This window comes from Zymoseptoria tritici, chromosome 5, assembly GCF_000219625.1.
Source record: "Zymoseptoria tritici IPO323 chromosome 5, whole genome shotgun sequence".
In the NCBI taxonomy this organism is placed as follows: Eukaryota; Fungi; Ascomycota; class Dothideomycetes; order Mycosphaerellales; family Mycosphaerellaceae; genus Zymoseptoria; species Zymoseptoria tritici.
Window position 1 is genome coordinate 2729596 of NC_018214.1, and position 132208 is coordinate 2861803.

At 52.3% G+C, this 132208-nt stretch overlaps 23 protein-coding genes across 23 annotated transcripts; 12 read left to right on the forward strand and 11 right to left on the reverse strand.

Annotated features, from left to right (window-relative positions):
* Positions 1–2216: 2216 nt before the first annotated feature.
* Positions 2217–3112, reverse strand: MYCGRDRAFT_41701 (uncharacterized protein; the record flags this gene model as incomplete). The annotated part of the gene is made up of 2 exons (XM_003852370.1): positions 2217–2765; positions 2822–3112. 2 exons carry the CDS (start codon positions 3110–3112, stop codon positions 2217–2219), a joined length of 840 nt encoding a protein of 279 aa, XP_003852418.1.
* Positions 3113–3576: 464 nt separating this feature from the next.
* On the reverse strand, positions 3577–5044 carry MYCGRDRAFT_72674 (uncharacterized protein; the record flags this gene model as incomplete). The annotated part of the gene is made up of 2 exons (XM_003852369.1): positions 3577–4361; positions 4408–5044. The coding sequence occupies 2 exons, from the start codon at positions 5042–5044 to the stop codon at positions 3577–3579; spliced, it is 1422 nt and encodes a 473-aa protein (XP_003852417.1).
* A 254-nt stretch (positions 5045–5298) lies between these two features.
* MYCGRDRAFT_93579 (uncharacterized protein) lies at positions 5299–6927 on the forward strand (the record flags this gene model as incomplete). The annotated part of the gene is made up of 1 exon (XM_003852348.1): positions 5299–6927. The coding sequence occupies one exon, from the start codon at positions 5299–5301 to the stop codon at positions 6925–6927; it is 1629 nt and encodes a 542-aa protein (XP_003852396.1).
* A 753-nt stretch (positions 6928–7680) lies between these two features.
* On the forward strand, positions 7681–8328 carry MYCGRDRAFT_41446 (uncharacterized protein; the record flags this gene model as incomplete). The annotated part of the gene is made up of 1 exon (XM_003852349.1): positions 7681–8328. One exon carries the CDS (start codon positions 7681–7683, stop codon positions 8326–8328), a length of 648 nt encoding a protein of 215 aa, XP_003852397.1.
* Positions 8329–10170: 1842 nt separating this feature from the next.
* Positions 10171–11152, reverse strand: MYCGRDRAFT_72679 (uncharacterized protein; the record flags this gene model as incomplete). Its single annotated transcript, XM_003852368.1, has 3 exons — positions 10171–10286; positions 10353–11006; positions 11070–11152. The coding sequence occupies 3 exons, from the start codon at positions 11110–11112 to the stop codon at positions 10171–10173; spliced, it is 813 nt and encodes a 270-aa protein (XP_003852416.1).
* Positions 11153–11712: 560 nt separating this feature from the next.
* MYCGRDRAFT_93582 (uncharacterized protein) lies at positions 11713–12632 on the reverse strand (the record flags this gene model as incomplete). The annotated part of the gene is made up of 3 exons (XM_003852367.1): positions 11713–11808; positions 12043–12305; positions 12380–12632. The coding sequence occupies 3 exons, from the start codon at positions 12630–12632 to the stop codon at positions 11713–11715; spliced, it is 612 nt and encodes a 203-aa protein (XP_003852415.1).
* Positions 12633–13237: 605 nt separating this feature from the next.
* MYCGRDRAFT_72682 (putative zinc/cadmium transporter) lies at positions 13238–14913 on the forward strand (the record flags this gene model as incomplete). The annotated part of the gene is made up of 1 exon (XM_003852350.1): positions 13238–14913. The coding sequence occupies one exon, from the start codon at positions 13375–13377 to the stop codon at positions 14911–14913; it is 1539 nt and encodes a 512-aa protein (XP_003852398.1).
* A 3561-nt stretch (positions 14914–18474) lies between these two features.
* On the forward strand, positions 18475–19710 carry MYCGRDRAFT_93584 (uncharacterized protein; the record flags this gene model as incomplete). The annotated part of the gene is made up of 4 exons (XM_003852351.1): positions 18475–18479; positions 18555–19067; positions 19216–19409; positions 19487–19710. The coding sequence occupies 4 exons, from the start codon at positions 18475–18477 to the stop codon at positions 19708–19710; spliced, it is 936 nt and encodes a 311-aa protein (XP_003852399.1).
* Positions 19711–23413: 3703 nt separating this feature from the next.
* Positions 23414–25498, forward strand: MYCGRDRAFT_93585 (uncharacterized protein; the record flags this gene model as incomplete). The annotated part of the gene is made up of 5 exons (XM_003852352.1): positions 23414–23431; positions 23860–23861; positions 23941–23964; positions 24121–24185; positions 24462–25498. The coding sequence occupies 5 exons, from the start codon at positions 23414–23416 to the stop codon at positions 25496–25498; spliced, it is 1146 nt and encodes a 381-aa protein (XP_003852400.1).
* Positions 25499–25965: 467 nt separating this feature from the next.
* Positions 25966–26883, forward strand: MYCGRDRAFT_93586 (uncharacterized protein; the record flags this gene model as incomplete). The annotated part of the gene is made up of 1 exon (XM_003852353.1): positions 25966–26883. One exon carries the CDS (start codon positions 25966–25968, stop codon positions 26881–26883), a length of 918 nt encoding a protein of 305 aa, XP_003852401.1.
* Positions 26884–27259: 376 nt separating this feature from the next.
* Positions 27260–28599, forward strand: MYCGRDRAFT_93587 (uncharacterized protein; the record flags this gene model as incomplete). The annotated part of the gene is made up of 2 exons (XM_003852354.1): positions 27260–28029; positions 28377–28599. 2 exons carry the CDS (start codon positions 27260–27262, stop codon positions 28597–28599), a joined length of 993 nt encoding a protein of 330 aa, XP_003852402.1.
* Positions 28600–29517: 918 nt separating this feature from the next.
* On the reverse strand, positions 29518–35822 carry MYCGRDRAFT_93588 (uncharacterized protein; the record flags this gene model as incomplete). Its single annotated transcript, XM_003852366.1, has 4 exons — positions 29518–29633; positions 29863–33390; positions 33549–35674; positions 35725–35822. 4 exons carry the CDS (start codon positions 35820–35822, stop codon positions 29518–29520), a joined length of 5868 nt encoding a protein of 1955 aa, XP_003852414.1.
* Positions 35823–37817: 1995 nt separating this feature from the next.
* Positions 37818–39947, forward strand: MgTpk3 (uncharacterized protein; the record flags this gene model as incomplete). The annotated part of the gene is made up of 4 exons (XM_003852355.1): positions 37818–37839; positions 37902–38956; positions 39014–39613; positions 39672–39947. The coding sequence occupies 4 exons, from the start codon at positions 37818–37820 to the stop codon at positions 39945–39947; spliced, it is 1953 nt and encodes a 650-aa protein (XP_003852403.1).
* Positions 39948–41104: 1157 nt separating this feature from the next.
* On the reverse strand, positions 41105–42832 carry MYCGRDRAFT_109694 (uncharacterized protein; the record flags this gene model as incomplete). The annotated part of the gene is made up of 3 exons (XM_003852365.1): positions 41105–41613; positions 41701–41941; positions 41995–42832. The coding sequence occupies 3 exons, from the start codon at positions 42830–42832 to the stop codon at positions 41271–41273; spliced, it is 1422 nt and encodes a 473-aa protein (XP_003852413.1).
* Positions 42833–43761: 929 nt separating this feature from the next.
* Positions 43762–45818, forward strand: PGI (glucose-6-phosphate isomerase; the record flags this gene model as incomplete). The annotated part of the gene is made up of 4 exons (XM_003852356.1): positions 43762–43853; positions 43911–43976; positions 44032–45025; positions 45075–45818. The coding sequence occupies 3 exons, from the start codon at positions 43940–43942 to the stop codon at positions 45703–45705; spliced, it is 1662 nt and encodes a 553-aa protein (XP_003852404.1).
* A 435-nt stretch (positions 45819–46253) lies between these two features.
* On the reverse strand, positions 46254–47729 carry HXA2401 (histone acetyltransferase complex subunit; the record flags this gene model as incomplete). Its single annotated transcript, XM_003852364.1, has 1 exon — positions 46254–47729. A coding segment is annotated over one exon (1476 nt), but the record flags the coding sequence as incomplete, so codon positions are not given.
* An 850-nt stretch (positions 47730–48579) lies between these two features.
* On the reverse strand, positions 48580–51355 carry MYCGRDRAFT_93593 (uncharacterized protein; the record flags this gene model as incomplete). The annotated part of the gene is made up of 2 exons (XM_003852363.1): positions 48580–49810; positions 50343–51355. 2 exons carry the CDS (start codon positions 51353–51355, stop codon positions 48580–48582), a joined length of 2244 nt encoding a protein of 747 aa, XP_003852411.1.
* A 684-nt stretch (positions 51356–52039) lies between these two features.
* Positions 52040–52906, reverse strand: MYCGRDRAFT_93594 (uncharacterized protein; the record flags this gene model as incomplete). The annotated part of the gene is made up of 1 exon (XM_003852362.1): positions 52040–52906. The coding sequence occupies one exon, from the start codon at positions 52904–52906 to the stop codon at positions 52040–52042; it is 867 nt and encodes a 288-aa protein (XP_003852410.1).
* A 281-nt stretch (positions 52907–53187) lies between these two features.
* MgGUS1 (putative beta-glucuronidase) lies at positions 53188–55164 on the reverse strand (the record flags this gene model as incomplete). The annotated part of the gene is made up of 1 exon (XM_003852361.1): positions 53188–55164. One exon carries the CDS (start codon positions 55162–55164, stop codon positions 53188–53190), a length of 1977 nt encoding a protein of 658 aa, XP_003852409.1.
* Positions 55165–61084: 5920 nt separating this feature from the next.
* MYCGRDRAFT_41898 (uncharacterized protein) lies at positions 61085–62114 on the forward strand (the record flags this gene model as incomplete). The annotated part of the gene is made up of 3 exons (XM_003852357.1): positions 61085–61491; positions 61545–61861; positions 61900–62114. 3 exons carry the CDS (start codon positions 61085–61087, stop codon positions 62112–62114), a joined length of 939 nt encoding a protein of 312 aa, XP_003852405.1.
* A 1172-nt stretch (positions 62115–63286) lies between these two features.
* MYCGRDRAFT_104697 (uncharacterized protein) lies at positions 63287–64017 on the forward strand (the record flags this gene model as incomplete). The annotated part of the gene is made up of 1 exon (XM_003852358.1): positions 63287–64017. One exon carries the CDS (start codon positions 63386–63388, stop codon positions 63833–63835), a length of 450 nt encoding a protein of 149 aa, XP_003852406.1.
* A 164-nt stretch (positions 64018–64181) lies between these two features.
* On the forward strand, positions 64182–65948 carry MYCGRDRAFT_93598 (uncharacterized protein; the record flags this gene model as incomplete). Its single annotated transcript, XM_003852359.1, has 1 exon — positions 64182–65948. The coding sequence occupies one exon, from the start codon at positions 64182–64184 to the stop codon at positions 65946–65948; it is 1767 nt and encodes a 588-aa protein (XP_003852407.1).
* Positions 65949–68428: 2480 nt separating this feature from the next.
* Positions 68429–70239, reverse strand: CDC1 (cell division control protein 1; the record flags this gene model as incomplete). The annotated part of the gene is made up of 3 exons (XM_003852360.1): positions 68429–69367; positions 69449–69591; positions 69724–70239. Coding segments are annotated over 3 exons (1491 nt in total), but the record flags the coding sequence as incomplete, so codon positions are not given.
* Between the last annotated feature and the right edge of the window lie 61969 nt (positions 70240–132208).

The following is a 132208-nucleotide window of genomic DNA, read 5'->3' on the forward strand; positions in this document are numbered from 1 at the left end:
GCTGAATGAGCCGATGGTCAGGAACATGATGCCTGGGATGGGAATGAGTCAGCTCGTGTGGTACGTCTTGGATTCTGGCTGGCAGGTTGGAAGTCAAGTTAGACTTACGCCAGGAGTTCAGGGACGTGCTATGCACATTCTGGAACCCAAACGAGACCAGCCCTCCTATTGCTCCCGCCAGGCCGGGCGTGCAATGTATATATCCGAAGCGGAGAGCCTGCTCGTCCCTGCGATAAAATCGACTAAGGATGAGCGACACAGCTGGATTGATGCAAGCATTGAAGAAACCCAGCAGGATGCGACATGTCAACAGGCCATCATAGCCCTTGACACCGGCAATGGAAGCCGTGACCTGTGGTGGCGGTAATCGGCCTCAGCGGGGCGATCATCAGGGCTTGGGAATCTTTACCACGCCCTAGATTATCATGCTTCCTGACAGCAGAGGAGATGTCGGCACTTTGTTCAAGATGTAGCCCAGGAGAGGTAGCACAGCGAGGTAAGCCCACCAGACTGCACTGACGCAGTTGTTCCGTTGGTCTCCATGCAGCTTGAGATCTTCCGGAAGACCCATGACCATCGCGTAGCCTAGTAGCGACTTGTCCAGGAACTCCACGAAGCTGATGCAGACTGTGTGCTAGGTGAGTGCAATGTCTACAGTCAACGAAGGGAAAGGGAATGTGCGCACGGAGAAGGGGAATGATACGCCGGTCGACTTTCCGTCGGATCTTCCTAATGTCCGCCTCGGTGACGATCTCTTCTTCGCCGGAAGATGCATACTGGGTGAGAAAGTAGTATGCGTCGTCGACTTTTGCATCGGTCTTCGTGCGCGTTTGCGTTCGTTCGATGGTTTGGACGGTGGGCTTTTCGGGTCCGGGCTTCTCCTGCATCCTGAACGAGGACATGATTCTCGTCGGCGCGGTGCTCGTTAAGAGGCCTCATTGAGGCGTCAAGGTGAGAGCCACGACTGTTTATGTATCGGCGCGCCATGAGGCAGCATCGTTGCATGGGCTTGCTGGGGAGAATGAAGCGGTCAACGAGTCATGTTTTCGTCGATGCGTTGACATTGTGAGCAATCTGACGACGGCACTTTGATGAGCAGAGGCTGGAATTAGCAAAAGCTCGGGCGATCTTCAGTGCTGTGTTCACCGTACCGGGTTTGACGTGTGGTGGGATCCCAGGCACAAGTGCCGAAACCTTTCCTGTAACGGATGTTCCAGGTTGAGCATAACCGCATTAAACTCAAAATCAAGCATCCGGAGCATCGCGGAAGCGTGGAGCAACGACATTCCTGGAAGATGCGACAATTGGGAATAAAGAGCGGTGGACGAGGACGACTTGATGATTTGACTTTTCGAGATGAGTGAGTTTTGTTGTTCATCACATGATGTAATGCGCGAATGATCAACATTTGCAGGTCTGCGAGCCTGGAGGTCTGGAAGTCTGTTCAAGATGTCGGTCAACGCGTCGCCATTGAGCAGAATGAGGTAATGAGGTAAAATCATCTACATGGGCGTGGATGCCGCGGAGGAGGTCCAGCGACATTCGTCTGCCTACCTGGTAAAGCCAAGACTCTCATGTGTTTTGCTCTTGAAGGAGGTTGCTATGGATCGCCTTCCAAGATCGATGGGGCCGGCGCAGGGACAAGTGCCGGTCTCAGATAATGCTCAACTGGGCAAAGATCTCTGTGCGGTCCCAAAATGGACTCATGCCTGCGATGTGTTGTCGACACGCAGCACTGTTCTGTTGGAACCTGGGAAAGAACAGAGATATCGTCGAAATCCTGGCCGCTCGTTAAATCCAAGCAATGGTAGCAGCGGTCGGTGCCCACCTTGGGGAGATCACTGCTGAACGCATGGCCCAGGTCTGGAGATTTCGGCAACTCCGGATCGTCTGGCTTGATGCCTACGGCAGTCTTTCAGCGCAAGCAGCAGTTTCACCCGTCGAAGCATGGCCCTAGAGTCCGGAATTGCGCCAAGTCTCTTCATTTCGTGCAATTGGACCTAGGGTGATATGGCTGTAGAGCCTCTGTTCATTGCGAAGTGCCGTCGTGCTGAGTCTGTGTCGCCAATAAGGTATCTTCGCAATTTAGTGCTGTCGTCGGCGTTCTGCCTTCTTGGCCATTAAGGTGGTAACATAAGCATCACCACCACCTTCTGCACACATTACTTTCTTGATCCTCCTTCATCTAGTGTCGCCGTTTTGTTCATTCCGCCTCATCACTTCGCCGTCTCCTGCTGCTTCAACGCATCCAGATGCCACTTCATAACCTTGTCGAATATGCCCTTCCCGCCAGTCTCAATCACATCTCCGTGACATGGAATCAGCCTGTCAAAGTCCCACTTCGCGATCCTGCCGATACTCGCGTTGAATCCCTTCCGATCACCCGCCGATGTGCCATACCAAATCATTCTCCTCTGCCATGTCGCCTCGCCTCTTGTGTGCATGAGTCCCGCGAAGATTTTGGTCAACAGTCCTTGGGTGGGTGAGACGCCGGACTTGCTCATCTGCTCGGTCGCGGGGAGATTGAAGAGGATGTCGGCTTGGATGAGGGTGCGTGATGGCTTGTGAAGGAAGGCGAGTTCCTTGTTCTGATGGGCAGAGACGTATTCAATGTCGAAGTCGGCGTCGAAGTCGGGCGAGACGGTGGTGGGAGCGGGGTGCGGTTTGAAGAGATGCCATGTTGCCGTAGAGAGGGAAGGGTAGGACTGCTTGGAGCGATAGTCTGGGAGAGTGTCGGGAGCGAGGATAGTAGCTTGCGGGTAGGCCTGGAGGAGTGTCAGTGGGTGTTGACGAAGCGGACAATCTGAGCAAGGACACAAACGTTATGCCACGCCTCCAAGAAGATGTGGTGTTCTTGATCTGGAGCGACAATGTACTTCACAGGACCTCCGAGCGATGCTGTCGTCTCTTTCACGGAGTCTGTCAAGGCGACGGGAGAGAATATCGCGAGAGAGCCGTTTTGCAGGCGAACGAGAGTTCCCCTTCCTCCAATGCTGATGCGTCCCATGCGCTGAAAGGGAGTGCTGAACGTGACAATGTCGGGCGTGACCTTGCGAATGACCATGACCTTTTCCGGATCGGAGGGGATCAGCTTCTTTGCGCCGGAAGCCATGATGGAGGATTGGTGAGGTCGAGGGGTTGATTCGTTTAGTGAGTACGTTCGTGGAGGGTTTGAGGAGTGTTTTGCTGGACTTGTTGTGTGAGCGAATGTTGATGTTGAAGGAAGAAGAAGAGGAGGAAATACGAGTTGATAGGTACCTTACACTAGCATGAGACAAACAAAATCGCCTTGACGTCACGCTGTACATGTCGCGCCTTATGGCCTTTGAGGAATTGCTCACGGAGCTCCCAGAAGCACTATGATCGCCGTGACATTGCAACACAGATTAAATATCTAACAGGCTGTATGAGAAACAATCGGCACAGTCATCAAGAGACAAGTCCAAGCCGTAAAGGTCAATATTGCTGCTCGTCTCGTGCTTCCAGATCGACGCCCGAAGATCTGCAGCGCGGAGTGCACTCCGTCTTCCCTTTTCAGTGCATTGTACTTTGCTAGAAAAGTCGCGCGCCATTATATCATTGCTCTAGCTCAGGCAATGCCCAGTTCAGCATCCACTCAGACCTGAGCACATCCTCTATCGTCAGTCGTTCCTCGGGTCGAAACCGCAGCATGCCGCGAATCAGATCGAGAATGGCCCGGGTCTCATCCTCTCCAAAACTCCCAGCGGCCTCCCGTTTCCTTCTGTACTTTTGCACAAATTCTTCGAATGCGTGCTCCAGACTTGGCCACGTTTCTCGATCGCCGGTCGGCCGTCGAGGTATCGCAATGTTGGTGCACTCCTCGTCCTCGCCTTGCCGTTCCCATTGCATCCTCCAGCTATCAGGGAAATGTCCAGACCCCAGGACATCAATCTGTTGAGCCACAATCTCGTCATGCGTCTCAGCCTCGCTAAAGATGGATTTCATGCCTAGTATGTCCCAAATGGCGAGTCCAAGACTCCAGATGTCGAATGGATACGACAACGGTTCGTTTGGCTCAAAAAGAGCCTCGGGTGCTCTATTAGCCAGAGGAATGTTGGCTTCCATGCCGAGGCGCTGCTCCGTCGCTGGAGAGAACGCTTCGCCAAAGTCGCTGAGAATCAAGCCGTAGGCGTCGTGCAAGGTGAAATCTTGAGCTTTCTTTCCCAGGTAAAGAGGCACTACGGCTTGTGTTGGGATGTTGGGGGTGAGGGGCTTCTCATCGATCCGAGTGATAGGAACCATGTCTGGCTGTCCAAATTTCTCTCTGAATTCTGCGATGGAGAGGTCGTCGAACATCGATGGAAGACCCACCAGCACATTTCGAAGGTGGAGATCTAGAACTTCCGTCAGTATTGGCCGAGGATTGGAGACGTGGCATCATCGGACCTCCATGAACAAAGCCTCGTGCATGAACGAATGCGATTGTAGTAGCGAGTTTCGCAGCCAAAGCGCGAGCGACTTGAATGGGAAAGAGCCGACTGAACGATGCCGCTTTCAGATTGCCTTGAGCGGGAGTCAATGTGTAGCATGTATGTGTGCCGTTCGGTCCATGGATGTCGAACGCATCCGAGATGCTGGGTAGCGCCGTGCGTTGACTTGCATCGATCGAGCTTGAAATTGAGGCATGTAGGGCCTGAAGAATGTCGGGTTCTCGCCGTGATGGTGACGGGCTCGAGATACCAATCTTAACGGCGACATATCGCTTGGCTGTTTCGTCTCGAGCAAGCCAGACGGTGGAATAGCCACCGTGGCCCAATTTGTCCACGATTCGATAGCGATCATGTAAAAAGTCATCGATCATGACCGGGTGATAGCCACCAGGCTCGTACAAATCCAGGCGCTCCACGCCATCAATCCAATGATACTTGCCTGGAGAGTCGAGTGTCGGTGTCGAGAAATGCGCCCGAGGACTGGCTTTGCTGCCGGAATGGCGTCGGATTGAAGAGACGCAAGGAAGTCCTGCACTGGCTAGATTCCGGAGGGAGCATGCGAAAGGCACTCGCCTGAAGCTCGACCGTATCATGGTTCGGATGATGCTCAAATTGGATGGTCTGGAGTCATCTTGTGCAGCCGCGCCGAACTGGCTGTCCTTCCTGGCTCCATTCAAACAAAGCCTCGAGCTAATCGTGACCCCTCAGCTTTCCGCTTGATCTTCCAGATTCACCGCACGAGGCTTGCTTGTTTTGCTCGGACTGTGAAGTTTGAGGAGAAGATCTCGTCGAGAAGGCGCAAAGGCTCATATCTGCGGGCCGGACCGAGCTCCGTCTTCACTTCCTTATGAATCATGAGAACCACTTCGACGTCGACAACCAACCTCACCTCTACTTTGCGGTGGCATTGCCCGACAACGAGGCCATGTCGCTCATATCTTCCGTCAGCAGGACTTCTTTCTCACGGCTCTTATCCCTCCCGCCAGCGATACGACGAAACCTATACTCGACTGCATCCGCCTCCACAACGACACCAGAAATCTACGATGTCGTCTGCATTGGAGGTGGTCCCGCCGGCCTCTCCCTGATCTCCGCCCTCCGATCCAGTCCTTCTACGAAACACATCAGGATCGCACTCATTGACGGACAAGACCTCACTGCGAATACTTCGAACGATCCAGAAGTGTTTTCCAATCGATGCTCCTCCCTCACTCCGTCCTCCGTACGATTCCTCCGCAATAATGGCGCCTGGGACCATGTCAATACATCAAGAGTACAGCCGTATCATAGCATGGATGTATGGGATGGCGTGAGTGGGAGTAAGATCAAGTTTGATCCTTCAGACGGCTCGTCAGTCATGGGAAGCATTGCACAACTATTACCAGGAAGTCAACTGGCGCAGAGCTGGAGGTCACAACCGGAGATGCAGGAAGTGGCTACAATGTGCGAGAACTCCAATCTCACATCGGCACTGCTCAATCGATTAAAGGGCGAATCCTCGCAGTCTCTCACCACACTTCCCAAAACCCGCGTACAAGACATCTCCTTCGGTGCCGAGCCATCCGAGGATGCAGACACTCCAGATCTTTCGCAATGGCCGATTATAACCCTGCCAGATAACAGCACAATTGCAGCTCGCCTCTTGGTTGGAGCTGACGGTGCAAACTCTCCCGTGCGTGCATTCGCCAACATTCCCGCTCCCGGCTGGGACTACCCACAACACGGCCTTGTCGCAACGCTCTCCCTGGACACCACATACCCTGCCGATGTCCTCCGAACCGCCTACCAACGCTTCCTCCCGACTGGACCGATTGCTCTTCTGCCTCTACCTGGAAATAAAGCTTCGCTCGTCTGGTCCATCACGGCAAAGCATGCGGCATATATCAAAACCCTACCTCCTGCCTCCCTTCTTCCACTCCTCAACGCCGCCTTCCGTGTCGATCCTATAGACCTGGACTACCATCTCACGAATCCCTCCACATCGTCAGAAGATCTCGCTTCCGATCTTGCGTGGCGCGAATCCGTGACATCTCCATCAGCAACCGGCCTCCCATCCTCCATTCCGCGAATCACCGCTGTTCAGCCCAACACTCTCGCATCATTTCCGCTTCGCCTTCGCCACGCAGACACCTACACTTCACACCGCATCGCCCTGATCGGCGACGCAGCGCATACGCTACATCCACTAGCCGGCCAAGGCCTCAATCTCGGTCTTGCGGACGCGGAGTGTCTGGCGAGATGCATCGCTCGTGGTGCTGACACGGGGATGGATATTGGCACAGCGTGGTGTTTGGATCAGTACAACTCCGAACGGTGGGCGGCGAACAATGCCGTCATGGGAACAGTGGATAAGCTGAGCAAACTATTTTCCGTACAGAGCGGGCCAGTGGTTTGGGCGAGGAGTTTTGGGTTGGGCGTGTTTGATCGGTTGGGAGTGGTCAAGGGAGCTGTGATGATGGCGGCGGCGGGGAGGTGATAGTGGCACGAGCAAGGGGACCGACGAGTGAAACAACATGATTGGAAATGAATGATACCACTTCGCATTATCGGCCAGGTGCAAGGCGTTGATCGCCCTCCAACTCCTTCAGCGACCATCCGACTCCTGCTTGATGAACTCTCGTCTCCGCGACTTTCTTATGTCACGATTCCGCCGTGCATCTATCAAGCTTCATCCCTTGCGCAAGCCCACCCTCCCGCCCCGTGATTGCATGATTCATCCGCCGGGACCTGATCGAGTTCGTGTGAAATCCAGTGATCCCTCCTATATCTCTTGTCCGTGAAGAGTCCGAGACGAAGATGGGGTATTGTGTACCTGATCACAACACGTTCATCGCCGTACCGTCGTCATCAGCTCGAATCGCTTCGTATCTTTGGGCTGTCATTTCAGGAAGCTTTTGCCTGACACTTGGAGTAAACGTGCAAGGTTTCCCGCATATGAGTTTGTGTCGAGGAAGGTGAGTTTTCTCGGCTTTCTTCGGCATGCTTACTAATGCAACCTAGTGACAGTGGAGTTCTTGAACTTCTACCATCTTCCTCCTGGCTTTGAGCTCTTCCTCTCTCTCGACACCACCGCAGAACTCGACATTACCACGTCATGTTGCTCGCTTTCCGCCTGTGGATCGGCAAAACCCTTTTTGGCGCGATCGGTGCTCCCGGCTGGCCAGTAGGCATCAAAGTCAGTCCAAGCCGATTCATCAAATGGTCCCGCAACATGGCCGAAGTCGAAGCCATGGCCTTTGTCGCCGAGCACACCTCTATCCCAATCCCAAAGGTCTATCGCACCCATCTCCACCGCGGACGCATCGGCATCGAAATGGAGTGGATCAAGCACGCCGATTGCATTAGCCACTGCTGGAAAAATTTGACCGACGCCGAGAGAGATAATATCACGACACAATTGGCCTCGTATGTCACCGAGCTGCGCTCGCTCCAGCCTCCCAAGAATAAGCGCACCGTCGTCTCGTCGGCTTCTGGTGGTCCCTGCTGGGAGCTCCGCCTTGGCAATCATCCTTGCGGACCATTCACGACCATGGACGAGTTTCATACTTGCGTTCGCGGTGGCATGCGACTGACGGAAGAAACGTTCGGGCCACTGGTAGTGGACGTTCACTCTCGGCACTACGGCACCCGCTTTACCCATGGAGACCTTTCGATTGAGAATATCTTGGTCCGCGACGGGAAGATCGTGGCCATCATAGACTGGGAATGTGCGGGGTGGTATCCGGAATATTGGGAGTATACCAGGGCGTTCTACAATCGCTACAACTTTCCAGACTTTTATCGAATGATCGCGGAGAAATTGACGCCATACGAAGATGAATTGACCGCCGAGCGAACGTTGTGGAGGCTACTCGATGCCCCTCTCGACCAGCGATAAGGATGACGACCAGCTGCAGCCACCGACCCAATCACAATGCGGCCTGAAATGTGCGCAATGAATTGGCTCAGCGCTCTTCGCGGGACATCGTCTCCTCTATATACCATCCTCCCCGATGGCGCAGTCGTAGGTCATCTCCGAGAGACTCGTGCGCAACCGTGCCACCACTTGGAAGATATGGACAAAACCAACAGCAAGTTCCATTCATCCTCGTCCGTGGGCATTTCATTCGCCTACAGTCGCACTCGTCCTAACTCTGCGCCGTGCAGAAACTCCTCGGTGTCTCGCTTGGCGCTGCCTCCCCTGCCTCCCCTGTCTGCCCGCAATCAGAGCTGGTCTACTGCGCATCCGCCGACCAGCACTCGAGCGTTTCCGGGCATGCGACACCAAAGCACAGTTCTCATACCCTGGCAATGCTCCATGTCGGCGCTTGCACAACCTGGTCCAGTGAGAATGACCATGTTTCAAAGGGTCTGACCAATCGAATCTACGCTTCCATCCTGGCATGACAGGGAAGATGACCGCACTAAGAGGTCACTGTCACGCCAAGATCGGACCGCTCGCAGAGGATGGCATCTTCCATTGAGAAGATATTCTCCTTGTAAATTGTAAGCGAGAACGGGATACTGAGAAGCGCCTCTGAATGATTGCAGTACGATCTCAAGGTCCGTAATCTCGATTTGCATTGAGACGCTTTCCAATTTTTTTTTTTGCTACGGTCCACAGGCTACTTCCCTTCAGCGCTTCACTAATGGATATGGCATACATGACCCTGGCTTAGCGCATTGGTAAGTCATCCTGTTTCTCGGTCTCGACAGTCTGCAACTTCACTTCGGAGCACGCGGCTTTTCCCATTTCGCTGCTTCTCCGAGATGTTCAAGACTCGCAATCTTCATGACTCCATCCTAATGACCCGGGGTGGTGAGCTTATGTGTCTCCCCCTCACATTCAGCGCTCTTCTTCGTCAGGCAACCGAGGACCCGAAGAGCCACTCGTGCCGTGTATTCGGACATGGATTTCTGGAGCTTGAGAAGGTCGTGTTCGGAGACACCGAAGCCACAGGGAGCTCCAGTCGCCGTGTCGAATTTCCAGGTGAAGTGGATGCCTCCACGGCGAAGGCTTGCGTCGGAAGCCTCCATCTGTCGCATCAAGGCTTCGGCTTCGGCTGACGCAGACGAGCCGGTCTGCGCGGATGAGGCGAGCCAGGTAGCGAGCATGACTTGCTGCTGGTATTTCTCGAAGCAGGTGTTGGCCAAGGCAAAGGTATTGTCGCCCTGCGCGAGGTGATGCAGACGCAGGCTCTTCAGCAGAGCAAGTTCGAGCTCGGGGGGAGTGAGATGTTGGTGGCGCTTGAAGCGGGCGACGACGAAGGAAGCGACTTCTTCGGGGGTGAGCAGCGAGGTGTCGATGACTGCCGGACTATGTGAGCTCTCTGTTCTATACTGTACGTCTCAGGATGCGAGAAACTTACCGCCGCCGAATGTGACTTTGAACGTCAACTCATCTGCGATGCTGGCTTGGAATCTGCGCCACTGGCTGTTGGTGAAGCTGGATGTATCCGTCGAGTCGGCGCTCTGCGTGGTCGCCGCCATGGTTTTGTTCGGCGGTGATGTTGATGGTTTGGGGTTGGAGAGGTTTAGATGTTCTAGAAGAGTCGAGCAGGAAGCTTCAAGGTTGACTTATGAATTTCGTGTGCCAATTCGCCGTTTGTCACGAGCGCAGCTTTACAGGCGCACGGACGTGAAGATGGCTGAGTGTCTGGATCATCTGGCGCACGAGAGATCTGAAAGTGACAAGTGGAAGAGAATGGAAGGTCATATTTTCCTTACGTCGCATCAACGTCTACCTCGCCGTATACCCTCCATCCAACCGAACATCCGTCCCATTAATATTCAACGCATCGTCCTGCACAAGAAACGACACAATCCTCGCAACCTCATGCGGCTCCGCGAACTTCCCTAACACACACCGCGTCAGCTCACCACCCAAACTCAGACCATCCCTCAAAGAAAGGAAAAACTCACCCGTCGGCACCGAAGCCTCATACTTCCCCCTCGCCTCCGGATCCGCCCAAGCCTTCTTTCCCAACTCCGTCCACACCGGTCCCGGACTGATCGAATTCGCAGTAATACCTCTCGGTCCCCACTCGCTGGCCATACACTTCGTCAACCCGATGAGTCCCGCTTTACTTGCGCAATAAGGTCCGTGATTGTGAAGCGCTACATGGCCCGCTTGGCTGGCGAGGTTGACGATGCGCCCGCCGAGGATCGGGTTGGAGGAGGAGGACTTGGAGGCTTCGTCCCGGGCGGAAAAGTAGAGGTTCGCAAAGGCTTGGGCGGTGAGGAAGGGGCCGTGGGTGTTGATTATGAGGTGTTGGAGGGCGTCGTCCGCGGGGAAGGATTCGAGAGGTGCCAGGTTTACGATGCCGGCTGTGTTGATTAGGATGGCGGGGAAGGCGACTGCGTCGGATTTGATCTGGGCGAAGGCGGCTTGGACGGAGGAGTGGGAGGCGATGTCGCATTCGTAGGTTGTTATGTCGGTGGAGGAGGAGGGGGATGAGTCGGGGAAGTGTTTGGAGAGGGTGGATTGTACGTTTTTGGCTTCGAAGGGGGCGTAGAGGAGGGCTACTTTTGCGCCTTGGGAGCGGAGGAGTTGGGCTGTTACGGTGCCGATTCCGCCTGGTGGTGGAGGTGAGTTAGGTCATTGCTGAATTGTGTAAAAATGATACGGCGGCGACGTACCCAGTCCTCCGACGATGATTGCCAGTCGAGATGACAACGCCATGTCGAGATGGAAGTCTTTCAACCAATTGCAAACAAATAGAGTCCGGCGAAATTGTTTAGCATTGGCCTGGCAGGGCGAAGTGAAGTAAGATCATCTCCGCATGTGGAAAGCACTACCTCGGCTTTAGCGCCTTGGCTGACGGACTATGAGCCTCGTAACAGATCATGCTCTCCGAAGATGCTCCGGGGGACAGATGTTGCGGTCGGAAGTTGATGGGAGGTTTCATTTGACATACATAGTCTCATTCAGCAGATCCCTTCCGAGGTTTGAAAAGGTAAAGAGAAATCATCTCTTGACAACCCGAAATAACGAAGCCGAACCGCCCGGCCGATCCAGACGGCTTATAAGCACTGGACCATGCTAATTTGCAGCTCGCATAGTGCCCATCGCAGCAGGAACAGTGCGGAATAGAGGATCTCGATTCGATCGAGGCGTATCGTGTTGGTCGTAGGGTAGACCTGTGTCAGCTGTTGAAATTTGTGAAGGACTCTGGTTCTGATGCACTTCAGTCCAGCATCTCAAGCAAAGGATCTTGGTGAGCACTGATTTGTGGTTGATGCCCTGCGAGGTCATTCTCTCGATTGGGCAGATCTTGGCCGCTTATCGTGAGCTTAAGCCCTCGTGCAGCAGCTGATGTAGTTGTGGTATGGAGTCCGATGCAGCGCCGAGTGCGGTTACATCTGTAGCCGCGATGTGCTGGGACAAGACACAGTGATACAGTGACATGAGAATCGTCTCTCATGTCTTGTGGGCACTGATGCCAACGTGTACAGCGAAGAGACCCAGTAACAGCTGTAAACACAATCGCCTTCGTCAGCTTTGACCTACTGTTGACAAGGATCGTCTTCCAGCATCGCGCAAACGACAGGATGCCCCAGGAAACGTGTAAGATGAATGACAAGAAAGCCCAGGAAAGCACGCACAACTTACCGCCATCACTCCACATCCAATAACCATAGTCTCCCACCCTCCCGCCCACACTTTCCCTCTCGCCATGGCCGTCTGCTGTCTCCAGAATCGGATGCCACCCAGCAGCGCAGTACACAAAGCTGCGACTTGCAGAATCGCTGCGAGGGGCACACTGACGATGAAGTACCCGAAGACTGGATTCGGGTTGGGAGCGTGCTGGAGTCGCCAGAATTGTGCGATGATGATGCCCATGATGGAGAGGGCGAGGGAGGTTCGCAGGTAGCCTAGGAAGGTTCTTTCGTTGGCTTGGTGAGCTTGTCAGTGGAAGGCATGGTGGAGCGCAGACTGCTTCACTCACCCAGATGATCCCTACAGTCCACATGCGGAACGGAGAGGTAAACGTTCCTCTTCCACCACCTCTGCAAGCCGTCGTACCAGTGTGCAGGTCTAACGTTTCGCCGTACCGCTGGACGCCAGACATCACGCAGCTCAGTCGCTTCTCGCTCGTCGTCGGACGAGTCGCCAGAGTGGAGGTGTGCTGGCTCAGGCTCGGGGATACTGGGAATGTCGCCTGAAGCTTCGTAGGAACGGCGCTCTGGGATGTGCTTCATTGTTTCTTGGTAGTCCTTGTGCGTTGAAGCGGGTGGTCACAGCTCAGGATTGTGAGCGTGGAAGGTGGCCACAGCATCGCTCTTGGCTCTTTACGAATTTGCGCAGGCTTCTTCAGGTGCGATGTTGAAGAACGATGTCACCTATTTCATCCTCGCACAAACTCATCCTGCACACCGCAGCTCTGCCGGCGTCTATCCAGCAAACATGCGCTCGGGACTTCGGCAGCGGGACCGAGCCCCGCGAGAGATATGCTTCTTTCTGGCCATTGCTTTGCCCGGTCTGGGCCGGTCGTAAGAAAGAAACATGGTCTGTGGATCGTATTGCGAGTTCCATGTAGGACTACAAGTACGACCGTACCGTGAAGAAAACAGGAGGCACCGGTGCAAGTACCACCGTTGCTTGATTGCCTGACGGCGGGATGACTCGAATCATGATGCCGGCTAGCTTTGATGGGGGACTAAGGGATTTGATGGGAATGCCAGTAAAGTTTGATGTCAAGAAGACCCCGGAGACCGGAAGCTCGGCGCCACTGATAAATCTTTCTCCCATGTTGCAAAGTACAACGATCCCCGGTACACTCACATCAACGAGCTCCACCCTCCGCTCACCCTCCGACTGACCTTTTCTTTCCCTTCCCTCTTCCTCACCTCGCGTACTCACTCTCTGCGCGCCGACGACGACAGCAACCACCTCCTCCCTCGCCGCCGCCCCCCGGCATCACCTCTCAGCACTCTCCCCACCATGGCTCTCTCCAAGTCCAGCCGGATCATCATCCTCCTGGTGATTGATTCGTGCTTCTTCCTCCTCGAACTCGTCAGCGGATACTCCGTCCACTCTCTCGCCCTCGTCGCCGACTCCTTCCACATGCTGAACGATGTCCTCTCACTCTGCGTGGGTCTTTGGGCCGTCAAAATGGCAAACAAGAGCTCGGCGCCGAAAATGTACACATATGGATACCAGCGTGCGGAGACATTGGGAGCATTGGTCAATGGAGTCTTCCTCGTCGCGCTGTGTGTGACCATCTTCTTGGACGCCATTCAGCGATTCGTCGAGCCGCAAGAAGTTTCCAACCCACAATTGGTGCTCATCGTCGGCTGTCTCGGTTTGGCCTCGAACTTGGTCGGATTGGTCCTGTTCCACGATGTCGGGCACAGCCATGGAGGAGGAGGACATGGCCACGATCACGGTGACGACAATGCCGTGAAGGATGCTGAGGAGGGCCATGCGCACGATCACTCGGGACACTCCCACTCTCACGCCGCGCCTGCATCTACTGAAGAGCATACACACAACGGCGTCGGGCGCACGTCCAGCGAATCCACCGCTGTCAAGCGTCGTCACAGCCGCTCTCATTCCAAATCATACGTCAACTACGAAGACTTCCCCGGTCCAGCAGGGTTCCGCAACTCCATCATCGCCCACGGCCGTCTTGAAGCTCTCGAGTCGGAGGAAGGCACGGACGGTGAAGCCTCCCCTGCCGAGAACGGCAATGCCACTACTGAAGCCGATCCTCTCCTCATCGCCTCGCATGCTGGCTATGGTTCAGTCCCGCGAAAGTCCATCGACCACGCCGAACACAACCACTCGAAACCTCGCGAGAGCGGATCCGGTGGAGGACATGGTCACTCTCACGGCGATCTCAACATGAAGGGCATCTTCCTCCACGTCATGGGCGATGCCCTCGGCAACATTGGTGTCATCGCAACAGCACTGATCATCTGGCTCACGAAATTCCCTGGCCGCTTCTACTTCGACCCGGCCATCTCTCTCGTCATCACCATCATCATCCTCTGCTCGGCCATCCCTCTCTGCAAAGCCGCATCCCGCATTCTCCTCCAAGCCGTGCCTCACGGCATTGAAGTCGACGACATCCGCGATGATATCCAGGACCTGCCCGGTATCGAGTCCTGCCACCACCTCCATGTCTGGCAACTCTCCGACACCAAGCTCGTCGCCTCCCTCCACGTCCGAGTCAACTTCAACTTCCGCGCCGAGGGCTCGCAGCGATACATGCAGCTGGCATCCGCCATTCGTCAATGTCTGCATGAATATGGCATTCACTCGTCGACCATCCAGCCGGAGTTCCACCGTGGCAGCGAGTACGAGGGAGACGATGGACACCGCAATGCACCCGCGCCGGGCGAAGGCGGTGATGAGCAGGACTGCTTGTTGGACTGTGGTGATGGATGCGGTGATGGTGGCAAGAGCTGCTGTCCGCCGGCCCAGAGGAACGGGAGCGAGGCGAGCAGTGGTGCTGGGCATGAAGGGCATCGGCATTGAGGAGTTGTGAAACGTTTTTTCTTTTTGTGGGGCGGCATTTTCTTTTTCTTGTTGAGGGCGGTTGGGTGTGTATATGTATGATGGTGCTCTGTGCGGGATGGTTACGGAGAGGCTGGCTGGACGTGGGGATGTCAGTATGAGGAGTGTTGAGCGAGGCGCAGGTGGTAATTTGATGGCGTAGACGTGGTGATGATGGGTTGGAGAAGAAGATGTACAGCCCAGAAGAGGATAGTCAAAAAGAGGAGTAGAATGCTTTTGCTGTTGAACAGGACGGCGGTGGGAGAGATATGATAGATAGGTGAAGTATTACCTATTTAACTGAAGCCCCTTCCCATTTGCGCCTTCCGTCTGGTTGAAGCGATCTCACTGACTGGTGCGTACTGGTTCGAGCGAAACGGCACATCGATTCCAGCACATCGACACCACGAGGCACGGGTCTGTTTGTGTCCAAGCGGCAGGCCCGGAGGTCAATCAACTTCTTGCAAGCTCGACTTCATTCAGCTCTTCCATCAACAACAACAACACCACCACCATTGGGACACCATCATCGCACACTTCGGCGGTGAGCCGCACCACGGCAGTCAACGCTCCATCGACACCGCGATGGAGAGCCTGATGGCGTGCATCACTGTCCGTCAGCTCCGGCCCCCGACAGCCCGTCTTCAGCAACGGACCAACGTATCTGAGAGACCATCAAAGGTTCGGCTACTTCATCCGGCTATGGCAATACACGGGTTTCCCCGGGGATTTTATGGTCGGCTGAGAAGAAAGAGTAGTACGCGGCGCACTTCATAGTGTGACTGTTGTAGCACAAAGTTGCAGAGGCCATGAGCAAGGCTGCGTTCCACTCATTCTCTAATCGAGATATCTTTCGGTGGAAACTTTCGAAATTGGTGATTCTGGTCCACAGACAATGGACAAAAACGTGCCGTTTTGGGAGTATCCGAAGCTGAGGATTCCTTTCCACCTACCGTGGACAAGAACATGCTATTCCAAAAGGAAGTTTAAGGGTCGACGATACCTTTCCATTGAACAGTGGGAAGGAAGATGCTGTCCGAAAGAAGTCTGAGCAGCGACGGTTCCCTTCCATTCAACTACCTCAAGGTTCGGACGTAAATTGGCACTTGCGCAGGGGCGTCGTTCAACCGCAAGCTCCCTCACTCAAGCCACCACCGCTCTGCGCCCATCATCGTCGTCCAGGTACTCAGCAGTTACGCACAAGCGGCCCGCTTCACGCCTCCTATTTCGATTCCAATGCGATCACGTTGGACGGCACTATTGCGGGAGTGGGACTGAGGCTTACTTGGCGGCAAAGGCCATGGCAGCAGCATGGCTTCGATGGCGAGAGTATTGCGTCACCATTGGATGAGATGATCTGCGCATGCCTTGATGGCTAACACATGAGTGTTGTCACCGATTATGCCGAATAAATATGGCGATACAGAGACGGAGAGCAGGCAGCGCAGTGATGAAGTCAAGAGTGGAGGATGGAGTCAGATGTCCCCTCAAAGAACATGGAACACCCCTGTCAACGTTAGTAAGCAGAAGACGATCCAATAAGCGAAGGCAGCAGACAGCGCTTTCTTTGTCGATGCGAAGACCGACTCTCAATACCATGCCGACGATGTCCCATCGTCCGCCATCGCTGCCGACTGCACAATGCTTCAGGCAATCGTCTTGACTTGGGAGAGCATAATCACTAGAGTCCTCTGCCCGTACGAATGTCCCGCGAAGGTCCACTGCCACGCCACCATTTTATGATGACGAGGCTGAGGAGCAAGGTGGAGCCCATGAAGAGACTGGAGACATTGAAGCCAATGGTGGCGTCGATCAGAAGGATATTGACAACGGCGGTGACACCGTCGAGGACTGCTGGGACTTTGAGGGTGACAACGCTATAGGAGGGAGGTATCGCGACGTCCGCCCCCGGACAACTTCTGCTCCTCGCACGAGGAGGATGTGATCTGACGCGACGATGCGTGCCTGGGATGTGGCGAAAGCAGAATAGCCAAGTCGGATTGCGCTTGTGCCGTGGAGAACGGTTTCGTCGGGGAGAGGATTCGACCAGGCGCAGCATACTGGGTGCGCATGGAGTGAAGAGAGCGCAGCGATGCTGTGTTGTGCTCCTTGTCAGAAGTGCTCCGCTGCTGTCGAGAGGAATGCGAAGGTTAAAGGCATCGAGCTTCAGAGGAAGGGTATATGCACTGCAGCAAGAATAGTAAGGTACGGCATGATTCTGGAGTTTCGTCGGATCACCCAACATGATGCCAAGCTTCGCACTTGAGGGTAGTCAATTGATGTTCCTGTTAGCGGATCCTTTTCCTCGCCTTCACTCCTCATCTGCTGGAAGCGACTAGGCCGACTGCTGTATTCCAGAACGGCCAGAATCTGCCCGGACAAACGAGACTGTACTACTCGCTATCCTGCACTTGTTCCTCATCGCCTTGGACCGTGCCCGCCGCTCCTCGCCATCGAGTCAAGCTCTCTACGACCCAAGTCTCACGATGACATCTGCCCTCCATGCCAATCAGGCTGACTGCATGCCTCTTAACGATGCTTCTTGGACTGAGATCGCCTGCTTGCATTATTCGATCGAAGCTTTGAGGGTGACAGTCGACGAGAACACCGACAACCGTAAGACGGGAGCTGCGTGGAGGTAGGCAGTGTTCTTGTTGGTGTGGTGGACTTGGTTACTGGTATTAGTTGAGTGACATGCCGCTAGTCACCCCGCCCATGCGGCCGATGCTTGTGGAGCCTTTCCAATACTCGCCATCGACTGAGTTCGTCCCGCTTCGAATCCAAGACACCAACGCTGCAGAGCAGCAATCTCCCGGTGAGGAGAAAGAGCCGATCACTACCGCCGTAGCTCCAGCCTTTACAACACACCAAGACTCCTCTCCGCCATCGTTCGTCGATGCCGCCGCACCCAATTTCCGACAGATGTCACCGTCGAGAAGAAAGAGCCATACGTGCAGGACAACATCAACATCAAGTTCACCGGCCTCTTCATCACCGTGGCCGAAGTGCCCGAGGTTTTGGGGGAGGTCCTTCCCAGGCTGTCACGGCAGGAGAGACTGGCTCTACCTCCATCCTTCCGCTCAAATTGCGACACTCCAAGCCAAAACGATAAGGATCACCTCGTGCGGTGCATGTCACAATACAGCGTAGAGAGATATTGCCGACAACGGTTCTGATGAACATCTCCCCAATCTCCCGCGCAACTTTCATCGCACAGGTATCGCTCCAGTGGCTTGGATGGTGCAGTTTGAGCCGAAGAATGGAGGTACAAGCCGCGTCTCGTGCCATGCATCAGATGGTGGAGAACCAGACGATGGAGGTCATGCTCCACTTCGGGACTTCCAACTATGCCGTCGAATGCGTCCATCAACGTCTTTGATTGACCTCGAGCCATGAAGCGAATATGCATCGCCATGGTCCGCTCTCCGTACCAGAAGTTCCAACCATGCCTTCGGGATCGTCCATCATCGCCTTGAACTACTCTCGTACCATGAAGCATATATGCGTCTCCGTCACCCGCTCTTCGTTGCGAGACTTCCAACCATGCCGTCAGATGCGTCAACCGGCACCTGCAATGACCTCGAATCATGAAGCGAATAGGTGACCTGATCTCCACTCTCCAGGCGAGATGGCACCATCACTGTGGCTCGCGGCTTCAACACGTTCAACAAGAAAACTGCTGCACCTCAGGTCACATACCACAACGCGGCGTTTGATCGAGATCACCACGCCCGCGCGGTGGTTACAATTTGCGGTGCAAATTTCAAGAGCGAGGACGACATGGCCAAGGCTCTCGGTGCTGCCGCGTGCCCAACCAAAGGCACTGACAGCGACCGGGCCCCGATTGTCAAGATCGAATTCATGAGCTGTGCCTTCCTCGACATCACCACTTTGAGGCGCTTGAAGGCGCTGTTCCCTCAGTTGAAGGATGTAGAAGTCCATGACTGTGCGGCTTTTCCATACCATCTCTTCGCCGCGAAGCCCGACCCGCCAGCTGAGAACTTTCTCCCGGCTTTGAAGTCGCCGTACCTCCACCAACGATCGAAGAACAGCTTGGAAAGCTCCCCTTCCGCCGCCTCGACTTCACGTTCTACGAGCCTCTACGGCAAGGACCACTCGGAGCCGACACAAAGGATGTATGGCAACAATGGCGCGAAGCGCTAGAATTTCAACGCTCTCCGCGAAACGCATGTTCTACGGTGACGAATGCAACGACGGCGCATCAAGTCCTGTCCCTGTGATGTAGACATAGCAACGTTCAAATCTAGCTCCCACTGCGTCTAGGTGCCCACCAGAGCCATTGAATCGATCATATACCCACGAGACGCGTCAAGAGCGTGGAGACAAGGACCAGAACATGAGAATCTGGCAAATGGCGCGATTCGCTGCCGGGGAGAAGAATCCACTTGAGCTTCCACCACGTCCTGATCGCCTATCCTCCAGCTTTCACCAGTCTCGAGGACTCATGTGCAACAAATGTCCTTCTGTCGCTCGCGCTCAACTCTTGTGGGATCAACCCGAGCGTATGTTGGAATGGCCGTCCCTTCTGCTGCAGGTCGGGTTCCACCTCAAGTTGTCCTCAACAACCGCTTCAATCATGGCTTCGATCCAACCGAGCCTGCACGCCTCAAGCATCCCAAGTCGGCCAAGGAGGAAGATCAGCCGGTTTTCTCACAGGGATTCCTGCGGTCGGTCTGTGAGGAGCTCAAAGCTGGGCGGACATCTGGTCCCGCGGCGTTGAAGATTCGTCGCCTCGTCGCCGAGATCAGCTGCCGGTGATCAACAACCTGCTCCTAACCCAGCTCCCCATCAGCGGGCTCTTCGACCCCGCATGAGGAACCGTCACGCTCTCCAACCCGCAGTGGCGATCCCTACCAACAACGTCGGCCATACCCACAACCATCCCATCGCAGTCGCGCCCACCGCAGCAGTCGCCCAGCCCGCTGCTGGACCAAACCAATGGCCTCTGCGGCCACACAACTGCGACACGACTCACACCCGAATCGACCGATTCCTCTATATCTGTCGCTCCAGCCTCAATAAGAGGCGCCAACGCAAGGACCAGAACGGTCGTGACGACAAGAGCGGATTATGTGATTACAGTGGTCTTCCTCGGCTCCCCATCTGCCAGGCCTTCTGGAAGAACTGTCTCGGCAAGGGCCCACCGTGTCCGTTTGGGACGCAGATTGGCAGTCGGCATCGGCACCCAGGAATCAACGCAAAGATGGTCATCCACGAGAGAGTGAACTGTCGCAAGGCATGTGAAGACCGTTGCATCAAGGTCTAATACAGTCACAGTTACTTGGACCATCGTAACGTCACTTACGCCCACAATCCTCCCGCTGCAGTCACTTAGCCCGCCCACAAGGCTTTTGGGCGTCCATGTACGATCAAGCAACCTGGCACTCCAAAGTGCATTTACGCCTGAATGAGCTGGTAAGGCGGCGTACATGTACCCTTATTGAACCTGCAATACTAGCGTACATGTATATGCACGGCTACGAAGGCGTGCTGACGAGTCATATGTACGACTACGAAGTCTTGCCTGTACGAAGATGGTGGCGTTGTACATGTACGATTAACCAAGCCGGCATGCCGAAGTGTCTGTACGACTAGCCTGGGCCGCATATGCAGGCAATGTACGGTCGTCAAGCTGATGGGAAAGTTTGTTCGTGCAAGCCTGTTTGAAATTCTCGTTCGGGCGCGGTGTCAGATGCCTGCTGAGGATTGCAATGGTTTGTCTTTTGCGCTTTAGGTGTGGCGCATGACATATGTTACTGTTGCCTTTCATACATGATTTCCCAGCTCGTGCGCCTTTCTAGCTCAGGCTATCGTCCTTCCAGCAGCCGGGAATTCCCACGATCCCGAAGCTGATGAAACTGGCCAGCATGAGCGCATGACCCTCTCCGCCGCCTTCCATTCGCATCTCAAAGCGAAGAAGGAGACTGTTGCGTGTCATCATATCCAGGACCTTTCAGATCAGCAAGAGTTTCCAAGTCCACCCATGCCATAGCTCGACTCCAATCGCCACTTCGGCCACGACCACATCTTCTTCATCGACGACGGCGGCGGTCAACTCATCTCCACCTGACTGAGTCACCGACCGTACTCAGCATTAACCAACGAGCTGCAGTCGTTCTGCCCGGCAACACTGGAAATAGCAGGCCGTCTCTTGCCAGAAGCTCCTGTACAGTCATGACACCTGGTCCACCTCCTTTCCTGACCATACGTCGTTGCATCCTGACCTAGAGGAGCAAGACGTGCGACGCAGGGTGAGGGGAGAGCTGTGAGATAGTTGGGACCGTGAGACGGTTCGGTGACGCAGAGGCTGCATGTGGATGAGAACGAGTCGAAGGCTCGAAGGCAGCCAAGAGCGATCGAGGATGTACCATGAAGAAAGTATTCAAAATGTCCGTTCTTGTCCACTGTCAATGGAACATTTTCCACACTTTCCAAAGAGGTGCTTTTCGTGTCGAACACTCTTCAGTAGCGGGTGCCGTAAGAGATCCCGTACAAGCTGAAAAGATGAACCTTGGAAGTTGCGTTGAGTGCTAGCGTGGTTAGTAAGCTGAAAAGGGGTGGGCAGAACATCCATCACATGCAAACATTGTGCGCACTTCACCACCTTTTTATCAACACACATCTTCCTTCGGATCTCGCAGCGCGCCGCGCGCATTTCTTGTCTCGACACCGACCGCCTTCGTACATTCGATCAAGATCATCAGCACCATCGAGACCATCTCATAATCTTACAGAGCCGATACCGTTCGCCAGCTGCAACCTGCAAAATCGACCTTCCACATTGCGCCACATGACCAGAACTTCAAAGTCCGGCAGTAAGAAGACAAATACAAACGAGATTACAGCGCCAGTACAAATAAGAAGTGCCCTGCGAAGGTACGCTTCCAGCTCTAGTCGCACCCAGAAGTGAACATGCGTGGAAGGCTGACAAGACTCCAGGCGAAGCGCGGTCAAAGCCCAAGACTTGACAGCATGACGGAATTCAATCTATCATGGCGTGATAGAGCGGATTTCAAGACCGGAGACAGTGAGCTCAGCGACCTGCTCTACCACGGTTGTGATTTCGCAAAATGGACAGCAAAGACCGATGCCGCGCTAAGAAGGCTAGGCCTTGCTAGCTTTGTGTCATCACCTGAGACGATTAGACGACACAGAACGGACCAAGCAAGAGCGAAGGCCGCCATCCTTACTCGCGTTGATCCCTCCGTCGCGTCGAGCATCCGGAGCGACTCATATAGCGCACCACACCACTATCCAGTCCGTCAATTGTGGAGAGACTTGGAACGACTTTCGCAACCGTTCCGCCTGATGGATCTGCCCTCCGAACTCAGAGTCAAGATCTTTGCCTTTGTCCCTTTGGGTCGTTCTCTCGGTCGTTCTCTCGGCGGCACCAAACTTGTGTCCGAAATGCCGCCCCTTCTCGCAGTCTGCCGTACCCTTCGCAAGGAAGCTCTGCCCTTGTTCTACTCGCGATCTACCTTCAGCGAGTCCTGCCTCGATGAGATGTCCGGCAGCACCATTCCGGAACTACGGAACAGACTTCGAAGATGGACCCAGGGTCTGCCCGCCGGAATGTTGCAGCACCTTCGATCTTTCACGCTGGGTTTCGGAAAGTATGAGCCCGGCTCTGGCCCACATTTCGAACACGTCGAAGTCGAATTCAGCTTCTGCCCAAAGACAGGACTCACTATTGCCAATGGGTCGTGGACTGGGCTCACTACAAAGTCCCTGGAGCAGTGCCCTTCATGGTGTGGTTACCGGTAAAAATAGGTCGTCACCACCACCAACCACCAAGCCGGAGGCTCGCACCAACTCCACCGCCAAGTGGACTATTGTTAGTCATCATTTGGGGGCCAAAATGTGGCTTTTGTAGCAGCGACGACAACATCGTTCCGCAGCCCTCGAAAGGGTCGCAAATCGATCTCGTAGGCTTACTTACTACTGTCGCAAAGAGAGTGCTTCCATTCCACGCTTCTCGACCTCGCTGTCGCCGTTCTTACTATTTCTGTTGGTTACCGGTATAGAATCTATCTCGCACCAAAACCAACTAAGAGACCGGCGAGGCCTCACCATACCAACTGGTAACCGTATAAACCACCACCAGCAACCAAGCTAACCACACCATGAAGAGCACTGCCCTGGAGACGCTTCGCGAGGCAGTATCTCGGGTCGAACAATACCGCAGCGTCACTTCGCTGCAGGGCGAGGTGCTTGTCATGGTAGTCCTGGATGCGATTAAGCTTCTTGAGAATGAAGAGCTGAAGCCCTGGCTGTAAGATCCGTCCGAATAGGATGTCGGGAACATGGACAGAGGGTATCGCACAAAGTCTCACGACTGCTGCATCTCTCCACAGGGGCGGCGGAGCACAGGATAGAGTAGAGTACCGGTGCGAGATACAAATAGTCAAAGCGGAGGAGAAGGTTATGGCTAAAATCCACCGTCAAAGTCCATAGCGCAGCGATGGCTGAGGACTGGAAAGTGCGTGATTCGAGCGGGAAATAAAATCATGGTCGTCTTACCGTCTCACCGTAGGTTTCATACTCACTCTCGAGCATTTCTCGTGTCAAGGACAATCGGCGGCAAGCGCGGCATCCGTCCACCTGGACGAGTCGAACCAACCCATCTCGAATGTTGTTCATGTACTTTACTATGCCGAGAGTTCTCCGACTTTCCATAATACACCTTGATATTAATCAGGAGGCTCGGGTAACAGGCGTGAAGAGTTCTTTGAGTCGGGCTCTATGATCGCCAGGCAAACACTTTCGAAAAAGCGCGCTTCCCACTCACAGTGGACCAATTCTTGAGATTCAAGAAATTTCTTCCGAAGAAGCCTCTCCGACAAACATGCACGAGACTCTGCTTGTAAGAGTAACGCATTGCTTTACATTACTTCGGATGTCGCTCAGGAGTAAGCTGTGCACATGCTTAGCGATGGCTCGATACAAGGAGCTTTGCTTAGCTAGAGATTAGTACGTCTGATGCTTTAGACGCTTCCACGACTCGGAGACAACGTATGTAAGATCTAGAAGTTCATGGGGCAATGAGCGTAGAAGTCAGGTCCGGGACCGGAACAGCATGAGCCGCCTGATGTAAAGAAGCATGATGGAGGACAGAACACAGGGAGCTGAAGTGCAGACCATGATAGGCCAGACAATACGGTCCCCCAGCGCTGCTAGTGATAGGCAAAAGGTGCAGTGGAGAAAGAGCGAGATCCCGTCGCTTCCCATTGTTAGTAAGCTCCCGTCGTCTTTGCTACCATCGTAAGGTGCTCTGCAATTCGCATCAACTTCACTTCACCACCTCAAACGACTTCGCACCCGCTCGGTCTGGCAGCACTCTGCCATCACTGTATTGTGTGATACCACGATTACCGACTTGCTCGCATCAGCCACCGCTTGGAGGCACCTAGCTCACGGTCAAGACGTGGAAAGCAGGAACGATAGACAAGGTACAAAACATCAACGGCAAAGACACGTCAGACATCAGAGCTGCTACTGACAAAAACCAGGAGCATTAAGCATCGCCCAGACGGTCATTTCGCCCTCCATTCCCGTCGTCCATCGGTCACCATTCCATTTCGACAACTGCCGTTCGCCAGGAACCTGTCCGGCACACGATTCGCGCATCATCCGCCGCGCCCGACAGATCATGGCGCGCCTCGGAGACTTCGAGCTGAGCGGAATCCTCTACGCCGGCTGCGATTTCGACGCTTGGCGAGATAAGACGGACGCTTGGCTGCGATTGCGTGGACTGGAAAGCTTTGTGTCCCGTACCAAAAAAGGTGAAGGCCGATCTGGGATGGCTCAACGACTCAAGGAAAAGGCTCGCGACGCCATCTGTGAAAGAGTCGACCGTGCCATTATCAGAAGACTTCCCACTACAATCAAGCCCGATGATCACCTACAGAACTTTTGGAAGCAGCTGGAAGAGCAGGCAAAGCCGTTCCGATTCGAAGACCTGACTCCCGAGCTGAGGTGCAAGGTGTACAGCTCGATCTTGGGCGCCGACGCATCCTACAACCTTTCGCAATGGACGCCCTCCTGCTCACTGCCAGCGATCCTTTCCGTCTGCAGTACTGTTCGTAAAGAAGCGATGCCTGTGTACTATTCATCTACGGAGTTTCGAGCCACCTGCAAGGTGTCAGGCGGCAGAGATCGGGGCATTGAGAGGACTCGAAATACGATGACAAGCTGGACGAGGAGCCTGGCTCATGGGGCTTTGCAGCATCTACGCAGTATCAATCTCTACGTTGCTGGACTTTCGCCGCGGACGACAGGACCTGTCGAGTCTTTCGGTAATCTTCTGCAGTTCAGGTTCTCGCCGATCACGGGTCTCACATGCGACGAATGGCAGTCGGCCAATCCAGAAGTCGCACTACATTACCACAAGAGCCTCAATGTGCAGGCGAAGGAGAGACTCCGGAAGTCGCTGGCGAGGCTTGAGAAGTATCGCGAGGTGACATCGTTGCGAGGTGAGGTGCTCGTGATGGCCATCGTGGACATACTCGAGCTTTTGGAGGATGGCAAGATGGAGAGAGAAGCATGAGATCTTTCGCAAGGAGCAAATGAGCGATGAAGAACTTGCGCTTAGATGCAGGATCGGACGGATTGAGGAGTGTCTCGTAACGTCAATAGTGGTATTGCGATTCCAGTTCATGTCGAGGCAGAGAAGGCTTGATAAAAACGCACAACTACAAATACAGCACGCAATAGCTACGCACTCCGCTGAAATTGAGTCCATCTCCACCACTTGCGCAGTGTGAATCTTACGTTGTAAGAAGCGCCAAGCCTTTCACGTGAAAGTGCTGGGATAGAAGCGCGCTAAAGTTGGCGCTCATGTTATTTGCGCGTGTTATCTGCGCTGTGCTTTCGAGAACCCACAACTCTTCATCACCTCCTCCTCTCTCTCGACAATAAACTGCCGCGGAATCCACACCGCCGCAAAACCTCTCCCGAACAAATCACAAGACAGTTCCAGTCTCTCGTCTGCTCCCCGCACTGGCACGCGCAACGATGACCGACCTATCAAGCGCAGCGTCCATCATGGCACTTCACTTCGCAGCCATGCAAATTCGACAGCTGGACTTGCTCGACGAGGGCAACTTCGACGCCGCCATGGCCACGATCGACTGCCTCCTCCTCGTCAAGGGCTTCGGCAAATACACCTCCGATCAGCTCGACGTATCACCCGAACGATTCGACTTTGATATCTACGCAGACGTGGTCATCGAGATAGTGCGCTCCAGAGTCAGGCCACACATTCTCGCTCGCCTTCCTCTCAACTACGACGACTCCGGCGGATACCCAACATACCCTCAATTCTTCAAGAAGCTCAAGGGCCTGGCACAGCCTTTCCGCCTGATGGATCTGCCAGCTGAGATCCGCGATCTGATCTATCAAGAGCACTTCGCCGACCTTCCCACACAGACCATCCTTCCGCAGGCTGAGCGCTCCTCCATCCCGCCTATCATGCAAACCTCCAGCGTTCTGCGCAGCGAGAGCTTCGCTTGGTACTACACTTGCTGCCAGTTCAAGGCAATCGACGTGCTTCTACCAGGCTCTCGACAAGACTTCGGCTCCGACAACTTCAACATGCAGAATCCTAGACGTATGCACTACGATCCGAAGTACATGCAGGGCCAGCTGTTCTACTGGCTCGACGTTGTGGGAAAGGAGAATCACAAGTACTTGACTCATCTCACTTTCGGCTTTTGTCGTGAAGGAGATGATGCACGCGTGCCGCCTCGTGCTTACGTCTTGCGCATCAACGGCAAGTCTGAGCTGGATGTGAGCACGGCTCTCAGCGCAGATGGTGGAGGAAAGTGGAGGCCAGATCCGAGACTTCGGGAGATGATCATGAAGCATGCTCGGGAGAGTGGCAATGGAGGAGAGATGATCGTGACGGCTTCGAGCGGCTTGCCTTTCGCTTGAGCGCTGCACATGGGCAGAACGGTCATCGATGGTCGGGCTCATATGGCGAATCAGGATTGGCCGCAAGATCATAAGAGTTGCAGAATGGGATCGAATATTGAATTCATGCTTTGGTCTAAGTTTAGTAGCTTTCATATGATCGAATTTCGCCTTCTCGCATCTGTCTCACATATGCAAGCACATGCGTCCAGCACGTCATTCACCTTTCCCAGTCGGCCTGTTCAAGTAACAATCTTTACATTCTCCTTCAATTCCTCTTGAACTTGAACAACAATCCTCCGTTTGCCGTCGCCAACAAAGCAAATAAGCAAACAATCGAAGCTTCTACTACCCGACAATCAATTCCAAACAACCCACAAATCCTACCACGCGCAAGATGAACACACAAGGGACCTACCGCCCTGGAGACCTCACAGCCAGCGGTCTGCTCTACGAAGGATCGGACTTCCACTCATGGGCCGAGAGCACATGCGCTTTGCTGCGCGTGAGGGAACTCATGCCCGCCGGCTTCACTTTTGACGCATTGATGGCAGTGGGCTGGGCCACGGTGGACAGGAGAATTCCGAAGCAGGAAGAAGCCATGGAAGTGATTCTTGGCCGTGTCAGTCCCAACGTCCACCAACGAATCCCCGTTCCATTCAGATTCAATACACGCGAGCTATTCATGGCACTACAGGAAGCCTCAAAGCCGTTTCGGCTCATGGACCTATCTCCTGAGTTTCGCAACCGTGTTTACCAAGCGGCACTCAACGATGCCACGCCTGACCAAGAGATTTCCATCACCAAGCCGCGGAGGTCGAAACTCCCACCACTGCTGCAACTGTCCCGCAAAGTCCGTGTAGAGCTCAGACCTCTATACTTCGGCACTAGAACGTTCAAGGTGGAGCACATCGAGTCGGAAACTGACCCAGTCAAGACGCAACTCGAGGAATGGATGAAGCAGATCGTGCGGAGTGATGCTCAACATCTCCGACACCTGATCATTAGGCTTTCTCTCCGTCGATCACATTTGTATAGCAGTTTTCGCTTTACTCTGAGATGGTCTCCTACAAATGGCCTCAAAGTCATCCTCCTTTGTCGCTCTGTCTTGCTACTGTCAAATCTCGCTTCTTTACAGGCGCAACTACTGCTTCCGCACGCCCAACGGTACCTGCCAGCTGATCTGTTCTCGATACAATCGCCAAAGTGACCATGAAGCTTTCAGCCATGCTTTCCACCGCTGCTTTGAGCGTTCTCTTTGGTCTGGCATCAGCAAGAAACAGACCGCCGACCATATACAACCAGGGAGTACGCCAACCTCCGATACAGCTAGATTCCAACACCGCTAATCGCACCCATCAGCGCTGTCATCCCGACCCCTACTATTACACTGACGGCGTTTGCTGGAATTACGCTGGAACCGATCATCAGCCATGCGTAGGTTGCATCCAGAGACAAAGTCAGGCAAGGATTAACGACGTGTGCTCAGGCCGGCGATGCTGTTTGCCACACAGTCGAAGGCTCGCAGGAGAAAGACCATCACACATGCAACTTCGATCACTCCTCGGATGGGCCTACGGCTTATGCTTACTGCACCTAAAACGTGCTGTCGGAGCACACTTCGTGGTCGGCTCAGTAATCACCATCCACTATCCACCGAGCACAATAGGCGCGTACAACACTGGCGGCGACTTGGCGTTCGACGACAAGGAGCAGAGCTTGGACATGGATGAATGATTGACACTTGCGTACATGTCTCTGTGGTCGTGGGGGGCATGCGAGTACGGGGGATCGAAAAGGTTTTCAGTGTATAGTCCGAGGAAGCATAGGAAATAGCAAACACTCACCGATCACACTGTTGAATTTACTGTAACGTTGCACGAATGTAAGAAGGCAGGATGCTTCGGGACCTCCTGTGAGGGTTGGGAATCCTTGCTACTCAACACCGGTGGAGTTAGCAATTTTAGATGCTCCAAACACTGCCCTGTTCTCACAACGACATGTCTGCCTTGCACGTACGCTTTCCAACCATGGACTTTCTCGCAAAGCGGAACAATGTTCAGCAACGCTAGAGATCCCGCATGTCGGACCACCGACTCCTGATCGAGAACGCAGGAGTTCCATCTCGACGTCGTCTAAGCCTTGCTCTTAGGCTGTGAACGGCCAGACTACCTGGAAGTCGACCGACTGCGCCTCGATGCTGACATGGACAAACATACCTCCCACCTCGATAGTTGAAAGAACATGCCGGGTCTAAGGAAGGAAACGAAATAGACCGCATCGACCCCGTTACACAAAGACGTTCATCCTTCCCTTGACTAGTCGAACAGTATCTACGAGTCGTGGATATCGTCGTCCAAAACCATCTCAGACGCGGGTTGTTCTGCTTGAGCTTGAGCAAATACTGTGGAGGCCTCCCCGATCTGAAAATGATCTTGATTACGGCGAAGGTGGGTGATCGTGCAAGCGACGTAGCTACAACTGCAGGTTTGGCTCCAGACCTCAATGTATCAAACAAGCTCTGGAAGTTTCGGTCAGCAGTACGGAGACGAGGAGGGGTTGAGGACAACCATCGGCACGACTCACTTGAACAACATCGCAGAGACGTTGACGACCGATGCAGACGGCCAGAGATTTCAGTTGCCTAACCAGGAATTACAAAGCCTTGTCGGCGTCAACTCGCGAGCCGTCTCGCGTGTCCTCTTCGCCGCAGACCCGCTCACTCTTCTTTGACAGAACACGGCCAACGACCGTCTGCTCCGCCATGATCCCTTGACTTTCGCAACAGCGTCGCAATCATCTACGCCATCGACCTTTAAAAATCGACACCCGAACCACACTCCGAACACCTAGCATGTTGCGGATGCAGACCGCTCCAAACCACCTCAAACGGATGACCATTCTCGCAGCAGAGCCACTGGCCAGTGCCGCCACCCTTGCCAGCATCGCTCACCCTAGCCTCCAAGTGAAACGACCCTCCATCCAGCATCCGCAACACACCTTCCATCTCATCCATAATCCCCTTCCACGGCTGATGCTCCACACCACCCGCCAACTCCTTCTGCTGCTGCCAGATCTCCGTCGCATCGTCCAAGTGCGCCAGTCCTTCCTCTTTCAATTCGTCCAGACGCTGCTGCCAACCCGTTCCGGACTCCTTGGACGCCATCACGGCGCACTCAATTGCTGCGTACTTGGCGCACATGACGGACGCTTCGGCCTGCTGATAGAAGTGTTTGCTGGCGATTGCTTCTTGGATCACACCGAGGCAGGACTCCCGGTTGGTAGTGAGGTTGATCTGCAGGAAGCCGCGGGTCGCTGGTGGGGTCGCGTTGTGGATGGCGGCGATGTCGCTAATGAGGACGAGGACGGTGCGGTTGAGAAGGTTGGAGGCTTTCAAGTTCTCGCAAAGCTGCAGTCTCGCGGTGCCGTCTTGCTGGCGAGCGTCTGACAGGTCGTGAACGTAGTGGTAGGACTGCTCTTCTTGGCCGAGCTTCTGGATGAATGCGCTGGTCTCGGAGAGGAATGCGAGAAGAGGCTTGTAGCGAGTGGCAGTCGTAGCCCTCTGCACGGCGATGAGCTGATCGGACATGTCACCAGCGATGCGAAGATTCTGGGTTGGCTTGATCGCAGAGTCGACGGTGCCGTGCAGTTCATTTTCAAGTGTGGCCAAGCGAGCGGCAAAGTCCTGATACTTGCGGTTCGAGAACGCTGCAAGCTTCTCCGCCGTCTTGTCAAGCAAGGCTTGTCGAGTGATGCGGCCGTATCGAGCCAAACCGTGCAAGGAGCCGCAACAATCTGGGCAAGATGCCAGATCGCGCATGGCGAAGTGTCCCGGAGGCGTCTTGAGGCCGACAAGCTCGCCAGAGTCCAGATCGATCTCGTAGTGGTCGTCAATGCCGATGGCAGCATCCAGCGAGTCGATGGTGAAGATGTGGCCGCACTCAGTGAAGATGCACGGATCGGTGACCAAATTGACGTCTCCGTATGCGGTCAGATTTGTCTTGTCAGCGATGAGAGCCTTGTTGTTGTCCGTGCCGTGAAGCTGGCAGAACTGAGCCTTCGGGCACACTTCTCCGCAAATTGAAGGGCATCGGCATCCGCATGCCAGATACTTGCAGCAGCGCTCGGTGCATGGGAGCCAATCGCAAGGCGCGGCGCAAGGCATCGAGCAGCTCTCCGTGTGGGGGCAAAGAGTGCCAGAGCTGCACTGCTCTTCCATGCACATCTTGCATGGGCCGGAGCACTTCCGATCGCATTGAGTGTGAAAGCACTGAGTGTCGCAATCCTTCATGCACGGAGCACAAGGCTCTCCTGAATGGCAGGGAGATGTGCACTGATGCTCGCAGTCGCTGTACTGGCGCTTGCAGATCTGCCAGCACTGACCATGATTGGAGTCGATGACAATGCGGTCTTTTCCGCGGCTCTTGCAGTCACCGCAGCGCTTCTGGCAGGTGTGACCGCAGTCTTGGATTTCTCCGCAGAAAGCAAGGCAGATTGCAATGTCGGACTTCATGTTGACGTTGACGGCGCAGGGAACCTTTCTGGTGTGGAGGCAGCCTGGCTTGGTTCGCTGAGCCATATCGTTGCAGACAATGATGCTTGGGTTCTGGATCTCGTAGCAACGCAGACCAGTCTTCTTGTGTCCGCAGGCAAGGATGATTTTGGCGTCCTCCACCATCACTTTGCAGAGGTCGTTGCACTTCTCACCACAGGCCTGGGCGCAGGGATGCTCGCAGTGCTCTCTCGGCTTCAGGCATGGCTTCTTGCATTGGTAAACTCCATGAAGCACCTCGGAATGACACTTCGCACCGCAGGAGTGGCCACAGTCGAGCGGCTTGTCGCAGAGGAGGTCGCACCCAGCTTCAGGTGACAAACGGTCGAAATCTTCCGGAGTTCGGACTGATATCGGCCGGTCGGGATGACGTTGACAGCAAAGTTCCAGCGCATCACCCAAGTTGCCATCGGCGCGGAGAGTGTCGGCAACTTCGCGGAACATGGGGACACCCTCCATCGTCTTGGTGTCGCCGAAGATGTACATTCCATGCTTGGCACGAGAGAGTAGAACATTGATTCTGTTGGGTGTTCGAAGGAAACCAACGTTCTGCTGAGGGTTGGAACGGACCAGGGAGACCAGAACTATTGCCGATTCGTTTCCCTGGAAAGCGTCGATCGTTGCTAGTGTAATAGCTTGGTTCAAGGAGGTCTTTGAGGCCACCTGACGAAGTTCGGACTCAATCTCATCATCGTCAAGTCCTTCCTTGGCGAGGTCGTCCTCGTCCTTGTCGGTCAAGGTGATCGCATGAGTGCTTTGAAACTTGGCTCTGAGCTTCCGCAGTTGACCGAGGTAGGGAGTGATGACTGCGATGTCCTGGGCCTTGTACACGCCCTGCTGGACGATATGCTTCACAAGGGCAGCGACCATCTCAACTTCGAATTCATTCGTCCGCGACATCAGCTCGCCATCGACCTGAGGGTCTTCGCGCTGCTGGTGATCCATCCAGAATAGGCGTCGCCGCATGCCGACAACCTCCGGATATTCTGATACTCGAGGATCGTCTTGGAGATGAGGGTATTGAGTCCGACGAACCAGCTGGGAAATTGAGGGATGCATGCGGCGCTGGACATCGAGCGTGGAGAAGGGCAGCGGCTGGGCAAAGGTGTCCATGGGCTGGACAAGGCGCTCGAAGAGAGATAAATCGAGCGAGTACTGTGCGCCGTCACGGCTCTCGGAGGAGAGTCCGTAGTTGGAGACTTGCGGGCGGAGTTGTTGGTGATCGCCGATGAGAATGCAATGCTCGACCGAAGGCAGCAAGGCAGTAAGAAGATGCGCTTCGAGCACCTCACCAGCCTCCTCGCAAATCAAGACTTTGGGATTGACGTCTCGAAGGAGGTCAAGATTGCGTGCCAGTCCGGAGGTGGTGACGCCGATGATGTTCGCTTGCTGTAGCACTCGAAGGTTCTTCTCTCTCGTGATGACTGCGAGCTTCTTGTTGATGTCCGTGAAAGATTCGAATGCGCGGCGAAATTTCTCGTCGAGCTCGTCTGCCAGTTCAATCTTCCAGAACTGATACAAGAGCTGTCGCTCGCCAGCAGTCATCTGGTGCAGGTTGACGTCCTCGAGCTCATGGAGGGAGCGGTCGGGCTCGGTGCGGTACAAGTCCTTGCTCAGCCAATTCTTGATCACTGAAGAATACTGGTCTCCGACAGTTGTGAAGCCATCATCGTCTTTCTTGGTGACCAGTTGCACGTAGCGCGATGGATAGTTTTCCAGCAAGTGTGCCTGGAGAGCCTGATCAGACTCCATCGCACGCAGGGCTGGTAGCAGCTGCTCAATCTCCTCCGTCTCGGACCTCTGCTCTTGCGAAAGGATCTTGTAGTCAAGCCTCTCGGTCTTCGTCTTCTGGATCTGCTGTGCAAGTGCCTTGAGATTGACGTTCTGCAGACGCTCGGATTTGGAACGAGAGCCGATTCGGACAATATTGGAGACACCATCGTCGACGGAGCGTTCCAAGACGGCGTCAAGAGCATCTGAAAGCGGAAAGTCAGCGAAGTTTCGAATGTTTCGGGGTCAGGGGGAGACCCGCGATTGGTTTGAGTGCAAAGCAAAATTGCGTTGATCTGAGTCTCTTGCTTGTTTGCAAGAAGAGCCCGAATGAGCTGGACACCGGTGTATGATTTGCCGGTACCGGGAGGGCCTTGAATCGCTGCAATGCCACGAGTAAGCGACGACACCACAGCACTTGCTTGGCCACGATCCAGACTCGACATGGTGGCCAGCTCTTCAGCAGCATCGTCGACGTCCTCCGTGGCGGAGAGTGAAAAGCGCTGTCCACGAGACGTGATGCTCGACAATTCGAACTCGAACCCTGGCTTGGTAGCGTAAGTCGGCGGCGGGTTGTCCATCTCCTTGCTTAGATCGTCGGCAGCGGCGGATGGTGCGAGAATGTCTTGGAAAGGCATGTCCAGAGTCTTGGAGTTACGCTGCAGCGCACGTAAAGTCGGTTCGAAGGCGGGAAGCAACACTCCTGGGAACTCAGCGATGGAGTATGTTGACTGGGAGCCAGTGTCGTGCATGTTGGCCAGTGTGAGGTAGTAGTCATCATGGTTGACTGGCTTGACGATGACATGAGCGTGGTTTGTATCAGAGCTCAAATCGTAGGTCTTCTGCAGCTTGACCGGTTTCGGAAATGGTGAGAGGACGACGAAGAAAGCGGCTGTCCCAGAAGAGCCAAGAAGGCAGATCAGTGCCTCTTGTCCCAGGCGCCGGGAGAAGTCCCACCAATCTTGTCGAGCACGCTTGCTTGTTTGATTGCAGCCTCGTGGCTGAGCAAATCGCATCACAAAGTGCATGCCATGATAAGCGTCAACGGCGGCGGTGATGATTTGAACGTCTTGATAGACATAAGTGCGAGCGCCTTGGCGGTTGATCTGCGGGCCCATGAGAGGGTTCTGCAGCCTCCGCAACTCAAAATTGGCAGCGTCACGCACTTGGCCGACCGTGTCTTCTCGAAGCAGTCGGAAGTGGCGATCGAGCAGTCCTGATGCACCTGCGAGATGCCACTGGCGTGGGTCGATGGATGGAAGATACTCCTCGCGAGAGCTCAGAATTTCTTGCAGAGTAGGCAGAATCTGGATCTTGGTGATGTCCTCATGATCGTTGTCGTGACGAGGTCCTGCTTCCGAGAGAGAACCTGGCAATTCTCTTGCGAATTCGAAGGTTGCACGGACAGGTGTCTTCTTCTTGCCGGCCTGTGTCTCGAGAAGCTCGTGTCCGATACCAAGCCGGCGCTGTAGCTTGAGAAGCTGACTCTTGGCTTTGCTCATCGCGAACGCCGTGCTCTCGGGAAGGCTGTCGAGAATAGCGGCAAGCTGCTCAGTAGGCGGCACGAGTCCAGCATTGTTGTGCGCAGGGGTGTTGAACTCCACAAGAGTGGAAAAGGCGACAATAGCTGTCTCGAGTGATTCCAGCTGCAAGTTGTCCGCCGTGATGAGCCCGTTGGCCGTCTTTGGCATGAACACCTCAGCCAGATGACCAGCCAAGGACGAGAACAGCGCAATCGCTCGCTCGCCATTGCCGTCGCCCGCATAGATGATATTGTACACTGTAGCAACCTTGGCACGCAGCAGGCTTGATGAGAGGACTTTGGTATGGGTGAAGACTGTCAGCAGCGGCAGTAGCTGCGTGCTGAGGTAGCGCGCGTATTGGCTGTTTGAAAAGGTCTCGAATGGTTGTTCCAAGACTTCGCTGACCCGCAGAAGTCCGCCCTCGCTTGTAAGCAGAGTGATGGTCTCTTGCACAGCACCAGCATCACCATCTGCGAGCTCCGACGCCAGAGCCCAGAACTTGCTAGACGTGTGACCAAGCGGTTTGGCAGCAGCGATGTTTGTCGGAATGCGCCATCGGAAGTCTTTTAGGCGTGCGTCCGACGGAGGGTATGGTTGGTACTGGCGCTGTGCGGAAGGTGGCTGGGTGATGGTTACGGTCGATGCGGTGGGAAGGGCTCGAGAAGAGGTGAATGTTTGGGCTGGAGCGGCGGGCTGAGCTCGCGAAGTGGTCGTTGCTGGGCCAGGAGCAGACATGCGAGCAGGCATCGTGTTCTCCGACTTGGTGGCAAATCTCGAGGTGGCGAAGCTGCGTGACGGAGCAGATGCTGCAGCTTTTGGCTGTCTTCCAGGCTGGTTGCTGCTGCTCGTTCGGTTGGGATGGCGCTGCTGAAGTGGATTGATGGGACCGAAGCTCGGGTCATCGACGTGCTCGAAGCTGCACAAGACGCCTTTCTTGCAGAGTCCGAGCGCAGCGAAGGGACATGGCCTGCGATTTGTGGTCAGCAAAAGCTCGGAAGAAGATGGTGCAAGACTCACCTGTCGTCGTACGAAGTCGTACTCGTCTGGTCACGCTGCAATCCACTGCCACTGCCCATTCGCAGCAGCTCCGACGCACTGAAGCGTATCCTCGCCATGGCGAATTTGGAAAGACGAGACGTCGTCTGATGGTTTTACGCAAGCGGTTGCGGAGTCCGATGGAGCGTGCAGGATGAGATGGGTGATGGATGTGATGAGATGAAGCTCGTCGTTGAATGTCGGGCGAAGATTCTTCAAACGGCGAACGCGGGCGTGGTGCGGGAGCGGCAAGCCGCATCTTGCAGAGACGCCGCAAGCAAACGCTGAATGTCAACAACGCCAAGAGAAGTTGGCTGACTGAGACTTCAGACCGGACGACGGAGGGAGATTGCGGCCATTGCCGACCACACCACCGATGACTCACGATGTTCGTTGTTGGTGTTGGGGCACAGATTGATCAGGAATCGAAGAGATGAATTGGCTGAACAGAGTCGTCCCATGTGGAATTGAAGCGCTCGTGACGGCTGCGAGTGCGTCAGTCATGTCCCATTCAGCCGGATGTGAGCACGCTCACTCTGTCCTTTGACATGCAACGATCAATCAATATACCGGAGTTGATGAGACGAGACGATGATGGTCCTCTTGTCGGTCCTCGGAAGAATCACCTATTAGCCATAACCGCCAGCGAGCAGCCAAATAGTCCCCGAATCCACACTGATCTCATAATTCGCATGTGAGAGCCAATTGATATCGGTCCTCTCTGGCGATGCAGAATTTGTCAAGAAGAACGCCTTGCTGTGTGGAACGTGGGCAGCGGCCTGTGCGGCGATGAGTGTGTTCACCTTGCTGCCGACCGAGAGGAAGCTGCGTCCCGCTGGAGCGGTGGAAGAAGGACGACGAGGAAAGTAGTCGGAACGTCGGATTCCGTCCGCTTTCAGTGGGCTACTTCCGACATTTTTCCAAGAAAGCCTCGCACATGCTGCATTAGCGACAGGACTTCCAGGTGATTGCCGTCGATGCGCTCGGATCAAATGGCAGACAGAGGTGATGAGACGTCTTCGATCCTCTTTGCTCAAGCGCAAGGCGAGGCACAATCTGTTCATCAGCTGTCATGAACAGCTCAGATAGGGTCATGCATGCGAGTGCTGCCAGAGAGCGGAACTCGGATCCACAGGTTTCGGTCAACAGCAGAAACAAGTAGACACCTCGACAATGAGAAGGGGAACGGCTTAGCACTTAGCGGAAGACAGACAGAAGCCAAACGGTATAGGCAACCTCATAGCAGCGCCGGCATGGCGATGTAGAGGCGCCTCAACAAGGCCGAGTAAACGAGGAACACGCCGCTGCATGATCGTGACAGCTTTACCTTGCCGCTATAGAGGCAGCTCGGAGACATGCTTCCATTGATGAATGAAGCTGCGCTTCCCGAAGACGGCCTGCTCGTGGAGAAAGAGTAAAAGGGTACCATTTATTGGTGGCAGGACATGAGGTGAGCGAGATGGAGTGAGTGAAGTCTGCTCACCTCCTTGCCAAGCTGGACCCTGAACCTCGGGACTTCCGCCGCCGCCGGTTCGAAGTCTGCTCCGTGCTGGCGGTGAGGTCGTTGTTGCGGTCAGCTTGGACACGGACATGTTGATATGACAAATACGGGCAATGCGAATCTCAATGTGTCTCAATCGTGAGGAACCCTCCATGGAGGCGGATTGAACATCCTTTCCAAATGCGTGATTAGCAAGCAAGATCCAAGTTGGAGGAACAATTATTAGCGAGACACCGGTGGCAGCGGGGCCTGGACATAGTTCTATCCACCTCAATTTACTCCCAATTCCCACGCATATCGACCATGTTTCACACTTGCTGCGCCAAATAGAATGTGAACGTACAGCAGTCCTGCATCTTTCCCGACTTCATTCCACAGCGACGTGGCACTAGGACAGTTATTCCCGCTCGTCCTCCTCCGACGCCACCAGCCGAGCAATCCGCCCCGCCTTGGTGCTGCGCTGTGAGGCCGAGACGTCGAACTTCCTCCTCCTGATATACCACAAGAGCAACACCACCACTCCGCCCATTCCACTGCGCCCTCCTTCCTCCACGACACGAACATCACCGCCGCCATGTCGTGGAAACTCACCAAGAGTATGCGCATCACCTCCTCCCTCCGCGCTCCTCCCTGTCGTGCTGACCACATCGTTCCTCAGAACTCAAGGAGACTCACCTTGGAGCGCCCTTTAGCAATACCTTCTCGCGCAGCTCCTCACAATCCGCCATCAACAACAACACACCAGCCGACGCATCGAAGACCGCCTCCACGAACCCTACATCTGCCACCTCCTCCGCCGCCTCGACCACATCCAATGCCTCCGACCCGCAAGGCATCGCTGCTTCCGAGCAATTGGCCACGGCCACCGCTACACCTGCGAAACCCGGCATTCTCATCCTCACCCTACATGAAGGCAAAGGCTTCAGCCTCCCGCCAGGCGCGGAGCAGGCATTTGCGAGACCGGGACATGGCAGCAGCATGAGCGCAGGATCATTTTCGAGCAGTTACATGGGCAGTGGAAACAGTGCACGACCAGGATCAAGCAGTGTGAATCAAGGATCATTCCGACCGATGTCCTCCAGCGGTGGTGGAATCAACAACATGCCTTCTACTCACGGCCGATACAGCAGCAAATACCTCCCATACGCTCTTGTGGATTTTGACAAGCAGCAAGTCTTTGTCAACTCCGTCTCCGGCACACCTGAGAACCCTCTGTGGGCGGGAGAGAGCACACAGTACAAGTTTGATGTCAGCAGGTCGACGGAACTCAACATTTCACTCTACATCCGCAATCCTACCGCTCCTCCAAATGCTGGTCGCCAGCAGGACATCTTCATCGGTACTTGTCGAGTCAAGCCCACGTTTGACGAAGATGTGCCGCAGTCGGCTGAAGCTCCGGACGCAAAGAAGGACAAGAAGGAGAAGGGCATGCCACCACCGCAAGCGAATAATGGGCTGGGAATCCAGTGGAATGAGATCCAATACGGCTCAGGGTCGATCAAGCTGGGTGTAAAGTTTGTGGAGAACACCCAGCGATCACTCAAGGTGGAGGACTTTGAGCTGTTGAAGGTCGTGGGCAAAGGCAGCTTCGGCAAGGTCATGCAAGTGATGAAGAAGGACACCTCCCGGATTTACGCTTTGAAGACGATTCGCAAGCAGCACATCATCTCGAGGTCGGAGGTCGCACATACTCTCGCTGAGAGATCCGTCTTGGTGAGTCTGATTGAAGACCTTCCTCTAGTCTACATCCGCTAACTTCTCTCATCACAGGCACAAATCAACAACCCCTTCATCGCCCCTCTCAAATTCTCCTTCCAATCCCCCGACAAACTCTACCTCGTCCTCGCCTTTGTCAACGGCGGCGAACTCTTCTACCACCTCCAAAAAGAACAACGCTTCGACATCAACCGCTCCCGCTTCTACGCCGCCGAACTCCTCTGCGCATTGGAATGTCTCCACGGCTTCGGCGTCATCTACCGCGATCTTAAACCCGAAAACATCCTCGTCGATTACGTCGGTCACATTGCGCTGTGTGATTTCGGTCTGTGCAAGCTGGACATGAAGGATGAGGATAAGACGAATACGTTCTGCGGGACTCCCGAATACCTCGCTCCGGAGTTGCTGCATGGTCAGGGATACACCAAGGCTGTGGACTGGTGGACACTGGGTGTGTTGCTGTATGAAATGTTGACGGGCCTCCCGCCATTCTACGACGAGAACACGAATGAGATGTACCGCAAAATCTTGTCCGAACCTCTCCACTTCCCCGGTCCGGAAGTCGTGCCTCCTGCAGCCAGAGATCTCCTCACCAAACTCCTCGACCGCGACGCAACCCGCCGACTCGGCACCAACGGCGCGGCGGAAATCAAAGTATGAAATCCTCCACCCCCCCTCCCACTCCCACCCCACAACTAACAAAACTTGACAGGCCCACCCTTTCTTCCACTCCATCGACTGGCGCAAACTTCTCGACCGGAAATACGAACCCTCTTTCAAACCTTCCGTGGTGGATGAGAGGGACACGGCGAATTTCGACAAGGAATTCACGTCAGAGGCGCCGGCGGATTCGTATGTCGAGGGGCCGGTTTTGAGTCAGACGATGCAGCAGCAGTTTCAGGGGTGGAGTTATAATCGGCCTGTGGAGGGGTTGGGGGATGCGGGGGGGAGTATTGTGCAGGGGAGTGGGTTTGATCAGCAGAGATGAGTGTTGTGTGAGGGGACAGGGGAGGAGAGTGGTATGGGGAGGCTTGGGGGAGAGGGAGGTGGAGGGGAGACGGAGGAGGTGTTTTGAGGCGGAGGTCGTGCAGGCGTTGCGTTTCGGCAGAGATGGAAAGGGAGATGGGGTGGAGTGGGCAGAGCGGAAGCGTAGAGGTTATGACACCTGCGTGAGGCGGTAGAACGGTGGGAGTGGAAAGGCGGAGGTTCCGAGACCTGCGCGAGACCGTTCCTTGGAGGGACCGAAGCTCAACGCATTTTGCAACGGCATACCATGCGCGAGAGTGCGTGCAAGCCTGTCGTCGATAGAGACGAAACATGCCTTTCGGAAAAGGAAGGCGAAAACAACAAAGATGGAGACGAATTGACGAATTATACTGCATCGTCAAACTTTCATCCGGCCGACTTCGTTGGTGATTACGTCTTTGAAGCTCTCTCTGCTGGTATATCGCCGAGCAACAACTGGTGGAAGTGGTCTCATCTCGCGGGCAGCGTCACCTTTTGTGCTGGCAAGATGAACAGTCGATGGAGTCTGTCCAGCTGCTGCCCTGGCGCGATGGTATTGCGACCCTGTTCCTTTCTATTGTGAATCAGCTTGACGATTTATACTATCTGGTTGGATTGTGCTGATTCTTTGTGATGGTTTCGTGGTGAGGATGGGGGTTGGTGACGATGATATTCGTTGGAAGTAGGTGGACAGGTTCTGAAGGTTGTTTTGATGTTTTGGTAGAGAAAGTCGGCAAGCACTGAAGCAACTGGTGGAACTTGAGAAAATTTGGGATCTTGGGTCGATACACTTGATTTCCGAACGCCAAGGTAGGTAGCAGGAGGAGTTGAGCGGTGAGATGTGGTGAGATATCCTGCTGATGAAGGGGCGAATGCCATGGGTTAAGGTATGTGGATGTTCATTGATCCGTTCAGGACATTATCCTCATCCCCCTCCCATTCTTCGCACCCAAGAAGTCGAGCGGCGGCGGTACTATGGCTGACATTTAACTACTGGCAGAAGGAACATTCGATAGGATCCGCTGGTCTGCTGCTGATGATGGTGAGATGGGTTGTGTGGAAGTTTATTGTTCGTTTATCATTTCATTACCCACACGACTATCCCGATCCAGTCCGATGCGTTCACCTGACCCTCTCTACATGTCTTTCCTTCCTCCTCATCTTCCCTTGCTCGTCGTCGATCTCAATCTCGCCTGCTACTCGTTCATTCAAACCACCTCCAAATACCTCACATACCTTGCAGACCTTTCCCCAGCAACCACCAAGAGGACCGCAGCCATCCAGTCGTGTCCTCGCATTCGCGGCCTTAAAGTCTCGGCCTCTCCTGATTCAAAACCCCACTAGCCTCCCACCTCGGCCAATCCGGATTCATCCCCCCATCGGGACGTTCGCGATCCCACGCCCATTTATTCGCCAACTCGGGCTCCAAGTCCCCCTCCAACATCTTGACGACGTACTTGCCCAACACGGGGAAGAATTTCCAGCCGTGGAAGTTTCCGCACGTGGCGATGTAGAGGCCGTTGGAGGAGTAGGATGTGGAGAGGGGTGTGATGGAGGAGGAAGACGGGATGGGAGTGGAGGGAGAGGAAGGGGAGGTCCAGGATGTGTGGGGGGAGATGATGAAGTCGGCGGAGGTGGTGAATGCGTCCCTTGATCATTTGTCGTCAGCTGGGAGGTCATCGTGGATGAAAAGTGAATGGAAAGTGACGGGATGTATTCATGTCGGGAAGACTCACCAGCAAATCCGATACTTTTCCATCTTCCAATTCTCCCCACGTTTCCCATAGAAGACTTTATTCGCATGATCGATGTCGGATTTGAGTTCTTGCGGAACTTTCCACTGAGCGTAATCCGGTGCGTTTGGAGGTGCGGAGAGGTAGCGTCCGGGGAGGACTTCGGTCGTGTTGGTGAAGATTGTTTGGCCCCACCATTTGATTTCGCGGTCGGGTGTTGGGGGCAGGGAGCCGATGAAGGGGCCTGAGATACTGTTAGAGGGTGTTGTGTGTGCTTCAGAATGAGAGACGACATACCAAGCTCGGCATTGTATCCCTGCACGCCAACGGGCATTTTGGCATAGATGCTATCGTGAATATCTTTGTCCAGTTTCGTCATTCCGGTCGTGATTCCCGCGGCGAGGATTCGAGACCCCGCGCGGAGACCGTTGATGCCACTCCGAGCGGCACTCTGTTCCAGCAATTTCGGTGTGAAAGCTCCCGTGCTGAGGATGGTGTGCGTGGCGGTTACGATCTGTCCATTTGTCGTCCTCACTCCCGTGCACCTCGTCTTGGCTTCGTTGAATTCGAGAGCTGCCACATCAGCGACGATGTACTCCACTCCCAACCTCAACGCCTCCTTCGTCACCGCTCTCAGACAATCCCCCGCCGCCGCCCATCCACTCGTCTTGTTAACCAACACCTCCTTCACCCCATTATAATCCGCATCATCAAACATCCCTCCATACAACTTCCTCGCCTCCTCAATCGGCACGGCTTTCAAATCCGCCTCGCGACCCAATTTCTTATAATTGTCCATCACCTCTTGCGCGTAATCACTCCGACAAATCCAGAAGATGCCCGTCTCGTGGAAATACGGTTTCCATAAGGGATCCGAGCGGAAAATGTCTTGCGCTTCGAGGCCGAGGCGGCAGTAGATGAGGTCGTCGTAGTCGGCGCGCACGACTTTGTTCCAGTCCCAGGATGCGGCGACGCGGGTGGTGGCGTCGTAGGCGTCGCGGTCGAGGAGGGTTACTGAGGCGGTTGGGTAGCGTCGGATGAGGTGCAGGGCGGTGGAGACGCCGAAGACGCCGGCGCCGATGATGAGGTAGGTGTGTTTGGGGGAGGGGGTGGGTGGGAAGATTGAGGTGGACATGGTGAGTGTGGTGTTGTGGGAGGGATTGAGGGAGGAGAGGACAGAGGAGAGGAGAGAGGAGGCTCTTTCGAGAGAAGAGGAGATTCTTTCAGGTCATTTGAGAGAGTGACTTCCCTGAATGGTATACTTATGTGCGCGGAGTTTATGCGGAACGATGGGCATGGCATGGTCCGACTTCTGAACGTGGACATGGTTTGCGGTGTGTGGTGCAGATAACGAAGAAGAGGTGAAGCTGGTACAGACGACCAGGTGAGGTCCATGGAAGCGTGGAGTGAGAGCCGTTGATTGACCCGAGAACAGCTGAGGACGGGGAAGCTCTTGTTTGCCCGAAAGGGAAAAGGTGTCCAGTGAGAGCTTGCTTGGGAATACCTTAGGGCGGGGGAGAGGACCAGATCTGGGGTTTTGCAGGGAAGAGAGGCATTGATAAGGGAAGATGTGTTATCTTGGAGTGATTGTGCGGAGAGGAGACGCGTTGGATCACGAGATCAATCGAATGTGTTGACTTATCGTGGATGTACATTCGTGTCGTGTTGGCGATGATGGAAGCTGGAGACGTCGGCAGATCCGTGGTGGGGGGTCTCGGGTCGAGTTCTGTCTGGAGAGGTCCATGGTCAATGGCGGTGTATGCCAGTCGACACAGCATGGAACGCCTTAGCTTCTTCTCGTCGACTTTGTCTCCAAGGCGTTGACAACCGTCCAAGCTGTCGAACGGTAGACGAGACGATGTGGAAGTTGTCTGAACGAAGAAATCTCGAATTAATTGGATGAAGCCTCAGGCAGGACATCTCAGGCAGCCTCAGGCAGCTTATCTTTAAGCCTCAGGCCTCAAGAAAAGACCCCGCATGATTTTTGACGAAAGAACTCCACCCGCCAACTCACTCAGCTCGAGTCTCCATCTTTTTTGCGTGACCTTCCGTTGAGCTCCGCTGGCATACAACCACGTCACAACCAACAACATCCTAGGTATACACAACCTTTCTCACACCGACACGAACACCTCAAACCACATCAGTCCCATTAGGTGAGCAATCCGCCTGATCACAACCTTCGCCAATGCTAACCTCAGTCCCTCCACCAGCGCATTGAACCTCTTCCTCCACCACCAAAATGCCAGGCTTCACTCAAGCCAACGAGCTTCCAGCATGTAAGTCAATCGCAGAGACATCCTAACCCCTCAATCAGTCTAACACCCACCCCAGGGAAGTCCCTCATGGAGCACCACGACAAACTCGGCCGTGGAATGGTCCTCAAGGCGGAATTCGAAAAGGACCCCAACCGCTTCAACAAATACTCCCGCACCTTCCACAACGAAGCCGACGGCAGCGATCTTCTCTTCGATTTCAGCAAAAACTTCCTCGCCGATGATACCCTCCCTCTGCTGGTCAAGCTTGCTGAGGAAGCCAAGGTGGAAGAGCTGCGCGACGACATGTTCAAGGGCGAGAAGATCAACTTTACAGAAGGTCGTGCCGTCTACCACGTCGCACTCCGCAATGTCAAGAACGAGCCAATGCAGGTCGACGGAAAGAGCGTGATCGAGGATGTCAACAGTGTGCTGGACCATATGAAGGAGTTTTCCGAGCAGGTTCGCAGTGGTGAGTGGAAGGGTTACACTGGAAAGGCAATCAACACCATTGTCAATGTTGGAATTGGAGGTTCCGACTTGGGTCCCGTCATGGTCACCGAGGCGTTGAAGCCGTATGGAAAGCAGGGCATGAAGCTCCACTTCGTCAGCAACATCGACGGCACTCACATGGCCGAAGCTCTCAAGGACAGCGATCCTGAAACCACCCTCTTTCTGGTCGCATCAAAGACTTTCACCACCGCCGAAACCGTCACAAACGCCAACACCGCAAAGAACTGGTTCCTCAAGTCTGGCAGCCAGAGCGATATTGCCAAGCACTTTGTCGCCTTGTCCACCAACACATCAGAGGTGGAGAAGTTTGGTATTGACAGCAAGAACATGTTTGGCTTCAGCGACTGGGTTGGTGGAAGATACTCTGTCTGGTCTGCGATCGGTCTCTCCGTGGCCATCTACATCGGCTTCGACAATTTCAAGGAGTTCCTTGCCGGTGCCAACGCCATGGACCACCACTTCCGAACCGCCCCTCTCGACCAGAACATCCCTGTGATCGGCGGTCTCCTCAGCGTGTGGTACTCCGACTTCTTCGGCGCGCAGACCCATCTCGTCGCACCGTGAGTATTGACAGCAAGCTACCACCATTCCTCACTAACCGCTTCCCAGCTTCGACCAATACATGCACCGCTTCCCCGCCTACCTCCAACAACTCTCCATGGAATCCAATGGCAAGGCTATCACCCGCAGCGGAGACTATGTCAAGTACACCACCGGCGCCATCCTCTTCGGAGAACCCTGCACCAACGCCCAACACTCCTTCTTCCAACTCCTCCACCAAGGCACAAAACTCATTCCCACCGACTTCATCCTCGCCGCAAAATCCCACAACCCGATTGAAAACAACAAACATCAACACATGCTGGCTTCCAATTACTTCGCTCAAGCGGAGGCCTTGATGATCGGCAAGACCCCCGACACGGTGAAAGATGAAGGCGCCGCTACCGAGTTGGTTCCACACAAAGTCTTCCTCGGCAACCGCCCAACCACCAGCATCCTCGCGGAGAAAATCACCCCCGGTACCCTCGGCGCGTTGATCGCCTACTACGAACACGTTACCTTCACCGAAGGCGCCATCTGGAATATCAACTCTTTCGATCAGTGGGGTGTTGAGCTCGGCAAGGCGCTGGCGAAGAGTATCCAGGCTGAACTCGATGCTCCCGGTCAGAGCAGTGAGAAGCACGACTCCAGCACGAGTGGGTTGATTAATGCGTTCAAGAAGATGGGTGGGATCCCATGAATGCATGATGGTGTTGAAGAGAGGGAGGATGAGGGGAAGAGGGTGAAGGAGAAACTTTAGCGGGTTGAGGGGTGAGGAAGGGGTGGTTGAGAAAGCTTGGAGAGGAGGTGTATAGAATCCTTGAGAGTGAGAGTGAGTTCGATGAATGCATTTACGACCAGATTTGTGTGGTGTTCAGGGATCATGTCGAGTGTGACTCAGCTCTGAGAAGATCGCTTGTCAAACGACCTGGGTGAGCAATACTGCTTGTGTGTCTTTCTCCATTTCATGCTCGAATTCTCGGACAAGTCTTCAAGCAAAACCTCAAGAGTTGATGATGCAATGACACGAGTACGGAACTGCTCCATCTGAGTCCCTCCACCAAAAAACCAATGAATCTTCAAGATTGTACCCTCTCATAACGGTACTTGCTGAATTTCTGTTTCTCGTTGATCATGAATAATATCCGTGACAGTCTTTTCTCCCCTGTCCCGCTCTCCGCAGCCTCATCCTCGTCCTGTACAACGCTGCTCGAGACCTTCCCACACCCACTCGCGCTTCTACTTCGCCGCATTCCCCAACCACCCCATCTCCACAAAAAACTCAAACACCCTCCCCCCCTTGGTCGTATCAATCCTGCTGATCTCCCGGACATTCTTCTTCTTCAATTTCCCTTCATTCTGCATCGCCACCCTTAAAATATTATCTTTGATGACAAAGTACGCTTTCGGGTGGAGTCGGATTTTCGAGCACAGATCTCGTTCTTCCGGCATGAGGAGTTGCCAGTCGGGGGCGGACTCTTCGTCCCAGTGGAGGGGGGTGATGGTGGGGATTGGTTGGAGGGAGGTCCGGGTTGAGGGGGAGGTTGGGGGAGGGACAGGGTGAGCGGGAGGGGAGGGGTAGAGACGGACGGGCAGGGCGGTGTCGGTTGTGTATTTTAGGACGTCTTCGGCGACTTCCGGCTGGGCATTAGGATGGGAGGAATTCGGTTTCGGACGGATGGAGTTGGTGAGACGGTCGAATTGTCCCGGTAGAGGGGCGTTGCGGGCGGTGCGGGCGGATTTTTCGAGTTCGTATTTTTCCCCTCCTGTGAGGGTTGAGATGCGCATGCGGCGCCATTCTTGGAGTTGGGAAATGGCTTGGCGGAGGTTTTGTTCGCTTTCGATGTCGGTGGAGAAGGAGATGAAGTCCGGGTGGGACATGATGCGGGCGAAGGGTTTGAGTTTGGTGTGCAGGTCGCGTTGTTCTTTGGTGCGTTTTTTGTCGATGGCGAGGTTTTTGCGGTAGTCGAGGAGGTTGTGGTTGAAGATTACTCGTTTTCGGTCGGTGCGTTGAGTGAGGCGGTCGTTGTAGACTGTCATGACGACCATTTTGAGGTCGGTTTCCGGGTCGAAAGAGCCGGTCGCAGGGTTGAGACCCTCTTCGGGGGAGAACTGCATATGCTGCACCGCTTCCTCCGCTTCGTTGAAGTATTCCGTCTCGAACTCCAATCGTCCCGGCATGTATCCCGCCACCTCGTGGCAAGATGGCACCGAACTCGTCGGTTTCGCAATCGTCGGTGCCGTCTGCGCACTATCCGCAATCGCCTGCTTCCTCTCCTCAATCCTCCTCTTCTTCCTCTGCTGAAATTCCTCCCTCGGGACCTCCTCACTCAAACTGACATCCTTCGGACTCGCCCGTTCTGGCAAGGGAAAATTCCTCGACTGGATATACGTCTGCACATAATGATCTCTCACCTCATCCTTTTCCCTATACCCACCAATATGATCCGCGATATCCGCAAAGCTGCCCAGTCCATACTGCTCCGCACCCTCCAACAACAACAACTCTTCATCCGCGCCCCAGCCCTCGTCAAAGATGGGTATGCTATGCGGCTCGATGACCTGGTAAGGGTGCGACTTCGGATCGTGGTGGAGGTTGGACTGGCCCTGCGCGAAACATGTGACGCAGAGGTCGTAGTCAGGACATGATTTCGAGGCGCAGCGGATGCGGACCGTCGCGGTGATGTCGTTGCTGCAGACGTTGCAGATGTATTTGACGCCGCCGCCGGAGGAGCCACCGGCGTCGGTGCGCGGGGCGGATTTGGCCTTGGTGATGAGGCCCATGGTTTTATGAGGAGGTCGGCATGTGAGAGATGGAGGAGTCGCGTGAATTTGAGGAGGGTCGTGAAGTGGTGGCCGGGATCTGAAGTGATGGAGAATTGATGAATTGGCTGATCTCGTGGGGCAAAGTCGCGATTGCTGGGGAAGTGAAGTCGCGGGCTGGTGTTGAAGATCTGCAGCTAAGGACCGGGCCGAGCTCCGGAGATCCTTGGCTCGATCTGGCGGCGATGAGGAGGGATCGATCTTGCCGAAAGGTTGGTGGACGACGTGCATTCTTTCGTCCTCGATCATTGTATACCACGATACAGTACGACAGAACTCGCTCACGGTGTGTTCGTCACTGGGAAGCTCACAGGAGAAAGACACAGCGGTCATTGCTCGCCCAGCTCTTTGAACAATAGCACGGAGTGGAGCTGGGTTGCGAGAAGACATTACATGGGAACAGGTGAGTTCAGTATTCGTAGTTCGTACTTTCATTCGAACCTGACAGCCTTTGCGCACGCAGGCAATACATGCGTTGGAACACGGAAGGCGTCAGTTGTATCAACACGGGAGGACTACTGGTTGCAAAGAGGCGAGTAGTTGGATGTCGGAAATGGTGCAATGAAACTATCAACGTCCTGAGCTTTTTGATCGTTTTATTCATCCCAATCTTCACGTACTGATTCAACGCTGTTCCTGAAAAGGGAGATTCTCAACCGAACGTCAAAACGTCCGGTCCCCTCGACTATCTCTTGCATGTCATCTCGTACATCGCATGCTTGAGCTACTATCAGGCCTCCTCGTTACCCTCCTAGGAGCCGCCTTTCTCGGAACTGTCTGCCTCGGAATTGCCGTCCTCAGAATTGCCATCCTCAGAATTGTCATCCTCAGAATCGTCTTCTTCGGAACTGTCTTCCTCGGAACTGCTCTCGCTATCCTCCTCGGTCACCTTCACTGTCTCCACCGGCGTCCACGTCGCCCACAGCTCAGGATCGTGGAGAAGCATCCGCAGAATTGCCTCGCCACGAGTCTCTGGGGCTGACAACTGGTTCACCAAGATGAGCTGCCTGCTCTGCTTATCCGCCAGCACCTTCCTCTTGGGCATGTTGTCGTACACGCTGACTGTCTCGGAAAGTGCGAGCTGATGCTGCTCGTCTGCTTCGATGCGGATGACTTTGGGGTAGTTCTCCCTCTGTCCGAATCGCAGGCAAACACGGCGGATGTGTTGCAAGTGTGGTTGTCCGACCTCCGCGAACCAAGTCTTGAGGACGAGGTTGGTATGGCGGGCGGCCATCGGCTCGAAACCAAAGGTGACGATGCTGTTGGTGAAGATGTCTGCGGCGACATCGGTGCGCAAGGTCGAGCAGACCTGCGAGACTGGCGGCATGATGTTGTGGCGCCCACCGAGCTTGATTTTCATCGCCTCCTCTTCCTCCGACGCCGCGTACCCATCGCACTTCTGGTCAATGACAGCAAGGTACTTCTCGTGATTGTCTCTCGCCATATCACCCAGGAGAATGTCGACGACTTCGATGTATTGTCCATGGAGCGGAAAGCCAGGAATGAAGGTGTACACGCGGCTGCGCAGTTCAGTGGGCAGGTCCAAGAACCGAAATGGTTGCGCAATCTTCTTGAGGTGGGCGAGCAGGCGCGGTGCGTCCACGAGATCTTCGACTGGCACGCGTTGAAGGATTTCGATGCGCACATGTGTGCAGATGATGCTTGCAGCCCGCATCGACATCTCGCGGAAGCTGTCGTCTTTGCGGTTGGCCTCTGTCAAGACTTGATGGAGACCTTTAGCTCTGTTGGGTGGTGTACCGGGCTTGACTGGGCGGAGAGCTGATTCTGGGTGGAGAGTTGAATCTGTGATGCTGCCATCGGCATTCCGGATTCTGATCTTCTGCGGGACTGTGTCTTCCTCGGCGACCGGATCCGATTTGGACTTGAGCAGCTCGAAGATGTTGCCGCGCCAGGCATTGAAATTGCCGGTGGAGAGATCAAGCATGTCCGGAGACTTTGTGGTGGACGCCATGATGGTAGACCTCGAGGATGTTAGTTGCTGTACTAAGAAGCTCTCTGGAAAAGAAAACCTTTGACTTCGAAACAACAACACAATTGGAAACAAGACTCTTGGCATGAAAACATACGGGAGGATCCGCCGACACGTCGCTCGATACAGACAGAGAGGCGCTGATCGTAAGCTCGTACGAGAAGGAAGCAAACAGACTCAAGTTGTCCTATGCCGGGCTCGATGGTTCGAGCCATGTTGAGATCATCCAGGACCTTTTGTTCAGGGAAGTAAGGCCCATCAAAAACAAGCGCCTGAATCTACCGTCAAAGCCGAGTACGCATTACGAACATGACTGTGGATTTGAAAGTGGACCGATTCAGCAGCAGTAGTCACAAGCAAGAAGGTATTGTCTGACTGTACGGGCATGCCATTGTAGAAAGACACATCGACTTCTCCGAGCCTCCGAGCCTCGTCGCGAGCAGTTCACATGCCGAAATGCCTCTCTTGACTGCATCTCTCGTAGCCATCGCGCAATCCGCATCCTGGACCCGGTTCAAATCTACCTCAATCTCACCGCATTGATCACCTCCCGAACAGCGACGTCGTCGGAAAGCGCCCGAAGAAAGACCTTATCCCTTGCCACTGGACCTGACTCCTCCTCCACCATCACCAAATGCTTGATCAACGAGCGGACCCGATCCTGGACTGCGCCCTCGTAGACAGTGCGCGCCACAGTGAAGTGTGTCTTGTTGTCCTTCTCGACGCTGATCGTGACGATTTCTTGTACCCCGCGGGTGTTGAATGTCATGCAGAGACCTTGAATGTCCTTCAGGTATGACTGCGCGACTTCCGCAGCCCAGGTCTGAAGCATGGCGGAGACGAAAGGTCCGGAAATTTCCACAAATTGGAAGAGGAAATTGCGGTTCTTGAAGAGCTCCCTGGACACCTCGGCGCGCATGATCGAGCAGACCTGCGTGATTGGAAGCTTGATGCTGAAGCGTTTGTTGCTGCATATGTCACCGTCCAGCCTGTTGGACTTCTTCATGGCCTGGGAAATCTTCATGCCGACTTCGTCGTCTCCATCCTCCCATACAGCGGTACTCTTCATCTGCTGCTTCTCCTCAGCCTTTGGCGTGGCCTTGTCCGTGATCTTCGGCTTGACAGTGACGTTGGCGATGGTGATAGTCTGATGCTTGATCGGAAAGTCAGGCAGGAAGGAGTAAACTCGCATGCGGATCTCGGGAGGAAGGTCCATGAAGCGGAAGGTGCGGCACCGAGACTTCACAGCATCCAGCAGCCGTGGGGTGTCCGTCATTTGCGCAGACGGGACACGTCGAAGAATGTCGGTGTGGATGAGCGGGAGGATCATCACGGCTGCTCGGACGGATCGCTCGAAGAAATCTTCCTCGCCGCGGTAGGCGTCGGTCAGACAGCGAGCGATGTGGAGAGAATCCGCCAGCCAGAAGATCTTTCCGCGCCATTCGTTGAAGTCGTCGCCAATGGAGAGGCGAAGCTCGGTCCTAGGCTGATGGCTCTGGAGGATATGATCCCGGTATTCGTTCGCCGGGGTCGCCATATTGCTGGAAGAATTGTAATGCAAGTGAGGGTGTTGGTGTCGTGACAAAGCTTGGAGCGGCGCAAATGAAGTATAGGCAGCGAAATTGAGCCGAACTTTGGCCGATATCAGGACCGAATGAAGTGAATGTAAAATATGCCATCGGCAACCAGAACACTAGGATGTCGCATGCGAGTTTCATTCGCTAGGTCGTGTTAACTGTACATTTTACTCGCGGAGTACACTGACCACGCTTGATTTGGTCCTCCCGGAAAAGCTAACGAAATGAAGCCTTATGCACGGAGTTGAATGTGAGATGGGACATCGCGTTGTCACAGGACAGCGAGATGAGACGGGGGAGCAGAGACAATTTTCGTTCACAGATCAACGCGCAGGTTGCACTCATGGTGATAGCAGATCTCTGACGTGCTGGACTCTGCTCCGTCGGCCTGATCGCTCTCAACTCCGCTCGCAGATGAGCTGCGATAAGAAAGGAGCAAATAATCGAAGACTGAAAGAGGCACCGAATAGAGCTCGTTTGTGGGACGGTGTCGTACTCCACCGCCACTTGACACGGCGGCATGGTCGTGTGGCGCGAACGCGGAAAGCAAATGGAAGCAACCGAAGGACAAGTGCTGCATCCTGACCGCGATTGGGCTCAGATCGTTTCGCCGCAGACGTTTCCTCCCCCATACGATGCGCCCCTCAGTACGTCGTCCACATCTCGGCATTGTCGAGAATCATCTGACGAAGCGCCTCTCCACCCGTCGCGGCTGACTTCTTGTTCGCTTGAAGGACCTTCTTGTTCAATTTGGCGGACCACTCCTTACGCCCAGGATGGTATCTGTTAGGCTTCTTCTTTTCCAAGTGTATCTTGTTGTCTGCACCGGCGGTCAGCGTGATTATGATTGGATGCATGTTGAAGTTGAATAGGAGGCGGTATCCCCCAATATGATGGTAGTGATGTTGCGCAACCTGGCTGATCCAAGTCTTGAATGTCGAGTGGATTAGATGCGCGGGGGCGGCGCGTCCGAATTGGAAGCTGAACACGCGATTCCTGAAGATGGCCCTGGATGTTTCGATGCGCATGATTGTGCAAACTTGCGCGACGGCAGGCATGACGTTGCGCCGGCCCTTGAGCCTGTCGTGCTTCTTCGAGCCGAGATACAGCATATCCGCAGCTCTGATGATCTTTTTATCGCTCGGAAAGCCAGGCAGGAATGAGTAGATAAGGCTGCGGATCTCAGCAGTGTGTGCCATGAAATCGTATGCCTTGCACGTGGTCTTCAGGTGGGCCAAGAGACGCGGCGCATCCATTCTGTCGTTGTCGGGCACGCGCTCGAGGATGTCAATCGAGACATGGCTGTGAATGATAATGGCAGCCTGGAAAGATCTCTGGCGAGAGCTTGATTGGCCGCGTTGGTGATCCGTCAAGGCGCTCTCGTAGCCGTGAGTTCTTGAGTTGCGCGGTGACCTTGACTTCACCACGTAGAAGATCTTGCTGCGCCAGTCGTTGTAGTCGTCGCCGATCCCGAGGAAGACCTTGCTCGGTGGTGCAGAATCGGAGGCCATGATGTGCTTGTGCACTTTCTTGTTGTGAGGGGCGCTGGAGAGAGGTTGGCGGCTGAGCCCTGCGCGGAAGATTTCAAGACAGTACGGCGGGATCTATGCGGCAGCAGGATTATATACGCAAGATGCGGCTCTGGCGACAGCCTGAGAGAGACCATTTGTGCTGCGGGAACGAGGAAGCGGATCCGTCCAGAAAGACCTCCATGCAGAGGCTTGTTTGTTCTGGAAATTGCCCGAGCCATACCGACCAGGAAGCAATCGCGTAGATCCGCTCCGCACCAGCATCACCGCCCGACTCTGTTCTTGAAGTACACCTCCTGCACCCGATCCATCAACTGCTTCATCTGGCCAGCGGGTAACTTCTCCTTTCGGTCGTAGGTGTACAACCCGTTCTGCTCTTGTTCAATGTCCGTGAATTGTGTCCAGACGATCCCGCAGCAGTGCCCAGCTTTCACGACCCCCATCATCAAGCCTTCAACTCGGTTCAGCAGATCCTGCGCATCTTTCGCCGTTGTGTAGCCCCAATTGCCTTTGCGCGATTCATCGTTGGCAGCCGCGATATTCACGCCTCCGAACTCAGTGCACATCACCGGCGCACCATGAACATGCCTCGATCCTTCGTCTTTGATCCCATGTTTGCTGTAGATCGGTCCAATGAACATGGACCTCCCACGTCCGATGATTTCCTTGAGCGACTGACACCGCTCGGCCATGCCTGGACCATCGGCATAGTCGTGGAAAGAAGAAATGTCAGTAATGACATGCTCCCAGCCGCAGTTGTCGTTGATGGGTCTCGTAGGATCGTACGCCTTCGTGGTCCAGTAGATCGAGCGGATGTGATCACGCTGTCTCTTGTCTCCACCGAGGTCTGGATATCCCCAGCTCTCATTGACTGGCGTCCAGGTTACCACAGACGGAAAGTTGATGTCTCTCCGTATCATCTCCATCCACTCTTGGTCAAAGCGCTGCATTGCATCAACACTGAAGTGGTAGCAATTTGCCATCTCACCCCAGACCAGGAAGCCGAGTCGGTCAGCCCAGTACATGAACATTGGTTCCTCCACCTTTTGATGCTTCCGGCAGCCATTGAAGCCCATCGCTTTTGCGAGCTCGATGTCTCTGCGCAATGCATCGGAAGAAGGCGGAGTCATGAGGGTCTCCGGCCAATACCCTTGATCCAGGAAGAGAGCCTGAAAGTATGGACGACCGTTCAGTCGGAACGTGCCATCGCCGGTCGTCCAATTCAGCGAGCGCATGCCGGTCGTAGTGTGCACTTCATCCAGACATTGATCTTCTCGATCCAGCAACCGGAGTTTGATATCGTATAGTAGCGGATGTTCTGGCGACCAGAGTGTTACGCCATTTCGCCATCGGGAAGGATCAGACAGGACTCCTTCTGCCAAGTATACAGGCGGGAGCTGTTGAATGTGCTCATTTGACAGACGCATATTGACGTCCGTCAACCGGACAAAGTCCTCGTCTCTTGCGAGCTCTTTCCGCCCAGATCCCACTACAACGCCACCCAAGCTGGTCTCAACCACGATTGACAGACTTTGCCCGACACGCCGCCCGGAGACACATACTCGAGCATCCAGCGCACCTTCTTCGATCTTGTCCGATCGTAATATGGTGCCGCCACTGCCATCAACAATGCGTGCGGCTGGTACACTCTCGAGCCACACGGACTGCCAGATACCGCTGCTTGGCGTGTAGAAGATTGACTCGGGCTGGGGACCCCAGAACTGTTTTCCTCTCGGTTGTGCAAGATCGTACGCCGAGTCAAAGACGCGGACCGTCAAACGCTTTGGTGTTTCCGATGGACTCCGCTGGATGACTTCGGACAGGTCAAGATCGAAAGGGACATGTCCTCCTCGATGTTCGCCGACGAGATAGCCGTCCAGCCACACTTTCGCGTGGTAGTCTACCGCTCCGAAGCGGAGTAGTAGTCGTTGACCGTTTGCGAGATCTTGAGGGCTGCGAAGGTCTTCAATACGTCGCTCGTACCATAGGACTTGATGTACGCCACGCTCATTGATCCCGGATGCGGGGCATTGGAAGACGAAAGGGACCTGGATCGTTCTTTTTGCGGTCGGCTTCGTCTCAGAACTTGGTGCGTGGCTAGGCAAAGCATTCAGTTGCCATGACTGAAGGATACCAATATCCTCGTCGTCGAATAAGAAGTCCCATGGTCCGTTGAGACTCTCCCAGCGAAGGTCCGCCCGCTTGAAGTCCCGTCGGGGATACGTATCGTCCTCAGCCATGACAGGTTCGGAGAAAGCGGCGGCCCGGTCTGATTGCAGTGGGTACTGTGTCTGTCGTGCGAGGTGTGCTTGCGGTGTGGACTCCTTCCGATCCCGTTTGACGAGCTTGGACAGCCTGCGCATACCACCACGCAAACAACAGGACAATTCCCGTCTTGACCTGACCAGCAAACTCTCAGGGTTCTTCAATAGCAAGATCAAGCGCAAGCTTTCAGCATCCGGTACCTTGGGACAGCGCAGTGGTAGTCGAGAGCCAAACGCTGTTACGTTGAGTCCAGCAGCGGTGCAAGCACAGCGCCAGGATAACTTGCAACGTGGTCGAGATAGCCAATGACGTTCGGACAGAGGACCCGTGTAGTTGACTTGTGTCGGACCGTTGGGGACAACGGCCGGCAAGCTTGAATAGCGCTCCGGTAAGCTGGCGGGACAGGTATTGGCAAAGTAGCAGTACGGGGCTGTAACCGTGCAGATAAGTTATCGCTACGGGTAAGTAAGCGTACAGGTAAATTACCAAAACAAGACAATGGGCGTGTGAGTGACCTGGTCGTGTATTTTCGTTGTAACAACGATGAGACGGAGAGGTGCGGTGAGGTGAGGTGAGGTGGCAATTTCAAGTTGATGCCTCAGGCTTGCAGATTTTCTACGTCGCAGAATAGGAGCGGTGAGTTTTGTCTGCATATGCCATGTACAATGACTCGTGAACTTCCTCTTATGATGAATAAGAGAGGTAAAGCTACCTACTGCATGTGCTTCTGCAAATTGTTGGCGCTCCTCACTCAATCCATGGTCCGCCAGCTGCAGCAGGTTGTCCGCTCACCCAGTTCCCCTTTTCTGCGGATTTTTGTGTCGTCGACGTAGGCAAGCCGTGGTAGGAATAGCGACTTGCTGAGCCGCTGCGAGAACTGCAAGGGCGGCTCTTTGCACAGTCGCAGGATCTTGAGTCAGGTCCCACTTCGTCTCCCAATTCTGCTTCAGATCCTTGGTCGTGCGCTTGAACTTATTTGCAAGAACATAGTAGGCGCGAGTGTTGCGATTTCTCGCCTCCTGAGGTCTAGCTCTCGCGGCGGCATTCTCGATCTGTCTCCACGCGTAGTCTGTTTACCCGTCATACATCTGGAAATACATCGAACTCAATTCATCGCGGATTTTCTCTCTGTCTTGGTATCCGGCTGGGTCGATCGCAGTCACAGCCTTCCTTCCGCCATGGTCTTTGATTCTGCAGTATGGATCGCGAGAGAAGATGGCATCGACATACAAGTCAATGTTGTCATCCATCTTCTTGAAGTGACGCTTGGCGCGATAGTTGATATCTCCTTTCTTTGGCATCTTGATCGACCTAGACTGTGCAAAGGCTGATGTGGGAGGGAGCTAAGATCGAGCCAACAAGTGCAAGGCCCGTGTAGAAGAGGAGACGAGATCCACCCGGAAGATGCGATCCCTGGTGAAGGAGCGGATGGGTACAGGAGTTGGATGAGGCGAGACCCGATGTAGATGAGAGCGAGGATCGACCCGGAGGGCGCGAGCTTATTGAGAGCGGAAGAGAGATCGACTCAGCCAGTGCGAGACCTGATGTGTCGTTGAGGACCGAACGACTCAAGGCAAACGGCACTGTCGCCTTTTTGGAGGCTGTCGACTTAGCGGGCGCTGTAATAATGTTAGCTGAGGAAAGATCGACGCAGCAGAAGCCGAGAGAATGGTATCAAAAGGATTAAACGACCGCAAGATTGCGTAAGCAGTAGGGTTGATGGGAGAGATCGACGAGGAGAGCGCTTCGGTGCTGGGGCATGGGGAATGATCGACTCAAAGGTAGCAGAAGCTGTGAGCAGAGCGGGAACGACCGCCGGGGGGAGATGTGCACCCTTCATCGCGGTGGGGGACATCGACATAACAAAGGCTGCCTCGATGCTGGGCTGGGTGGGATCGACGCATATATGGCCCTCTTTGCGGATGCAGCGGGATGTGACGACTAGAAGAGTGCTAGGGCTTGTGAAGACACTGGGGAGAATCGAATCGAAGAAGGCTGTGCTTGAGCGTCTTTCAGGCTTGATCGACCTGGAGGGTGCTGGGGTTTGTGGTGGTGCTGGGGAGGATCGACATGAAGATGGCTGTGCTGGAGCGGCCTTCGGGCTTGATCAACCGGAAAAATGCACGAGCTGTATGACAGCTCGGGATCGATCGACGGAGAAAACGCGGTGCTCACGTTGCTTTTGGGGTCTGTCGACTCGATAGTGGCGGTTGGTGAGGATGCGGTGTGCGTTGTGGTATTTGGTGTGTGTTACGGTAGTTGGTGCTGGAAATGGTTGTCACAAGGGAGAAGGTAGAGGAAGTGGTGTTTTAATAGAGCAGCTCGAAAGATGTAACGCACGGATGTGCAATGCTCGCGAGAACAAATGTGCTGCCAGAACTCGTTGGGCGAACAGCTTCCGATCTCGACGTGAATGTGTGTGAAAGCCTTTTGGCCGCCTAGGTGAGCCGGAGACATAGCACATGTGGCTGGGAGACAGCCACCAATTTCAGATGACGGGCTCCCAACTGAGGCTGGATTGACAATTTGATGGCGGGATTTTGCGAAGTCCGCGTCGACCCCTTCCCAACTCAGCACTGAATTGGTCCCACAACCGACTCCTTTCTCTCCCGAGCTTTTCCATTGAGTTCCCAGACCCTCGAGGATTTTGCGGCGCCTTGCCCATGGAACAAATCTACAGCCACGGGGACCAGATCGAGACCGGACCAGCCATCATCTCTCGACTCTGTTCTCGAAGTACACCTTCTGTGCTATGTCCATTAAGCGCTTTATCTCGCCGGCAGGGCACTTCTCCTTTCTGTCGTAGGTGTATAGTATATTCTGCTCTTGCTCGATGTCGGAAAACTGAGTTGAAACAATGCCGCAGCAATGTCCAGCTTAGGAGGTTGAGCACGGCCTTTTTGGCTGTCAACTTTGTTCGCGTGAGGCAAGATCGCACCTCGCAGGCTTCATGTGAAACACTTTTCGTGCATGTGCGGTTGCGATATCGACCACTTGATGCTGACGAGAAAGGTTGGACGACATATGTAGGTGTGTTCCGAGATAACGAGCGTTGGATTCATGAACATGGCTGTCAGCAACACGGAGATTCATTCTTGGCCAGTGGACCGGACGACGTCAGGTTGTTATCGCCGGCTCCGCGTGCGAGATTGTCGAACAGTCCGTCCTCAGGTCGCCAGGGAAGGTCCTCCTGTCGGCAGGCTTGCATTCGGCCTAGGTATCGACTCGAGCTCCTTGAGTTTTGTTTTCGCTTCAAGGGGACTTCCAGCCCGGTCCGGAGTTCGCCGTGATTGTGGAAGAGAAGCCGGCGGCGGTAGTATACTCAGCAGACGAGCTATCCTTCCTCGATCTCGTCGCAAAGAGATCTAATGATCAGGCTTGAAGTCGAAGAGACCGCAGGTATTCATAGTCCGGCCAAGCTTCTTCCACTCGCCCCTTCAGCAACGCCGCCTGTTCTGGGCCGAACTCCTCAATCCACTCCTTCTCCCTACCATCAAGGGTAACTCCAGCGGAGGTCTTCCTAGACATAATCCTAGACGAAGTATTAATAGTATAATAGAAGCGCCTAGCCTTGTCCTTAGGAACGATGTCTCGGCTCGGCGCTACGCTAGTATAGGCGTTAAGTTCTAAAGCTAGAGTCTATTCCCGTACCAATTCCGCTTTGTCTATTCCGACTATATCGTAGAACTTTCCTATTACCTATAGATCCGTAAGAATATCGTCGGCGTCGAGGATAACTACCTAGGATCTACCGCCGGGCTAGAGCTCTTATTAGTATAGTTTCTTTAGTCGTTAGTTACGGTTAAGCCGGTTACTAGTTAGTTTAGTAAGCCCTTGCCGGCCTTTTAGTTAGCGTTAGTTAGAGTACGTCGGCGACTAGTAACTAACCGGAAGTACGTCCGCAGCTAATAAAACGAGGGCAGCGAGGTCGTAGACCGTAATAAGTTACGAAGAAAATCGCCTCTCGCGATCTCTTAGTATACCGCTATCTAGAGGTTAATTTCGATAGCAATACCGAAGGCACCCTTCCCGACCGGATCGTAGCATTTTGGCCCCTAAATTTCTTACGTAAGTTAGTATTATACTAATAGTACATTTAGTATAGCCTCGCTAGTAGTTAGTTAGTATTAGTAAGACACTATCTTAAACCGGTAACCAAACTAATAAGAGCTCTACGCCGGGCTACGATCGATACTAGTCGACAATACTCCTATACTATATAAAAGTAGTAGGGATTCGAGCAAAACAGCTAGTTAGGTCTACGAAGGGCTTACCTTCCGCTCTGACCTAGCTTTCGAAGGTTAGGATCGGGTTCCGAATAATAAATATCGGCGTCTAGGAGAGCATAAGAGCGTCTAAGAACGGTGTCTAGTTAGTGTTATCTAGCTTAGCGCCGAGAGTACTACTACTCTGTTCTATCTTAACGGAGGCCGGCTCTACGGTTTTAATATAGTCCGTAATCGGAGGCAGCATATACGTATAATTCTTTAGAAGGATATGCCGCTTCTATAACGAGGTTAGCTTTCGTAAGTTGTAGCTCGAGTATCCCGTACTTTAGTCCTTACTTCTTCTAGAATAGAATGTGTTCGCTATAGCGCATCCTCGCGTAGGGACTTATAGTAACCCTAGGTAGCCTAGGGAACATTATCTAGTAAACTTACGGCGATTTTCTCTCGAGCGTATATAAATGCATTATAGAAGAAGTAGCCGTCTAGATTCCATTCGGACTGTCCCGAAAGCATACGTAAGAGGAGGTTCGTAGTTGTTCTTAGATAGCTAAAGAGATATGCCCGCTTCTGTTCCTAAGGAGTTTCGGCTATAGTCTGCGCTTCTTAATATTATTGTTGCTACTAGTGCTAGAGTCCCCGATGATAGTTTTAGAAGGAGAAGAGCTTACAGAAGTCGCCTCATAGGTAAGAAGGGGGCCAGCGAGAAGCTCGGTGAGTATCCGTTTCATGCTTGTGCGGGCACCCAACCCTAAGCCTAACCCTAAGCGCCCTTAGCCGGGAACATCCTGGCACTGTAACTTACTATTGCCCGCACGCAGGAAGCGTTAATCCACGGACTCGAATAGACCTATTACGCTTCGCACTTTGTAGGCGGTGTGAGAGCTATTAAAGTGTTAGACGTGTCGGCCGAGCAGACCACGTGGCGGAGCGAAGATGCAGGCAATCCCATGCGTCGAAGCAGCACAAGCCTCGTGTATGGCATTCTTTTTGTACGCAGCGATTGGAACACATCCAGCCTAGAGAAGCGGTGACGCTGATCTTCGACGAGATCCAGGCAGTCCACCAGACTTGTAGTAGAGATGTGCTCTTGAAGTCAAGTGAGCCAGTGTCTTTCGGCAGGGCTTGGCCCCACGCCACCACGCTCTGCATCTTGTTGTCCTATCCTCTCCAAGGTCTTCGTTCGACTTTCAACATCGCGACAAGTCGCTCTCAAAGATCACGGCATGCCGGAAAGATCATGATGAAGCTTCCTGGCACCGCGACCAGATTTCACCAGATGCTTTGGGCCGATTGTTGAAGTTTCCGATGCAGACTTCGTGCCGTGAACAAAGCACAGTATCTTCGGAGAAGCGATGCCGGATTATGAGTATCGTTGAAGGATACGAGCCTTTCTTTCGCGGACCTTCGATGTGCAGGGTATCTGCTGTGTATGGAGACATCTTGTCCGCTCCCAGGGTATTTGCAGCGGCCCCGTGTGGTAGATGAGTCCGGTGGTAGGCGAAGTCTCCGAACGACGCCGGAGACTTTTGTATGTCGACGACTTACTCGATACTATAAATCAATGGTTTCGAACAGCTCACTCCAGGTATCAGATCAATTGCCTGCGAAGTCAAAGTGAACAGCGTCTTCAATCAACCTCCTCACACCTCAAAGCAAAGCGACCACCATGGGCTCAGCAGCACCTGCTCTCATCGACGTTCTCATCGTCGGCGGCGGACCAGCAGGCCTCGCAGTCGCCACCGGCCTCGCTCGACAACCCTACACGGCCGTCGTGTTCGAATCGGGCGTATACCGCAATGCTCGAACGAACCACATGCACAATGTCGTGACCTGGGATCATCGAGATCCAGCTGACTTCCGAGCCAAAGCCCGGGCCGATCTGTGGGCGAGATATGATACCATTCGCATTGAAGACGCAAAGATTGAGAACATACGATGGAATGGCGATGGTCGGTTTGAGGCCATTGATGGCAAGGGCAATGTCTGGACGGGCAAGAAGGTCGCGCTGGCGGTCGGGATGGAGGATGTATACCCTGATATACCTGGGTATGATGATGTTTGGGCGAGAGGAGTGTATGAATCTATGGCTGGGGTCGATGTTGAGCTCTCAAGCTGATTTGCGACAGATATCATTGCTTGTTTTGCGACGGTTATGAAGACCGTGGAGTCGAATCAGTGGGAATCTTGGCCCTTGGCGTGTTGGGAAAGTTGCAGCCAGCCGTGCACACTGCTCGTATGGCGAAGCGACTTACTAGCAGTGTGACGATTTACACCGATGGGGATGCCGAGTTGGAGAGCCAGATCCGGAATGTCCTGGGTGAAGATTCCGTTTTCGAGATGGATAATCGTAAGGTCACTCGTCTGGAGAAAGTGAAGGGGAAAGCTTCAGAGGTTATCGTGCATGTCCAGGATGGATCAAAGGTGATGCATGGCTTCATGGTGAGTTGAAAACTTCACTTCAGCATTATTGCGTGCCGAAAGTTGACCCGACAAGCAGGCTCACAGACCCAAGCCCAAGATCAATGGAGCTCGCAGACACGGCAGTCATCAAGACCAGCAGTCCGTGGTATGAGACTAGTGTTCCTGGTGTGTTTGCTGTCGGGGATTGTGCTTCGCCTGTGCCTGCTGTTCCTAATGCTATGAGCATGGGTGCTTTTGCGGCGGCTGGTTTGGCGAGGCAGTTGGGTGCGGAGTGATGTTGTGTAGCATCCTGGAAACCAACGTGAGATTTGATCCATGACTCTCACTTCGGCTCTTGTAAGAGGCGGACCGACGGGGCGAACATGACTGATCATTGCTCTCGAGGCTCGACTCGGCACGCGGAGAGCGGTGCACGTCTCCGGCAGTGAGAGCTGCATGACATGGCTTGAAGTTAGACCACACGAATACGACGTTCTTCCTGATGCATCGACCGACGATCAGCCGTCTTACGAGAGTGCATAAGAAAGTATCAGCTCGTATTCACGCTGTATGTCCAAAGAGGAGACATTTCATCATAGCCGATGTTGATCCGTCGAGGGACTGCTTGTCTTTGTCAGTCGTGGGAGTGATGATCTGCATTCTATTCTTGCCATCTCCACAAGTCGCTGCTACCTTGTCGGTGCAATGACAGCACAAGTGTGACCATGGCTCACGCTATGAGGTACAAGCAGCCGGTGAGCAGAAGGACAAAGCATGACGATGACGGCAAACGACGGCAGAACGAGGTCGATGCTATATCTGGGAACACGGAGCCGCACTAGCGGCACGATGATCCGAGTCCCTTCGTGAAACCCTTGCCGATCTCGACTTCATCCTCCTTCCTCTTTGCGTAGTCATTCTTCCTTCCCAGCAACAGATGAGGCATTTCCACGGGCAAAAGGCCCCGAATACGAGACATCTGGTCATGTCATGCAGTGACGACTCGGCTTATACGAGACTGATCCTCGAGCTCACAGCTTCACCGCTTTCAGTCCTATTCGTCCACAAGGATTTCCCTCGCAGACCATACCACATCGGTATTATTCGAACCGGATCTGCAGGTCAGCGCCGCCGGCATAGCCCGGAATCTCAAGTTCTTTGTTCCTCTCTGCAGTGCTACAAGGCTGAACCCTGAACGATCGACGCTGCGCCAATGCAGACTACCATGTTAGTGACAGAATCGACATCGTATCCAATTTTGGACATACGCCAGGCTCGGACACATCATCGTAGCGTTGGCACTCGAGCATCCAGCATGGTCAAAATGACGGCGGGTGCAGGAAGGGATCTGCTTCCGTATTGACCTTGGTGGGTCGACACCGGTAAAACCAGAGAGGATGATGCCGTCGGAGATGGTATAAAGGTTGGCAGGTTTCCTTCTCTTCTCGATTCATTCTCATCACCAACACAACACTCTCATCCACAACAACACACAACCTCATCAACTCAAACAATCGACTCATCCAACACCACCAACAACATCACCAAAACCAACACCCACCTCAAAATGCAGTTCTCCACCACTGTCCTCGCCATCTTGGCCACCGCCGGCACCTCCTTCGCCGCCCCGGCTCCTGTCCCGGATGTCGCAGTCTCCAAGATGGTCTCAAACGCCCAATGGACGATCCGGGACTTCAAGCGTCAATGCGCCAACGGCTCTTGCAGCTTCACTTACGCGATCGACAACGGCGCCACCGTCACCGGCTGCGCCTACTCCGTCGCGGCAAACGGCGGCAAGTCGGCCGACCAGACCGACTACAGCAACATCAAGTGCGGCGACTACACCATCGGCAGCGGCTGGAGCGGCCAGTTCGGCCCCGGCAACGGTTTCACGACCCTGTCTGTTGTCGACAGCTCTCGCAAGATCATCTACCCGTCTTACAGCGACGCGACCATCGCCAACGCTGGCAATGGCCCTGTCAAGCCCGACCAGAGCTACACTCCTGCCCAGCTTTAAGCTGGACTCGAGAATGAGATTCGACTGGATGTGGAGGATTGATCGACTGGAAGTGGAAGGTTGATGGGCAGTTGGCATGGGACGAGGTGACGATCAGTGTAATGTAAATAATGGCCTGCATAGCATAGCATGACTTTCCTTGATGAATGCACACTCAAGTAATGAAACTCGAAATTGTCTCCATCGTATTGAATCTTGAATTCTCTCCCAAGTCCTGTTAATGCCTCAGGCTGCAATTCAGACCCTCGTTCAAAAAGTCTCCGATCTCCGACCTCGAATTTTTGGAGCTGTTCCGTCGTGAAATACACTCCCGCCCACCCAACACATCCTCCCTCCCACCGCAACCATGTTCGCAGTCAAAGGCTGGGCCGTCAACTCGAGTACACTCAAACCGCAAACAGAACCCTTCAAAACCGGCCCACTCCCACAAAAACCACAAAAGAACCAGCCGACTTCCGCCGCTGCGAATGGAGAGCAAAAGGCGAGCAAGAAGCGCAAACGCGGCGATGCACCAGGACCGGCTGGAAGTGAAGCTGATGTGGGAAAGTTGTGGGCGAAGCATATTGAGGGAGGCGCTCCGGATCCGCCGAAGAAGGTGAAGAAGGCGAAGGTGGAGGGTGAGGAGATCAATCGACCGAAGACGAAGAAAGAGAAGAAGGCGGCGAAGGCGGCGAAGAAGGCGGCGAAGAAGCCGGTGAGTGCGAATGATACACCGCTGGGAGAGAGGAAGGAGAGGAAAGAGGAGGTGGAGGCGGAGGGAGGAGAGGTGAAGGAAGATGTGTCGCAAGAGGAGGTGAAGAAGATTGAGACTGGCACTGAGAGGCTGGAGAGGGACAGCAAGGTGCAAAAGACGGTAGCGGACACTTCAAACAAAAAGGACAACAAGCGGAGAAAGTCTGGCGAGAGCAGAGATGGTGAAGGGCCACCCGCAGCTGCAAAAGCTACAACAACAGCAGCAGCAGCCATACCTCCGCCTGCTCCAGCACCAGCGCCCGCAGCACCTACGCTCACGCCCATGCAAGCCGCCATGCGACAAAAGCTGATCTCCGCCCGTTTTCGCCATCTCAATCAAACACTCTACACCGAACCCTCCCTCAAAGCTCTGCAGCTCTTCAGCCGCGATCCACAAATGTTCGAGGACTATCACTCTGGTTTCCGCCAACAAGTTGCTGTCTGGCCATCAAATCCAGTGGATACCTTCATCGAGACGATACGCTCCCGTGGAGCCATTCGACTGCCACATCAAAAGAAGCCGTTCAAGGGCAAATTCGCCAAGGGCAAGAAACCTGCTCCTGAAGCAGAGGACTCGAACGATCTCAAAGCTCTTGCATTACCTCGCACGCAGGGTGTGGCCATCATCGCGGATTTGGGCTGTGGCGACGCAAGACTGGCGCAGACATTCCGCGACTCGGGCGAAGGACATTCATTGAACCTCAAGGTTCTGTCGTACGATCTACATTCTCCATCACCACTCGTCACGAAAGCGGATATCTCCAAGATCCCAACCGAAGATGGTTCCGTGGACGTTGCTATCTTCTGTCTTGCACTCATGGGCACGAATTGGATCTCCTTCATCGAAGAAGCCTACCGCATCCTCCACTGGAAAGGCGAGCTCTGGATAGCCGAGATCAAGTCCCGTTTCGGCCGTGTCGGCGGAGGTAAGGGCAAAGTTGTCGAGCACAGCGTCGGCGGGAAGAGGAAACTCGCGGCGCTGAAAAAAGCCGAAGCGGCGAAACAACGCGAGGGCGAGGAAGTCAACGAACAAGACGCTCTGGCTGTGGAAGTCGATGGCGTGGAGGGAGCGAAGACAGAGGAGACGGACGTTTCGGCTTTTGTTGACGTTCTCCGACGGAGAGGTTTCTTGCTGAAAAACGAGGCGATCGTCAAGAATGGTGAGAGCAGTGTTGATTTGAGTAATAAGATGTTTGTGAAGATGGAGTTTGTCAAGGCTGCCACGCCGACGAAGGGGAAGGGTGTGCCGGATGAGGAGGAGAGGGCGGAGGGGAAGGAGAGGTTTAAGAAGGGGAAGAAGTTCTTGGATGTAGAGGTCGTGGAGGTGGCTACGGATGATGAGGCGAAGGTTTTGAAGCCTTGTTTGTATAAGATTCGTTGAGTGGGGAGTTGTGGATGCGAAGTGTAGGGAGCAGCTTCAGTTGTTGCGGTCGCCTGCCATGCGAATATACATCGATCTCCTTACTCACGACAACTTCCCGACACTCGCCGAGTGACCAGAAACGACAGACCCTCGCTCTTTCGAACTTCCGAAGCAATCGTGCACCCCTCAAGCTGACTCGATGCTAGCGGCATCCACATTCTCGAAGTAAGGCGGATAGTAGTCGAACCAAGCGACATTGAGCTGCGTCTCCTGGCTGAGACTCTCCTTTAGCATCTGGTATGTCGACTTCGCCATGCGGACAGTCGCCGTCTGCGCTTCAACGTCATGAGGCTTAACGCCTAGACTCAAGGTAACAGTCCTCAGCAAAGCAACATTCGATGGCCCGATGATGTCCAGCCATTTGCGGAGTCTCGAAGCATGATAGTCGCCGAGCAGTACGAAATGGTTGTTGCCGTAGAACATAGGGATGGTGTCGTCTCGGACCTGACGGCAGACACGAGTCAGGTCCGGTTGCTGAGCTACGCTCCGACTGTAGCTGTAGGTGGTCCAGGTTCTCGGGCGTCTTGGGTCAACATGATCAAGCGTGGGCATCGAGAACGAGTTTCTGGCAAAACCGCTCGGTATTGGACTGTTCATATAGTCAACATGACGCTCTTGCACAACTTCGACTTGAGAAAACCCACATCAAGCTCATGCCGCTGTCGTGGTCGCACCTCCAGTCGTGCCGGCTGATGATGTCCGCATGCTTTGTGCTCACGAAGCCAAACTTTTTCTTCTGGTCACACATCACTCGAAGGCAGCCAGACATTTCATAGATACGGTTGCGAAGCTCCGCAGGAAGATCCAAGAATGTGACGGGCTTTCGGGTTTCTGCGCAAGGATATCAGCGACGTCGCTGGTATGGCGCCGGTAAATAGCCACGTACGCTGGTCATGCTGGGCAAGAAGCAGAATGCGAATCGCTTCGGAAAAGTTGCCCGCTCGAATTTCTAGATTAACTTGTCGCTCAAGAGCAACGGTTCTGGGGTGAGCTGTGGTTTGGCATGATGTCAGGACAGTTTTGCACGATCGAGCAACATGGGCCTTACGAATTTGTGCGGGCTCAGAGCCGGCAGAGTTCTTCGATGGCATAGTTGCGTACGTCGGTGGGATTCTGTGAGATCAGCTCATACGCAGGTGGCGGAAGGAAGAGGGCGCCGGAACTTGATGCTGTGGTCTCTGTCGGAAGATTTTGCCCTGACGGCACAGCGGAGTACAGCAGTTGCGACATTGCCGGGGATGATTGGCATGCACCTTGTATTATCTCATCGAGCGTCACATCCCTGTCGTTGATCACAGTCCCATGTCAGAGCATGAACGGGCTTCGACTTGCCACTCAAACTTGCATTCCATGCGACACAAGAGATAGGCAATCGTGTTTCGTCTCTGGACCAACGGCGATGACTGAAAACAAGTTATATTCAACTGCATTATATTGATCGGAGACCCGTGCTGCTCCTGTAAATCGCAGCGAGTCGGTAGATTCGCCTGCCAACGTAAAGCCAGTGAGGCTACTGCTGGCGACACCAAGCTTCGAGCGCGGAACATCGCAGATCACTCGGAGAATGCAGCGAGCGCCACTACGCGGAATGCCCAAAATGCAACGACGAGCGACCAAGTCTGATACACAAGGCCAGTTCATATAGTGTATAGCTCGTTGCATGATGGAGCCAGCTGCTGTGTTGCCGAGTGCGTACATCTCGGCCAGGCGCCGCCACCCGAAGGGCCGAGTTGGTATGTCGTTGCATTGAGGCCATACAGCACAACTGTGCGTGCTTGATTGCAATGACCTCCTTAGCAGTCTCGCCCGCGAAACGCTGTCAAGCTCGCGACACGAAGGCAGCAGGCAGGCCGCATCCACGTGGCATGTGCAAGGAGTGATACACTCGTCAGTGCACGTAATGTTCAACCGTTCTTGATCAGGAATCCATAGAGTAATCCAGCCGGCAGACTGACAATCAGAAGCCCTTCCAAGAACGAATTCAATGCTCTCCTTGCCTTACCAGGAGGCTTTGCACGGAAGCCCTTGTCATGTTTTGCCTGGCTGTCGTCCCCATAATGACTTCCAACATGGCTCTCCTCGTCCGAATCCTGGTCTGGATCGTGCCACCGAGGATTGGACATGTAGCCGGCTTTCTCTATTCCGTACCCACCAAGCGTGGAAGCTCCATTCAGCGACGCCGCGGGACTGACGCTTCGCGTACGTGCATTGTATGACCGCTGGACGCTAAGATGTTGGTTGTCGTTGCCAGCGTTATGTGAGGTCGACGTGGACGAGGCTCGCTGACGGCCTTTTGCCTCGTTACTGGGCAGCTTGTTCGGGCTCGAATACCCGCTTACTCTTCCGTTGGGCAGAGGTCGATCGTCGTGATATGAGTATGTTCGAGGCAAAGAAAAGCGATCCGGTTCGTCAGCGATGTCGTCCTCACCGAGATCGGCTGCATCGGGCTTGCGCAATGACAGCACGACGCCGCGCACAATCAGCACCACGAGCGTCACGCCGAGCAGCAGGCCATAATTGATGAATATGCTCAGCTGATCCGGCAGCAGACAGAGATGTGTCTGAATTGTCGTCGGCGTGCCTCCAATCGAGATACCTTGAGCATCGACCGGGTTCCACATGCTGACAAGTTGAAAGCCGGGTCTTCGCACGCCCATGGCCCAGCTAAAGCTCTTGACTGTAATCTCGCGAATGGCCTTCATGACTGGCTTGTCTTGTATCTTGCCATCAATCCAAGGCTTGACATTGAAGCGATGTACCAAATCACAATAGTCGTGGTCGTCTCCAGAGAAGACGTGGACAAGGTCTCCCGTCTCGGAGATCTTCCTCGCAATAGTACTGCTCAGTCCCGGAGTGAGGACGTTCTGGTACTGATAGCCATGACTGATGGGTATCGCCCTTCCGCGCTCTCTTTGAGAACCGCAGTGATCTCCATCTGGCCGGAAGAGCGGCACATGCGTGAGCAGTACGAGCGGTAGTCGTGGTTCCGCAGTGTGCTTGTCAGCGGTCGGTCGACGCGACGCCTCTTTCGGATCAAAAACCTCATGACTGAACCCTTGCGAAGGGCGTGCGGTCGGGAAGTACTCATTCAGCGCTTCCGCCACGACCTTGGGACCGGCAGCGTCAAGCTTGTTCAAGAAGTCATTCGCCGGCTGCCAGACATGCTCCAGCCGCGCTTGCTGCTTGTGTTCCGGATCTGTCATCTCATCTGCAGCGGAGAGAGACGGTGTATCCAGACTGATGAATGTGTGGTTCGCAATGACATACACCGTGTTGGTGTCGCCATAGTGGGCTTCAAATCGGTCCCGCACGGGTATTTGAACTCGAGTACCAAATCCAAGGTCGTGATTTCCTGGCAAATTCGTCTTGATCTTGCGCTGCTTTCCGCCTGCAATGTGGTATTCTTTCCATTGAGCGCTCTTCGCACCATTCTCTATGGCCACGGGATCCATGGGCACGTCACGAGCTGCTGTGATCGCTCGATCGGCACGAGGATAAAGTTGTTCCGGAGCGAAGAAGATCTTGCCAAATCGATTGTACTCCAACGTCCACTGCGATGTGCCATACTCTTTCCACCGACCCTGCTCACCTGAGATGAATTCTCGCAGGTCGGTCGTTACCTTTTGTCCATCAATCGTCTTCACGTCCACGCGTTCTCCTTCTCTTTGATTCTCCCGCAATATCCCAAGATCTATCAGCTCTTGTCGCGGTGCTCCCTTCAACTCCTTCGCACGGCTGGTTCTCCACTCTCTTCCACCGTCGAACAGATCTCCCAGGAATACAATCGAGTCCGGGTCGAGCTCGCGGTTGATAAGACGGAAGTTCCTGGCCATGTATTTGTCGGTGAAGAACTCGGTCAGGCTGGACAGCGGCCATGGTCGACCTGGGTATGTATGCGGATCAACAAGCTGAGGATCGGACACGAAGACCAGGCGGTGCGGAGCCGCGTCCTGAGGCCATTCTTCCCAACTCTCCCAGGCGCAGGATGTGATGTGTGATGCGAATGTCGAGCGCTCGCCGGTGTAGATTGCAATCGTCCAGACGAGAATCAGTCCGATCGTGGTGACGGAGAAGCGGCGGAGGAAGGGGTAGCGGCGTGCTGTTCGGCGGCAGAACTGTACGTAGAAGTTCTGAGCGTTCATGATCGATTCTGCTTGGATCGAGTGCGCATCGTGGTCGCTGCTCAATGAGAAAGAAGTGAAGATTAGGTTGCCGCCGTACACGCGACCTGTCGCGTATCAGAAGGGAGAATACAGTCTGAAGGATCAGGACGAGGACGGAGGCACGACAATAAAATCGCGAATGTCGGATTCGAAAGCAAGGGTCCGGCGCGAGCGGCTAGACGGGCGGACCTCAGCCCGAGAGGAGATCCGGATCCGAAACGAATTCAAAGCCGCAGGAGACTGTCGTACATTTCCACAATCTCTCTATCCCCTTGACAATCCGAACACGTCAATTCCACAATATCGTCCCTTGACGAACCGGAGATGGACAGGAATTCTCCTAGATCAATGTTCTCTTGGTGTCTCATACTCCGCAGCTCCTTTTGCAGGTCCTCCATCATTCTTGCAGCCCCATGATCTGACGACACGCAATTGACGGCAGCATCCATTAGCGAGGAGAAGGGCGTCATAGCAGTGAACAGATGTCTCATCGATTGCTACAACCATCCGAACAGCTGAAGCGGCCGTGTGACGACCAGGCCGGCAGATGCATGCAATGCAGGACGGGCATCGGAATTGATCCGCATGAGCACTACGCGTGGGGTCCAGGAGATCGCTGATCAGTGGCCTCTCGGTCATCGATACAGCGTATGACTGCATCGAAGTGGACATTCTCGTGCAGGCGGCACCAATGGCAACAAGTGGCGAAGGCAGAATTTCGAAAAGCTTCAGCTGCTTCGACCGCGGGTGTCATCAGATCGCAAATCAGCCAAAGCCATCGTCCGCATCGTCTCATCGGCGACATCATGACGACGCTCTTATCCGATACGTTGTGCGTGGCTCTATAGTCGGAGTCTCGGAGAGGCAGGAAGCCGGAAAAAGGGGAGAAACAAGCTGGGGAGCGCCCAAGGCATGCTTAGTCATGGATTCGATGATATGGACCCAAGGGGCTGGACGACAAGACCAGAGTTCCTTTTGTCGCACATGTATTAAGGGCGCAGAAATCATCGACATACCGAAAGACACTATGACTTGGAGGAATATGGGCCGCCGTTCGTCCAGACCAAGGACTTGCTAGGCCACACGAGCGACCGAGCACTTCTCGGGAAGCCGAGTGAAACCAACGCAGCTGCTGCAACAGACATACATGTCAAACTCGGTACGAAATCTACAAGGCTCTCGAGACGGTCTACATGCACGAGGTAGCCACGTTATGCGGAAGCATGATTGGGCAACCGATCGTTTGTCACGACAGCAAACACATACATGGAGTGTGAGGGCGCGTGAGAGGAGTTTGCGGCAAAGAGGCGCATTGGATACAAAGAGCAAGAAGTTCTAGGCTGCGCCTTGAGTCACACCGGGATCGCGCGTGTCGGACAAGGTTTGTAGCGATAGTTGAATATCGTTGTAGAGCGGAAGTTTGTTGAGGCTGCAGTAGACGAATATCGTTTCGAAGCAGAGGTTTGTCCGGGAAGTAAACGTCTTTTTTTTTGTGTCGAGTTTTCGCTTGTCGAGTTTGAGTGATGCAGAAAAGTAAGATTTCAGTTCGTCCAGGAATGCGAAGTGACCGGTGAATTGGGAAGCGTGGTCTGAGCATGGCAGTACTTTCGGAGAATTTTCGAACCCATCTCAAAAACGGAAGTCACAAGTGCCCCGTGTTGTTCCAGATGGCCAATGGACAGCGGGTAGTGTTGATTTCTCTGGCGATAAAGAAATCCAGCAGCGTCGTATTACTGGCCAGGTACTAGTTCGAGCTGAATGAACCAGCGGCCGGTGAGCCCTCGAATGTCGAGGCACCAGGTGTCGGAAAAAGCGACGATTCCGTTGCGGGGCAAGATGACTCTCCGATCGATCTCCTCGATGCGGTTGCGAATCAAAGCTGTAGTAAGAGTCAGTTCAAAGTAGGAAAAAAACAACACAATGCATGACTTATGATCGTCGCCGGGTCGTAGCAAGGGTGCCGCCTTGGGTCCCGGTGTACGTGATAGCGATAACGACTTGAAGATTGTATCTGGTCAGACCTCTAGCATCGACGTCGATGGAAAGGTTCGGGCCGAGAGGAAATCTGGCTTGCAGGCGGCCGTCTATAGCGCGGGTGATGTCGACTTGAGGGGCATCCGGCTCCAAAAACCCAGTCGGGCGGGTAGCGAAGCAATCGAGTGCCGCACGTTCGAAGATGGCAGCGTCGTTATGGGGACGCGAGACCGACCGAGGCATTGCCTGAGGTTTTGCCTGAGGGATTTCCTGAGGCACTGCTTGCACAAGGCCGAGAAGCCAGACAAGCAGCGTGATGAAGGAGGACGAAGAGAGCATCTCGGATGACGATTTTTGCGAACGCTGAGAGCTGATGATTGATCTTTGCAATGGGAGAAGAGTGTGTGATCTGCTTTGCGACAATGGGAGAATCTAGCTTCTTATATACCGCTGTCAACCACCGCTTGACCGTTGGTAGCACCGCCATTCATGTGATGACCACGGCTCGAGTGTAACTTCAATTATGAATGATGTCGTGACCTTGTCCTTATGATCAAAAAGCGGAAAAAAAGAATAATACTAATTATAAGGGCGAAGGCCCTTAAGCTATATAGACTAACTAAAACGAGCGAGTTATGTAATAATAACGAGCCCTTAAGTAAAACGATGCCTAAGGCTTTAAGGGTTTAAGTAAACCTAAGCGAGGTTTTTAGTATTTTTAAATATCCTCCCCTTTAGTAAATACGTAACCTTAAGCGTTCGTAACAACCTTAAGTAAAGGCTTAAGTTATATACTAATGCTCTTAAGTAGGTGTACGTAATCTCGAATAAACGAGCGTAATCTAGAAGTTCCGTAAAGCTCGGAAGGTAAGGGTTTAAGTATAATCGTCTAGCTAATTCTAGTAGGTAAATAATCTAATTTACGTACTATTATAAGCCTTAAGCTAGTAACTACTAATACGTAGTTAAATGTACTAGTAGGTCGCTCCTCTAAGGGTATAAAAGCGACTACGTTCTTCTTTTTAAACCCTCTCTTATTTATTAACTTCTATAATCCTTTCCTTCCCTTTCCCTTAGACCTTTATATAGTCTACGATTACTATACCTTATAATAATATACTATACCTTAAGTAAGAGTCGCTATAGTAAAGAGTAACGAAGATAAGCGTAAGAAAGATAATAAAAGTAAGGACGATAAGGTCGATAAGTAGCTACGCCGGTCTCCTCGTAAGCTAGCTTCTAAGTTCCCTTCTAAGAAGGCTATTTAGGATACTATCGGTATTATTAAGCGTAGATACTTAGATATAAGAATATTAACCTAAGCCTTTAGCTTAGTCTTAAGTAGTAAGAAGTAGTCGTTACGCGCTACTACTACCTAAGAGTTAATAAATAAGTTCGCCTTAAGGAAACTCTTCGTCTAGCCTAATATTATATCTCGGCGCGACCGTATAGAGTATACTAAGTTTAGATACGAGCGAGCTACCGGCTATAAGTCGGCTTATAACGCTTAGCGTAATAGGCTCGACATCTCTACCTTAAGCCTTAGGTCTAAGCTACTAGGTATACGCGCCCCTATAAGTAATAATTATAAAATTCCTTAGCGTAATCCTTAGCTCGCGAACTAAGAACAGGGCTTAAGGAATCGTACTACTACTTAAGGATAGGATCCTACGATACCTCGTAACGTACTTAATCGATCTCCCGATCTTCGTAGCTTATACCCTAAGCTAGATCGCTTCGACTCTTAAGGAAATATTAATAGTACCGCTATATACGCCTCTATTAGCGCTCGACTTAAAGCTCTTTTTACTCCTAATCTAGCCTCTAACCGTATCGCGGTTATATATATAGAGATAAGGGAAGTAATATATTACTTAATTATAGTATCGAATATACCTATTAAGTATCTTTAGTAATTCCTAGCTACCTTTACGATCTCTTAACTTAATACCTTAATTAATAGACTTTAAGCGTTCTCGCTAGGCGATCTATATAGCTTAGACTAGCGCGAATCGGACAGTTACCTTATTAGGGCCTATAAGTAATAGCGCTTAGTTTCTCTCTTTACTTAAGCTCTTAGTAGTAGTCCTTAAGAAGGTAACTACGGCTACGAGTCCGGTAAGCGTAAAGCTAGCCCCTTTAAGTTATACTATAGTAGCGGAGGCTATTTTAGCTACTATACTAACTATAGCTATACTAATTACTACGAGAAATGTTTAGTTAGTAACTCTAAACTCTAGGGAAAGACTAGAACTAAGAAGAGGAACCTAAAGGCTAAGAAAGGTAATAACGATACGGAGGATAAGTAGGTAGACTTTAAGGAAGAAGTCTTAATTCCGCTCCTAGAGGAGCCTATCTAAGTACCTTTAAGCCCGCCGCCTTCTAGTCCTAGACTATTCGATTCTAGACCGGGTAGGGTTACTTAGCTACTTAACCCCTTCCTTACTAGTTAGACAAATCTCGCTAATATAGAGGACATTAACTTAATAGCTATTATAGCTCGTTCTTCTAACTTAAGGGGTCCCTTATCTACTCGTAAGGAAATAGATACTACTTCTTCGTAGCTAGAGCGTTCTTACTTAGATCCTTTAAGGGGATTTAGGAGATCTCTAGGTACTAGGCCTTTATCCTTCTAGCTTCCCGAAAACTATACCTAAGGAATACCCTTAATCCTAGATAATAGGGTCCGCCGCGATAACCCTTAAGCGGTACGTACGATCCGTCCGGCTAATATACCTTTACTCTTTTATATAGGGTAATAAGGCCCTTCTCTAACGCCTTCTCGGCCGGCACCCTATCTCTTTACTACGGGTAATTATTAAGGTACTTAAGCGCTAGTATTCTCGGGTCTAAGTAATCGCCGTAGCCCGCCTCCTAGGCTAAGTACTATACCTACTTCTATTTAAGCTCTAGTTTAGAACGTACTAGCCCTAGCTTAGACCTATTAATCTTTAAGCCTACCGTTCTTTAATATAGCGGAAGATTTCGTAGATCTAATATATAAAGGAGAGAGGCTCTTATATACTATCGATTAGACCTTAATCCTAGTAAAGATAGGATTACTTAAGGACTATAACCTAATCCTAACCTTCTCCGGCCGCCTTATATATAAGCTAGTACTCCCCTTAAGTAGTTTCGCTACCTAGGGGAACCTATTCGTTAGTACGGCTCCTTAGGCTAATAATAGGCGTTAAGCGTATCTTATAGAGGGCCTAATAGTCCCTTAAGGGAGTTAACGTACTCGAGTATATATAGAGTATATTCGGTAGCTTTAGAATAACCGCTTTAATAAGCGTTACTCTATATATTAAGTCGTCTAGATAGCTCTTTTAAGAGCTTAAGTACGTCTTAAGGCTAATTAAGGTATTACTCCTTAGATACTATACTTATAGGCGGTAATATCGGCCCTTAAGACGTAGCTTATAACCTAGAAGGAAGAGAATACTAAGTAGGCTAAGAAGGGTTAATTCGAGTCTAAGTAGGATTAGTAGAAAATTCGCTTAGGGTTAGGGTTAGGGGTTTATTATACTTATTTATATAGGCTAGTCTACCTTTATACCTAATCTAAACTAAAGCCCTATCTAAGCCCTTACTACCGACTCTTTTAGCTGTCTTTAGAGGGGAGGAGATAGACCTACGCTCCTACGTAAAGCGCCTCGCGATGTACGGTACTATAGCTACTCCTAGCCTAACTACGTTTTACGGTGTCCTTTTAACTATCTCCCGAGTTAACTAAACTACTAAAAAGAGAGACTACCGATAGGCTAATCTATATCCTAATATAAAATATTGCTCCGGTAATCGCTTACTGTCTATCGTACCTTAGGTTTCTAAACCTCCTAAGTAACGGACGAGGTATACGTCTCCTTATCCGCCCGAAACTATAACCCCGTCTCGTTAAGGAGGAATATCCCGCTTTAAGACCGTCCGGTAGAGCTCTATCCTCCCTCTGTCCGGTATATCTACTATCGGAGATATTCGATTCCGATCGAGCTGCTTATATACTAGTCTATAAGTACTTCCCGAACGGTTTAGGGAGAGCCGTCTTCCCTTCGGCTAGAATTCCTCCTCTAGCGATCGTCGTCGTCTACTCCTCTCCCCTACTACGCTATCGCCTTCGTATTCCTTTAAGCCTCCTACTACTCTATAGAGGTACTAGTTTTCTTCCTCCCGCTCCCCGGCTTTAAGAGGAAGTAGCCGTAGATCTAGGGTATACGCCTTATATCTACTGCTAGGCCTTCCGGATAGAGTTAATTATCCGGTACAGAGCTAGTCCGGGCCTTACTAGTCGCCTACGTCTCCTACGTCGTAGCGTAGCCTTTTAACGTCCTACCGATCGGACGCCTACTTTTATCTTGAGGAAAGAGACTCCTTTTCGATAGAGTAAACGCCTAATTTATCCTTAAGGGATAATCTCTACTTTTACGTTCCGGGTCGATAGAGCTACTTTACGTCCTACCTATCGGACGGAGCTACTTTACGTCCTACCTATCGGACGGAGCTACTTTACGTCCTACTTATCGGACCGAGCCTTTTAACGTCCTACTTATCGGACTGAGCCACTTTGCGTCCTACCTATCGGACCGAGCCTTTTAACGTCCTACTTAGGATAGTATATACTAGGTCTATACCGCCGCTTCCTCCGCTTCCTCCTTCGTAGCTTCCTCCTTTATAATCTTCGTCGAGATTCGCTCGAGGATCTCGTTAGCTCGCTTCTAGTATCCTATATTTAGAAGGAAGTCTACCTCGGTAAACTTCGTATTTATAGTACCTATTTTCTTATATATCTTCTACTTCGCCCGTTGTTCCTTCTTCGAGAGCTAGCTCGTCCTATTTTCCTAGTAGTAAGTCTCGTATCCTTAGATAAATTTACTTATATAGACGTAGAAACTATAGGTATAGAAGGTTCTACGCCGATACTAGAGGAAGCGCTTCTAGAAGGACCGCGGCGCCTTTAAAAAGTAATCGGCTCCTTATAAGTCCCGCTTTAGGCGGCTTTCTTCCGGTATAATCCGGGTTAGGCTCTACTTCTTAGCCTCTTCGGCTATATCTTCCTCTCTCTCTTAGCGTAGGAACCGCTAGATAGAACGGCGGTCTTCGCTAAGGCTTCGGTCGCGAGGCTAGGACTCGGGTATCTTACGGTACTTCTTATAGAGCTTGTCCTCTATTAAGCGCCGGAAGAACGCTTTAGGTTTCTAGATTAGTAATCCTAACTTCCGTAGCGGACTTTCTTCTAGAGCGTACTTCTTTACGACCTAAAAGCTAGTTTTTAGTACTTTAAATCGCGAGGGTAGGGTAGAGATTCCTAAGAGATTACGAGTAAAGTAAGGGTTAGAAGTATAACCCGAGATCTACTTTATTAGCTTCGTAACGTCCTTAGTCGTCTTATCCTAGAACTTAGGAGAGTCCTTAGTAAACGCCGCGAGGAGAGGCGCGCTATACTTAAACATTAGTACGAGATACTACCGATAGACTTATAGGTAATACGCGAAGCCCTAACCGTCCGCGTCGAGGGTTAGGAAGTCGCTTCGTTTCCCGGCCTATTCGAGCCGGCTCTTAAGGTACCTCCTTAAGTTAATCCCTCGCGCTGTTACGGGAAATCCGAGGTAGGTATATACCTCTCTCCTCGGTACCTCTATACTAAAGAGGTAGATCGCCTCCTATAAAGACGCCGGAGCTAGATAGCCGTATTTTTTAATATTTAGGGCGATACAGTTAGTAGAGGACTAGCGCTCGAGGATCTAGATTAGTATACGTACCTCGTCTAAGTCGCTAGCGAGGAGAATACTATTATCGGTAAAGAATAGCGCGCGAGGAATTAGCGGCGCTGCGGGTATTACGTCGGAAGAGCCGGCTAGGGTAAGTATCCTAGGTCGATTTAAGTCCTCGAATAAGCTATCGATAAAGATATTAAATAGATAGGGCGAGAGGGGTAAGCCCTATAGAACTCCCCTCGTCCGCGGAAACTACTAAGAAGCCGTATAATCCGAAACGATAAAGGACTAGACGTCGAAAAAGTAGAGGCTCGTAATTAGAGCTAGTATATTCTCCGGATATCTCCGCCGGCGTAGAACGTCCGCGAGTAGTATATAATCTACAACGTTAAAGGCAGCTTAAAAATCGAGGAATACGGCGTATATAATCCGGCTTAATTCGAGGAGGGCGTAGACGACCGCGGCGTTTATTATAGTAGGGTTAGGGTTAGGGGTTCATTGTACTTGTTTATATAGGCTAGTCTACCTTTGCACCTGATCTGAACTGAAGCCCTATCCAAGCCCTTGCTCCCAGCTCTTTTGGCCGTCTTTAGAGGGGAGGAAACAGACCTACGCTCCTACGTAAAGCGCCTCGCGATGCACGGCACCGTAGCTACTCCTAGCCTAACTACGTTTTACGGTGTCCTTTTTACTATCTCCCGAGTTGACCAACCGCTAAAAAGAGAGACTACCGATAGGCTAATCCGCATCTTAACGTACAATATCGCTCCGGCAATCGCTTACCGTCTATCGTACCTTAGGTTTCTAAACCTCCCAGGTAACGGACGAGGTGTGCGTCTCCTTATCCGCCCGAAACTGTAACCCCGTCTCGTTAAGGGGGAACATCCCGCTTTAAGACCGTCCGGTAGAGCTCTGTCCTCCCTCCGTCTAGCGTATCTACTGTCGGAGATATTCGATTCTAATCGAGCCGCTTGTACACTAGTCTACAAGTACTTCCCGAACAGTTTGGGGAGTGCCGTCTTCCCTTCGGCTAGAATTCCTCCTCTAGCGATCGTCGTCGTCTACTCCTCTCCCCTACTACGCCGTCGCCTTCGCATTCCTCTAAGCCTCCTACTGCTCTGTAGAGGTACTAGTTTTCTTCCTCCCGCTCCCCGGCTTTAAGAGGAAGCAGCCGTAGATCTAGGGTACACGCCTTACATCTATTACTAGGCCTTCTAGATAGAGTTAATTATCTAGTGTAGAGCTAGTCCGGGCCTCGCTAGTCGCCTACGTCTCCTACGTCGCAGCGCAGCCTTTTAACGTCCTACCGATCGGACGCCTACTTTTATCTTAAGGGAAGAGACTCCTTTTCGATAAGGTAAACGCCTAATTTATCCTTAAGGGATGATCTCCGCTTTTGCGTCCTAGGTCAATAGAGCTACTTTACGTCCTACCTATCGGACGGAGCCTTTTTATATCCTACTTATCGGACCGAGCTACTTTACATCCTACCTATCGGACAGAGCCTTTTTACGTCCTACTTATCGGACTAAGCTACTTTACGTCCTACCTATCGGACAGAGCTACTTTATGTCCTACCCATTAGACGGAGCCTTTTAACGTCCTACTTAGGATAGTGTGTACTAGGTCTGTGCCGCTGCTTCCTCCGCTTCCTCCTTTGTAGCTTCCTCCTTCGTAATCTTCGTCGAGATTTGCTCGAGGATCTTGTTAGCTCGCTCCTAGCATCCTATATTTAGAAGGAAGTCTACCTCGGTAAACTTCGTATTCGTAGTGCCTATTTTCTTATGCATCTTCTGCTTCGCCCGTCGTTCCTTCCTTAAGAGCTAGCTCGTCCTATTTTCCCAGTAGCAAGTCTCGTATCCTTAGATAAATTTGCTTATATAGACGTAGAAACTATAGGTATAGAAGGTTCTACGCCGATACTAGAGGAAGCGCTTCTAGAAGGACTGCAGCGCCTTTAAAAAGTAATCGGCTCCTCGTAAGTCCCGCTTTAGGCGGCTTTCTCCCGGTATAATCCGGGTTAGGCTCCACTTCTTAGCCTCTTTAGCTATATCTTCCTCTCTCTCCTAGCGTAGGAACCGCTAGATAGAACGGCGGTCTTTGCTAAGGCTTCGGTCGCGAGGCTAGGACTCGGGTATCTTACGGTACTTCTCGTAGAGCTTGTCCTCTATTAAGCGCCGGAAGAACGCTTTAGGTTTCTAGATTAGTAATCCTAACTTCTATAGCAGACTTTCTTCCGGAGCGTGCTTCTTTATAACCTAAAAGCTAGTTTTTAGTGCCTTAAATCGCGAGGGTAGGGCGGAGATTCCTAGGAGATTGCGAGTAAAGTAAGGGTTAGAAGCATAACCCGAGATCCACTTCGTTAGCTTCGCAACGTCCTTAGTCGTCTCGTCCTAGAACTTAGGAGAGTCCTTAGCAAACGCCGCGAGGAGAGGCGCGCTATACTCGAACATTAGTGCGAGATACTACCGATAGACTCGTAGGCGATGCGCGAAGCCCTAACTATCTATGTTAAGGGTTAGGAAGTCGCTTTGTTTCCCGGCCTATTCGAGCCGGCTCTTAAGGTGCCTCCTTAAGTTAATCCCTCGCGCCGTTACGGGAAATCCGAGGTAGGTATATACCTCTCTCCTTAGTACCTCTATACTAAAGAGGTAGATTGCCTCCTACGAAGACGCCGGCGCTAGATAGGCGCATTTTTTAATGTTTAGGGCAATGCAGTTAGCGGAGGACTAGCGCTCGAGGATCTAGATTAGTACACGCACCTTGTCCAAGTCGGTAGCGAGGAGAACACTATTATTAGCAAAGAACAGCGCGCAAGGAATCGGCGGCGCCGCAGGCATTACGTCGGAAGAGCCGGCTAGGGCGAGTGTCCTAGGTCGATTTAAGTCCTCGAGCAAGCTATTAATAAAGATGTTAAATAGATAGGGCGAGAGGGGTAAGCCCTATAGAACTCCCCTTATCCGTAGAAACTACCGAGAAGCCGTACAATCCGAAACGATAAAGGACTAGACGTCGAAAAAGCAGAGGCTCGTAATTAGAGCTAGCATATTCTCCGAACATCTCCGCCGGCGTAGAACGTCCGCGAGCAGTACATTATCTACGACGTTAAAGGCAGCTTAAAAATCGAGGAACATAGCGTGTATAATCTAGCTCGATTCAAGGAGGGCATAGACGACCGCGGCGTTCGTTATAGTAGAGTAGTAACTTCGAAATCCCGCCTAGTTAGGATGCATCCTCGCCTATATCCTATTATTAAAGCGCTAGAGGAGCAGGCGCTTAAAGACCTTTCGAAATATCGTTACTAGCGAGATCGGACGAACGTTGTTAGCGTCCTTCGCTAGCATCGTACTATCCTCCTATCGGGTCTTATCCTTAACAACCAGACAGACGACAGTTTCGTTCTAGCTCTACGGCGTCTTACTATTCCGGAGATAGGAATTGTAGAGGGCGGCTAGGATCTAGAGGAAGCTCGTCGTCGCGAGGGTTTTTATAAGACGGATGTGTACCCTATCGTTTCCGTAGGCCTTCGTAGCATCCTAGTAGGTAAGCTCCTATATTATCTCGTCGATCGAGAAGGAGAGCGAGGCGGATCGATCGTCGATAGGAAACATCTCCTATACTAGGAGGGTCGCTATTAAGACGAATCGACCGGCAAATCCCTCCGTTACCTCGTCGATTGCTATCATTCCTCTCGCCTTCCCTACCGGGGTCGGCACTAGCGGTATGTTCTCGTTCGCGCGGCGCTGCACTCTCTTATAGAGACGGACCGTCTCGAGCGTCCCGCTATCGGCGTCCGGATTCGGCTTCGCCATCGCCTTAAGACGCTAGTCCTTCTTCTTCTTGCTACGGCGGCGTAGCCGCTTTAGCTTGTAAGTAGCGTTGTTATTATCCTTAGCTCGCTTTCGCTTTAGGTCTGTTATCGCCTTTCGAGGCCCGTCGTTCTTCTCTCTACCTCTATTCTTCTTCTCTCTGCCTCTATCCTTCTTCTCTCCGTCTCTATTCTTCTTCTCTCCGCCTCTATTACTTATATCCTCCGCCTTTCGTCTACCCGGAGGACGATTTCGACAACGCGCAGAGGCGAGTCCTAGCACGGCTTCGCTTACCTGCTAGCAGAGCGACACGATTTCCGCATTCCGCTTATCTACATCGGCGCTTATATAGTACAGATACCGTCGATGCCGCGCCCTTCTCTCCTAGCTATAGCAGAGCGCCTGCGCTGTATCGTCGTTGTTTAGCCGGCTTATCGCATAGCGTCGAAGTTAATACGGCACAGCTAATCTACCCGGAGTACCCGTAGTCGGGTCTAGCTAGAGGTAGAGCTAGTAGACATAGTCGGTATTTATCTTCTCCGTCGGTCGTAGTAGAGCTAGCGTTGCATGCGGCAGCGTCCGGCGGACAAAGCAGTAGTTAGTTGTTAGTTGTTTCTTACATATAGCGTCCGCAATCGTGATCGGCTCCTAGATCGGCATTAGATAGGTTATCGCGGAGTCCTCGATCTATCGCGAGACAACCTTCTGTCTTGGAAGCGGCGACGCCTTCCTGCTCTAGAGAGACATCTTACTAAAGCAGACGTTAATATCTCCAAGAACAACATCCGAGCCGGCAACCGCCTCGAGCGTAGACCGGACCTTATCCGGCTTCCGCTTAGGGGGAAAGTAGACTCCGCTAATCGTTCCCCAGTCCGTCGGCAGGGTTATAGCATCCATCCTAATAATCTGCGCCTCGCTAGTGAGCCAACTTCGCGCGCGTACCGTCCCTATTACTAGAATCCTATAGCCTAAGCAACCCTTTCTCGGCACCGTATCGGGCTTTACTATGGTCGCAATTACGTAGTAATCCGCTCGGCGCTTCTTATGCTCGACGAACTAGGTCTCGACGATAAAGAGGTAGTCGAGGACGTCGTCGTTAATTAGCGCTGCTAGGATCGGCTACCTATTATCCCCTAAGCCCCGGATGTTAATACATCTAATCCTAGCATTCCTCCTAGTCTCGCGACCCGCGAGAGGACTCGCCTCCCCCGGATGCCTCTCGACTCTCTCTCTTAGAGGATGCTCCTCGAGTCTCTCTCTTCGAGCCTAGGCCATCCTCCTGTCCTACCGGCTCCTCTTCTAGCCCCTGCCGTATTAGCTCGGCTTTAAACTCGTCGAAGACGCCGGCACTCTTCGCCTTCTACCACACTACTCGCCTTTTGAATTTGTTATCGGCTTCTCGATAGCAATCAACGAACTCGCGGACCTAATCCGTAGACGATCTCCCGGGAAGGTTTACGGAGCGGGGTTAGAGTGGTTTCCGCTTACGGTCCGCTAAAGGAGAGGTCGGTTTCGTTCGTGGCTTCGGCTCCGCGGAGAGAATCTAGAAGGTCTTCGCTTTCGGGGAGGGCGTCACCAGTTCGGCACGCGCAGCTAGGTCCGCGATCTACGGCCTCTATAGTCCTAACGAAGAGAACGGAAAGGGAGTAAGCTCCTTCGCCTTTGTAGGAGAGGGCGTGTCTGGAGAGGGCATAAGGGGAGGAGGGACGGATGCCGTAGAAAAGGGCGAGAGAAGGTCGTAGTCCTTACTAGGAAAGAGGTCGTAGGGTCGTACCTTAGGAGGAACACTCTTCCCTCTGCGCTTCTCCTCGACGGAACGGTGCGGAAGACTCTTCCTCCGCTATCTCTCCTCGATCGACTCTGCTCGCGCGTCGTTCCGGCCAGGCAGTGGGGCTCCGTTCGTGGCGGGTCTCGATTCCTTCCGGTGCTCGCTCGCGCCGTCTTTAGGTCTAGGAGGGTCTAGAGGATCTTTACTCAAGCAATAAGGAGGACCTTCGTCTGAGTAATAAGGAGGACCTTCGCCTAGGGTGTATAGGAGGCGGTTAACCAATTGCTTCGTCTCCTTCGCCGCGCGGATTAGGCAGGCCTTGGCGTATTTCTAAAAGAAGGGTATCTGTACGATAGGCTTCGGTACAGGGTCGACTAGAATCGCGGCAGGGTCGGTCTCCGGGACAAGGACGGTAGGGATCGTTAAGGGGATGTCGATCGAAGGCAGCCTAGTTAAAGGGATGTCGGTAGGGAGCCTTGTAGAAGGAATGTCCGTAGACGGAATGTCTGTAGAAGGAAGATTCGTCGACGGAATCTTCGTTAAAGGGATGCTCGTAGAAGGAAGATCTGTAGAGGGAATATCTAGGAATACGTCCTCCTTACGCCGGATCGTCTTCCTTAACCGACAATCCGCGGACGCCGTCTTGATCGAAGACTCGGACTCGAGTGCTCGCTTTGCTGGCGCGGTTACCAGCTCCTCTAGTCGATCTTTAATCTAGGTAACGAGCTAGGCCGTATCCTTACCACAGTTACGAAGCTGGTCTAGGATCGTTTGCGCTACAAGCGTAAGTCTCGACCGGCCGATTTCCGCGGTAACGCTCTTAATCTACGCCTTAATAGTACGCCTTTTGTTCGTACGACACTTCTTGCACTCGAAGGTGCGGTAGTATCGTCCTTCTGTGTCGGGATGTCCGGTCTTGTTCCTTAGGACGCCAAAGTAGTCGATCTCGCCGCCGCACAGGATAACGCCCTTATAGAGCTCCTAGAGGGCGTCCGCAAAGGCCGTCAGACCTTCCTGGGGCCGTACCGCGCTTGTCGACGGTTTGGATAACATCCGAGGGTTAGAGGGTAGAGAGGGCGACGCCGAGGGTAGAGGGGAGGAGGAAGCTACGAGGAACGTTAAGGGAGAGGTCGGCGAAGTAACGAGTCGGGATCGGTAGTAGGAGGCACTCGAAGGAGAGGGCAACCTAGGTAGAGAGTGCTTACGGATAGTTCGAAGTCTCCACCGTAGAGGAAAACCGAGGCTAAGAGCGTAAACGGGTGGTAGCGAGGCTCTAGAGAGGAGGGAACACATCCGGCTCTTATAGGGCCGGGGTGTGGTCGTCCTTCTTACAATTACGAGCAGGGTTAGCCTTACAATCGTCGATGGTTATCGTCGATAGCCATCCTCTTATCTCGCCGTCTACCAGGGTCCACGGCTTGATTACAATCGTCGCACTCGACGAGGTGGTGGTATAAAGGGCTACCCTCCCCTCCGTACTTACTCGTCCTGCTCGTCGTCTCTTCCTCTACTCCCCGGTCCGAGAATGGGCTGTCCCCGGCATCGTTATATCGTCCTCTCCAGGCATCGTTACATCGTCCTCATCTCGATGCTATCCCGTCCTGCTGGGCCTATATCCTCTTCATCCTCCCGTCTTCCTCTCCCTTCGCCTAGCTCGTCTCCGGTCTCGTCTGTTGCCTTACCGTCTCGCTTTCGAATCTCCTATGTCTACGTCTTCTCCCTCCTCCTCCTCCGCCCTACTCTCGTTAATCTGTTCTCCCTCGTGCCGTTCTCGTGCCCGAGCCGTCCTCTGTAGGCCGTTGAATCCACGTTGGACTCGCCATCCGCGTATTTTTGCTAACGAGGAGCTCGACGACGTAGTGCAGTGCTCTCCCGTCGTAGTAATTCCTGCCTACATTTAGCACTACCCCCTCCTTATCGGGCACCCGGTAGAAAGCGTAACAAAGCTACAGGTAGTAGCGCTAGCGTCGTAGGCTCTTATATCGTAGGACTTCTATGTCCGTAGAGGTTTCTGCGGTGGCTGTTCTTAAGCGTCGAGTAGGAGGTGTATGCCGCTTACGTGTTCGGCTGCTGGGTCAGCTCTCCGCCCATCCCGGCATTAGGCGAGAAATCCGCCCAGCGGCAAGGTGGGCTGGAAATCCGCCTATCCCGGCATTGGGCGGAAAATCCGCCCAGCGGCAAGGTAGGCTAGAAATCCACCCATCCCGGCATTAGGCGAGAAATCCGCCCAGCGGCAAGGTGGGCTGGAAATCCGCCCATCCCGGCATTAGGCGAGAAATCCGCCTAGCGGCAAGGTGGGCTGGAAATCCGCCTAAGGTGTAGAAGCCAAAACGGAAATTCCGACACACAGTCTAGCAGCGACACCTCAAGTTTCTCGACCTTTTTTGATACCACAATAACGATCTTAAATTAAATATAGACACATAGAAAGGAACTTCTTATACTAAAGTTACTCTCCGTGTTCTTAGAATCTTTGAAATTAGCTATGTACGCGAGATACGAGAGGTGAAAGCAGAAAGCTATAATTCTTAGAAGTTTCCGTTTTGCTTTTAGGCGGAGGCCGCCTATCCCGGCATTAGGCGGAAAATCCGCCCAGCAGCAAGGTAGGCTGGAAATCCACCCATCCCGGCATTAGGCGAGAAATCCGCCTAGCGCCAAGGTGGGCTAGAAATCCGCCCATCCCGGCATTAGGCGAGAAATCCGCCCAGCAGCAAGGTGGGCTGGAAATCTACCCATCCCGGCATTAGGCGAGAAATCCGCCTAGCAGCAAGGTGGGCTAGAAATCTACCCATCCCGGCATTAGGCGAGAAATCCGCCTAGCGGCAAGGTGGGCTAGAAATCCGCCCATCCCGGCATTGGGCGAGAAATCCGCCTACACCCGTAATCCGTAGCTAGCCTGCCCTAGCATCGTCTATATCGTGAGAAGGGTAGACTTTAGCTATAGCTCCGGAAAGCAATATAATCCGCGTTTAGGCGGAGGAGGTAGAGCAGTTCGTAGTACAGGCCATAGAGGCAATCCCAGCGGAGGAGACGGCGAGGTTGTAGCAGAGAGGGAGGAGTCTTAGCGGGAAGTTCAGCAGTGCGCCAATTGGTCCTAGCGACCGGACACGGACCCTCCTTGGTTAATTAACCAAGGCGTAGGGCTTAGAGTTTGCGGTCGACCAATTAGAGGAGCCGGACGGGTCTGGAGCAGGGCTCTTTCGACAACTCGCTAGACCTCGTCTCCTTCGCGCTTCCTCTTAACTATCGAAAATCCTTCTTAAGGGTCTGCCGACTAGTCGGGGCGAACAGACGAATTCGAGGCTCGTTATATACTTTTAGAACCTAACTTCTTAACCTTACGACGGGTTCTTTCGAAACTAATACAAGCTCCGAGTGCGGGTTATAACAAGAAGAATTGTCTGTTTTCAATCTTCGATATCGTATATATTAGATCTTCATTCGCCCGCTAGCAGATTTGGATTGCACGAAATCTACGTTAGAGTCTAGGAGATAGAGGAGTTCGGAGCGGAGGAGACGGCGAGGTCGTAGCAGAGAGGGAGGAGTCCGGGTAGGAAAGTTCATAAGTGCGCTTCTATGTCCACGTAACCGGGCACGGACCCACCTTGGTTAATTAACCAAGACGTAGGGCTCAGAGTTTGCGGCCAGCTAATAGGCAGGGGAGGACGCAGCGGCCCTCCCGTCGCGGCCGATTCGTCCACGCGACCGGACACGGACCCACCTTGGTCAATTGACCAAGACGTGGGGCTCAGAGTTTGCGGTCGACGAATCAGAGGAGCCGGACAGGTCTAGATCGAATCTATACTTGGATAACTCGCTAGACCTTATCTCCTCTGCGCTTCCTCTTTACCATCCTCTTCCGCGGCAGTACTATGTCTTGCTCGGGTGTTGTTAGTTATAGTCGAAACCCGAAAATCCTTCGTAAAGGGTCTGCCGGCAAGCAGTAAGCTTATTGTATTGTATCCTTGTTGTATTGTATTGTATTGTCGTGTATACAGCTGTCGTAGATCCTCACCTTAAGGCTGGTGTATTGTATTGTCGTGCTGTACGGCTAGATACAATACAGCTGTATCCGGTAATAGTAGGCATGGTTTTAAGGGCCATGTTTATAGTAGTGTATTCGGAGGTAGTGTTTTTAGAGGTGTATTCGGAGTCTGCGCCGGTGTTGTTGCACTGTATAAACAGAGTCTGCACCTGAGAAGTTAGCTATTAATCCACCGCTCTTATAACTATTGTAACAACACTATTACTATCAACATAGCCTTATCTTCAGCCTTAACACCCTCGACAGCAGGCTGGCAACTGCCACCACGCAAGGATCGCACCTCCGACTATGTTACGCTCTATAAGAGCAGCGCTATATTCGACAAGGCCCTTCAGCCGGACTCCTTTAAGATCAAGGGCACTAAATACACTCGTTGTGCGAATGCACACCACTATTCGACGCTATTGCTTAGTAGATAGCTCGTCGCCGTCAGTAGCTATGCCTCTTACGAATAGCACTCGACTACCTTTTAGTCCCCCTCATAAGCGACAACCCTAAGCGCTTATTCAGCTCCGGCAGAGATATGATTAACTACCGCCGTTCACAGCTCTATAGCGACATTATCGAGGCTTATACGTTCCTTCGCAGTGCATATAGACCTCCAATTAAGACAACAAGAGCCGGAGTAACAACACTAGCATTTGACGACGACAAGGACATTAAGAAGTCTATAGATAGTCAGACAACAAGCTTATTCATGAGCAATACAACAGCCGGCTTTACAACCTTTTGCACTGCTTAAGGAGACTCACAAGCAACAGTAGTAGACGATAAGGTCTAAGAGTGTTGTATATAGTGGATATCTACTGTATGTTGCTAAGATACACGTTGTATTGTATTGTTACTACCCTCATATACAATACAATCTAATACAACAAGCTTACTGCCGGCAAGTCGGGGCAGCAAGACGAATCCGACGCTCGTCGCATACTTTGAAAACCTCACTTCTGAACCTTGTAACAGTTTCTTTCGCAACAAAGACAGGCTCCGAGACCGGGCAATTACGAGAAGAACTGTCTATTCAAAATCTTCTATGTCGTATCTATAAGAGCTTGTTTTACCCTCGAGCAGACTCGGATTTAACGAAATCCGCGTCGAAGCGGACGAGACGGAGGAGTTCGCTGTGCAGGAGATAGAGGCAGTTACCGCGGAGGAGGTCGTAGTAGGGAGGGAGGAGTCCGGGTAGGATAGTTCAGCAGTGCGCTTCTGGGCCCACGTGACTGGGCACGGACCTACCTTGGTCAATTAACTAAGACGTAGGGCTCAGAGTTTGCGGCCAGCCAATAGGCAGGGGAGGACGTAGCAGCCCTCCCGTCGCGGCCGATTCGTCTACGCGACCGGATACGGACCCACCTTGGTTAATTGACTAAGACGTAGGGCTCAGAGTTTGCGGTCGACGAATCAGAGGAGCCGGACAGGTCTGGATCGAATCTATACTTGGATAACTCGCTAGACCTTATCTCCTCTGCGCTTCCTCTCAACTATCCTGTCCCTCCGTAGCCCTTCCGCCTACGTCCTCGTCGTTTAGAAAGGTCGAAAACGACGAACCCTAGTCGACGTCGGTTACTGCATTGCTGGGCTGCGATAGGATACTCGGATCGTACGTCCGCGGCCCGCCGTCCTTGCTGCCCGAGAATTCAAACTACTACGTTAGCGACAGCTCGCGATACCCGCGCATCTCGAGCCGTAGGTTCGCCACGTATAGTTTCGCAGCGGTTCGCGCGTAGTCGTAGTACCTCTACCTCTAGAGTCGCTCGGCTGTCGGCGTAATCTCCGGCCGTACTCGACGGATAAGATAGACCTAGGCAACAAAGACGGGAAGCGGGATAGTGTGCTAGATGTAGGATAGATCCCTCCCGAGGTCGATAAGGAGCAGGGCGTCAAGGTTTAGAACCCTTACGAACCTCCTCTAGCGCCTCCCTACCTTGATCGTACGCTTAAAGGCGTTCTATTCCGTCCCCAGGCCCTCCTGCACTACGTCCTCTTTCGTAAAGCCGGCGGGGAGTCTGTTGGTCTAGTCCGGACGCATCTCCTGGAAGAGGGCCCCCCTCGCGGAGGGCGTTTTGTCCAGAAGTACTATCGCCGTCGTCTACGACGATCCTCGCGGCGGGAGCTTCTTATAGAGGTCTAGCTAGTCCGCCAGGCGCACCGTCGCGCGGCGAAACTTAAAGTTCGACCGCCAGATCCCTACCTCGCAATCTACGGCCGTACGGTACTCCTAATATACCGCGGCGACTACCTCCCGCCTCTCCTCCTGCCTCTCGTCCTCGACGAACGCTGTCTCCCCCTCGTCCCTGTCCCGCCGGCATAGGTCTCGACTCTGTTGCAAAAAGCCTCGCTACTCGTCGATTACGGTCGTTCCTATAGTCCTACGAGCAATGGCGAGGCATTTCTCGAAGTGCTTCTAGAGACCCAGGTCGACCTCCCGTGTTTTCCGCAGGCTTTGCGCGCTTACGTAATAGTCCTCGGCGCTACCGGCGTTATTGGCGACGTCCTAAACAAAGTCACACTAGAGGCGGTAATCCGGGTAGGTAGGGGAAATGCCTCCCACTCCCTCTACACTAGACACAGCGCCCGCCGCCGCAGGATGCTAGCGGAGCTGTAGGAGGCCCTCCGCACATCGGGCCTTAGCGCCGGCTTCGGATAGTTAGCAGCGGACGGTGTAGGGCGGAGGGTTTTAACGTACTATAGGGCGGCTAGCGAGTATCTTCCTAAGAATCCGGCGTCCCTCTAGTGCTTACAGGAGGATCTAGTCCTCCTCTATCGCTTCTAGGAGGGTCTGGTCTTTCCCTAGTGTTCTCCGGAACATCCGACGTCCCTCTAGTGCTTATAGGAGGATCTGGTCCTCCTTTATCGCTTCCAGGAGGGTCTGGTCTTTTCCTAGTGTTCTCCGGAACATCCGACGTCCCTCTAGTGCTTATAGGAGGATCTGGTCCTCCTCTATCGCTTCTAGGAGGGTCTGGTCTTTCCCTAGTGTTCTCCGGAACATCCGACGTCCCTCTAGTACTTCCGGGAGGATCTGGCCCTCCTCTATCGCCTCCAGGAGGGTCTAACCCTGCTCTGTCGCTTCTAGGTGGGTCTGGCCCTCCTCTAGCGTTCTCGGGAGGATCTGACCCTTCTCTGTCGCTTCCAGGTGGGTCTGGCCCTCCTCTAGCGTTCTCGGGAGGATCTGACCCTTCTCTATCGCTTCCAGGTGGGTCTAGCCCTCCTCTAGCGTTCTCCAGTCCGCTATTCCCCTCCGGATCCGTAGGGTCCTGCTCTCTCGCTTCCGCTGCTGCTCCTGGTTCTCGACCTGTTATCTCGTCTACAGTCTTACGGGAAATAGTCGATCTTAGGGTCCCCTTGCTAGACTTGCGCTTCTGTGGCAGTTGGTCCTTTAGTACCTTAAGCTGCATCGGCCTCTACTTCGGATACCTTTTTGGGCGACAGAATAAGGAGGCGGCCCTTACCTTAGCGACTACGATCTCCTCGGGCTCCCTATTGCCGTCGTCGCTGCCGTTGTCGACAGCGTCTTCGTCGGCGTCGCTTTCTACTACCTGCCACGGCGAAATAGGCTTCTGACGCTTCTTTAACAGCTGCTCGTCTTCCGGCTCGTTTTCTTCCCTGTCGCTCTCCGCCGGCTGGTCTTCCTCTACCCTATCTTCTACAGTAGGTTTGGAGTACTTCTCTCGACGAGGAGAGCGTCGAAGGGGTAATGTCGCTAGGCAGCTCCGTGCGCGGCAGTCGTCCCGCTTTCGCTTTCTTCCTGACGTAGGAGCTGTCTCCTTACCACCCGCTCTGCCTAGTACCGGCTACGCAGAGGAGGGATACTCTGTATACGCTAGCGGAGGCGAGGAGGTCGCGCGTAGGCGTTGTTGTCCCTGCCTTTCTGCTCCTACTGCCGACGAGATCCGTCGGCAGGCCTTCTCTTCGAAATATCGCAACATGCGCTAGCGGACCTCCTTGTTTACACGAGTCTCTATCTCTTTCTCTGTATGCGGCCTTAGTCGCTCCTTAGCCTGAGCCTTAGAGACGGCAAACGGTTCCCGAAGGCGTTAGGATCCTCGAGAGAGACAGCAGACCTTACAGCAGTCCTAGGCCTTGTCAGCGCGAACAATAACGAAGTCGTTCGCATTGCCAGCTCGCTGTTTGGTCGCCCGGAAGAGCGCGTCCAGGATGTCCAAGGGAATTCGCACTACTCTATCTACTTCGTCGAGCATCGTTAGCAAGTAGGCAGTTAGGAAGGTTACGGGAGGAGGCGACTACGACAGATAGGACTGCAGAGAATTCGATTAGGGAGGAGGCGATTGCGGTAGATGCGACTGCGCTGCGATTGTAACAGATGCGACTACGGAGGATTCGAGGAGGAAGGAGGCGATTACGCTAGATGCGACTACGCTATAATTGCGACAGATGCAACTACGGAGGATTCGAGGAGGAAGGATACAATCGCGCTAGATGCGACTACACTACGATTACGACAGATGCGACTGCGGAGGATTCGAGGAGGGAGGAGGCGATCGCGCTAGATGCGACTACGCTACGATTTCGACAACAAAGGCTCTTCGGAGGATTAGGTTAATTAAGGCGGCTACAATGCGAGAGAAGAGGTAAGGAGGAAGAAGGCTATAGGGAGGAGAATTGCGATTCGGTTCGTAACTCGTTAGAAACAGAATAGTTATAGAGAAGAGAACTCTAAGGAGGAAGATTACGAAGAGGAGGAGAGAGTGCACGGCATAGGCAACGACAGCGTAAACTCGTAGGGATCATCCCTCTCCGCTGGGTTCGGCAGAAACCCTAAGCCAGGCCTAGGGTAGGGTAATAAAGCCTAACCGGACACGGTTCCTAGAGGTGCCTTAGTTCTCTTAGGCACGGATAACCCTCTGTGCTGTCTAGCCCTCCACTTCGAAAGCTACGCCCCTAGCGGCGAGAACCGCTGTAGAGAACCATCCGCGAGAGCAAGGACTTTTAAGCCGCCCTCTCCGAGCATACGAAAGAGCGAGGGACGCTAAACCCCGAATACGAGAGGCCTGGGCCTAGCGCGATGCCGTGGCCGGACAAGGAACAGTCGAGGAGGACCTTAAGCGTTCGTAACAACACTTAAGCGAAGACTCGGGTCACATGCCACCGCCCTTAAGTAGGCGTGCGTAAGTAATCTCGAATATAATCCGTCTCACTTCCACTGTTTGAATTTGACAGCGCTAACACATGCCATTCGCGATAGCGGCCATTACGGGCATTAAGGTGTAGGCGCGGTTAAAAGTTAATAGCTGGAACATCCTTGGTCGCACTTCAAAGCTTCTAGACCACACTTTATTAACCACCTCACAAAGCAACGTTTTACCGGCAAGTTGCGCGCATTCCTTTTTACCTCTACGGATATTCGTTTTGCGGATATCTTGGTCTGCTATTTCTTCTTTGCTTCGGCAGATTATTATACTACGTGCACGGCTTGCAAGGTGAATAGTTAGTGTATTCACTCTTGGACTTCACTTGCAGCTCTAGCACTCGCATTGTGCGATTTGGTACACTTACCGCGGACGGACTACTTCGAGCAACGAAAAGAACATAGCGCCTTTGTAGCGAGACAGCGGCATTCTTAACCCCATCACTACCTCGCACACGACGGCATTAAGTAGCACGGCAACTATGAAGAGACGGATTAGCGGCGACACGATTGTTATTAAGGATAACGAGGACAACATTGTAGTAGGACCTACTTCGAGGCCTTCTAAGAAGCCGCGGCTTTAGAATAGACAATTACAGATAGACATTTTGCGCGCTAGAGCTTCCCTAAGCAATGCGATTGTAATTAGTCCTGCGGCTTCTAAGCAGGACCGAGGCGAGTCGAAACAACAAGAAGAAGATGGAGTGCAGAGAGCGGTTTAGTATAAGATGGAATCGGGCGAGGAGCAGACAAGCCAAATAGTCGGAGATCGGGAAGTTAAGGACCAGGGCCTACTACGCACACCCAGACAACGAAGGCTTAGGACTACACTTACTCCTCTAGCGACCGAAACAGAACTAGGGGACGAGCCTGCTGCTAGAGCAGAGCCTGGGGCCACAGCTCGTTCCGGGAAACGACGGCAGCTTTGCTACTTAAGCTACATCTCCATTGTAGGACCAGCATTTCCGAAAAGCGCTTACTACGGATACAAACCTCCTTTACAACCTGTAAACGAGGTCGAAGCAAGCCTAGACTTAAGTGCAGGCTTCTTCGCAGCTGCGAAGTCTGCTAGCACCGAAACTCCGGAATGTGCTACTTTTAAACTCAATCAATTCTCGGTATACATAGCGGACGGACGACGCGCATCGGACCTCGTTACTCTTAAGAAACTGCGGCAATTAAACTATGTAGAGTTCTGTTTCGATAGCATTCTGTCGGTAGGCAACGAAAAGCGCTACGTGTAGGGCGTACAGTTCGAGATCTTGGCTATTAGTAGGTATGGCGACCTGGACTTCACAGATTTTGCCAGTAGCATCTGCATTTAATCGAAGCTGCAGTCGAAAGCGTCTGCTCTGTTTGGTCATTAGTACGAGCTAGGAACGCCTGCACCGGAATATTGTCGATTCTACGAGCCGTTCCTTTAGCTAGCACAGTTCGGGAAGCACTTCGTCGACTACCTCCTTAGCAACTAGCAGGTCACCCTTAGACATTTCCGCAGACGATTTTACTAATAGCTAACTGGACTCTACGGCGATAACACTAGCTTCAACTAATAGCTAGCTGAATGCAAACTTAAAGACTTCCGCACGACCATTGCCGCAAATGTCGGCTTCCTTTGGAAAGAATGCTGGGATATCGATAACAAAGAGTCTGGATTGTGCCGACAACCGATCTAGGGTAAAGTCGATCCCTATAATCTTATAGCTATCCTAGCGCAGCCAAATAAGGAGTTGCGAACGATCGTTACGCCTTTTGTCTACCAGTGCTTTCGACATATGTACTTCGGTAACCAGCTAGAAGAGCGGACGATTATAGACCGAAATGTGCTAAAGAAGTCGGATGAGCTAAAAGCAAGGCTTAGACTAACGCCGCGACGAGCATCTCCGAGTGCACTGCCAATGCAAACCTTAACGCCTAGGAGTATAAGCCGAAGCGAATCTCAAGAGGGGAACAAAGCAGTCATAGTGAACACAGGGGATATCGTATGCGTCGCGCCGGATGTTAGTACCAAATAGGGGATCAAAGCGTACGCATAGTATGCCTATGTTTAGAACGTGTACACTTGTAAAGATCGTACTTCGCTCGATGTTCTCTAGCTGTACAAGCTAAAGGACACTACACTTAGCAAAGCCTATTACCCTTTTGCGAATGAGCTCTTCTTGTCCGACAACTGCAGCTGCGGCACATCGGCTCTCGACCTAGATTGCGTCTTGGATAAGGCAGACGTATATTGGTATGCTAAGGATCTATATTAGCAGGGAGGACACTTCGTGCGCCAGAAGTTCCGCATAGTTCACGAGCAAGACACATACGACTTCGTTGCAATTCAAGCAAGCGACTTTAGGTGCCAGTGTAAGCATAACGTTCCTATATTCGACGAGTGCCGGAGCAAATATGCAATTGGTGACACTGTCCTCGTCCGCGAATAGAATGACGACCTTAACGAGGACCGGCTCTAGCCTACCCAAATTATCGAGTTCGATACCCAGAAGCGGCGCGTCGTTCTGCGTTAATTCTTGCAGAAGAGCGAGCAGCAGACGGGCGCGAAAGCTAGGCCGAACGAGCTGGTACTTACGGACGTCGTGTTTAACAAAGCATGCGACAAAATTATCCGGAAGTGCTATATGCGCTGCTTTCGTCAAGACCAAATCGATTCTGGAGATATTGTTACGCTGTACGACCGAGACGGGACTGGCGATTTCTTTTACCTCGCCGAAGCCCTTTCCGCAGTACAAGATAGTTTCCTACCGATAAAAGAAGGATAGAATCCTAATATGCACTACGGCGAGAAAATAGTCAGGATAAGTCTCTTCTACGGTAGTAGAACCTTTAACTGTGGCTTGGAAGAAGCCGGTATCGCCAGATTCAAGTATGCCGCCGACTGGAATAAACATGCGTTACATAGCCACCGGGCAAACATTCGACGGCCGGATAGAATGGAGTATTTCCTAGGCTTAGTTAACGACTTGCTTCCCAGAGCTATAGCGGGCGACCCAAAGTCGAACATCGCGCGGCCAGGAGATATTCACATTCTTACAGGCGGAAGTCCATACCCCGGATTTTCGATGCTACAGCTCTTCAAGCTTAGCGAGCAGTCTAAGCAGAACGCTTCGCTAGTAGCGTCGATCGTATCATTTGTGGACTTCTACGTCCCGCGGTACTTCCTCCTTAAGAACGTTATTACGATAACGGCCGGGATAGGACCGAATAAAGATCAGAATGTGTTTTTACAAATCGTTGCGGCCTTAGTCGCACTTAGTTATCAAGTTCAGCAATTCCTAGGCGATGCCTAGTCGTACGGCAGTCTACAGCAACGATTACGAGTGTTCATCTCTACTTCCGCTCCTAGTCTGCCGCTACTATCGCTAATTCCTTACAGCCACAGTTATCCAAATATAAGCTTTAGAAGTCGTGCACTTGGCCTCTCGAGCAACGGCCTGCCTTTCGGCAGTCGCAAAGACAAGTTCACTACGTTCCTACACGTCACTCCGGCGTAGGCTTGCGCCGACTTGCCAGACATCGGAGATGCGCAACTGCAGCTTTGCCTGCAATTCCCAGACTATCGGACTATGTCGCTAGAGTCGGCAACAAACCAAACCCGGATGGCGGCTGTGCCTACTCGACCGTATAGGATAGGTCTTATGTAGGCTAAATTGCTCGGGCTTCTACGCGGAGAACCCTTAACATTCTGCGACAACGTTAACGCAACCCGTCGGTAGGAGAACTCGAGAATGTTTTCGCGAATGTTCCTAAATAGCCTCTTTCTAACTATCGTAACCAAGACTGCTATCGGAGATAGCATTAATAGACGTTTCATGTACTAGTCTCAGAATCGGATCTGGACTGTTATAGAAGCGAGGCGAGCTTAGGGCTATTAAGACTAGGAGGTTCTAATAGGTAGCCCTGCTTAGCAACACAAGATCGTCGGCAACAGCGTTAATAGGAAAGTAGCGCTCGTGCTAGGTCTGTCTTTGCGAGAGTCGTAGGAGCAAGCTCGATCGCAGTTATTGTTTCTAAGAGCGAGTAAGATCCGTAACGAGCATGTCGAAGAAGAGATAGGAACCGATATTACTACAGAGGCTTTGTAACCTACAACGCCGACTAAGGACGAAGACGTCGAGATCGAAGGAAATTCAAGCTCGGTCGCTACTAGAGGTGCGCTTAAAGAAGAAGAGCAGTCACGAGCCCTAATAGCACTATCGACACCTTAAGTTGGTCCTAGCGCTCGCCTAAACATTAAAGAATTGGACAATCGTACCGCCAAAATGCTGTTGTTTATGCTGGAAGAGGTTAGCGACGTTAATAGCCTCGAAGGCGGAGAGTTCTAGGAGAGCCTTAAATTGCTCTAAGAATAAAAGCTCGCACATATAGAGCAGATGTGCAAATTCGAGGTCGAAGTGAGTGCAATAGCATAGCTAAAGTATTATAATCGTCCAGCTGATTCTAGCAGGTGAATAATCGAATTTACGTACTATCACAAGCCTCGAGCTGGTAACTGCCGGCACGGGGTGGAATTCACCAGCAGGTCGCCCTTCTAATCAAAAAGCGGAAAAGAATAATACTAATTTATAAGGGCGAAGGCCCTTAAGCTATATAGACTAACTGAAACGAGCGAGTCATGTAATAATGACGAGCCTTCAAGTGAAACGGTGCCTAAGGCTTTAAGGGTTCAAGTAAACCTAAGCGAGGTTTTTAGTGTTTTTAAACATCCTCCCCTTTAGTGAATGCGTAACCTTAAGCGTTCGTAACAACCTTAATTAAAGGCTCAGGTTATATGCTAATGCTCTTAAGTGGGTGTGCGTGATCTCGAATGAACGAGCGTGATCTAGGAGGTCCGTAATTGCTCGGAAGGTAAGGGCTTAAGTGCAATCGTCCAGCTGATTCCAGTAGGTAAATGCTCCAATTTACGTACTATTACAAGCCTTAAGCTGGTAACTGCTGGCACGTGGTCGAATTCACCAGCAGGTTACCCCTCTAAGGGCACAAAAGCGACTGCGTTCTTCTTTTTAAACCCTCTCTCTTTTATTAACTTCCGCAATCCTTTCCTTCCCTTTCCCTTAGACCTTTATACAGTCTACGATCACTACCTCTTACGACAATACACTACCCCTCACCTCTAGCAACTACATACCTACACCTTCTACCACGACTCTACTCCCACATCGACAATCGTCTATACTATCATCGACATAGCTGCTCCGGTCTTCCCCAATATGCATGCCCTAAACTAAACTCTAGACGAGCGCCAAATAGAGCAGAACTTCCCTAACTATGCTCCCGCTAGTCTAACTAAATTCAAGAGAGATCTCCTACGGCAGGTCTACGAGACCGCCGCCCGGGACAAACCCATTATTCCCGGAATAACTAGTGTGCCGGGCGGAGCATGTGACACCTGGACTAGATTCCTACTCTTTGGGTCGGAGGAAAATAAGGACAACTTAGTACTGCTTCCCGGTGCTCTTCGGCTGTATAGGGCCCTGGTCTACGAGGAGACTTGGGATTATAAGAGGGCTGCGGTAGAGTACATAAACTAGCTGGATTTCTCTAACCTCTGCCGGACTCCCTAGGTGCAGGGAAAGACTCGGGCTCAAGCGGAGCGGGACATCTCCCGCTTCGTATTTCGGCCTAGCTATGTAGCCCTTACTCCCGCGGAGCAGGGGGTAGCGGCCGGTTACCTAGGCAGGGCGCGCGACAATCTAATCCGGAGAGCGGTACACAAGCAGAGGATAGATCTCCACAACTAGGGACTGGCCTAGGCTTATATTGTAATAGTACGCACTCCCCCCGTCCTCTACGCAATGCTAACCTAACCTCGTCCCGTAGCCGTAAAAGGGAGAAGTCTTCCTCCGGAATAGGGGGAAAGGGCGCAAGATCCGAGGAGCGCTTCTCCTTTCCTTCGATGTGGGCTGCTGTGTTATGCTTAGGGTTGGGGTTATAATAGGAATCTCGAGGTGTTCTTTCCTGCTTTCCGCCTTACCTTAACTCTTATCTCTAGAGATTTTCTGCATCTGTTACTCTCGATTTAAGGGGTTTGGCTCCTCGTTCTGGCTGGAATGCGGCTGATCCTACGTAGAAAGTTAATATGTATATTTACATTGCGGTGAATTTAGAGCTTCGACCGATATACATGCTATTAAATAAGAGGAAATCTCCTCCCTTCTTATATTAGAAACCGGATCCAAGTAGGAAATGTTCCCTTCCGAGGAGAAGGGGAGGTCTGGATCGGAGAGCTCCTCGGAGTCCTCGTCGGAGTGGTTTTAACCCTAGGTGGGGAGCCATCCGGGGTTGGAATGCGAGTGCTAATGTAAGTGTGTATAAGGTTGGGGAAATCCCCTGTTTCTTATCTATAGCTAGTTGGTTAAGTAGTATGATTTCTGTCTACAGCAGTGCACGGAAGGTTATAGGTTTAATCCCTGTATCGGCCTCTCATTTCGTGCGACTATGTCAGGATGTGTTCCTCTTATGCTCGTACGAGATGCTCTTTTTAGTGGACGCCTACATCACAGGATGGCGTTAGTGATTTCGGTTCTGTCGGACGGTCTGCGAGGTGTAGGTCTGTCCTCACCCGCCTCGGCACGCTCGATGACACAAGTAACGAAGAGTTCGAGGATCAATCGGCGACCTTTTACGACCAGGATAGCTCTCGAGTCTCTCGCACTCCGCCGCGATGCGAAGAACGAAAGCATACTCCACGAGATCCGATAGGACTGTTTAATGCACCAAATAATATCGATCTGTCCCCAGAGTATCACCGCGACTCCGTCTAGAATGTAGAAACACAGGTCAGTCTTATTAACTCCATAGGTTAAGGCTATTCCGTTCCAGGCTTGATCTTTAACAAGAGGGTCGAGACGGTCTTAGAGAGTAGCAAGGAGACACTCGTATATATCGGCAATCGACAGCGGTCAACCTCTAGTAAGCGCTTTGTCGGAAATGCATCGAACCTTTACCGCGTTTCTGCCTACAAATACAACGCCTTCCGACGTCGGCTAACGCCTTCGTGGAACCTTTCGGATGCGGTAGTTACGGATATATATAGCCCTCGTTCGCACAAGTAGATAATCGACAACCTACTCGTTTTTCCAAACGTTATAAGCCCGGAAGCAGCGCATCTTTCGACTCTGTACATCTGAGAACACCCGAATATTCGAGAACGCTCCAAATGCCGGTTTGGAAATCGACCAAGTCCAAAAGCGGTCTTTGCAGCCCTGGATTTGAACGCCGGCCTATACCGGATCGGGCAACTTGCGGACATTGTCCACCAGGGGCAAACTCAAATCCGAACGTCACCTCCCGACAGGAAATCTGGCACTTCGACCTTTAATTCGACCACATCGATTCGACGAACAACCACGCAATGCCACAACGCCGCTATAGGACGATTTTCTCGGGTCTTATAGAACTAGACCGCGCGAATCCACCCACTGCATGAAGAGACTGGATGCTTCATAACGAGCTAGACAAGGAGATTCCACCGGACAAGCCTATTCGACTCTTCTAAACATTTGAAAGAAACAAAGGTGGAAGAATGGCCTTTGCTCCGATGTTACGGTTACAGCAAGATTGAAGATAAGCACAAGAACTCGGCCGCAACGAGAACAGTCGGAAAAGGAAAGCTATAAACTTAAGGCCGAGCTCGTCCAACAAACCTTTAGGCAAAGACGGGAAGTGTACACGACTGTCTTAGTAAGATCTCCCCAAAGCAAAAGGCAAGAACATTTGCAAAAAACGCTCGGAATATACTGTTGTAGACTACAGACTTCGAGCACGGGTCTTAAAGGATGCAGAACAGTTCCTGGTCTATAAGGCGAAGCTAAAGGAGTGGAAGAGGTCCTGCAGGGAAAACCCCGGGTATCGCAAGCGTACAAGCGACACACATGAAGATCCACCTGCTTAGAAGATCCTTAAGGACTACCACAAGGAGGAACCAAAGACTAAGAAGAAGTCTTCTAAAGCACCGAGGCGGGAAGACCTAGGATCTAGCTCGGAAACAACCCTATAACCCTAACCCTAAACATCCGCCTGAAGCTTAATAGGAGATTTCTGTTGCTCTTCTGTGACAATCGTCAGACACTAAGGATGATACCGTTTAACGCAGGCAAGCCTAACACAAACCTTCGCCATGTAGACATTTATCTGTGCTGGCCACGACCGGAAGTCGAGCAAGGGCGCATTAACACACTGTAGCCGCCCACAAAAGAGATGCCTGCAGATGGATCGACCACACTCCTCTGCCCATAGCACTACGGTACCTCTATGGAGCAACTGCGACTTGGAAAGCCAGGAGCAAGTAAAGTTAAACAAACATAATTTACAAGGTAATGTCGAACTTCCCCACAGATAAGACCCACTTTTCACTCTCCATTTTCCATATTAAGACGTAACTCGAGAGTGCATCGGCTCGATTGGGAAGCCGACCAACGTTACCTCCCGGAGGTGGGATCAAAATTTGACTTCAAAATCCGCCAGAAGAAAAACAAGAACTCGCCGAGGATTAGTACTAACCCCGAGGCATTTATAAGTCATAGGAAGTGGAGAGAGAAGTAAGGGAAGCCGACCTTTATTTCGCCCCGGTATTTAACGCTCGGGAGAATCTATCCGAATCACTTTTCCTCCGGTCTACCTATCTACCCTCCCAAATCATAAAAGAATTCGTCCTTCGGGCAGGGAGGACCAGGAGAGGGTTAAAGAACAACGACAAGATCGGGGATAGAGGCTTCGATGCTAGTGCCTTCCACCCTCCCCAATCTATCCCAGGCGTCCCAAAGCCTCCCAGAGCTGCCTAACACACCAAAAATCCAAGCCTTTAAGCGAAACAGAAGAAAAGTCATGTGCTAATGCAGCAACTAAGAAAGGCCGCTCTCCCAAAAGATCTCGGTGGCCTTTTCGACCCCCCCCAACTGTCCCGGCTGTGTAGTATGTGTGCCGGTTAGTTCTGGCTAGGGGTAAGGCGCGGAGCGGGTCGGGGTTTGGGTTAGGGTTAGGAGGTCGGGGATAGTGGTTAGGCTGGGTTAGGGTTAGGGGTTCATTGTACTTGTTTATATAGGCTAGTCTACCTTTGCACCTGATCTGAACTGAAGCCCCATCCAAGCCCTTGCTCCCGGCTCTTTTGGCCGTCTTTAGAGGGGAGGAAACAGACCCACGCTCCTACGTAAAGCGCCTCGCGATGCACGGCACCGCAGCTACTCCCAGCCCAACTACGTTTTACGGTGTCCTTTTTACCATCTCCCGAGTTGACCAAACCGCCAAAAAGAGAGACTACCGATAGGCTAGTCCGCATCCTAACGCACAATATCGCTCCGGCAATTGCTTACCGTCCATCGTACCTTAGGTTTCCAAACCTCCTAGGTGACGGACGAGGTGTACGTCTCCTCATCCGCCCGAAACTGTAACCCCGTCTCGTTAAGGGGGAACATCCCGCTTTAAGACCGTTCGGTGGAGCTCTGTCCTCCCTCCGTCCGGCGTATCTACTGTCGGAGACATTCGATTCCGATCGAGCTGCTTACACACTAGTCCACAAGTGCTTCCCGAACAGTTTGGGGAGTGCCGTCTTCCCTTCGGCCAGAATTCCTCCTCTAGCGATCGTCGTCGTCTACTCCTCTCCCCTACTACGCTGTCGCCTTCGCATTCCTCTAAGCCTCCTACTACTCTGTAGAGGTACTAGTTTTCTTCCTCCTACTCCCCGGCTTTAAGAGGAAGTAGCCGTAGATCTAGGGTATATACCTTACATCTACCGCTAGGCCTTCCGGATAGAGTTAATTGTCTAGTGCGGAGCCAGTCTAGGCCTCGCTAGTTGCCTACGTCTCCTACGTTGTAGCGCAGCCTTTTAACGTCCTACCGATCGGACGCCTACTTTCATCTCGAGGGAAGAGACTCCTTTTCGATAGGGTAAACGCCTAATTTATCTTCGAGGGATAATCTCCGCTTTTGCGTCCTAGGTCGACAGAGCTACTTTACATCCTACCTATCGGACGGAGCCTTTTTATGTCCTACTTATCGGACCGAGCCTTTTTACGTCCTACTTATCGGACCGAGCTACTTTACATCCTACCTATCGGACGGAGCTACTTTACGTCCTACCTATCGGATAGAGCTACTTTACGTCCTACCTATCGGACGGAGCCTTTTAACATCCTACCTATCGGACGGAGCCTTTTAACGTCCTACTTAGGACAGAGTGTACTAGGTCTGTGCCGCTGCTTCCTCGGCTTCTTCCTTTATAGCTTCCTCCTTTGTAATCTTCGTCGAGATTCGCTCGAGGATCTCGTTAGCTCGCTCCTAGCATCCTCTATTTAGAAGGAAGTCTACCTTAGTAAACTTTGTGTTCGTAGTGCCTATTTTCTTATACATCTTCTGCTTCGCCCGTCGTTCCTTCTTCGAGAGCTAGCTCGTCCTATTTTCCTAGTAGTAAGTCTTATATCCTCGGATAAATTTGCTCGTATAGATGTAGAAACTATAGGTATAGAAGGTTCTACGCTAATACTAGAGGAAGCGCTTCTAAAAGGACCGTAGCGCCTTTAAAAAGTAATCGGCTCTTTATAAGTCCCGCTTTAGGCGGCTTTCTTCCAGTATAATCCGGGTTAGGCTCTACTTCTTAGCCTCTTCGGCTATATCTTCCTCTCTCTCCTAGCATAGGAACCGCTAGATAGAACAGCGGTCTTCGCTAAGGCTTCGGTCGCGAGGCTAGGACTCGGGTGTCTTATAGTACTTCTTGTAGAGCTTATCCTCTGTTAAGCGCCGGAAGAACGCTTTAGGTTTCTAGATTAGTAATCCTAACTTCTGCAGCGGACTTTCTTCCGGAGCGTGCTTCTTTACGACCTAAAAGCTAGTTTTTAGTGCCTTAAATCGCGAGGGTAGGGCGGAGATTCCTAGGAGATTGCGAGTAAAGTAAGGGTTAGAAGCATAACCCGAGATCTACTTCGTTAGCTTCGTAACGTCCTTAGTCGTCTCGTCCCAGAACTTAGGAGAGTCCTTAGCAAACGCCGCGAGGAGAGGCGCGCTATACTCGAACATCGGTGCGAGATACTGCTAATAGACTCGTAGGCGATGCGTAAAGCCCCAACCGTCCGCGTCGAGGGTTAAGAAGTCGCTTCGTTTCCTAGCCTATTCGAGCCGGCTCTTAAGGTACCTCCTTAAGTTAATCCCTTACGCCGTTACGGGAAATCCGAGGTAGGTATATACCTCTCTCCTTAGTACCTCCGCACTAAAGAGGTAGATTGCCTCCTACGAAGACGCTAGCGCTAGATAGGCGCATTTTTTAATATTTAGGGCAATGCGGTTGGCGGAGGACCAGCGCTCGAGGATCTAGATTAGTATACGTACCTCGTCTAAGTCGGTAGCGAGGAGAATACTATTATCGGCGAAGAATAGCGCGCGAGGAATCGGCAGTGCCGCGGGTATTACGTCGGAAGAGCCGGCTAGGGCGAGTGTCCTAGGTCGATTTAAGTCCTCGAGCAAGCTATCGATAAAGATGTTAAATAGATAGGGCGAGAGGGGTAAGCCCTATAAAACTCCCCTTATCCGCGGAAACTACCGAGAAGCTATATAATCCGAAACGATAAAGGACCAGACGTCGAAAAAGCAGAGGCTCGTAATTAGAGCTAGTATGTTCTCTAGACATCTCCGCCGGCGTAGAACGTCCGCGAGTAGTACATAATCCATGACGTAAAAGGCAGCTTAAAAATCGAGGAATATAGTGTATATAATCCGGCTCGATTCGAGGAGGGCGTAGACGACCGCGGCGTTTGTTACAGTAGAGTAGTAACTTCGAAATCCCGCCTAGTTAGGATGCATCCTCGCCTATGTCCTACTATTAAAGCGCCAGAGGAGTAGGCACTCGAAGACCTTTCGAAATATCGTTACTAGCGAGATCGGACGAACGTTGTTAGCGTCCTTCGCCGGCATTGTACTATCCTCCCGTCGGGTCTTGTCCTTAACGACTAGATAGACAATAGTTTCGTTCTAGCTCCGCAGCGTCTTACTATTCCGGAGATAGGAATTGTAGAAGGCGGCTAGGATCTAGAGGAAGCTCGTTGTTATAAGGGTTTTTATTAGATAGATGTATACCCTATCGTTTCCGTAGGCCTTTGTAGTATCCTAGTAGGTAAGCTCCTATATTATTTCGTTAATCGAGAAGGAGAGCGAGGCGGATCGATCGTTAATAGGAAATATCTCCTGTACTAGGAGGGTCGCCGTCGAGACAAATCGACCGGCAAATCCCTCTATTACCTCGTCGATTGCCGTCATCCTTCTCGCCTTCGCTACTAGGGTCGGTACTAGCGGTGTATTCTCGTTCGCGCGGCGCTACGCTCTCTTATAGAGACGGACCGTCTTAAGCGTCCCGCTATTAGCGTCTAGGTTCGGCTTCGCTATTGCCTTAAGACGCTAGTCCTTTTTCTTCTTACTACGGCGGCGTAGCCGCTTTAGCTTACGAGCGGCGTTGTTATTATCCTTAGCTTGCTTTCGCTTTAGGTCTATTATCGCCTTTCGAGGTCTATCGTTCTTCTCTCTACCTCTATTCTTCTTCTCTCCCTCTCGATCCTTCTTCTCTCCCTCTTAATCCTTCTTCTCTCCCTCTCGATCCTTCTTCTCTCCCTCTCGATCCTTCTTCTCTCCTTCTTAATCCTTCTTCTCTCCCTCTCGATCCTTCTTCTCTCCCTCTTAATCCTTCTTCTCTCCGCCTCTATCCTTCTTCTCTCCGTCTCGATCCTTCTTCTCTCCGCCTCTATTCTTCTTCTCTCCGCCTCCGTTACTTATATCCTCCGCCTTTCGTCTACCTAGAGGATAATTTCGACGACGCGTAGAGGCGAGTCCTAGTACGGCTTCGCTTACCTACTAGTAGAGCGACACGATTTCCGCATTCCGCTTATCTACATTAGCACTTATATAGTACAGATGCTGTCGATGCCGCGCCCTTCTCTCCTAGCTATAGCAGAGCGCCTACGCCGTATCGTTATCGTTTAGCCGGCTTATCGTATAGCGTCGAAGTTAATACGGCACGGCTAATCCAAGTTAATACGGCACGGCTAATCTACCCGGAGTACCCGTAGTTAGGTCTAGCTAGAGGCTTAGGGTTAGGGTTAGGGTTAGGGGTTCATTGTACTTGTTTATATAGGCTAGTCTACCTTTGCACCTGATCTGAACTGAAGCCCTATCCAAGCCCTTGCTCCTGGCTCTTTTGGCTGTCTTTAGAGGGGAGGAAACAGACCCACGCTCCTACGTAAAGCGCCTCGCGATGCACGGCACTACAGCTACTCCCAGCCTAACTACGTTTTATAGTGTCCTTTTCACCATCTCCTAAGTTAACCAAACTGTCAAAAAGAGAGACCACCGATGGGCTAGTCCGCATCCTAACGCACAATATCGCTCCGGCAATCGCTTACCGTCTATCGTACCTTAGGTTTCTAAACCTCCCAGGTGACGGACGAGGTGTGCGTCTCCTTATCCGCCCGAAACTGTAACCCCGTCTTGTTAAGGGGGAACATCCCGCTTTAAGACCGTCTAGTGGAGCTCTGTCCTCCCTCCGTCCGGCGTATCTACTATCGGAGACATTCGATTCTAATCGAGCCGCTTGTATACTAATCTACAAGTGCTTCCCGAACAGTTTGGGGAGAGCCGTCTTCCCTTCGGCTAGAATTCCTCCTCTAGCGATTGTCGTCGTCCACTCCTCTCCCCTACTACGCCGTCGCCTTCGCTTTCCTCTAAGCCTCCTACTGCTCTGTAGAGGTACTAGTTTTCTCCCTCCCGCTCCCCGGCTTTAAGAGGAAGCAGCCGTAGATCTAGGGTATACGCCTTACATCTACCGCTAGGCCTTCCGGATAGAGTTAATCGTCTAGTGCGGAGCCAGTCCGGGCCTCGCTAGTCGCCTACGTCTCCTACGTCGCAGCGCAGCCTTTTAACGTCCTACCGATCGGACGCCTACTTTCATCTTAAGGGAAGAGACTCCTTTTCGATAGGGTAACCGCCTAATTTATCCTCGAGGGATAATCTCTGCTTTTGCGTCCCGGGTCGACAGAGCTACTTTACGTCCTACCCATCGGACGGAGCCTTTTTACGTCCTACTTATCGGACCGAGCCACTTTACATCCTACCTATCGGACAGAGCCTTTTTATGTCCTACTCATCGGACGGAGCCTTTTAACATCCTACTTAGGACAGTGTGTACTAGGTCTGTACCGCCGCTTCCTCCGCTTCCTCCTCCGTAGCTTCCTCTGTCGTAATCTTCGTTAAGATTCGCTCGAGGATCTCGTTAGCTCGCTCCTAGCATCCTGTATTTAGAAGGAAGTCTACCTTGGTAAACTTCGTGTTCGTAGTGCCCATTTTCTTATGCATCTTCTGCTTCGCCTGTCGTTCCTTCCTTAAGAGCTAGCTCGTCCTGTTTTCCTAGTAGCAAGTCTTGTGTCCTTAGATAAATTTGCTTATATAGACTAAGAAACTATAGGTATAGAAGGTTCTACGCCGATACTAGAGGAAGCGCTTCTGGAAGGACCGCGGCGCCTTTAAAAAGTAATCGGCTCCTTATAAGTCCCGCTTTAGGCGGCTTTCTCCTAGTATAATCCAGGTTAGGCTCTACTTCTTAGCCTCTTCGGCCATATCTTCCTCTCTCTTCTAGCGTAGGAACCGCTAGACAGAACGGCGGTCTTCGCTGAGGCTTCGGTCGCGAGGCCAGGACTCGGGTGTCTTGCAGTACTTCTCGTAGAGCTTGTCCTCCGTTAAGCGCTAGAAGAACGCTTTAGGTTTCTAGATTAGTAATCCTAACTTCTGCAGCGGACTTTCTTCCGGAGCGTGCTTCTTTACGACCTAAAAGCTAGTTTTTAGTGCCTTAAATCGCGAGGGTAGGGCGGAGATTCCTAGGAGATTGCGAGTAAAGTAAGGGTTAGAAGCATAACCCGAGATCTACTTCGTTAGCTTCGTAACGTCCTTAGTCGTCTCGTCCCAGAACTTAGGAGAGTCCTTAGCAAACGCCGCGAGGAGAGGCGCGCTATACTCGAACATCGGTGCGAGATACTGCTAATAGACTCGTAGGCGATGCGTAAAGCCCCAACCGTCCGCGTCGAGGGTTAAGAAGTCGCTTCGTTTCCCGGCCTATTCGAGCTAGCTCTTAAGGTGCCTCCTTAAGTTAATCCCTTACGCCGTCACGGGAAATCCGAGGTAGGTATATACCTCTCTCCTCGGTACCTCCGTACTAAAGAGGTAGATCGCCTCCTACGAAGACGCCGGAGCCAGATAGGCGCATTTTTTAATGTTTAGGGCGATGCGGTTAGCGGAGGACTAGCACTCGAGGATCTAGATTAGTAGACGCACCTCGTCCAAGTCGCTAGCGAGGAGAACACTATTATCGGCGAAGAACAGCGCGCGAGGAATCGGCGGCGCCGCGGGCATCACGTCGGAAGAGCCGGCTAGGGCGAGTGTCCTAGGTCGATTTAAGTCCTCGAGCAAGCTATCGATGAAGATGTTAAACAGATAGGGTAAGAGGGGTAAGCCCTGCAGAACTCCCCTCGTCCGCGGAAACTACCGAGAAGCCGTACTATCCAAAACGACAAAGGACTAGACGTCGAAAAAGCAGAGGCTCGTAATTAGAGCTAGTATATTCTCTAGACATCTCCGCCGGCGTAGAACGTCCGCGAGCAGTACATGATCTACAACGTCAAAGGCAGCTTAAAAATCGAGGAATACGGCGTATGTAATCCGGCTCGATTCGAGGAAGGTATGGACGACCGCGGCGTTCGTTATGGTAGAGTGGTAACTTCGAAATCCCGCCTAGTTAGGATGTATCCTCGCCTATGTCCTACTATTAAAGCGCTAGAGGAGCAGGCGCTCGAAGACCTTTCGAAACATCGTTACTAGCGAGATCGGACGAACGTTGTTAGCGTCCTTCGCCGGCATTGTACCATCCTCCTATCGGGTCTTGTCCTTAACGACTAGACAGACGACAGTTTCGTTCTAGCTCTACAGCGTCTTACTATTCTAGAGATAGGAATTGTAGAGGGCGGCTAGGATCCGGAGGAAGCTCGTCGTCGCGAGGGTTTTCATAAGACGGATGTGTACCCTATCGTTTCCGCAGGCCTTTGTAGTATCCTAGTAGGTAAGCTCCTATATTATCTCGTCGATCGAGAAGGAGAGCGAGGTAGATCGATCGTCGATAGGAAACATCTCCTATACCGGGAGGGTCGCTGTTAAGACGAATCGACTAGCAAATCCCTCCGTTACCTCGTCGATTGCCGTCATCCCTCTCGCCTTCCCTGCTAGGGTCGGCACTAGTAGTGTGTTCTCGTTCGCGCGGCGCTACGCTCTCTTATAGAGACGGACCGTCTCGAGCGTCCCGCCATCGGTGTCTGGATTCGGCTTCGCTATCGCCTTAAGACGCTAGTCCTTCTTCTTCTTGCTACAGCGGCGTAGCGGCTTTAGCTTATAAGCGGTGTTGTTATTATCCTCGGCTCGCTTTCGCTTCGGGTCTGTTATCGCCTTTCGAGGCCTATCGTTCTTCTCTCTACCTCTATCCTTCTTCTCTCCGTCTCGATCCTTCTTCTCTCCGCCTCTATTCTTCTTCTCTCCGCCTCCGTTACTTATATCCTCTACCTTTCGTCTACCCGGAGGACGATTTCGACGACGCGTAGAGGCGAGTCCTAGCACGGCTTCGCTTACCTGCTGGCAGAGCAATACGATTTCCGCATTCCGCTTATCCACATCGGCGCTTATATAGTATAGATGCCGTCGATGCCGCGCCCTTCTCTCCTAGCTATAGCAGAGCGCCTGCGCCGTATCGTCGTCGTTCAGCCGGCTTATCGCATAGCGTCGAAGTTAATACGGCACGGCTAATCTACCCGGAGTACCCGTAGTCGGGTCCAGCTAGAGGTAGAGCTAGTAGATATAGTTGGTATTTATCTTCTCCGTCGGTCGCGGTAGAGCTAGCGTCGCATGCGGCAGCATCTAGCGGACAAAGTAGTAGTCAGTTGTCAGTTGTTTCTTGCACACGGCGTCCACAATCGTAATCGGCTCCTAGATCGGCTTTAGATAGGTTATTGCGGAGTCCTTGATCTATTGCGAGACGACCTTCCGTCTTAGAAGCGGCGACGCCTTCCCGCTCTAGAGAGACATCTTACTAAAGCGGACGTTAATATCTCCGAGAACGACATCGGAGCCGGCAACTGCCTCGAGCGTAGACCGGACCTTATCCGGCTTCCGCTTAGGGGGAAAGTAGACTCCGCTAATCGTTCCCCAGTCCATCGGCAGGGTTATAGCGTCCGTCCTAATGATCTACGCCTCGCCAGTGAGCTAACTTCGCGCGCGTACCGTCCCTATTACTAGAATCCTATAGCCCAAGCGACCCTTTCTCGGCACTATATCGGGCTTTACCGTAGTCGCAATTACGCGGTAATCCGCTTGGCGCTTCTTATGCTCGACGAACCAGGTCTCGACGATAAAGAGGTAGTCAAGGACGTCGTCGTTAATTAGCGCCGCTAGGATCGGCTACCTATCATCCCCTAAGCCCCGGATGTTAATACATCTAATCCTAGCATTCCTCCTAGTCTCGCGACCCGCGAAAGGACTCGCCTCCCCTAGATGCCTCTCGACTCTCTCTCTTAGAGGATGCTCCTCGAGTCTCTCTCTTCGAGCCTAGGCTATCCTCCCGTCCCGCCGGCTCCTCTTCTAGCCCCTGCCGTATTAGCTCGGCTTTAAACTCGTTAAAGACACTAGCACTCTTCGCCTTCTACCGCACTACTCGCCTTTTGAATTTGTTATCGGCTTCTCGATAGCAATTGACGAACTCGCGGACCTAATCCGCAGACGATCTCCCGGGAAGGTTTACAGAGCGGGGTTAGAGTAGTTTCCGCTTATAGTCCGCTAAAGGAGAGGTCGGTTTTGTTCGTAGCTTCGGCTCTGCAGAGAGAATCCGGAAGGTCTTCGCTTTTGGGGAGGGCGTTACTAGTTCGGCACATGCAGCTAGGTCCGCGATCTACAGCCTCTACTGTCCCGACGAAGAGAACAGAAAGGGAGTAAGCTCCTTCGCCTTTGCGGGAGAAGGCGTGTCCGGAGAGGGCACAAGGGGAGGAGGGACGGATGCTGTAGAAAAGGGCGAGAGAAGGTCGTAGTCCTTACTAGGAAAGAGGTCGTAGGGTCGTACCTCGGGAGGAACACTCTTCCCTCCGCGCTTCTCCTCGACGGAACGGTGCGGAAGACTCTTCCTCCGCCGTCTCTCCTTGATTAACTCTGCTCGCGCGTCGTTCCGGCTAGGTAGTAGGGCTCCGTTCGTGGCGGGTCTTAATTCCTTCCGGTGCTCGCTCGCGCCGTCTTTAGGTCTAGGAGGGTCCGGAGGATCTTCACTCGAGCAATAAGGAGGACCTTCGTCCGAGCGATAAGGAGGACCTTCGCCTAGGGTGTACAAGAGGCGGTTAACCGATCGCTTCGTCTCCTTTGCCGCGCGGATCAGGCAGGCCTCGGCGTATTTCTAAAAGAAGAGTATCTATACAATAGGCTTCGGTACAGGGTCGACTAGAATCGCGGCAGGGTCGGTCTCCGGGACGAGGATAGTAGGGATCGTTAAAGGGATGTCGATCGAAGGCAGCCCAGTTAAAGGGATGTCGGTAGGGAGCCTCGTAGAAGGAATGTCCGTAGACGGAATGTCCGTAGAAGGAAGATTCGTCGACGGAATCTTCGTCGAAGGGATGCTCGTAGAAGGAAGATCCGTAGAGGGAATATCTAGGAACACGTCCTCCTTACGCCAGATCGTCTTCCTTAACCGACAATCCGTAGACGCCGTCTCGATCGAAGACTCGGACTCTAGTGCTCGCTTTGCTAGCGCGGTTACCGGCTCCTCTAGTCGATCTTCAATCTAGGTAACGAGCTAGGCTATATCCTTACTACAGTTACGAAGCTAGTCTAGGATCGTTTGCGCCATAAGCGTAAGTCTCGACCGGCCGATTTCCGTAGTGACGCTCTTAATCTACGCCTTGACGGTACGCCTTTTGTTCGTACGACACTTCTTACACTCGAAGGTGCGGTAGTATCGTCCTTCTGTGTCGGGATGTCCGGTCTTGTTCCTTAGGACGCCAAAGTAGTCGATCTCGCCGCCGTACAGGATAACGCCCTTATAGAGCTCCTAGAGGGCGTCGGCAAAGGCCGTCAGACCTTCCTAGGGCTGTACCGCGCTTGTCGATAGTTTGGATAACATCCGAGGGTTAGAGGGCAGAGAGGGCGACGCCGAGGGTAGAGGGGAGGAGGAAGCTACGAGGAACGTCGAAGGAGAGGTCGGCGAAGTAACAAGTCGGGATCGGTAGTAGGAGGCACTCGAAGGAGAGGGTAACCCAAGTAGAGAGTGCTTACGGATAGTTCGAAGTCTCTACCGTAGAGGAAAACCGAGGCTAAGAGCGTAAACGGGTAGTAGCGAGGCTCCAGAGAGGAGGGAACACATCCGGCTCTTATAGGGCCGGGGTGTAGTCGTCCTTCTTATAATTACGAGTAGGGTCAGCCTTACGATCGTCGATGGTCATCGTCGATAGCTATCCTCTTATCTCGCCGTCTACCGGGGTCTACGGCTTAATTACAATCGTTGCACTAGACGAGGTGGTAGTATAAAGGGCCACCCTCCCCTCTGTACTTACTCGTCCTGCTTGTCGTCTCTTCCTCCACTCCCCGGTCCGAGAATAGGCTGTCCCCGGCATCGTTATATCGTCCTCTCTAGGCATCGTTACATCGTCCTCATCTCGATGCCATCCCGTCCTACTGGGCCTATATCCTCTTCATCCTCCCGTCTTCCTCTCCCTTCGCCTAGCTCGTCTCGTCTATTGCCTTACCGTCTCGCTTTCGAATCTCCTATGTCCACGTCTTCTCCCTCCTCCTCCTCTGCCCTACTCTCGTTAATCTGTTCTCCCTCGTGCTGTTCTTATACCCGAGCCGTCCTCTATAGGCCGTTAAATCTACGTTAGACTTGCCATCCGCGTATTTTTGCTAATAAGGAGCTCGACGACGTAGTGTAGTGCTCTCCTGTCGTAGTAATTCCTACCTATATTTAGCACTACCCCCTCCTTATCAGGCACCCGGTAGAAAGCATAACAAAGCTGTACGTAGTAGCGCTAGCGTCGCAGGCTCTTATATTATAGGACTTCTATGTCCGTAGAGGTTTCTACGGTAGCTGTTCTTAAGCGTCGAGCAGGAGGTGTATGCCGCTTACGTGTTCGGCTGCTGGGTCAGCTCTCCGCCTATCCCGGCATTAGGCGAGAAATCCGCCTAGCAGCAAGGTAGGTTAGAAATCCGCCCATCCCGGCATTAGGCGGAAAATCCGCCTAGCGGCAAGGTAGGCTGGAAATCCACCCATCCCGGCATTAGGCGAGAAATCCGCCTAGCGGCAAGGTGGGCTGGAAATCCGCCCAAGGTGTGGAAGCTAAAACGGAAATTCCGACACACAGTCTAGCAGCGATACCTCAAGTTTCTCGACCTTTTTTAACACTACAACAACGATCTTAAATTGAATATAGACACATAGAAAGGAACTTCTTATACTAGAGTTACTCTCCGTATTCTTAGAATCTTTAAAATTAGCTATGTGCGCGAGATATAAGAGGTGAAAGCAGAAAGCTATAATTCTTAGAAGTTTCCGTTTTGCTTTAAGGCGGAGGCCGCCTATCCCGGCATTAGGCGGAAAATCCGCCTAGCGGCAAGGTGGGCTAGAAATCCACCCATCCCGGCATTAGGCGAGAAATCCGCCTAGCGGCAAGGTAGGCTAGAAATCCGCCTATCCCGGCATTAGGCGAGAAATCCGCCTAGCAGCAAGGTAGGCTAGAAATCCACCTATCCTAGCATTAGGCGAGAAATCCGCCTAGCAGCAAGGTAGGCTAGAAATCCACCTATCCCGGCATTAGGCGAGAAATCCGCCCAGCGGCAAGGTAGGCTGGAAATCCGCCTAGCGGCAAGGTGGGCTGGAAATCCGCCCATCCCGGCATTGGGCGAGAAATCCGCCCAGCAGCAAGGTGGGCTAGAAATCCACCTATCCCGGCATTAGGCGAGAAATCCGCCTAGCAGCAAGGTGGGCTAGAAATCCACCCATCCCGGCATTAGGCGAGAAATCCGCCTAGCGGCAAGGTAGGCTGGAAATCCGCCCATCCTAGCATTAGGCGAGAAATCCGCCTACACCCGTAATCCGTAGCCGGCCTGCCCTAGCATCGTCTATATCGTAAGAAGGGTAGACTTTAGCTATAGCTCCGGAAAGCGATACAATCCGCGTTTAGGCGGAGGAGGTAGAGTAGTTCGTAGTATAGGCTATAGAGGCAATCCTAGCGGAGGAGACGACGAGGTTGTAGCAGAGAGGGAGGAGTCTTAGCGGGAAGTTCAGCGGTGCGCCAATTGGTCCTAGCGACCGGACACGGACCCTCCTTAGTTAATTAACCAAGGCGTAGGGCTCAGAGTTTGCGGTCGACTAATTAGAGGAGCCGGACGGGTCTAGAGTAGGGCTCTTTCGACAACTCGCTAGACCTCGTCTCCTTCGCGCTTCCTCTTAACCATCGAAAATCCTTCTTAAGGGTCTGCCGACCAGTCGGGGCGAACAGACGAATTCGAGGCTCGTTATATACTTTTAGAACCTAACTTCTTAACCTTACGACGGGTTCTTTCGAAACTAATACAAGCTCCGAGTGCGGGTTATAACAAGAAGAATTGTCTATTTTCAATCTTCGATATCGTATATATTAGATCTTTATTCGCCCGCTAGCAGATTTGGATTGCACGAAATCTATGTCGGAGTCCAGGAGATGGAGGAGTTCGGAGCGGAGGAGACGGCGAGGTCGTAGCAGAGAGGGAGGAGTCCGGGTAGGAAAGTTCAGCAGTACGCTTCTATGTGAGGACACCCTCACGATGACGCCCCCTACCTGTCCCAACCTGGACCATCCTAGCACTACAGATTACCGGTGCCATCTTATCTGGCCTAGACTAGGACATCCTGTAGAGGGACGAACCTCACGGGCGTACGATAGCCCCCGAGCGGACGTTAGACTGCGACTGGTACCTAGTCTAGGCGGAGGGACGTATTTAGCAACACGAAGGGCGGGTACATAGCCTCGAGGGACGCTCTTATCCATTCCCTTCCTTATCGAATCGACTTGTTACATTCTACAACCATTTGTTTTCGGTGCAAGCCTACATTCCCTCTTAAGGTACTTCTAACATTCGATTCGATTAAAAACAACCGTACAACTATACCGAAAACTACCGACATAGCTCCAAAGGTCACCCGTCGTTAGGACGATTCCCTTCCTAACACCTCCGCCCGACAGTAGGCGAGCGCTTCCTCTACGGAGCTATTAGCTACACCTGCTAGTCAGCTGTAGGACGTTAACCTTCTTAACCAGCCTAGCTCGGGAGAGACCGCGGAAGAAAGGGCCACCCGGGAGTACGACAACGAAGTCGCCTGCGCTACCTTCGAGTTCTTAACCCTTTAGCAGAAGATTAAGGAACTCCGTGCCGAACTAGACTATCCCACGCCAGAAGGGAACCTAAGGACGGCTACCCTCCGCTACCTCTTCTCCGAACCTAACTAGCATACCAAAACGAGGGATAACCTCCCCAAGTTAAAGGAGCTACCAGTCTTCGAGGGCAAGTCGCGTGCGAGCTACGACGACTAGGTCCGAGCCCTCGAAAGAGCCTTTAGACGACACGAAGGATTCGCCGAACGCAAAGACCGCAAGGTCGACTTTGCTGCTAACTATATAGGAAAGCTCTAGCAAGACTACTAGGAACGCTACGTCGACGGCCTTAACGACCAGTCTAAGCCAACCTAGTCTATAATAAAGGAGGTTATGCTTAACTCGATAGGCACAGAAACCGAACGGCGCGAGAAGGCCTACGAGAAGCTGAAAAAGGTCACCCTAGGCGACCGCACGCCGGAAGAACTCCTCGAGGAGCTAAAGACACTCTAGAAGGAGCTCGATAAAAGGGACGATAGTAAGAAGATCCTTAGGTTCTATAGCGCCCTTCTATAGACCCTTCGCAACCGCCTCTCGAACTACCCTACCGCCCTACTAAACCTGGTAGACGCCGAGGAAAGGGCCAAAAAGGCCTACCGTACTAACGAGGGCTCTAAACAGGAGGCTCGTAAGAGGCAGGCTACTAAAAGGTCCGCTAAGCAGGTGAAGAAGCGCCCTAGCGACGGCTCTGCTGCTCCGGACGGCAAGAAGGCAAGGACTAGCGATAGCGAACAGAACCCGAAGGCCCCCTCCAAGGCTACGTACTACGGATGCCAACAGGTCGGGCATATCCGCCGCGACTGCACCAACCAGCACCTATAGAAGGATTCGGGGAAAGAGACGCCCCCCAAGTAGACGCTGTTGCTTAGGTAGGCCAAGTCCTCTACAATAAGGATTAGCGGCGCTCGGCTAAGCTAGGAAAGCGCCGCGCCTAGCAAGGGCGCCTAATCAGCGTCGAGTTAACGCTAAACGGCCTAGGGGAGTCTAGAAAGGTCCGGGGCCTAATTAATAGCGGCGCCCAGGACAACTTCTGCGATTCTATGCTAGCAAAGGAAATAGGGTGGACGGTTTCCGAGCTATCCACCTAGACAAAGTACCTAACTCTAAATAGCTAGAGCCTGCAGGTCTTTGGAGAAACGAGAAACTCCTACAAGGCTATAGACACCTCTAGCAAGGCGCAGGGGTGCGTGGACATGTTCAAGGTAGGACGTATCCACGGTTTCGAAGTCGTGCTCGGCATGCCCTAGCTCGAGAAGTACAACCCGGGTGTTAACTTCGCTCTGAAGAAGGTCTTCTAGAGGCAGAAACCTCAAAAGCGTTAAGCGATAGTAGTAGTATCCCCGGACAGGTTCTACTAGGAGTGTCTCGGTAAAGTCGAGGCAGCTCTTTACGTTATGTCGATCTAAGAGGTCGAGGATAGACTCGAACTGGACCAGAATAGTGTCCCAACGGCGTACTCTAACTTCTCCGACGTCTTTTCGGAGGAGTTGGCTAGCGAGTTAGCACCGCATAGACCGCACGATCTCAGGATCGACCTAGTTAAGGGAGCAAGGGTCCCATTCAGCCCTATGTACGCTCTGTCGGAGGCAGAGATAGATGCGATGCGCAAGCAGCTCCCTAAACATCTAAAGAGTGGCTTTATTCGCCGCTCAACATCCTCGGCGGGCGCGCCAATCCTCTTCGCGAGGAAAAAGGACAACACACTCCGCCTCTGTGTCGACTACCGCGGCCTAAATGCGGTTACAGTAAAGAACAGGGGGGGTCTTCCCTTCATTTCCGAGTTAATAGACCAGCTAGCTAGCGCCAGGTACTTTACGAAGATAGACCTCCGCCACGCGTACTACCGTGTCCGTATCCAGGAAGGCGACGAGTAGAAGACAGCCTTCCGGACCAGATACGGCCATTTCGAATACACTATAATGCCCTTCGGGCTCTGCAATGCCCCCGCGGTGTTCCAAAACTTTATTAATAGCGTGTTAGTAGGGCTAATCGACGTATTCTGCGTTGTCTACCTCGACGACATCCTTATATACTCCAAAACGGTGAAGGAGCACGAGGGCTACGTCCGGGAGGTGCTGGAGCGCCTCCGGAAACACAAGTTGTACGCCAACCTGTCTAAGTGCGATTTCTATAAGGACCGCGTCGACTACCTCGGGTACGTTATTACACGTAATGGGCTGGAGATCGACCCAGAACGGGTCCGATCGGTCCAGGAGTGGCCACTTCCCTAGTTAATACATAACATCAGGGTCTTTATTAGCTTCGCGAACTACTATAGGCGCTTTATCAAGGGTTTCTTACGCCTCGCTGCGGCACTTAACCGCTACACAGAGGGGAAAAAGGCAGTAAACTAACGCAAGAAGGAACGAGCATACTTAGAGCTCGACAAGCAAGCTGTGCTTTCCTTTAACGAATTGCGGAAAAGGTTCTCGGAAGCTCCTATCCTACGCTATTTTAACCTAGAACTGCCCTGTAGGGTAGAAACCGACGCCTTAGGCGAGGCAATCTCGGGCATCCTAAGCTAACTATACGAAGACCACGGCAAGACGCAGTAGTTCCCTGTATTATACTTCTTACGAAAGATAATCGCGGCAGAACGGAACTACGTTACGGAAGACGCTAAGCTGTTAGCAGTCGTGGACTCCTTTAAGCACTTCAGACAATACCTGGAGGGGGCTCGACACCAGGTCGAACTACTAACGGATTATGCAAACCTACAAACTCTTATAACGACTAAGACCTTGTCCAGGCGGCAGGTTAGATAGGCCGAGTAGTTGTCGCAAATCGACTTTAGGACTATTTACAGACCTAGCAAGGCTAATAGGGCGGCGGATGCACTAAGCAGAAGGCCCGACCTTACGGATAAGGACTACTCTAGACGGTGGGCTATAGACGAAGAGTCGTCTACAAGCTTGCGGCTCCTCTAGACGGCATTCTAACCGCATCTAGACCATAATAGACCAGTAAGGCACGTGGGGGCAGTAAAGGACGCCCCAGACCTGAAAACGCGCCTAAAACGCGCCCTCTTAGAAGATCCGACCTTTAACAGGATTAACGAGGAGAAGGACCAAGCGGAACCTGCTTTCTGGGCAGATCGATAGACTAACGAGGATAGAGTCGCGTACATAGACGGCAAGGCCTACGTACCTAAAGGAAGCATAAGACTCCAACTACTTTAGGAATGCCACGACGACCCTATGGCAGGGCACTTCGGCTTCTCTCGAACGCTCGAACTTCTACAAAGGAGTTTCTACTAGCCTAAAATGAGGAAATACGTTAAGGACTATACACGAACGTATCAAGCGTGTAGTAGGGCAAAGCTACGGCGGCACAAACCTTACGGATTGCTATACGCAGAGCTACTATCGCTCACACTATAGGAGGATGTAACGCTAGACTTCATAACGGACCTGCTACCTAGCATGCTTCTAGGCCAGGCTTACGACTTAATCCTAGTAATCGTAGACAGATGCACCAAAATAGTCTATTATGCTCTATGCAAGAAGACGATTACCGCAGCAGAGCTCGCAGAGGTGTTTATAAGGGAAGTCGTACGACTCTATAGCGCACTAGCTACGATTACGTCGGATCGAGGGCCTATCCTAACCTCAAAGTTCTAGAGCACGTTCTGTTTCTGCCTTAGCATACGCCGAAAACTAAGCACAGCGTTCCACCCTTAAACAGACAGGCAAACAGAGCGCTAAAACCAGACGCTAGAGCAGTACCTTCGCACATACTACAACTATGAACAGGACAACTAGGCCTCCCTACTCTCTACTGCGGAATTCTCGTACAATAACAGCGTACACTCCGCAACAGGGGTCACGCCATTCCAGGCGTACACAACACGGGACCCTCGGCGGTGCTACTAGCCCAGACTACGCCAGAGTAGACGAGAAGCCCCGTTCGCCGCACAACTTGCGGACCGCGTTATCTCCAACTAGAAGAAACTGCGGGTCAGACTGGCCAAAACAAAGAAGCAAATGGCTAAGTAGGCGAACGAGCACAGGAAGGACATCTCCTTTAACGTCGGAGACGAAGTCTACCTTAACACACGCAACATTAGGTTACTAAGACCTTCGGCGAAGCTCGATCACAAATACATTAGACCTTACAAGGTAAAAGCGGTCATTAACCGCGTCGCATATACGCTCGATCTACCAGACTTACTGAAGATCTACCCAACCTTTTATGTTTCTCTACTAGAACTATCTATCCCGGACCAGTTTGGTCGCAAACAGGACAGGATGATGCGATACGACGTAGGAGAGGACAATAAATACGAAGTCGAGGCTATTCTGGCCGAACGTGTAGACGAACTAAACAATCGGGAATACCTTATTAAGTAGAAAGACTACGACTAGTCCGAGAACTCCTGGGAAGTAGTAGTCAACATTAGCCCGGCAGCAATGCGGGCCTACCGGCGCAGAATAGGCCAGAAAGGACCAACTGCGCGCGGTAAATTCCAGAAAAAACGCTAACCCCCTTGGTCAATTTTTCAATCTTTTTTGCTTTATAACATTGGACTTTAACATTTTTTAATAATTCTAGGGATTTCATTTAGGCGTCAAGGCTTTCCATTCTGGACCATTCTGGTCTACGTCAAGCTATTCTGCGCTATTATAACTTAAAAGGGCCCTATCACTCTGCGTAATAGCGTTATCTGTCATACCCTGCACACTGCTAGAGCCAACTAGACCAAACCGGCTCAATTATCGCTATCCTCGTCCGAAGCGTCCTCTCCACGCTCCTAAGCGGCCGTAGTGCTTACCAAAGCCTTTAACGCCTCCCTGTTGGTCTTTCCCGTACCCCTAGCGTACGAATTGAACCTCTCCAGGGCCTTGCTGTTGCGATGCAAGGCAGTCTTGTACTTGTTGAGCTTGTCTGTTAACAACTGGACCGTAATAGCGCCCTTTGGATTAATTAGGCGGCTTCTCTTAGCCCTCGGGGTCCCGGCAGCAGCCTGCTCCTACATCCTAGCGTTAGCATAGCCTAAAATGCGCCAGAACGGTACACTTACGGCCTTCTCCATATAAGCAGCAGCCGACCTGTCCCGCTTCTTAACCTTTTGACCCGTCGTGTCCTACTCGCGGGTACCCTAGTACAAAGTGAGACCCTCCGGGCCGCGAACGCTGTTTCTAAGCTCCCTAAGGCGCCAACTGTCAGCATACTAGTCCAAAATAAGCTAGAACAGCACATATAACTTAATCGAACCAGCAAACAGGAGCACCTTACTCCTTAACTTCTTCCTGTTGTCCGCGTTCACTACCGGATTAGCGTACTCTACTTAAATCTAGGCATTAATAGTATCCCACTCGTCCTTACGGGCCGGAGGGAGCTATTTAGGGTTAGCCTGGATCCAGAAGACTCCAGAACAGTCCAGAAATATCCTACCTAGAAGCAATCGGCATTTCTGTCGTCCAGACAGCCGGCGCATTTGGCAGTAATGCCCTTAATAGGCTTCTCTAGCGCTAACTAGCACAGTTTAGTCAAGTCTTTGTTTAGCTTAACGTCTTTGATGCAATTAAAGCACGGATTGTGGTTAAAAGTCCCGTTGCGGACCTTTTTGGCGTAATCGTTGCGTACGAGGGCCGCGGCGGCGGAAGACATAGTGTATCTGCGCCAATGTTAGCCTCGCTAGACCCAAACTGGACTATACTGGCACCACCCCAGATTACTCACTTTTTAGTAGTTAGTAAAGAAGAGAGAAAGTTTGGAAGAAGAATTAAATTAATATGGCGACGCCACGGACCCGCAAATCCTTCCAGATTAGGACATCTGGCAGCTAACAGCTTGTGAATTTTCCACCGCAACTAAGGTCAGTTGCAGAGAGGGGAGGGGGGCAATGTAAGGACACCCTTACGATAACGCCCCCTACCTGTCCCAACCTGGACCATCCTAGCACTACAGATTACCGGTGCTATCTTATCTAGCCCAGACTAGGACATCCTGTAGAGGGACGAACCTTACGGGCGCACGATAGCCCCTAAGCGGACGTTAGACTGCAACCGGTGCCTGGTCTAGGCGGAGGGACGCATTTGGCAACACGAAGGGCGGGTACATAGCCTCGAGGGACGCTCTTGTCCATTCCCTTCCTTATCGAATCGACTCGTTACATTCTACAACCATTTGTTTTCGGTGCAAGCCTACATTCCCTCTCGAGGTGCTTCTAACATTCTATGTCTACGTGACCGGGCACGGACCCACCTTGGTCAATTAACCAAGACGTAGGGCTTAGAGTTTGCGGCCAGCTAATAGGCAGGGGAGGACGCAGCGGCCCTCCCGTCGCGGCCGATTCGTCTACGCGACCGGACACGGACCTACCTTGGTTAATTAACTAAGACGTAGGGCTTAGAGTTTGCGGTCGACGAATCAGAGGAGCCGGACAGGTCTAGATCGAATCTATACTTGGATAACTCGCTAGACCTCATCTCCTCCGCGCTTCCTCTTTACTATCCTCTTCCGCGGCAGTACTATGTCTTGCTCGGGTGTTCCTAGTTGTAGTCGAAACCCGAAAATCCTTTGTAAAGGGTCTGCCGGCAAGCAGTGAGCTTGTTGTATTGTATCCTTGTTGTATTATATTGTATTATCGTATATACAGCTGTCGTAGATCCTCACCTTAAGGCTAGTGTATTGTATTGTCGTGCTGTACGGCTAGATACAATACAGCTGTATCTAGTGATAGTAGGCATAGTTTTAAGGGCTATGTTTATAGTAGTGTATTCGGAGGTGGTATTTTCAGAGGTGTATTCGGAGTCTGCGCCGGTGTTGTTACACTACATAAACAGAGTCTGCACCTAAGAAGTTAGCTATTAATCTACTGCTCTTGTAACCACTATAACAACACTATTGCTATTAACATAGCCTCATCTTTAGCCTTAACACCCTCGACAGCAGGCTAGCAACTGCCACCACGCAAGGATCGCACCTCCGACTATGTTACGCTCTATAAGAGCAGCGCTATATTCGACAAGGCCCTTTAGCCGGACTCCTTTAAGATTAAGGGCACTAAATACACTCGTTGTGCGAACGCACACCACTATTCCACGCTATTGCTTGGTAGATAGCTCGTCGCCGTTAGTAGCCATACCTCTTACGAATAGTACTCGACTGCCTTTTAGTCCCCCTTATAAGCGACAACCCTAAGCGCTTATTCAGCTCCGGCAGAGATATGATTAACTACCGCCGTTCACAGCTCTATAGCGACATTATCGAGGCTTATGCGTTCCTTCGCAGTACATATAGACCTCTAATTAAGACAACAAGAGCCGGAGCAACAACACTAGCATTTGACGACGACGAGGACATTAAGAAGTCTATAGATAGTTAGACAACAAGCTTATTCATAAGCGATACAATAGCCGGCTTTACAACCTTCTGCACTACTTAAGGAGACTCACAAGCAACAGTAGTGGACGATAAGGTCTAAGAGTGTTATATACAGTGGATATCTACTGTATGTTGCCAAGATACACGTTGTATTGTATTGTCACCACCCTTATATATAATACAATCTAATACAACAAGCTCACTGCCGGCAAGTCGGGGCAGCAAGACGAATCCGACGCTCGTCGCATACTTAGAAAACCTCACTTCTGAACCTTGTAACAGTTTCTTTCGCAACAAAGACGGGCTCCGAGACCGGGCAATTATAAGAAGAACTGTCTATTAAAAATCTTCGATGTCGTATCTATAAGAGCTTGTTTTACCCTCGAGCAGACTCGGATTCAACGAAATCCGCGTCGAGGCGGACGAGACGGAGGAGTTCGCCGTACAGGAGATAGAGGCAATTACCGCGGAGGAGGTCGTAGAAGGGAGGGAGGAGTCCGGGTGGGACAGTTTAGTAGTACGCTTCTGGGCCCACGTGACCGGGCACGGACCCACCTTGGTCAATTGACCAAGACGTAGGGCTTAGAGTTTGCGGTCGACGAATCAGAGGAGCCGGACAGGTCTAGATCGAATCTATACTTAGATAACTTGCTGGACCTTATCTCCTCCGCGCTTCCTCTTTACTATCCTCTTCCGCGGCAGTACTATGTCTTGCTCGGGTGTTGTTAGTTGTAGTCGAAACCCGAAAATCCTTCGTAAAGGGTCTGCCGGCAAGTCGGGGTAGCAAGACGAATCCGACGCTCGTCGCATACTTCGAAAACCTTACTTCTAAACCTTGTGACGGTTTCTTTTGCAACAAAGACAGGCTCCGAGACCAGGCAATTACGAGAAGAACTATCTATTAAAAATCTTCTATGTCGTATCTATAAGAGCTTGTTTTACCCTCGAGCAGACTCGGATTTAACGAAATCCGCGTCGAGGCGGACGAGACAGAGGAGTTCGCCGTACAGGAGATAGAGGCAATTACCGCGGAGGAGGTCGTAGAAGGGAGGGAGGAGTCCGGGTGGGACAGTTTAGCAGTGCGCTTCTATGTCCACGTGACTGGGCACGGACCCACCTTAGTCAATTAACTAAGACGTAGGGCTTAGAGTTTGCGGTCGACGAATTAGAGGAGCCGGACCGGTCCAGATCAAATCTATACTTAGATAACTCGCTAGACCTCATCTCCTCTGCGCTTCCTCTTAACTATCCTATCCCTCCGTAGCCCTTCCGCCTACGTCCTCGTCGTTCAGAAAGGTCGAAAACGACGAACCCTAGTCGACGTCGGTCACCGCATCGCTAGGCTACGACAGGACACTCGGATTGTACGTCCGCGGCCCGCCGTCCTTGCTGCCCGAGAATTCAAACTGCTACGTTAGCGACAGCTCGCGATACCCGCGTATCTCGAGCTGTAGGTTCGCTACGTACAGTTTCGCGGCGGTTCGCGCGCGGTCGTAGTACCTCTACCTCTAGAGTCGCTCGGCCGTCGGCGCAATCTCCGGCCGCACTCGACGGATAAGATAGACCTAGGCGACAAAGACGGGAAGCGGGATAGTGTGCTGGATGTAGGACAGATCCCTCCCGAGGTCGATAAGGAGCAGGGCGTTAAGGTTTAGAACCCTTACGAACCTCCTCCAGCGCCTCCCTACCTTAATCACATGCTTAAAGGCGTTCTATTCCGTCCCTAGGCCCTCCCGCACTACGTCCTCTTTCGTAAAGCCGGCGGGGAGTCTGTTAGTCCAGTCCGGACGCATCTCCCGGAAGAGGGCCCCCCTCGCGGAGGGCGTTTTGTCCGGAAGTACTGTCGCCGTTGTCTGCGACGATCCTCGTAGCGGGAGCTTCTTGTAGAGGTCCAGCTGGTCCGCTAGGCGCACCGTCGCGCGGCGAAACTTAAAGTTCGACCGCTAGATCCCTACCTCGCAATCTACGGCTATACGGTACTCCTAATATGCTGCGGCGACCACCTCCCGCCTCTCCTCCTGCCTCTCGTCCTCGACGAACGCCGTCTCCCCCTCGTCCCTATCCCGCCGGTATAGGTCTCGACTCTGTTACAAAAAGCCTCGCCACTCGTCGATTACGGTTGTTCCTATAGTCCTACGAGCGATAGCGAGGCATTTCTCGAAGTGCTTCTAGAGACCTAGGTCGACCTCCTATGTTTTCTATAGGCTTTACGCGCTTACGTAATAGTCCTCGGCGCTGCCGGCGTTATCAGCGACGTCCTAAACAAAGTCACACTAGAGGCGGTAATCCGGGTAGGTAGGGGAAATGCCTCCTACTCCCTCCACACTAGACACGGCGCCCGCCGCCGTAGGACGCTAGCGGAGCTATAGGAGGCCCTTCGTACATTAGGCCTTAGCGCCGGCTTCGGATAGTTAGTAGCGGACAGTACAGGGCGGAGGGTTTTAACGTACTATAGGGCGGCTAGCGAGTATCTTCCTAAGAATCCGGCGTCCCTCTAGTACTTATAGGAGGATCTAGTCCTCCTCTATCGCTTCTAGGAGGGTCTGGTCTTTCCCTAGTGTTCTCCGGAACATCCGACGTCCCTCTAGTACTTATAGGAGGATCTAGTCCTCCTCTATCGCTTCTAGGAGGGTCTGGTCTTTCCCTAGTATTCTCCGGAACATCCGACGTCCCTCTAGTGCTTACAGGAGGATCTAGTCCTCCTCTATCGCTTCTAGGAGGGTCTGGTCTTTCCCTAGTGTTCTCTAGAACATCCGACGTCCCTCTAGTACTTCTAGGTAGGTCTAGCCCTCCTCTAGCGTTCTCGGGAGGATCTAACCCTTCTCTGTCGCTTCTAGGTAGGTCTAGCCCTCCTCTAGCGTTCTCGGGAGGATCTAACCCTTCTCTATCGCTTCTAGGTAGGTCTGGCCCTCCTCTAGCGTTCTCTAGTCCGCTATTCCCCTCCGGATCCGCAGGGTCCTGCTTTCTCGCTTTCGCCGCTGCTCCTGGTTCTCGACCCGTTATCTCGTCTACAGTCTTACAGGAAATAGTCGATCTTAGGGTCCCCTTGCCAGACTTGCGCTTCTATAGCAGTAGGTCCTTTAGTACCTTAAGCTATATTAGCCTCTACTTCGGATACCTTTTTAGGCGACAGAATAAGGAGGCGGCCCTTACCTTAGCGACTACGATCTCCTCGGGCTCCCCGTTGCCGTCGTCGCTGCCGTTGTCGACAGCGTCTTCGTCGGCGTTGCTTTCTACTACCTACCGCGGCGAAATAGGCTTCCGACGCTTCTTTAACGGCTAGTCGTCTTCCGGCTCGTTTTCTTCCCCGTCGCTCTCCGCCGGCTGGTCTTCCTCTACCCCGTCTTCTATAGTAGGTTTGGAGTACTTCTCTCGACGAGGAGAGTGTCGAAGGGGTAACGTCGCTAGGCAGCTCCGTACGCGGCAGTTATCCTGCTTTCGCTTTCTTCCTAACGTAGGAGCTGTCTCCTTACTACCCGCTCTGCCTAGTGCCGGCTGCGCAGAGGAGGGATACTCCGTATACGCCGGCGGAGGCGAGGAGGTCGCGCGTAGGCGTTGTTGTCCCCGCCTTTCCGCTCCTACTACCGACGAGATCCGTCGGTAGGCCTTCTCTTCGAAATATCGCGACATGCGCTAGCGGACCTCCTTGTTTATATAAGTCTCTATCTCTTTCTCCGTATGCGGCCTTAGTCGCTCCTTAGCCTGAGCCTCGGAGACGGCAAACGGTTCCCGAAGGCGTTAGGATCCTCGAGAGAGACAGTAGACCTCGCGGCGGTCCTAGGCCTCGTTAGCGCGAACGATAACGAAGTCGTTCGTATCGCTAGCTTGCCGTTCGGTCGCCTAGAAGAGCGCGTCCAGGATGTCTAAAGGAATTCGCATTACTCTATCTACTTCGTCGAGCATCGTTAGTAAGTAGGCAGTTAGGAAGGTTACAGGAGGAGGCGACTGCGACAGATAGGACTACGGAGAATTCGATCGGGGAGGAGGCGATTGCGGTAGATGCGACTGCGCTGCGATTGCGACAGATGCGACCGCGGAGGATTCGAGGAGGGAGGAGGCGATTGCGCTAGATGCGACTACGCTGCGATTACGACAACAAAGGCTCTTCGGAGGATCGGGTTAATTAAGGCGGCTATAATGCGAGAGAAGAGGTAAGGAGGAAGAAGGCTATAGGGAGGAGAATTGCGATTCGGTTCGTAACTCGTTAGAAACAGAATAGTTATAGAGAAGAGAACTCTAAGGAGGAAGATTACGAAGAGGAGGAGAGAGTGCATAGCACAGGCAACGACAGCGTAAACTTGTAGGGATCATCCCTCTCCGCTAGGTTCGGCAGAAACCCTAAGCTAGGCCTAGGGTAGGGTAATAAAGCCTAACTAGACATAGTTCCTAGAGGTGCCTTAGTTCTCTTAGGCACGGATAACCCTCCGTGCTGTCTAGCCCTCCACTTCGAAAGCTACGCCCCTAGCGGCGAGAACCGCCGTAGAGAACTATCCGCGAGAGTAAGGACTTTTGAGCCGCCCTCTCCGAGCATACGAAAGAGCGAGGGACGCTAAACCCCGAATACGAGAGGCCTAGGCCTAGCGCGATGCCGTAGCCGGACAAGGAACAGTTAAGGAGGACCTTAAGCGTTCGTAATAACACTTAAGCGAAGACTCGGGTTATATGCTACCGCCCTTAAGTAGGCGTGCGTAAGTAATCTCGAATATAATCCGTCTTACTTCCACTATTTGAATTTAACAGCGCTGACACATGCTATTCGCGATGGCGGCTATTACAGGCATTAAGGTGTAGGCGCGGTTAAAAGTTAATAGCTGGAACATCCTTAGTCGCACTTCAAAGCTTCCAGACCATACTTTATTAACTACCTTACGAAGTAACGTTTTACCGGTAAGTTGCGCGCATTCCTTTTTACTTCTACGGATATTCGTTTTGCAGATATCTTAGTCTGCTATTTCTTCTTTACTTCGGCAGATTATTACACTACGTATACGGCTTGTAAGGTAAATAGTTAGTACATTTACTCTTAGACTTTACTTGCAGCTCTAGCACTCGCATTATGCGATTTGGCATACTTACCGCGGACGGACTGCTTCGAGCAACGAAAAGAACATAGCGCCTTTGTAGCGAGACAGCGGCATTCTCAACCCTATTACTACCTCGCACACGACGGCATTAAGTAGTACGGCAACTATAAAGAGACAGATTAGCGGCGACACGATTGTTATTAAGGATAACGAGGACAACATTATAGTAGGACCTACTTCGAGGCCTTCTAAGAAGCCGCGGCTTTAGAATGGACAATTGTAGATAGACATTTTGCGCGCTAGAGCTTCCCTAAGTAATGCGATTGTAATTAGTCCTACGGCTTCCGAGTAGGACTGAGGCGAGTCGAAATAATAAGAAGAAGATAGAGTGTAGAGAGCGGTTTAGTATAAGATAGAATTAGGCGAGGAGCAGACAAGCCAAACAGTCGGAGATCAGGAAGTTAAGGACTAGGGCCTACTACGTACGCCCAGACAACGAAGGCTTAGGACTGTACTTACTCCTCTAGCGACCGAAACAGAACTAGGGGACGAGCCTGCTGCTAGAGCAGAGCCTAGGGCCACAGCTCGTTCCGGGAAACGACGGTAGCTTCGCTACTTAAGCCACATCTCCATTGTAGGACTAGCATTTCCGAGAAGCGCTTACTATAGATACAAACCTCCTTTGCAACCTGTAAACGAGGTCGAAGCAAGCCTAGACTTAAGTATAGGCTTCTTCGTAGCTGCGAAGTCTACTAGCACTAAAACTCTGGAATGTGCTACTTTCAAACTCGATTAATTCTCAGTATATATAGCGGACGGACGACGCGCATCGGACCTCGTCACTCTTAAGAAACTACGGCAATTAAACTATGTAGAGTTCTGTTTCGATAGCATTCTGTCGGTAGGCAACGAAAAGCGCTACGTGTAGGGCATGCGGTTCGAGATCTTAGCTATTAGTAGGTACAGCGACCTAGACTTTACAGATTTTGCCGGTAGCATCTGCATTTAATCGAAGCTGCAGTCGAAAGCGTCTACTCTGTTTAGTTATTAGTACGAGCTGGGAACGCCTACACCGGAATATCGTCGATTCTACGAGCCGTTCCTTTAGCTAGCACGGTTCGGGAAGCACTTCGTTAACTACCTCCTTAGCAACTAGCAGGTTACCCTTAGACATTTCCGCAGACGATTTTACCAATAGCTAACTAGACTCTACGGCGATAACACTAGCTTTAACTAATAGCTAGCTAAATGCAAACTTAAAGACTTCCGCACGACTATTGCCGCAAATGTCGGCTTCCTTTAGAAAGAATGCTAGGATATCGATAACAAAGAGTCTAGATTGTGCCGACAACCGATCTAGGGTAAAGTCGATCCCTATAATCTTATAGCTATCCTAGCGTAGCTAAACAAGGAGTTGCAAACGATCGTTACGCCTTTTGTCTACTAGTGCTTTTAACATATGTACTTCGGTAACTAGCTAGAAGAGCAGACGATTACGGACCGAAATGTGCTAAAGAAGTCGGATAAGCTAAAAGCAAGGCTTAGACTAACGCCGCGACGAGCATCTCCGAGTGCACTGCTAATGCAAACCTTAACGCCTAGGAGTATAAGCCGAAGCGAATCTCAAGAGGGGAACAAAGTAGTTACGGTAAACACAGGGGATATCGTATGCGTCGCGCCGGATGTTAGTACCAAATAGGGGATCAAAGCGTACGCATAGTATACCTATGTTCAGAACATGCACACTCGCAAAGATCGTACTTCGCTCGATGTTCTCTAGCTGTACGAGCTAAAGGACACTATACTTAGCAAAGCCTATTACCCTTTTGCGAATAAGCTCTTCTTATCCGACAACTGTAGCTACGGCACATCGGCTCTCGACCTAGATTACGTCTTAGATAAGGCAGACGTATGTTAGTATACTAAGGATCTATATTAGTAGGGAGGACACTTCGTGCGCCAGAAGTTCCGCACAGTTTACGAGCAAGACACATACGACTTCGTTACAATTTAAGTAAGCGACTTTAGGTGCTAGTGTAAGTATAACGTTCCTATATTCGACGAGTGCCGGAGCAAATATGCAATTAGTAATACCGTCCTCGTCCGCGAATAGAATAACGACCTTAACGAGGACCGGCTCTAGCCTACCCAAATTATCGAGTTCGATACCTAGAAGCAGCGCGTCGTTCTACGTCAATTCTTGCAGAAGAGCGAGCAGCAGATAGGCGCGAAAGCTAGGCCAAACAAGCTGGTACTTACGGACGTCGTGTTTGACAAAGCATGCGACAAAATCATCCGGAAGTGCTATGTGCGCTGCTTTCGTCAAGACTAAATCGATTCTGGAGACATTGTTACGCTATACGACCGAGACGGGACTGGCGATTTCTTTTACCTCGCCGAAGACCTTTCTACAGCACAAGATAGTTTCCTACTAATAAAAGAAGAATAGAATCCTAATATGCACTACAGCGAGAAAATGGTCGGGATGAGTCTCTTCTACGGTAGTAGAACCTTTAACCGTAGCTTAGAAGAAGCCGGTATCGCCAGATTTAAGTATGCCGCCGACTGGAATAAACATACGTTGCATAGCTACTAGGCAAACGTTCGACGGCCGGATAGAATAGAGTATTTCCTAGGCTTAGTTAACGACTTGCTTGCTAGAGCTATGGCGGGCGACCTAAAGTCGAACATCGCGCAGCCAGGAGATATTCACATTCTCACAGGCGGAAGTCCATGCCCCGGATTTTCGATGCTACAGCTCTTTAAGCTTAGCGAGCAGTCTAAGCAGAACGCTTCGCTAGTAGCGTCGATCGTGTTATTTGTGGACTTCTACGTCCCGCGGTACTTCCTCCTTAAGAACGTTGTTACGATAACGGCCGGGATAGGACCGAATAAAGATCAGAATGTGTTTTCACAAATCGTTGCGGCCTTAGTCGCACTTGGTTATCAAGTTTAGCAATTCCTGGGCGATGCCTGGTCGTATAGCAGTCTATAGCAACGATTACGAGTGTTCATCTCTGCTTCCGCTCCTAGTCTGCCGCTACTATCGCTAATTCCTTATAGCTACAGTTATCTAAATATGAGCTTTAGAAGTCGTGCACTTGGCCTCTCAAGCAACGGCCTGCCTTTCGGCAGTCGTAAAGACGAGTTTACTACGTTCCTATACGTCACTCCGGCGTAGGCTTGCGCCGACTTGCCAGACATCGGAGATACGCAACCGCAGCTTTGCCCGCAATTCCTAGACTATCGGACTATGTTGCTAGAGTCGGCAACAAACCGAACACGGATAGCGGCTGTACCTACTCGACCGCATAGGATAGGTCTTATACAGGCTAAATTGCTCGGGCTTCTACGCGGAGAACCCTTAACATTCTGCGACAACGTTAACGCAACCCGTCGGCAGGAGAACTCGAGAATGTTTTCGCGAATGTTCCCAAATAGCCTCTTTCCAACTATCGTTACCAAGACCGCTATCGGAGATAGCATCAATAGACATTTCATGCACTAGTCTTAGAATCGGATCTGGACTGTCATAGAAGCGAGGCGAGCTTAGGGCTATTAAGACTAGGAGGTTCTAATAGGTAGCCCTGCTTAGCAACACAAGATCGTCGGCAACAGCGTTAATAGGAAAGTAGCGCTCGTGCTAGGTCTGTCTTTGCGAGAGTCGTAGGAGCAAGCTCGATCGCAGTTATTATTTCCAAGAGCAAGTAAGATCCGTAACGAGCATGTCGAAGAAGAGATAGGAACCGATATTACTATAGAGGCTTCGCAACCTGCAACGCCGACTAAGGACGAAGACGTCGAGATCGAAGGAAATTCAAGCTCGGTCGCTACTAGAGGTGCGCTTGAAGAAGAAGAGCAGTCACGAGCCCTAATAGTACTATTAACACCTCAAGTTGGTCCTAGCGCTCGCCTAAATATTAAAGAATTAGAGTAGGGTTAGGGTTAGGGTTATAGGGTTAGGGTTAGGGGTTCATTGTACTTGTTTATATAGGCTAGTCTACCTTTGCACCTGATCTGAACTGAAGCCCCATCCAAGCCCTTGCTCCCGGCTCTTTTGGCCGTCTTCAGAGGGGAGGAAACAGACCTACGCTCCTACGTAAAGCGCCTCGCGATGCACGGCACCGCAGCTACTCCCAGCCCAACTACGTTTTACGGTGTCCTTTTCACCATCTCCCGAGTTGACTAAACTGCCAAAAAGAGAGACCACCGATAGGCTAATCCGCATCCCAACGCAAAATATCGCTCCGGCAATCGCTCACCGTCTATCGTACCTTAGTTTTCCAGACCTCCTAGGTGACGGACGAGGTGTGCGTCTCCTCATCCGCCCAAAACTGTAACCCCGTCTCGTTAAGGGGGAACATCCCGCTTCAAGACCGTTCGGTGGAGCTCTGTCCTCCCTCCGTCCGGCGTATCCACTGTCGGAGACATTCGATTCCGATCGAGCCGCTTGCACACCAGTCTACAAGTGCTTCCCGAACGGTTTGGGGAGAGCCGTCTTCCCTTCGGCCAGAATTCCTCCTCCAGCGATCGTCGTCGTCCACTCCTCTCCCCCACCACGCTGTCGCCTTCGCTTTCCTCTAAGCCTCCTACTGCTCTGCAGAGGTACTAGTTTTCTTCCTCCCGCTCCCCGGCTTTGAGAGGAAGCAGCCGCAGATCTAGGGTACACGCCTTATATCTTAGGGTTAGGGTTATAGCTTAGGGTTAGGGTTAGGGTTAGGGTTAGGGTTAGGGTTAGGGTTAGGGTTAGGGTTAGGGTTAGGGTTAGGGTTAGGGTTAGGGTTAGGGTTAG